At 43.7% G+C, this 144,179-nt stretch overlaps 8 protein-coding genes, 1 long non-coding RNA gene and 2 other non-coding genes across 15 annotated transcripts; 7 read left to right on the top strand and 4 right to left on the bottom strand.

Annotated features, from left to right (window-relative positions):
• Positions 1-3,505: 3,505 nt before the first annotated feature.
• LOC133913890 (small nucleolar RNA Z247) lies at positions 3,506-3,644 on the bottom strand. Its single transcript, XR_009909127.1, has one exon. It is a non-coding gene; the product is annotated as a small nucleolar RNA Z247 (small nucleolar RNA).
• A 4,556-nt stretch (positions 3,645-8,200) lies between these two features.
• LOC133912677 (probable small nuclear ribonucleoprotein G) lies at positions 8,201-10,609 on the bottom strand. Its single transcript, XM_062355529.1, has 4 exons — positions 10,419-10,609; positions 10,285-10,307; positions 8,540-8,661; positions 8,201-8,403 (listed from the first exon to the last, which is right to left on the bottom strand). Exons 1-4 carry the CDS (start codon positions 10,451-10,453, stop codon positions 8,341-8,343), a joined length of 243 nt encoding a protein of 80 aa, XP_062211513.1. The 5' UTR covers positions 10,454-10,609; the 3' UTR covers positions 8,201-8,340.
• Positions 10,610-46,588: 35,979 nt separating this feature from the next.
• LOC133912675 (uncharacterized) lies at positions 46,589-50,702 on the top strand. 2 transcript variants are annotated; one of them, XM_062355527.1, is made up of 9 exons: positions 46,591-46,931; positions 47,573-47,659; positions 47,743-47,801; positions 48,076-48,171; positions 48,752-48,832; positions 49,330-49,392; positions 49,478-49,651; positions 49,928-50,023; positions 50,215-50,702. In XM_062355527.1, exons 1-9 carry the CDS (start codon positions 46,718-46,720, stop codon positions 50,290-50,292), a joined length of 948 nt encoding a protein of 315 aa, XP_062211511.1. In that variant the 5' UTR covers positions 46,591-46,717; the 3' UTR covers positions 50,293-50,702. The 2 variants fall into 2 exon arrangements, with proteins under 2 accessions (XP_062211512.1, XP_062211511.1); XM_062355528.1 differs by lacking the exon at positions 48,752-48,832 and having other exon boundaries at positions 46,589-46,931.
• Positions 50,703-58,321: 7,619 nt separating this feature from the next.
• LOC133912673 (protein ELF4-LIKE 4-like) lies at positions 58,322-61,017 on the top strand. Its single transcript, XM_062355526.1, has 2 exons — positions 58,322-58,590; positions 60,377-61,017. The coding sequence occupies exon 2, from the start codon at positions 60,460-60,462 to the stop codon at positions 60,829-60,831; it is 372 nt and encodes a 123-aa protein (XP_062211510.1). The 5' UTR covers positions 58,322-58,590; positions 60,377-60,459; the 3' UTR covers positions 60,832-61,017.
• On the top strand, positions 60,943-69,978 carry LOC133912672 (exocyst complex component SEC15A-like). The gene is made up of 2 exons (XM_062355525.1): positions 60,943-61,074; positions 67,481-69,978. The coding sequence occupies exon 2, from the start codon at positions 67,488-67,490 to the stop codon at positions 69,855-69,857; it is 2,370 nt and encodes a 789-aa protein (XP_062211509.1). The 5' UTR covers positions 60,943-61,074; positions 67,481-67,487; the 3' UTR covers positions 69,858-69,978.
• Positions 69,979-70,235: 257 nt separating this feature from the next.
• On the top strand, positions 70,236-72,994 carry LOC133910605 (transcription factor MYB1-like). The gene is made up of 3 exons (XM_062352946.1): positions 70,236-70,650; positions 71,007-71,136; positions 72,391-72,994. Exons 1-3 carry the CDS (start codon positions 70,518-70,520, stop codon positions 72,992-72,994), a joined length of 867 nt encoding a protein of 288 aa, XP_062208930.1. The 5' UTR covers positions 70,236-70,517.
• A 6,836-nt stretch (positions 72,995-79,830) lies between these two features.
• LOC133912674 (uncharacterized) lies at positions 79,831-83,340 on the bottom strand. Of its 2 annotated transcripts, none has more exons than XR_009908846.1 (4): positions 83,047-83,340; positions 82,794-82,918; positions 80,353-82,705; positions 79,831-80,266 (listed from the first exon to the last, which is right to left on the bottom strand). It is a non-coding gene; the product is annotated as an uncharacterized LOC133912674 (long non-coding RNA). The 2 variants fall into 2 exon arrangements; XR_009908845.1 differs by having other exon boundaries at positions 79,831-81,201; positions 82,320-82,705.
• Positions 83,341-83,343: 3 nt separating this feature from the next.
• Positions 83,344-83,416, bottom strand: TRNAK-CUU (transfer RNA lysine (anticodon CUU)). Its single transcript has one exon. It is a non-coding gene; the product is annotated as a tRNA-Lys (tRNA).
• A 13,055-nt stretch (positions 83,417-96,471) lies between these two features.
• LOC133912671 (MOB kinase activator-like 1A) lies at positions 96,472-101,355 on the top strand. Of its 3 annotated transcripts, XM_062355523.1 has the most exons (7): positions 96,472-96,672; positions 96,870-96,918; positions 97,738-97,846; positions 98,082-98,175; positions 98,298-98,431; positions 98,532-98,695; positions 101,105-101,355. In XM_062355523.1, the coding sequence occupies exons 1-7, from the start codon at positions 96,647-96,649 to the stop codon at positions 101,177-101,179; spliced, it is 651 nt and encodes a 216-aa protein (XP_062211507.1). In that variant the 5' UTR covers positions 96,472-96,646; the 3' UTR covers positions 101,180-101,355. The 3 variants fall into 3 exon arrangements, with proteins under 3 accessions (XP_062211507.1, XP_062211506.1, XP_062211508.1); XM_062355522.1 differs by lacking the exon at positions 101,105-101,355 and having other exon boundaries at positions 98,532-99,511; XM_062355524.1 differs by lacking the exon at positions 101,105-101,355 and having other exon boundaries at positions 96,758-96,918; positions 98,532-99,511.
• Positions 101,356-111,008: 9,653 nt separating this feature from the next.
• On the top strand, positions 111,009-113,326 carry LOC133912670 (uncharacterized). Its single transcript, XM_062355520.1, has 2 exons — positions 111,009-111,347; positions 112,132-113,326. The coding sequence occupies exon 2, from the start codon at positions 112,171-112,173 to the stop codon at positions 113,041-113,043; it is 873 nt and encodes a 290-aa protein (XP_062211504.1). The 5' UTR covers positions 111,009-111,347; positions 112,132-112,170; the 3' UTR covers positions 113,044-113,326.
• Positions 113,327-128,956: 15,630 nt separating this feature from the next.
• On the top strand, positions 128,957-131,197 carry LOC133911102 (protein NODULATION SIGNALING PATHWAY 1-like). The gene is made up of 2 exons (XM_062353317.1): positions 128,957-129,940; positions 130,064-131,197. The coding sequence occupies exons 1-2, from the start codon at positions 129,179-129,181 to the stop codon at positions 130,790-130,792; spliced, it is 1,491 nt and encodes a 496-aa protein (XP_062209301.1). The 5' UTR covers positions 128,957-129,178; the 3' UTR covers positions 130,793-131,197.
• Positions 131,198-144,179: the final 12,982 nt, after the last annotated feature.

The raw sequence follows: 144,179 nt of genomic DNA, 5'->3' as shown, positions 1-144,179 counted from the left end.
ATATGTTTGGTTCTTGCATGAAATACTGGATTAGCTGATAAATATGTTGCACCAATATTATCACACCAAAGACATGCTGCTGAAGGATGAGGAATCTTGTAATAGTGCCCGTACCCACATTTATACTCTGCTTCTGTACTTGATCTTGATACCGTGGCTTGTTTTCTGGCACTCCATGACACAAGGTTAGAGCCAAGAAACACTGCAAAGCCACTAGTGGATCTTCTGTCATCTGGACATCTAGCCCAATCTGTATCAAAGAATGCACTAACTAGCATAGATGAAGACCTTCCAAGGTTTAAACCAATGCCTAAAGTGCCTCTGAGGTATCTCAAAATTCTTTTCACTGCAGTCCAATGTAGAGTAGTGGGTGCATGCAAGAACTGACATACTTTATTTATAGAGAAAGAAATATCAGGCCTTGTTAAAGTTAAATATTGAAGTGCTCCAACCAAACTTCTATACCGTGTAGCATCAACAGGACCTAGAGGATTTCCTTCTCTGGTCGAAAGTTTTTCTGTAGTAGACAGAGGTGTGCATGCTGGTTTACAATTATACATACCTGCACGTCTTAATATATCTGAAGTATACTTCTCTTGAGTTAATAACAGACCATCGTGTGCTTTCTTTACATCTATACCCAAGAAATAATGTAGGTTACCAAGATCCTTGAGAGCAAAAATTTTCTCCAAATTACGAAGCAAGGTCATTGTAGCATCCTGAGATGAACTGACAACAATAATATCATCAACATATACCAATACAAAAATAGTGACATTGCTTTTGTTGAAGAAGAATAATGAAGTATCAGCCTTTGAAGCAATAAAACCAAGATCATGTAACCTCATACTCAATCTAGAATACCATGCTCTAGGGGCTTGTTTCAAACCATATAAAGCCTTATCTAACTTACATATATGACGTGGTTTGGACTTGTCCTCAAAACCTGGTGGTTGTTTCATATAAACTTCTTCCTCCAGAACGCCATGAAGAAACGCATTCTGTACATTCAATTGGCGAATATTCCAACCTTTTGACACTGAAATAGACAAAATAATACGGATAGTAGCAGCTTTGACTACAGGACTGAAAGTGTCCTCATAGTCAATACCATATCGTTGCTTAAATCCTTTAGTAACTAATCGAGCCTTGTATCTATCAATTGTACCATCTGCCTTTCTTTTAACTTTATAGACCCACTTACAATCTATGATGTTTCTTCCTTTGCTAGGCGGAACTAAGTGCCATGTATTATTTTTCATAAGAGCAGAGAATTCATTTTCCATAGCCTCCTTCCAGTCTTTACTACTAAAAGCCTCTTGTATACTTTGTGGCTCACCAGTAGCAGTTAAAAGCCCATACCTAACAATACCATTAGTATAAATTTTTGGTTTTGTAATACCTTTCCTTAGTCTGGTTACCGGTCCAGACTGTACTGGCTCTGGTGACGGAGAAGAATCTGCACTGAGTTGGACTCCTTGTTCTAAATTGATGACATCAGCTTGAGGCACAGTACCGGTGACATCACCTGGAGAAGTACGCCCAGGGGAGTGCGCACCACCGCCAGCCAATGAGCTGCGCCCAGGAGAATAATCATCTGGATTGGTGCTGCTGCCACTGTCGGTTCCAGAAGAATATGCATCTGCTCCAGGAGAGATCCCACTGGGACTTGTGCTGCTGCCGCCATGCACAACGGGATTAGCACCTGAATTAATGCTGTTGTCATCATGCATGTCCATGCCATGCACGTCCAGAAGCAAATCTTCATTGTTTAACACTGCATCTTAACAGGAAATATTAGCAAGATTATTAATCATAGATTGATCGCCTATTGTTACACCCCCTTGATCAATATTTGATGGATTTTGGAGGCCAATAGGAAGTAAAGAGATTTCTGAACGGAGAAGAGCACCGGCATTAGGATGAAGGCGAGCAAACGGGAAAATATTTTCATCAAAAACAACATCCCTAGAGATATAAACACGCCCTTCCGATATATCTAGACATTTGAATCCCTTGTGGAGAGGACTATACCCAAGGAAAGCACACTTAGAATGAAATTGAAGCTTTCGAGAGTTATATGGTCGGAGATTTGGCCAACATGCACAACCAAAAATGCGAAGAGAATTATAATCCGGTTTTTCATGAAATAAACGTTCCAAAGGAGTAGAGTATTGTATGACTTTGCTGGGAAGACGATTGATCAAATAGGTGGCTGTTATGAAAGCTTCATCCCAGAATTTCAATGGCATAGAAGCATGAGCAAGGAGAGCAAGACCAACCTCAACTATATGACGATGCTTCCTTTCTGCCGAGCCATTCTGCTGATGAGCATAAGGACATGAAACATGATGTGAGATACCAATCTTCTGAAAGAAATTATTTAGCCTTTGATATTCACCTCCCCAGTCTGTTTGCATAGTTATGATCTTTCTACCAAAGAGTCTTTCTACAAGATTCTGAAATTCATGAAATTTTTGAAAAACTTCAGATTTTTCTTTAAGCAAGTAAATCCATGTAAACTTGCTGTAATCATCAATAAAGCTAACATAATACTTCTTTCGTCCAACAGAACTGGTTGCAGGGCCCCAAACATCTGAAAACACAAGTTCTAAAGGAAAACTTGAGACACTTGTAGACTTAGGATAAGGCAACTGATGGCTCTTGGTCTTCTGACATGCATCACACACAGACTCTTTATTGGACTCATCTAAACATGAGAGATTATTTATACTAATGACTTGTTGGACGATAGATGATGATGGATGACCTAAACGACTGTGCCATCTTGTAGACGAAGGTTTGATAGCACCACAGACTTGATGATTTTGACTAGATGGTGAGAGGGGCGGCAACGGGTAGAGGCCACCCTTACTCTTGCCGTGAAGAAGGGTTTTCTTCGTTGCCTGATCCTTAATCAAAAAGAAATTTGGATTAAATTCAAAGAAAACTCTATTATCAGTAGCAAGACGGTGAACAGAAGCAAGATTTTTGTTGGCCTTAGGAACATGAAGAACATTATTTAGATGTAAACGGCAACTAGGGATATGAACAATAGCATGACCAATATGATTAATATTCATACCTGCACCACTGGCTGTATGGACTTGATCATTGCCGGTATACTTGTCTCTCACAGTCAGTTTGTCAAGATTGCTTGTGATATGATCTATTGCCCCTGTATCGGTGTACCAGTTTGTATCAACACCGTACGAAGTGGTGGCTGCAGCAATACTCCTTTCTTCTCCTGTAAAAGAGGTGTCAAACCTTTTGTAACACTTGATGACAGTGTGACCGATCTTGTTACACAATTGGCAGATCGGCCGGTTGGAGTTGTTGGAGTAGCCGCCGCCATTGTTGCTTGATCGATTGTTGAAGTAGTCACTTCGGCCGCGGCTATTGCCACGACCACGGCCGCCACGCCCACGACCATCACGTCCACCACGCCCTCTCGACGCGGAGTTGACAAAGGACTGTGAGCCACCATGAAGGAGGTCCATGCGCATCTCAAAAGAGAGCATCTGCGCATAGAGTTCTTCCACTGTGATGGGCTCCACCCGAGCCGCAATAGCCGAGACCAGTGGGTTGTAGTCGATGTCGAGGCCAGCGAGGATGTAGGAGACCAATTCTTCATCATCAAGTTTCTTGCCCGCAGATGTCAACTCATCTGCTAAGGACTTCATCTTGCCGAAGTACTCCGCAACAGATATGGCGCCTTTCTGAGTCGTTGATAGCGCCATGCGAGTGTTGATGGCTCGCACTCGAGACTGCGAAGCAAAAATTCCTTCAATCGCTCTCCACACAGCAGCGGCCGTCGGCATGGTGGCGACCTGTGTGAGGATATCGCGCGATACCGAAGACAACAGAAAACTCAGAACTTGTTGTTCCTAAGCCATCCATCGTTCAAGCGCAGGATTCGGAATCTTCTCAGTATCCTTGTCGCCCTTGGCGACCTCCAGCGTCGCAGCAGGAGCAACGGCGCTGCCGTCGATGAAGCCGGCCATCTGCGTGCCGCGCAGAGCCGCGAGAACCTGCGCCTTCCAGATGGAGTGGTTCGATTTTATGAGCTTCTCAGTGACCGATTGGCCGAGGAGAGGAGAGCCAGACGAGTAGGAAGACACCATGGAGGATCCGGACGGGAGAGCTGCCGTCGCCATGGATGAGGAGGAAGAACCCTAAGCTCTGATTACCATGTAAACTTCTTAGTAAGCGTTGAACCCTCCCGGGCCACTGTACGTGTTAATATATAGCAGGAAAAGCCCCGTAGCAAATACATAACAAACTTAAGAGATTACAGAAGATTACAACAAATTTCAGAAGATACTATCCTATCTCTAAGCATATCTTCTAACAGACTGGGTAGCTGTCAATGGTACGTGCATGGGTGAACGGAGCAGAAATATCTGGATACTGCAGAGCGATGACTCTTCGTTCCCCATTCGAGTAGTCTAGCTCTCCACCACCACTACAACCGATTCCTATACTTTCAACAAAATCTCCTGACAATCATCAACATGCTGAGAAATTTTTGTAAGCTAAGGTATAGTTGATTTGTTATGTTTTCCGTATGTAGCATTGCTCCCTGTTTTTCTTCCTCACGGAGCAGCACAGCCGATTTCTCCCCAAAAACCGGCAGCACAAGCACAAATCCCCCACCATATCGTGCTGGGGAAGCTATTTTTTGGATCCCATCCAGTGAGCTTCAACCAAATCCCCACGGTGCATGTCTTCCTCGCGAGCACACGCATCTCCTTGGACCCATCTCTTGTCTGTTTCCCAACCGGACGAGCTCGGATTAGTCCATCCTCCTCACGGGCGATGACCTGACACCAAGCCACTTGGCCGCGCTCTGGGAGTATTCCGTCGACCCCTTGCGTCCACAGCTGCTCCGCGTCTAGGCGCATGGCGACGCCTCCATGCCGTGCCTTCCGCGCTGCCCCGCATCCTATTCACCTCCGAGCTCATCCACCACGTCCTCACCGCCGTTCAACACGCCTCCCCCCTCTCTCCCCCCTCTCCAACGCACAAATCCATGGCAGAGGGAGAACATGATCCATCTCTCTTTCCCTCTGTCTCTTGCTTCTCGTTGTCGGCTGTGCAAGGCAAGCAAATGGAAGCAACAGCTTGCTCCGCTGAAGCCAGCACATGGCTTCGACCCGTGGAGCTCACCGGCACGAGCAGCTCCAATGCAGCCCCACCGTGACCAAGATCCTCCAGCGTTCCGCCCTCCCTCTTTCTCTCTCCCTCTCTCATGCACAAATCCATGGCAGAGCCTCTCTCTCTGATCCTCCCTACAGATTGTTGACGACGGCAGCCGGTGGTTCTGGGGCCGGCTGCTGCTGATATTAGCTTCAATAATATCTTACCCAGCTAAAGTTGAAAATAATAAATATTTTTCTTTATAACTACTACCAAATTGTAACTTCACTCACTCTACTTCATTATTTCAGGTGCCTATGCTTCGCTAACCATAACCAATTAATGGTAGAAAGGAGGATATAAGTTTTTGTGCAATCACCAGACTATCTACTCTTTTGTATAGCTGTCACCTGGATCATGGTTCTGAACTATCGAAAGAAATCACTCTTTTGAACTGTAAATACAACGAACTGTGATGTCAATGCCCTATTACTAAATAGGTAGTAGTTACACACTATGCAGCACTATGCCTGTTGCTTATGGCAAGAGTCCGAACTTGCTAATCCTTCAAATCTTTTGAACTGTAAATAGCCTATTACTAAATACATAGCAGTTACACACTTTGCAGGGCTATGCCTGTTGCTTTTGCCAAGAGTCTGAACTTGCTAATCTTCCAAGTCTTAGTACAAACAAATTGTAGCTATGCTCTGACTTGATCATACTTCGTCAACTTAATATTGCGGATGTCTTGGTTTACGATTCATGTGAAGATTATATCACGGACGTAAAAAGTAGCATGTATCAATGTTCAATTCCTCTTGCATCAATTTAATGCCCTTATGGAAACATCTGTGTGCTCGCTACATTTACTCTGATCAACCGCTTTCATACTTCCCAAGCAATTTTTAACTATGCAAATTCTTTAAGAGGGCGCTAACTACACGTTATTTTTCTAGTGCATGCGAAAGATGGTCATCTTTGCTATGCACGCATGGCGGCAAGCTAGGTCGTCGGCGTCTGCTTCCTCATCGGCACCGTCGCGTTCTCCATGACGCATGTGTTCCTCCGTGCCGTGCATGTTCATAGCCATCGGCGACTCGACGGCACACGTGGCCCGTCACCTGTGGATGAGTGCAGCGGAGGATCTAGAGCCATCTAGCAGGGAATTTAGAGGACTCTTCTTCCTCCTCCCCTCATCTTTATTTATTTTTCTTCCTTTTTCTCTTTTTTCTCCTTCTTTCTCTTCTATATTGAAAGATTGAAAGGGAATTTAGAGAGCTCTAAGTGTATCCGAGGCCTGCCCCCAGTCTAAATTTGGTACTTTTAGGTAAGAAGATGCACCGAGCTGAGGCAAATCAATCTCGACAGCAGCATTCGACGAACACTGATATTGCATGACTGGTAGTTTATTATAAGAACAACGTAACTTAGATATGTCACAAATGTAAAGACGTCAAGTCCGTGGCCGTGGCCATGGTATTCTTAAGGTAAACATTTGGGGCGACTAGAAAGTCTTCATTACCATCAAACCAGTGAAAAGGATTGGATGTGGATGTAAGAATTGTACAAATTGTAGCGATGGTGGATATATCATATTGAGTGCGTGCTTAACCTTAAGGAATACTGCAGGAAGAATTGCAGATACACACAGCTGCTGGGAGACGATGCTGGTACTAATAAGATAAAAAAAAAACTAATCCATCATGAAGGGCATTACCAAAAAAGATTGATGAAAACAGTAAAAAGCCAATGCAGGCATCCACCAAATGTGCCTATCCAGTTTCAGAAGGATATTACGAGGCCTTAACAGAAACAGCAAAACTAATTACATTAGTTCATCCCAGATGCAGAACTCCTGGATACTTTTGGATGGATCACACATCATATGTTCATGTCCCTCACAAGGCAACAGGCGATGAAGCAACAATAACAGAATCACTCATCACCTGCAGTACGCAAAAAACAGTTGATGTAGTCACCGTCGAACCAAGAGTAGGGATGACAATCAGGTGCAATAGATACATGTAGTGTTCGCCCATACTCATACCCGTCAAATTTATCGTGTCCGCGGGTATACCCATGAGCACCCACGGGGCGAACAAAACGAGCTCATACACATCACCCGCGGGCTTACCCATGGGTAGTGACTGCAAATCTAATATTTGTGAGCAGCAGGACTATCTGAAGAGGCCAAGGGCCAACGACATTGTCCAGTGATGCGTGGCAAAGCCACCTCCTCGCTCTCCGTCATGCCTTCACCAACCATGCCTTGCACTACCGCTAGCTGCGCATTCGAGAGCTCCGTCGCCAACTATGCCTTCACCAGCCATGTCTGCGCCACTGCCAACCCCGTCGTCGAGCACGTCGTGAGCTAACGTTTGGGGGTGGGCGAGGCAGCGGCGTCAGGCACGCCGGTGAGGGTGGGGCGGGTAGCTCCTGACCCAGTGGCGTGGAAGCCCGAGGGTCGCACTCGTGCTTGGTGGGCGGATGTGGCATCGATAGCAATACCCCCTCGTTGAGATAGTCATCATCTTCGGCGAGGGAGTCTGGCGCTGCTGGCAGGGACTACGGTGGGAAGTTGCCACGGGCCTCTACCTTGATGCTGGAGTAGTGGGCGATGAGAAGGATGGATTAGGTGGGGCTAGTGGTGTAGGCGACAAGGAGAAGGGATCAGGAGGGGGCTGGCGGTGGGGGCAACAGGAGAACAGATTGAAAGGAGGTCTGGTGGTTGGGGCGACAGGGAGAAAGGTGCGTGCATGTGACTATTGGACCAAGGAATGGATGAGAGTTCTACGGATTTGGAGGGTTTATGGTATAATTATATGTTATCCATACCTATCTACTTATTGAGTAATATTTTTTGTCAATCCATACCCTATTCTATTCAGGTATTTACCCTCAATCATGACAAATTACTATCCCTAACCAGGAGCCGGCACGAGGGAGCCAGGCCTGCTGTGAAGGTGACACGGTAACGTGCAAAGCAACAGCAATCAGATGAGCTCGAGTTAATTGAGTTATTAATAAGTAATAGCAGATGAATACAGAACAGCAAGCAGTCTCGTGCAAACAGGGATCAACATTTCACATCCAAAGTTATATTGCTGTGCTAAAACATTACAACAGGGTCACTGTGATCATATACATCAGTTTTCACACTGCCAGCGCTAGATCTACTGAAGCGGAACAATGCCTGAGAATTCATTGCGACTTGGCAACAGGCTCCAGCGCCTCGATCATGACAACACTGTTTCCCCTGATAACCTGCAGATAATTTTAACATGTCAGCATAGGATGCATAGTATTGACATGTAGTAATTGTTAAGGGTAACTGACTGTAACCAGTAACAACTGCTTCACAATAAGTTTCACCATGGACCATCGATAGCTGAAAACTTACCACCATTCCAATATCAGTCTTGTCATTTCCGTTGACCTCCACAGTGTTGTCCACCACCAGATTCATGAACTGATCAAATCCTCGGAGTGTGCCAATAACAACACGGTTCGCATTCAGCTTGACTGGAGAAAAGGTAAAACAGTGAACAAATAAGCTACTAAGATATAACTACCATCATCCCTAAAGATCATGTGCAGCAAATATAAAATGGCAAAACAGAATGGGATTGAAATGATAACAATTTTCTACATAGAAGCCTGACTTCTATAGAATTAAATCAACAACAATGCGAATTTGAATGCTCAAATCAAGAAATACTTTCGGCCTTGTTGAAAAACACACATGAAGCCTTATTGTGTACTGCATGTATAATGAAACCAAGGAGATCTCAGCATAAATATAGTCATGCTACTGTCTGATCCTAAGGCATCACTACTATTATCGTGCACTTTTGACACGAAGTTCCTTACATGTCTTTTTGGGCCGTCACAATGCCTGCCTCCTGGAATATTGAATGTGGAAGTTCGGACATTACAATATCAAAGGAACAGATTGGACTAATCAGTAGTACTAAACTCAAAGTGAGTAGGACACATAAGATTTCTGTTGTGTTACAAATGATGACCAAATCTGATACTGTGCAAAAGTACAGTATGCTCCTTCCCAACGGGATCAAATTAGCTGCTCATTTTATTAAAAAAAATGACTTTTTTTAGGAAAAACTTCCTAAAACTTGGCAAGTCGAAACCGTGATTCATTTCGGGCCAGGGAACCAAGGTGGAGATTGGACATTACTATTCAGACAACATGAGCTTATTTCTACAAGCCAGCAAGTTCAAAAGGTTGATATGGCAGCCTATCAGAGTAACTATGACAAAAAAGCCTCACTTGGAAATTAATCCATAGCTTTTGTAACATCATCATCATGTAGAGCAGCCAACCAACACAGATTACAAAAAAAACATGCTAATCAAAAGACAACACTTTAAAATAGATCCCCTAGAGTAGCTGACACACCCTAGCACATTCATGACTAGCAAAACTGCAGTTGTAGTTGTAGTTGTACACAACTCCAAACAATATCGGCGCATTGCATTGCAATGCAAACGTCACTTGCTTCAATACAGTATGCACATGCTAAAGACGAAATAGAAAGGGTAGAAAATGCCCTATCAGAGTAACTATGACATAAAGCTTCATCTGGATATAAATCCATAGCTTGATATTATGTTCATCATGTAGGGCATTGGGGAATACCAACATAAAAAACAAAGTGGATCAGATATACTAAAATACTTAGACAGGACAAGCTACAGCTACAAAGATGTATGGAGGAATCAGAGCACTGCCAAAAGCTGGAAACGTTACAAAATGCAATACCACGAGAATGCAACCAGAGGCCTGCTTCATGGGTCACAATGAACAAAGCTAACACTAACAGTATCACGAATTTCTCGGTTAACGCGATTAAATGCGTCTATGAAACAACTCTGAAGTACTTCTAATGAGCAACCGAGCAACAGGAGCATAGTACGGCGATCAAACATCAAAGCGAACACAACATCTAGAGAACAGGGTGCCACCCTAATCATCAATTTGGGCTTTTAGCCTATTCAATCGTTAAGACTAGCCAAACTGTATACACACGATATCCCCCGTTAAGACTAAACATAACAAACGCACAAGAAACTTCTCATTAGCTAAACTACAGGGCCTTTAATTTGGAGTCAAAAATGTTCACTTACTCTGAAGCTTCTTGTCCATGTACCTGCGATGCGCACCAAAAAAAAATGAACCCAAATCAGCATCCTGAAATCAAGAACAACGAAATAAACCGAGATCTAACGAAGAGCAGAAGCCCATGGAGGCGGATGCTTACTTCTTGAGATCCGGAGGCTGCCCCGACCGGCTCATGGCGGCTAACTAGGCTCGAGCGCGAGAGAGGGGAAGGGATCTCTTTGCTTCGCCTCGCCTTCACCCTGTGAAGAAAAACCCTAGCAGCCGACGACCCAAACCGGAGGTGAGGTGTCCAGCTTAAAAAGAGGTAAGACGAGCCAGCCAGCCGCCGCCGCCGCCTCCTCATCAAAACCCTAACGATCGAGACGTTGCGGGAGGGAGTTGGGCTCGGACCATCTACGTGGGGCCGCCCGCATGTTCGACTTGTCGTGGGCCGCAGATGAGTTGCTGTTTCGTGAGGCCCTCTTGGTTGCAACGAACGAGTTTGAGAACCAATAATTTTTTTCCCGAACCGGCATGGATTATATTAAAATAATAATAACAGTAATTACAACACTAATATCTATATCAATAAAAATAGATTAATAGTAGCAGATTAGAACGATCTCCATCATACATCTTACACTATCAAACAATCAAAGTTGGTCCCCGTCTTCCCCCTCTTATATAATATGAAAAAGTCATAATCAATTAAACGATTAATAATCAATCTACTCCGATCGCATCATCTTTGGTCGCCTTCCTTGATTACAGTATGATCTCTTTCCTTCTGTTACTCTATTTCTAAAAATTAAATCAAGATAAATAATCATCACATAATGAAAGGCCAATGTCAATTAACGGTTTTTCCTCATCTCTTTCAAAACTACGATAAGATCTTCAATAATTGTGTTATATTTTCTTCTTATAGTCTATTTCTAAAATCTGGCCATAATCTCCGGGCCCTGCTATCGCCTACATAGATCGACAAGTAATAACCTCAACTCCAGTCATGTGTCGATCACCTCCGCGGATGGGCGTTGGTTACCTCCGCTTATCGGCTCGCATCCACCTCATCAATACTAGCCACCTCTGCTGGAGCTAATTTGCTATACCAAGTAAAGGCAGGCCTTGATAAAGTTTGCACAAATTGTCGGAGGAGAAGGGCCCCATTATGTGATGTATCTTGGCAAGCTGCTAGGAAGTGGGCTACATGTTCATGAGGGGACCCCGATCCGCTGAACTTGTTGAACTGCGGTTGACGATAATTACTTGGGAACAACACCATGTCTATATCTGGCGGGTATGGTTTAACATACCCTGGACACATAGAGTAATGTGTTTGCATGTATTGGGCTTTTACTCCTTCAGCGATCATTCTTTGTATCGCCTCAATGCTAATTGGAGTTGATGGTTGATGGCTACTTTGACTTGTAGAAGCATGTCTCTCATTCTCCCGACTTGTATAATAGGCTGCCACTTGTTGACGGAGTGCAGCTATTTCATCTTCTTTCTGTTGGAGTACGGCCGTGAGTTGAGCCATTTGCTCCTCAACTGATTGGCCTTCATTCGTATCAAGAACTTGTTCCATACGGCTTGGTTCACCATTTATGGAAGGTAGGCCATCAAAATTAGTAGCATCGGGAAGCTCATTTGCAGAATAGGAAGCCTCATCATACAGGGGATTATAAGACCCTGAACAATGTAATTGATAATCTTCATTGCTAGACTTTGTCTGACTACGAGTTGCAGGACGATGACCCACTACAACATTGCTTCGGGGTTTCTTTCTCTTGAAATGTGTCGATGTAGATGATGTCTCGTTGGTGTTATCGGCCGCTTCTGTGATCTCCACTGGCATCGAAGAAAGTACCTCAAACACGTTGTTCGAGATCCTCTTTTGTGTCGGCCAAGGAGTGAACATCTTCTTAGATGGGGCGGTTGATTTATTCTTCTCTTCCATGTCACTGATATGAGTTGACGATGGCAGGTCCACCCCTTGTATCTTGCTACACATGGAATCAGCTGGTAGCGCCATCTCTCTTTGCTTGTATTCGGCGCATCTTGCGCGTACGTTGGCAGCTTGTTTGGCGTATTTCCCACACCGAGGATCTTTCTTTACAAACTCTTGGTACTCTGGCCATTTGGCCAAAGCTTCTGCTCTCCTCATGATCTCACCACCAATATAATGTAGACACTCCAGGAAGTAACCCCTTGAGATCTTGGCATATAGTTCGTTCAAGAGACATTTCAAGGGCTTGTCTCGCTGCAGCTTGCAACTTACGTCTACTTCTTTCGTGTTGAGCCAAAATAGTATCGACGATGAAGGCACGCTGCGAATTTGTTATAACAGAGTCAACTGCCGTCGAGAAATCAGCCCATGCCCGGCAAACATTGCGTTGCCGCCGGTAGTGACATTTTGGTGACATAGAACTCTGGACAGATTGCCGTGGAATTGTAAACTCTGATGATATAGGATCAGAAATTGCAGCCAACGGATCCACATGTCCCTTCTTAATATCACCAAGGGATAGGTGAACCCCTTGCCATCAAAGCTCATGCTTGGGCTCAAGCTCATCGGGATTATAGGCCGGCGAGGGGATAAACTCCGGTGAATCAGCTCGGAGTCGGTTCTGTGGAGGGTAAGGTTCACCCTATGAAGATGAAGTGCTATAATCTTTCATTGCGGCTTTTCCCTTGTTCATGGGCTGCATATGGTTGTTTTCTTCGATCATTATAGCCTTTCCTTTGTCACGGGGATGTTGACGATGGGGTTGGTCCAGCAGCACCATGCTTTCTCTTGGAGTTGATGGTGCCATCATGGTCGTAGTCATGGCAGGAGCCGCCCCTAATATGCTTGGGGCAGGGTTGGAAGAACATGCCCCCAACACCTTGGGACGTGTTGAGAGCGAGATTACCCTCTTTGCCTTTGAAGTTGTTGAAGAGGATGCTGGTGGCTGTGCACACGACGTAGACTTTGTTGGCCTCATCCGCCTTGTGCGAATAGACCATTCTCCAAGTGCGGCGTGGCAGAATTTTGGGACCGCCTCACGACTTGCAGGTTTGGTTGATTTGGTGCTTGTAGGCTTGGAGAAGCTAGAAGGGACTGAGTTAAAGGAGAGAGCTACATGCATGTTGGTGATGTGTTCATGTGAGGCAATCTCCCTAGATTTTACTGCAGCCCTCCTTGCTCTCCTCTTTGCAGATTTAGACATGACAGGAATGAATCCATCTTTAGGAGTAGAGTCAACTTCTTGCTCATGAGTAGCCACAACCGGTGATGCAGCAGTGGTGCGCAGGGAGTTAGTGCTAGTGGCCTTGAAAGGACCCAAAGGCACATCCACCCAAAGCGAACCAATGCAAAGCGTGACAAAGTCTTGCACACGTGCCGCCATTCCTTCCTATAAGAAAACCATATATCAGTTTTCTTGCATGCACATGTATATAGCATTTGTCTTTTTTTTTTACGTTTAAGATGTAACCATGTTGGAATTCAAAGATGAGGGGGGAAGTATGTCTCACTGGGTGTGCCAGAATCTGATGGCGGGGAAATGGACGGGTGGGACCCGTCTTCACATCAAAAGAGACAAGTTTGAGTTTAATTCGAATTTAACATGGACGAAAATAAAATGCATCAGGTATTGCGAGTACATTACTTCCTGAATTCATACATTTACTTAGAAATTCAGTTAATTACATCTCCATAGAGAAAACCCCTGATTAAGAATTTCAATATGAAGGCATAAAAGGAAGATTACAACATATGAGTATTTCAAAACTATAAAAGAAAAGAAAAAAATCTTCAGTCTTGTCGCCATGAATGAATGCTTGCCGAAGAATTTAGTTTTGCATTTTGTTTAGATGTCAACATGGAATCAGTCTATTTTCCATGATGCTAGTGCATGCACTTTCTTGACATTTTTGCATGATTTATTAGAATTTCACCATGCGTATGTTTCACTTCGCCTAGCAATCCGAGATGCAGGGATGACATGTTTATATGTTATATTCAACAGATTGCATGATTTATTCATACATGTTTATATCATTCGGATTATCCATCATAGCATGGTTCTCAGGAAGATGGAGAGCTCATACACAGTTTTTAATCCGAACAAGGTTGATTTGTTTATTATTTAACAAGTTGATATCACAGCTCATGGCATGACACAAATTGGTATGATTTCCATGCGCAGAATATAATGTGTGTAATTTTATAGATTTTGCCTAAGTCAATATTACTCACGACATGTCATGAGTAGTGACTACTAATATGATGCACATGCACATTATAGTAATATGTAGTTTGTTGATTTTACCAGCAGATGCCAGCTAATCCTCATGACATAGTGCATGCAGGGTTTGCTATGGACGCAACACCTGATTTACTTGGTTTTGTTTTGGGAACGCCTGCTACAACTCATGGCATAGTACTTATGATCACGGAAGCCATGCGCAGAGGGCAGCAGAGGCACAACCTGAACTTTAGCACCTTGATTTATTTTAAACATGTCACTTGTGACACAAACGGCAACCATCCAAGAAAATACCCATGTGTTAGCATGCCTGGAATATATCACATGTGATTAGATGAGGCTTAACCTAATTAATAATGGTTGCAAGACGTGCAGACATGAATGCAATATCTAATGATTATTGCAAAAGACGATGCCACTGATCATGACGCTCGTAGCACATTTCGTAAAACATGATTTCCTACGCAATGTAGCATGCAACTCGCTTTCTTTGCCCTGTTTGCATCAATCGCTACCGACATAGTATTCGCGTGTATGTTATACATTAGCATGGTAACCTGAGACCTTGCATCTCAGCCGGCCGATCGCAATTATTCCTACCATTTATGACATCAGGTAGCAGATTTTGCTGATCGCACTCATGATCCTATCCCAACGGCCGGGTAGCGTGATGCAAAGTACCAGCGACCCGCGCTGCACACTCAACCAGAGATCGGATGGAGCCCATACGCGTCCATACCAGTCTTGCTTTGCTGTGACTGAAGCCGATGAAATTTCTTGTAGGATTTTGACAACGTCAACTATACTCTTGGCAGGTATTCGTGATGATCACAGAACCCATACGCGGAGTGCAGATAAGGCATATTTTAATTAGCTTTTAGAAGACGATTTTGCAGCACTTGTTCTTGATTCGTATCAAAAGACCAAAACGAAGTGACAAGGCTCTTCCCATCTTGGCATTGTATCAACGGACCAAGCCGAAGATCGGGGTCTTCACACATCTCATCGTGGTTTGTATTAATGGACCAAACCAGTGAACGAGGCTTTATGCCTGCTCTTGATTTGTATCAATAGACCAAATCAGAGGGCGGCGAAGAGGGCAAGAGCATCACCTTGTCCAATACCTTTACGCACACAGCAACTTTCTCCCTGGCGCTCCTCCACTGGCCTCTCCTTTCTCCCTAGTATCTGCCCTCCAGTGCTTGTATGTATTTGCCGAGCGCTTGTTTCTGCAGAAGCTCCCACGCGTCGAATACTTGGCGTGCAGAAGCCTTCTCAAACCGGCAGCCTATTAGTGCTCTCCGGCCGAACTCCCCTCCTTCTCTCACGCCAACAGTCTTCTTGTGCTCTGCCCAAGCTTTTTCTTCTTCTTCCCCCACTCTGCCACTGGCCATGCCATCTATTTATAGAGCAGAGCAAAGGGCGGTTCCATTTTGGCCTGTTACGGCAACTCCTCTCACCTTTTTTTATTTGTTTTCTGCTTTGTTTATTTGCTAATTGAGCCATTAAGCGGCAGCGGCGCCATGACTTGCACGTCGAGCAGTTCGTGGAGGTTTTTGCTTCTAGTCACGTCGACTTGGTCTGTACTTAATTGGAGACGTCCGAGCTTTAGAGGCTGAGTTGTGGGTCAGTTGTCCTTTATTCTTGCGCTGGCTTTGTTGGCCTCAGCCAAACACACACATGCATGCATATATGCATTTGGGAAAGCATGGCTGACACGTGGGGACCATGACTAATCCATCATCTGATTCAGTGTTTAGCTAGTGTGCACGTATGGCGAAACGTATATGCGCATACATGGGTTCGGTTCCCCGCTGGGCCGTACCAGAAGCCTGGGCCAGAGAGACCAGCGCCTAAAAACAGGCCACGTGGTGTCGGTGCTGTGATCGGCCTCGATGAAGACGAGGGCCCCATCCGCAGTCTCTGAGCCATCGCATGCCAATGGGCCCGGGGGCTGTTGTCGGTGACACAGGAACCAGGGGTCCCCGAGTCCCGAGGCCAGATCAGCAGATTGCCATGTGGCGCCCTCCCGTGGGGATCATCTCCGCGAGGTACGAGAAGACCAAGTCCCGGGAGAGGGTGCTCGGGGCCATGAACAGTGGTCCCCGAGTTCCCCGATGGCCCAAGAAGACCAAGTCCCGGGAAGAGAGTGCTCGGGGCTGCGAACAGTGGCCCTCGAGCACTCAAGTTTCCCGACGACCAGAAAAGCCAAGTGCCGGGAAGATGGTGCTCGGGGCTACGAACAGTGGCCCCCGAGCACCTGAGTCCCCTGAGGACCCAAGGAAAGTCAGTTCCGAGAGAGAGTGCTTGGGGCCGTGAACAGTGGCCCCCGAGCACTTAGTTCTCCGAGGACCAAGAAAGGGCATATACGGGAGAGAGTGCTTGGGGCAGCGAACAGTGGCTCCCGAGCACTCAGTTCCCCGAGGGCTTGAGAAGTCCTTCGCCGGTGGTCCCCACAGAGGCCCAGTTGTGAGGTGTCAGATAGTGAGAGGCCCGATGCTTCATTTACGATTAGTGCATCCCAAACCTGTCTAAAAAACCTCCTGAGCATTTACTACTTTCTGCATCCGATCATTTCATTCCACCTGCATCGCATTTACGCCCATTTATTTCACCCACAAAACGGATTCAGAATCATCCCCCCAGCCGAATCTCAAAGGGGGTCCCTCCGGATCCCTGCTTGAGGAGTTCACCCTCCGACAGACCTTATTTTCCATAGTAAGAGGTGTGTCGTAGAGGTATTTTGTGGCCCTACTTGGTTGTCGGGCAATTTTCATCCCGTAGTTGAGTTTGGCCTATTGTAGTCAATGTTTTGTGTAGTAGCACATTCTTCTTGAGTGAGTTGCCAAAGTTTGAGAGTGTTTTTCAAGACCCGGAGTTTGAGATTGAGTTTTGGCCGATTGTGTGTAACAGGATCTTAGAGTTGAGTGCGCCCAGTGCGTAGCTTGGGATCTTCGGTGCGTGCCCTATAGGTGTGTGTTATATGGTAGAATGCCTTATAGATGTGCAGGATCCCAGGATGAACTAATCCAAATGAGAAGTGTCCTGAGTCCCTGAATAGTTGCTTCTGATATACTTTGAGCTCCTTTGAGATTTGCGGTTCAACCGTCCCCTTGTCTATTCTTTTTCCATTTTTGGAGTGGGTGAATTAGGGGATGAATTCTTTTTAAGGAGGGGCGATAATAATTCCCTAGAGGCCAAAAAGTCATTTTTCAGTTTTTCCAGCAAATCATGGATAGTAAAATATACCTTGATATAATATTTAAAATAGAATAAATAATGTTTGGGCTGGCTTTGGGGCCAACTGACCTCTTTTTCCCACTTTGACCCAACTTGGGCCCAGGCCACCACCCCACTCTGGGTCCAAGGCCCAAACCGGGCTCTTTTCCCCTAGGGTTGGCTATTTCTCCCTCTCTCCCCACCTGGTCGCCACTCTGCTACAGTAGCTAGGGCTACAATATTCTAGTGCTATAGTGCCAAATATGAAGAGAGAAGGAAGGATGAAGGAAGAAGAAAAGGGAAGGGGTTCTTCACGTGATGACCTAGGTAACAAATACAAGATGTTTCCCCTGTTTTGGATGTGTTTTAGTGCATAGCACGTCGTTAGGGGATGGTTTAATTAAGGGAAACTATCGATTTCATGTAATCGGTGTTTTGCACGCAGTCTTATCGGGCAGGGTTGCTATTTTGATGGTTTAGGCAATAAAGACGATATTTCCTGTAGTATCGATGAATAAGAGAGTTGTAGAGGACTTAGAGACCTAGTTTATGTGTTTGTTCGAGAATTTTGGGCCGAGTGGATTAGGTGAAATAGAGGTTGGAAATCTGCTGTGTAGCAGAGTTGGATTCATAATCCAGTTTCTGTTTGTGGTTAGATTTAGTGGCTTTAATGATTTTTTGTAAATTTTCTCATAATAACAAAAGTTGTAGATAATGTTTTAATATATCTTTATAAAATTTATAATTTTCGGAGCAACATACTGACTGTGGTGATTTGTAGAAATATGTTGGTCAGAACTCAGAGATAGGTTACGTCCTCTGTTTTTCATTGTTCTTTATGCCCTTTTAACGACACCATAAAATTATGTCTCCTCATTAAAGTTTAGGCCTCATTCTATAGTTTGTAGAAACATATTTTTTTGCTATCATTGCTTTTGTATATTAAATGATACGAAAAAGATAAGCAGTGCTTCTGCTGTTAAGCGAACAAGATGTTTGCTATTTTGTTTGTTTGACGGGTTGTCGGGCCTAGGACTACATTCCTTGTTGCTTGCATGTTGTTTTAGCATGTAGTGGTACTAATATATGAGTGTTTGAGCAGGTGGTGCTGCACCAAGGCATGCATTGCTTGTCTTTGTCTTTGGTAGAGGCAAGTGAATGTAGCGGTTGTTGCTATAACCTTAACTTGTTATTTTTACTACCATCACCCATAAATGCAGTACACATGTTTAGACTTAATAATATGAAAGATGACTTTAAGTGATGTTTTAATATGTTAAGATGGTTGTGTATGTTCTTCATGATTATTTTCTGTATGAGGGCTTTTGCAGTTCAGATCGTGGTTCATTTTATAATGCACACATGTAGATCTTTTTTATATGGTCTACTTTTGTTATATTTATGAAGATGATGTAATAATCCTTATTAGTTACATAGATGGTGTAATTTAATATAATGACGATAATACTATTTGTGGGTTTTAGTCATTTTTAGCACATCTACACATTATATCTTTCAATTGCTAGAATATATGAGGATAATGATGCGTGTTATGTAGAAGCTTACAGAAGCGGTCACACTATGATCTTTGATGGAGGTAGTGAAGTAGGTTGGAAAACTACACTAAATGGAAGATAAAATGGACATGTTGTCTCACTCATATCTAAAATGAATGTTATACCTATGTCCTTATAGTATAAAGGTAGGGTTTAAGTGAATTTCATAACTCAGGCTATTTTATAAGATCATAAGTAGTATTGGTAATGCAGTCTTGCTGTTTTATACATGATGTAAAAGATAAAAACGGTGAATGAGGAGTTAGCATATGTGTAGTACTTATTCTGTCTATGTTTTGCATAGAAATAATTTTTTATATGAGATCTTATAGTTGAGTAGTCTATTTGCCAATTTGAAGTATGATATACATGTTGATACATATTGAGAATTATAACTTCTGTCATTTAACTTTAAGTATGCCTTATGTTTGGATATGTGAAGGATGTTGAACTATGTGGTTCTCTTTCTTACGATTGCAATATATCATCTGCATTGCATTTGAGCCAAGTCAGTGAGGAAGTCATATAACTATTTTAGAGTGTATAAGCCAGGTCAGTGAAAAAGTTATATGACTATTCTTGAGTGCTCTTGAAGTTATGTCATGATCTTATGGTTATGACCGAACCGTACAATATTGTATATGGTCGTAATATGATGCAACTTCATACCTTGTTGGGTATGAAGGTAGTGGACATATGCATTGCATTGCATACATTTGCATTGCACCGTATACATTTGCATTGCAATCACAATTGAAGATTATTCATATGGAAGTTTTATATATCAAAGTTGCCATGAAAGTTAATATGTGTTGGGGGAACGCCCCAGCTTGGAGATATTTAGATGGTGCACTGTGATATTACTATAGCTATCATAGTATCTTAGCTAGCACATGATATGTGAAGGGGTGAAATACCAAAATTACCCCTCTAAGCATATGATTGTAACATAATATCTTAAGGGCAGACCAATAATTTCCCATGCCCCTTCTCTCTATAAATATACCCTCCAAGGGCAGCAGAGGGGGGACCCCAGTGGTTTTTTCCATTACACAAATGATATTTCTCTCGCTCTCTCCTTTACACTCACATGCTCCGTCTCCAAGTTTGAGCCTCCTCTTATGAGTGGGGCTCTCGTCGTATCTGTTCAGGGCATGCAACTCCATCCTCCAACAGCGCGACGCCCATGGGGATGCGAACAAAGCCTTGCCAGAAGGAGAAAGCAAGAGAAAGCACCAAGCGCCATAAGCAAAATGCTAGCATTCAGGCTACCTTCAGCCCGGATATATCGTCTCCATGCGAGTAGGCATGGTTTGATACACGCGTAGCGACCCCACCCTCTATGCAAGCGAGCTGTGGCCAAAATTGCATGCGTATGTGCAAGCCAGCCCGTACTTGGCTACACCTGCAACTGCGAGCTGGAGTGCGCCCTCGCCCACCCTCTGGAGAGAATGTAAGGGCCTCTCGGGCACCTCTAAACATGTCCAGGATAAAGGGGATGCAGCTGTGAGCGCAACAATGTGAGCACAACTCCATTGGCGTCTTGCGGGTGAATAGCCCGCTCTTGAATCGGCCCAGGCGAGTGTGAACAACGATTGTGGTGTGCTGTGAGCCACTCCCGAGACTGTCCTGAGGAAAAGCACGTACGAGTGTGGCTCCCCATGCCCCTCCGGCCTCGAGCGAAAGCTAACCCATGTGAGAGCAAAAGCAAAGGTAAAACCCATGCAAACCTCCACGCACAAGGTAAGTGCATGCACCTATTTCAACAGTTAGATATACCCTGTTCATTACTAGTGTCTGCACAAGCGTCCACTGCACCTAGTCATGTTAGCTTTGTGGCATTGGAAACCTTCGTTTATTGACACCAAAGATTTGCACCCAAGCTAGAAAGATAATGGTGAAAAATAGAGTAAACCCATTTAAATACGATGAGATAAGGTTATAAATGCTCCACCGTCCATGTAGTGGTAGAGATAGAGCAGGTAGCCAGTAAGAAATAGACTATCTCAGGGATATTTACTCCCATGGTGTAAGAAATAGTAGTATATTTTATTTACCATACGTAAAAGAGATAGTAACATGCATGTGGGTGATACGGGAGGACAACTCTTAACTTTTGTGGTACTGCTCGCTAGCAAGCATATCTTATGTCAGTGTGTTCGAACATTTAATGCACCTTTACTGTGGCCACTAGCTCCTATGGGTTGTCTTACTACCATACATATATAATAACAAATGCATGCAGCTGGACGAGGGTGACCTCGAGTGTGTGCTTAGCTTTGACATGTCCTCGAGTCGCATCAACATGCTGTCCGTTGGGTTGCTCCGGAGGCCGAGCACTCCGTGCCGTCTCCACAAACCACACTGGAGGACGAGTGCTCTGAGATACCTCCATGCTCCGCAATGCCTCCACAACATTCACTTCTCCACACCTGCACGTGCGAAGCCACCGAGCGAGAGCCTTCTTGAGCCACCACCCTGGAGCCTGGCCAAACCGGAGCCTCCCCCATGCTCCGGAGCCTCGCCATACTTCAGCATCGACGGGCTCTGGCCTCACCGACCTCTAGCGCCTCTATGCCTCACCGAAGCCCTTCCGCTTGCTAGACCACCTCTGCGTTCACTGTACGAGCCCTTCGCTCTCATGGCCGGAGCCCTCCGCACTCACGGCCAGAGCCCTCCGCGCTCATTGTTGGGTCAGGAACCAAATAGGGAGCACACGCAAGCACTGAAGAGAAGCTAACACTCAGACTCAACGCGAACACACACACGAGCACATGCACACAGAGAAGAAAGCTAACACTGCTCACACCACAGAAGCTCACAAACTGAATACACACGAGACAAACATCTCAGGGTCAGAGCTCTGTCCAGCTTCTGAAATTCACTGTGCTCTATGGCCGGAGTCCATCCGCCTTGCTACTGGTGGAGCCCATCTCCGACCACTGGAGCCTCCAAGCCGTGCCTACTCTGGCCTCTGGAGTCTCCGGCCACGACTAAATCGGAGCTTCCAAGCCGCACCTACTCCAACTTCTAGAGTCTCCAACCATGACTGCACCGAAGCCTCCAGCCGCGTCACTCCGGTATCGCCTATACTGGCTCTGATGCCTCCAGTCGCGCCACTCTGACGTCACCTACACAAGCTCTGAAGCCTTCGATTTGCTCCACTCCAGCGTCGCCTACACCAGAGCCCATCTCCAGCCACTGAAGCCTCCAAGCCATGCCTACTCTGGCCTCCAGTGTCTCCAGCCACGACTACACCAGAGCCTCTAAGACGCGCCTACTCTGGCTTCTAGAGTCTCTGCCCATGACTGCAGTGAAGCCTCCAGCCGCGCCACTCTGGTGTCGCATACACCGGCTTTGATACCTCCGGCCGTGCCACTTCGGCATCGCCTACACTAGCTCTGAAGCCTCTGGTCACTCCACTCTAGCGTCATTACACTAGCTTCGAAGCCTCCGGCCGCTCCACTCCAGCACCGACTACACTAGAGCCCATCTTCGGCCACTAAAGCCTCCAAGCCGTGCCTACTCGGGTCTCTGTAGTCTCTAGCCATGACTACACCAGAGCCTCCAAGTCACGCCTACTCCGGCTTCTAGAGTCTCCGACCACGACTTGACTGAAGCCTCTAGCCGTGCCACTCTAGCGTCGCCTACACCAGCTCCAATGCCTCTGGCCATGCCACTACAGCGTTGCTTACACCAGCTCCAAAGCCTCCGGCCGCTCCGCTCCAGCATCGCCTACACCGGCTCCGATGCCTCCAGCCAAGCCACTCTTGCGCCGCCCGCACCAACCTCTGAAGCCCTCAACCGGTCCACTCTGACGTCACCTACACTGGCTCTAAAGCCTCCTGCTATGGCCGGGCCTCCTCCGACTCGTTACCACGCTGAAGACCTCCTCTAAGCTCCTGCCACGCTAGAGGCTTCCTCCGGCTCCGACTACCTCCATGCCAAAGTTAGAGCTTCGACCCACCTCGCTGGAGGCCATACGCACTCATTAGAGGCCAAGCAGTGCTTCGAGCATCCGCACCGGAGGCCGAGCTGCCCTCTGGCTGACTCTCCGTCGGAGGCCGAGCTTCGCATGGCGGAAACCCCTTAGCGCACTTCACCGAAGGCCTTCAATGCTCCCGCTGGAGGCCTCACCCGGAGGCCGCTCACCCAGAGCTGGGCTCCCCACCTGAGCTTCACGTCCTCATCCTAGGAGCTCATGCATTAGACCGACTAATGTTTGTTTCTTGTTAGACTTCATCATTGCACTTAGCATCCCTGTGCATGCACATTCCGCGGGCTTCGAGCTGCTCGCTGGAGGAGGTGCTCCGGCCATATTCCATGTCAGGGGCCAAACTCCTCGCCGAGGGCCTCACTCCGGTTGTCTGCCTCAACAGAGGCTGTGCTCTGGCCGTCACCCTCCGCGCTTGTCGGCCGAGAAAACCCTCCTCCTCAGGCTATGCCAGCTGCCACAGGAGCTCGAACGAGCTAGCTTGCCCTTGTAACCCATGAGCAACAATGCAAATTAGCATCCTGGGCTGCATAGGGCAAGTTGGCTACATGCATAATCAATATAATAAGGTACGTGCTAGACCACTAGCGCATAGTCTTTGCACGCATTCCTTTGCAATGTACATGTTACCCTGTTAGTTGCATGCATATCCTTTACAAGGTAGTACTGGTACATGGACATGCCCATTGCATGATGAAAAACCCAGTGACCGACCAACATGTGCGAGGTGTCTGAGCGCAGCATGTGTACTTAATGCTTAGCAAGCATGCACTCTTTTCCTCACACATAAAAGGAACAGGGCATTAGGCCACGAACGCCACACCTGCATGTAGATCTTGCTTTTTGTGATATATGCATGCGTGCGTGCATAACTTTCTCTGTTTTTCAGGAGCCAGAAGCAGGACCTTGAGTGGACCTAGGAGCATGGAGTGGTTGAGACCCAGCTTCGCAAGGACCAAACTGGTGGACCCCCTTTAGGAGCGCATGAGAGCCTCTCCGGCCTCACCGGCTCCGCCTTCGGCTCCGCCTCCGGCCCGGTAAGACTTTGGTCACGCGCACCTAAGGTAATGTGCCTGAACTCCTACTGATCACCAGGTACGCCCCACCGCTATCGCCTCAAGTTCAACATCACTGTTTACTTTCAACCTTTACACGACATTCGACTACAATTAGCTATTCACTAGCAACAGTAAAACATCAAAACTTAAAGTTATACCTTAGTCTGGCATGCGCTAAGAATAGCCATCTAACCTAGTCATAATTTATGCTACAACTAGCTATTCGTTGATAATAGTAGATTGTTAAGCTTAAGCCATATCTCTGTTCGACAGTAGACAGTAAAACCTAAGTCATATTCCTGTTCACAGTAGACAACAAAACTTGAGTTATATCTCTGTTCACAGTAGACAACAAAACTTAAGTTAAATCTTGGTTTGGCATGTGCTAACAATAGCCATCCGACCTAGTCATAACTTATACTACAACTAGCTATTCACCAATAACAGTAAGGTACCAAACTCAGCTTAAGTTATGCCTTTGCTCAAACAGTGTATAGACATCAAAACCCTTCAAACCGATAGTATAGCCTCGGTGACGGAGATGCATTAAAAACATCCACACGAGGAGATGTCTTAAAAATCTCCTCACCGATAGCATAGCTTCGGTGGAGGAGAGGTCTTAAAGACCTATCATATAAACCCTCTGGTATCTTGAAGGCAAAACCTCCATACCAGAGAGGTGCAAAACCCTCTAGAATCTTGAAGGCAAAGCCTCTATGCCGGAGAAGCGCAAAACCCTTCGGCATCTTGAAGGAAAAGCCTCCGTGCCAGAGAGGTGCAAAACCCTATAGCATCTTGAAGGCAAAGCCTTCATGCCGGATCAACATTGGACCCTCCATCATCTTGAAGGCCTAGCTAGCTTTCGTGACGGCTGCGTTATGCACCCTTCGGCATCTTAAAGGCAAAGCCTCTATGCTGGATCAGCATTGGACCCTCCGTCATCTTGAAGGCCTAGCTAGTCTCCGTGACGGCTACGGCATGCACCCTCTGGCATTTTGAAGGAAAAAATTCCGTTCTAGATCAACATTGGACCCTTCATCATCTTGAAGGCTTAGCCAGCCTCTGTGACGGCTACGACATGCACCCTCTGGTATCATGAAGGCCTAGCCTCCGTACCAGATCAGCATCGGACCCTCCATCATCTTGAAGGCCTAGCCAGCCTCCGTGATGGCTACGACATGCACCCTCTGGCATCTTGAAGGCCTATCCTCCGTGCCGAATTAGCATTGGACCCTCCATCATCTTGAAGGGCTAGCCAGCCTCCATGCTAGATCATCATTGGACCCTTTGTCATCTTGAAGGCCTAGCCAGCCTCCGTGATAGCTGTGGCATGCACCCTCTGGCATCTTGAAGGTCCAGCCTCCATACCGGATCAGCATTGGACCCTCCATCATCTTGAAGGCCTAGCCAACCTCTGTGACGGCTGTGGCATTCACCCTCCCGCACCTTGAAGGCCTAGCCTCTATGCCGGACCCGCGAGGACCCCACAACATCCTGAAGGCCTAGCCTCCTTGCTAGAGAGGTCTAACACCTTATGCTCCAAAAAATACGCAGGTCACGACAAACCGCTAGCCAATGTTGATGCGCGTTTGCCCGATATTCCGAAGGTAATATGATAAGTCAATTGGTGGAGTTTCGATGTTGATGATCCAAAGGATCTGACTAAGACAGATCGAGAACCCTTGCAACCACTACACCACTACTCCGTGGTTATCAACCGTGCCAATACACAGTTGACCTCCCCAAGAAGGCTTTTCCAGCGAACGAATCAAGAACACAAGCAAGAACAGGCAGATGCAATTTGAATAATGCTAATTACCAATGAAATGCTCGAGTTGGGGTTCCACAAACCGAACAAGCGACAAAACTGTATAAAACAGAATAATCTAAGCAAAACTCGAGTCTAAACTATGATAGCTATAGTGTATATATAGGGGGGATGTGAGGAGGTCGACCTAGGGTTGTGCAGCCAAGGAAAAAGACGTACACAACCTGAACTTTGACCCCGACACGATTACAAGACCCAACTAGGCCCAAAACGATGGTGCACCATCTTATTTCTTTGACTCTGACTAAAATATAAGGAATATCTAGTCAAGCTCATATCTATTGGAATGTTCTAGTCGTAATCTTTCCATAATGTCCAAGACTGTCTAAAACTGACTTCGTATAGGAGAGTTATGCCCGTTTTGCTGATGTGTTGTCTTGCGTCTCGACCACGACCACGACTTCGACCACGACTAGAGCTCAGCCTCGAGTCAACTTGGCCTTCGAGATGTGACGTCTGGGTAAGGTTATGATGCTTCTCCCATGTTCCTAAACAATAAATTTAGTAGGAATCCATCCAAGGAAGCATGAACAGCAAGAAACGAGTTCACCTAGTGGTCTAATTGTCGTTTACGTGCTCTTGTATTGGACATTGTATGATTTGAGGATTATTGGTGGTATTGATAGTAGTCGAAGGAGCCATGGGCTCATCAAATGTAGAATTCAGTTTTGTCTCTAACCAACGCAACTAAGCGCCACTAAAAAATCGCACTCTCTAACCGCTAGCGACCACAGAGTGCGAGGGGGCCAGAAAAGGGGAGACAAACAAAGCGTTGGTATGACCAAAGTTAAAAGGTGAAAGTCAACGCAGTACAATTTCATTTATACATCATACATACATATACACATAGATTCATACATCATACATACAAACATACACACATACATGCGTGCATAGGCATACACGTGGTACAACTGCCTTAGAAGCTTCCCAACCTCAGGTCAAGCCATGGCATTAGCGCTAATAGAACGTGCCCTCCGCCCTCTCACGACCGAAAAGTGCGAGGGGGCCGGGGAGCCAGGGAGCTAGGGAGCCAAAAGGCTTGGTCGATCCTACACAAGTTACATAATTTTGCTATTCCCTATCAGAACACATTATGTTTGAAACCCTCTGGCATCTTGAAGGCAAAAATCTCCGTGCTAGAGTGGTAATTATTCTCCAAACAATTACAAGAACAATGTAGAAGCTAAGGTTCCAACAAACTTTAGTGGGACTTAGAATATGTTGGCTCTGGACATCCCCACGCCACCTCAGCCTCGCCGTCGACTCCACCTCCAGCATCCACCTTGACGGGGTCAAGTTGCCTTAGCCTCACCGATGACTCCGCCTCTAGTTTCCACCGCTGAGGGGGTAGCTGGCCGCCTCAGCCTCACCAATGACTCCGCTTTCCAATTCCACCGCTGAGGGGGTAACGAGCTGCCTCAGCCTCACCATCTACTCAGCCCTCGTCTTCCGCCGATGAGGGCTCCGGATAGCTCTGCTCCTATCATGCCCCTCAACCTCATCGTCGACTCCACCTCCAGTATCCACCGCTGAGGGGGTAGCGGGCTGCCTCAGCCACGCTGTTGACTCTGCCTCCAGCTTCCACCACCGAGGGCTCTGGACGACTCTGCCTCCGTCACACCCCTCGGCTCCACTGACAACTCTACCTGTAGAAGATATGTGATTATAATAAGTAGAGGACCCTTGTGAAGTAGTTATGTATTATTCCATGTGGTTTTATGTTTATTCATGATAATCCAGATAGAGTGATTCTCACATGCTCTACTTACTTTAGACTTTTAAGCTTAGATTTATTTATGATATTCATAACTTGTTATGATGTGGTTTTTGTAGATGTACTTTATTCACTTTATTCTTTTGTATGGAGAAATATCTATTCAATTGCTTTAGGATGAAACAACTTATGTTAGTGCCTATCATATCTGTTGAATAATTAAATTGATGCTTAATGATATTGTGGTTTATTAGCTTGTTAAAGTAGTTCAGTTGATGAGATTATCCAATCTCACTCTTGCATTTTTCCCAGGTTGTTCTTGAAGCTAGCATGGAGGGAAGGGATTAGCAGCACGTCATGCACACTTTTATTATCACAACTACCTTTAGTTAGGAGATGCAATATAATCTTATAGGTTGAAGTTCTTCGTGCATCTTGTTTAAATAAGATCTTATATATGTTAATCATATGGTTAAGCATCTTTCATATCGTTCTGAATAATATCATGTTCTTAACATGATTTTATGTTGTTACTTCTGTGTTACTCTATTTTCCTAAGTATATACTGCCAAAATTTTATATTTCGGCATTCTTGTAGTGCAGTTGAGTGGCATCTTAGAGTTTTGTGGTTCGTAGGGTGGTACAATTTGTTACTTGATTTGTTTTAGGTCTGATTATAATAGGTGTCCGTAATATTAGAATATATTTGGTAGTTAGGATTTGTAATCCCATACTGTCATATGTATCAAGGAGGCATCTTGCTCCCTAAGTCTCTGTACTCTATTTATACCATCTGAGAGGCTCAATGCAATTCATCCCACATAATCTATTCTCCCTACATGGTATCACGAGTTTAGATTCTAATCCTAGGGCACAAACCCTAGCCATCACCAGCTTCCGCACCGCGCGCCTCCTGGGAGATCGATCTCCATGATATCTGCCGAGGGCAGCGCTGCCAATCGTGTTGATTGGCCGAGTCTTTTCCCGATCCATTTATCAGGTTTTTTTTCTCTCGCCAGTCATTGATCAGAGTTTCTCTTTGGTTTTTCTAATCCATGTTCGATTGGCGTCGCTAGCTGCCTGTCGACTTCACGCACCTCTCCTTTGACCTCAGCTTCGATACCAGCCGCCTTCTCCAATTATATGGATGTCTCCGGTCTCCGTCACATTGCCCGTCCACACATCTACTTGTCGCCCATCTCCATGCACACGGCCTGGATCCGCATCGCCCATCTCCACATGCTAGACCAACATCCGTCTCCACGTGCTGGACTGGCGCCAATCTCTGTGTCCGTTGACATGCCTCCACACGCCACGACCTTGTCTCCACTTGTGCAGCATGGTGCTCCTCGGTGGTTCATCGTCGCCTCCATCAATTGGGATGCCTCCGCCATGACTGCCTTGTGCACCCTCGGTCTAATCAGCCAATCGCACGTAGCTCCTCTCGGCCGATCGGCAGCGACTCCTATCCTCCTTGAGTACACGTGTACCCCTTCTAGAGAACCGAGGCTGCCACTGCATTGCCTTTGCGCCACAATGCTGTTGCCCATGGTCTGTGCCACCGCAGCACCGCCGCACCCTCCATGGCGTGGTTCAACTGAACGGAGGATCCTGCCATTGCCCTACATTGCCATCTCCTGCGCCTCAACGCTTCAGCCGACCAACGTCGCCTCTCTCGGCGTGTCATCGCCTTAGTCGTCGACACCCTTTTGTCTTCATCAAGCTGTTTGGGTGTTCTTCGCTGACTTCTTTTAGCGCCGCTGTCATGCTCTCTCGGACAATGGCATTGTCGCTCTAGGCCACTGGTTTTGTCTCCCTCTACCACTTTTGTCTAGCGTAACCTCATCGTCAACGTCACAGTCTCCTCCCCAACTACTTCATCTACTCTGGGAACCGTGAGTTGCATCGACACTCTCCTCCTCGTTGTTCTGTGCACCACGATCGGCAAGGCCTTCTCTATTGGTCCCTCAGACACTAGCGCATGGTTGGCCTCCCTACCTTTGCGTGTCCGATACAAGCAACACTGGTACGTGCCTTCATCCTTGAAACCTCGTCTGCGACGGCCTCGACTTGGACAATGACCTCTCCTTCGATGATTGCCTCATCCGCGTCACCGTCTTCTTCCCTCGGGCCTCCTTATGTCCATCACCATGACACATCCTTGCGTCTGTGGCTTCAAGTGTGGCTTCCTCATCAATAGCAACCCTAACTACAGCTATGTCGACCTCAGCTATCTCATGCACAACATCCTCGACCATGGATACTATCACGATCGGTTCAAGAAACAAACCAATCTCATCTATATGCTGAGCAGAAATCAATCCCAACACATAGTGACTTCATTGATGATAATTATTATAATATCTATACTTAATCGAATTAACCATCTTACAAAAGTGACCTTCAAGAGTCAAAGAACCAAATAAACTATAGCGGAACTAAAAGAACTACGAAGACTCTAATCCTTTACGACTCTTCCACATGCATCATTGACGTAGAAAGCATCTTAGAATGATCCACCTTCAGCGTACTCCTTGATACCTTCTTCAATTGAGTGTTTGGTGATGGCAAGAGTGAGCACTTGTCATACTCAATAAGTTGTGAAGGAAATAGTATGCATATGAAGGCTTGACAAGAATAAGGCTACTATGGCTCTCTTGCATAAATCACCATTTAAGTAAAAACATTTGAATCAATAATAATTAAGTGAATAATAAAACACCTCAAGATTCCATCCATCTTGACTTAGCCAACTAACAAACACATCAACCAAACTTCCATCCACTAAGGTTGAACCCTCAATCATAGTTCCCACCACTATGATTGACCATCCTCAACTATGATTCCCACCATCACAGGTGATTCGACTAACCAAAACATCAAGTCATAATCATGGTAGGTTTTCAGTACCGCTCATGACCGTGAGCGCAACTAAATATTCAGTTTTAACTCTACGGATGTTGTACTTTATCCACAAGACGTTTCATCCCATTTTGTCGAGCATCCGTTGGCCGACGGAGAACTCTTACACACTACCGAGGTGTGCACTAGGAATCCATTACAAAGCCTTTACAATCCCCCCTCATAGCACATATCTACCCGCTAAGGTTTTACTACCACGTGATTCCACCTCTACAACAGAAGCCCCTTCTTGCACCTTTTGGATCCCAAGACATCATTCATTCATCGCTCTTCTGCTTGGTCTACACTATGCTGAGAATAAGAAAATTACTTGACTAGGCCCTTCAAATTCCAGATTGTGGTTGTACTGTAAACACAAAAAGGTCACCCCACGAACTGGTCCTTAGATTTGAGCAAGACTACACTTTCCCAACCATACATCTCATCATACCACCTGCTCAAATCCCTATACCATTTTGTTACAAAAATTATTTCATCATATTTTTATCATTGTTGCATAGGATCATTATCAAGTTCGTGGAACAATTATCATGATTACCATCCCAAAGCAAGGTTAAGCATCATCTACCCATCCATAACTCAAACCATACTCTTGTAAAACTGGGAAAAACTAGGGCAAAACCTAACTCTTGGGATTCCCAATAAATTATTAGCATGCATGTTTATAAAATAAAATATTTGTAAAACTGGGATAAAAATAATCAAGAACACAACTTACCTTCACTAAACTTAGTTAGGTCTTCAAAATCCTGATTCTGCAGGCCCTCTAGCTCCTCCTGAATGTTGGCATCTACTCGCAGCATATGCAGAAAAATAGCAACACATAAACATCAAGACCCGAAAAGAACCAAACATGACACGACAACCATCATCACTCACAAGATTACACTATTCCGGACAATACGGTGAAAGAACAAGTCCGAACAGAGCTACAGTTAACAAGTTATGATTTTCTAAATATTAAAATAGGACTATCAAGATTACCTACAGATGAAATTAAGTTTCTAGGAATATTCTAAATTTTTTCCAAAGCTATCTATGATTTTTCTAGATTTTTCTAGCATTAATGTGAATTATAAACTATATCAGACTATTAAATAGAATTAAATAAAACAATATAACATTATTAAACATTTTTAGAAATTAATTTACTAATTATTATTATTTAAAATTATTTTCTACTGAAAAACTATTTATTACGCAATATTTACTATTTATGGCGTCAACAAAACAATTAAAAGGAAAACAAAAGCTAACTGGGCACTACATGCTGACATGGCACGACACATCACACCATTATCGCTGATGTGGCATTAGACTTAGAAAGTGCGGTGGCGGACCGACTGACTGGGTTTATGTATGCCACGTGGCACATCATGATTGGCTACTGAAGGGGTACGCGGGCTTCCAATCTCGACCCTCAGTTTTAAATCGGATGGCTCACACGTGTTGGCTCTCGGCTCCGGCGGAACAGAGGTGGCGGCACATCGCCGGAATCACATCGGAACGGCGCTCTGGTGATCTAGCTACTCCGACGAGCGGCGTAAAAGAATCGAGGAGGCTCAAGGAACTCACCTAGGGCACACGTCAACATTAGAGAAGCTCCAGAGAGGCTGGCGACAACACACGATGACTTGAATCTTCGGAACTCGTCGGTGAAGGGCTCAAAGTGTTGATTTCTTCTCGGTGAGTTGGGCAAAAGCTTTTGGACGATTTAGGGAGGCATTTATGTCATTTATTTATAGGCGGGCGGCTCTCCTAATCTCTAATTTGACTCCAATTTGAAAAGGGTGGCGGCGACAATCCGAACTCTATTATGAGGTCTCAAATATGCTCGGTCTCTATCTTTTGGGCAAAAGCTTGCGCATAGATTTGGGATTCTTCCTCCTTTTGATCCATTGCTCGCCTCTATCTCTATCCCGTAGATTTGATTTGGATTTCAGGTGACTGGCAGATGAACTCCAGTGCACATCAAGTGATTGGCTCGGGCTCTAGCAAAATTGGCACATGCTTGAGCTTCTAGATGTCCTGGCGAGTTCGTTTGGCGGTTAGGTGGTCGACCTCCGATTCGGACACGGCAATGGCGGCGCATGCAGTGGTGGCCGGCTGCTTGCTGCTGTGCTGCATTGAGCTGAGAAGAGAAAGAGCGGGCTGGGCTAGCTTGGGCCGGATAAAAGAGCAGAGAGGAGAGGTGAGATCATGGGCTTCGGCCTTTTTTATTCTAAAAGATTTTCTATTCCTTCTCATTTTATCTTTTCTATTATATCATGTATATGCACATGTATGTTTATAAGTACAACATATATACCACCTATATACTTATTGGCTTACAAAAACAAACAATCAATAGAGCAATCAAATATATACACATATATATCTCTATAAATATTCTTTTATAGAAAAATAGCCCTCAATGCATATATGTATTTATACATATAACCCACATACTCACATATATGTATATATGTATAAAGCACACATACACACTTAGAGATTTATTTAATTTTGCAAAGCTCTTTTTAATTTCTTTTGAAAAAGTTTTTATTTTTTTGGTTTTAAGAATTTGGGTTGTTACAACTACTCGCCTCACTCTCGGCTACCTTGACATCAACACAAAAGGGCTACCATCTGCATGAGCTCCTCGTCAATTTCCACTCCAATCACAACACTCGCAACGCGGCGGCATTACAACTGCAGGTGGATGTTAGTCCATCGGCTTGACACCTTTGACTTCTTCTCTAGTCTGATCGTTTACGATGCTCTCGCAACGATTGCGGAATGATGTTAGAGTATATTTGGTAGTTAGGATTTGTAATCCCGTACTACCACATATATCGGAGAAGCTTCTTGCCTTAAGTCTCTTTACTCTATTTATACTGGTCGAGAGGCTCAATACAATTCATCCCACGCAATCTATTCTTCTTACATGTAAAATTCAGAAATCATAATTTGCTTTGAAAGTGGTTCTAGAGTTGCATTGCTAGGTCACTCGAGAAATTTCAGAATTTGACACCCAATTCGCGTGCCTCTCTGGTTTTAACATTCAATTCGCGTGCCTTTCAGAATATAACACCGATGCTGCGAATTTCTTCAGAACGTGACATTCTCTCATTCTTTTCTCAATTACATTTTCCTCTTCACCGAGCTGGACCAAACTGCCCCTAGCATCATCTAATGGCTCACTAAGTTGGGGAGATTCAATTGAAATATCTCGAGCAACAGACTCGTTCGACCTTATCTCCCCATCTCTTTTCTTCTATCGAGCTCACCGCCGCCCAAGCTCTAGCTCGGCACCGCCACCCATGCTCTTGTGCCTGCCCTCCCTCTCTGCCGCAAGCCTCAAGACGCAGCAGTGGCCCAGTCCGCATCCCTTCTCTTCCCATCCCTTCTTCTCTCTGTGGAGCGAAGTGCTGCCACAAGCTGTTGCTTGGCGGCGCCGCCACCCAAGGTGTCTCGCCCACTCTCCCTCTCCACTGCGGTCCTCAAGATGCAGTTGCGGCCCGCTCACCGACCTCAGCTGAAGTTGCAGCACCTCCCCCGAGATGTCGCAGTCATCCACGGTGCACAGCTTGTGTTCGAACCCTAGCTCATCGCCGTTGGGGTTTGTTCAAGAGGTGGCGACCGGGTTGTCATTCATCCAGTGCCCGAACTGCAAGAAGGAGAAGGTGTTGGAGGTGACCACAAGAACCAAGGAGAATTACTGGAATAAGTTCTTCAAGTGCCCCCGAAACAAACATGCGGTGAGTTCTCGAGAGCTTGTTTGTCGAATCAATTGTTCAATTGCTAAGATTTTTGTTTCAATTTCATATGCAGTTCCCTAATTGATGTTGATTTTACATGTTTCAACCGGAGTATGAGGAACTAGTTGGCAAGATTGCCATTGAATCGACCTCTGTTGGAGGCGGCATTCATGATATCTTGGAACAACAAGAATTGAAGAACCTGAAGTTGGAAATTTTTGAAGTGAAGAAAGAGTTGCTTTCGGTGAAGAACAAAGCATAGTTTGAGAGTAGTGTAGAAGCTAAAACTGTCGAGATGCATTGCTAGAGCAAAGCTCTGCTATGTTTGGCTTCTATCAGTGTTGTCCTTGTGTTGTTGTCAATCCTTGTGCTTCTAGTCAAGTAGAATGGCAATAGTGATTGTAGTAGGATGCTTGTTTGTAAGCTGCGGTCCACATGTTATGCAATGTAATGTGGCTGACATTTGCCAAGTTATGCAATGGAAATTGATGTTTGTCCTTGTGTCATTGTAAGCTGCGGTCCTGAAAATTTTCACCTCGGTGATGTCTTAGGTAGAACTAATGAGAGCTGCTCCATGCAAAGAGTTCTGTTCTGCCACTTATTCCTGCAAACTCAAAACTATCTATGCTTAGTAATAACTACCCACATAAAGATTCCTTTGTTTGATCTGATGCCATGCATACTCTGACAAACTTTGGAACAACAACATAGTTTCTATTATGATGTTTATGAATCCAGATGGGGCAGCTGAAAGTGAGGAGCCTACAGCTTAGTGGACATTGCCAGTGTTGTCTTGCGCTCATCATATTGGGAACCACAAATACTTATCAAAAGAAAATAAGATCTCCATTAACAGATGAACCACAATGCATTGCATAAACTAAACATCCAGGTTCTCATATGACACGGCCATACAGGTTCTGTCATATAACAATATCCAAGGTTCACAATGCTAAAAAATAACATGCAGGTGAATGTTTCCTAGGAATTTAGGATTACAGTACCATCCAGGTGATTGTTTCCTTGGAATTTGTATCACAAAAGACTGCATCACATCATTCACTTATTTCCCTTCCTTGGAGTGATCTCCTTTGCGGCTTTTTTTGTCAGGGATCTTCTTGGAGTGGCCATTTGCTGACTTGTCCCTTCTCAACCAGTCTTGTTCAATGCCAGGTGCCTGATTAAATATAGAATATGTAAGCTTTCATAAAGGGTCAATAAAAGCAACAACAAATTATCAATTTCTTACCGCCTTGTGATAGGTCATGTACTAGCATTGCTTGATTCATTTCTTGCCATCTTCTGCCTTTTGGATGAGCTAGTTTCTCCTTGTTGTCTCCCAATCTTGGCACGACTCTTCCTGCATATGGAAAGCAAACAAATTAGGAATAATGCATAAGGAAAGCAAACAAATTAGGATATGAATTTACCTTTCGTTTTTGTACCATTGTTAGGGCACTTTGAAGACGTCTGCATATGGCTTCTGCCTCCACAACTCTTACACAGGACTTGCCACTTGCCTTTGGTTCTAGGCTTGGCTTTCTCCAAGCATCCAAGTATCATATTCTTCCTTTGTCTCCCCCACTGCTCTCTTTGCCATAGGTGGCAACAACTTGAAGCCAAGGTCCACTTTGGGCCATTGGGACTTATCTGTTAGAGGTTGAATTACACTTGCATATGCTAGCCTAAAATGGTACACTGAATAGTAAGGATGCAGATACTCAGCCATCTGGGGATTTCTAATTGTTGTTATGACTACCAATGCATGCGGGCATGGTTTCCCAGACACTTGCCACTCCCTACAAGAGCATGTGTGGTTACTAAGATTCACCACATGCCTAAGTACCTCATGTTCATTAGTGATTTCAGTCACCTCTGCTACATCCCTACCACCTTCAGTCACCCTCAGGTGGTTGCTACTCCTAGTCATTGCATTGAGTTGACGAACTACAATAGGTAGCATAGTACCTTGAAGTTACATCCAATTGTGTCCATCTAAGGCTGTAGCTGAAGTTAGACTCCCATTCTACCTTCCATTAAGTTTTGTGGCATCTATGCTCAAGCATTGTCTACAACCATTTAGAAAACCATCAATGCTTGGTTTGAAGCAACAAAAGAATTTGTTGAAATAAACCTCATCACAATCAACATTAATATCTATCTCTACAACACTTCCAGGCATCTTGTCCTCAACCTCTGCCTTGAATCTGTACAAGTATTCAAAGCTTTCTTTCCATGACCCAAAAATTTGATCAATAGCCATTTGCCTACCAGCCTACACTGTTGAATATTCCAGTGTGACATTGTACTTGTCCTCTAACTCTTCGTGCAGTTTCTTTGCACCCATATTTGGATCCTTCTTTAGAAAGGGGATTGCCTTCTCTGCCACTCAATGAAATGTTGTTGTCTTGGTCTTCACTCTACAAGTTGATGCACATAAGTGCTCAAAATTGTTCATTGTAACCTGCCATAATAGGAGAAATTGGTTAGTACAATTGGTTACTAACATAAATTTGAAAGGTTACACCAATATGCAAAGTTAAAAGTTAGTACCCTCACTGACTTTCCATCTCCAACACCACGTAGCTATCGTTCTACAATAGCCCATGGACAACCCTCAGCTGTGCAATAACCCCGGAACCTATCTGACTCAGATTTCTTTGTTCCTAACTCAAATTATCCCTTTATAGCATGCTGCCTTACTGCTGATCTGAATTCATTCATAGAAGAATATGTGCTTCCAACTGTCATTGGGGGGCCCTCCCTATCATAAAAAATAGCTCCCTCACTGGGAACATAGTCATTCACCAGTAGCTCTGCACCTTCAAGGTCCCCATCCACAACAACAGATAGGCATACATTTCATCTTCCCCCATCACTGCCAATGAACACCCTATCTGCTCTTCTAGAATTGGAACAATCTCTAGACTATCCCAATTAACAACAGCCGGAACTTGCACATTAGATAGGCTACCTACTTCATTGCTTGACCCTTCTTGTGCAATTACTTTCTCTGTCACAACATTATCGATGGCACCCTCATTTAGCGCTATAACACTTGAGGTAGTAACCAATCGACCAGGTTTGTCCATGTTGAGGAGAAAATAAGCCAGCCTGAGGATAATGGTTGAAGATTACTATCCAGGTCCCCCGGAGCCTTGATCTACGGATCCTCAGCTAAAGGCTCGACCTCTGAGGTCATCAGGTCCCTTCACGGTACCTCTTCGTACCTGCGAAGCCTTCCCTTGGCTTAATAGCCTCAGCCTCCCGAAGCCTCGATCCCCCGAAGCCTCAGCCTCCCAAAGGATCAACCTCCCGAAGCCCTAGTCTTCCGGAGCCCTACTTCTCGAAGCATTCACCTCTCGGATCCATGCCTCCCGAGGCCCCCACCTCGGGATGATCGGGCCACCTTCCCGAAGACAGCAGGGTGATTCAACAGTCCCTGGGAAGATCTACCGAAAGGGGAGCGCTGGTCGTGCTTTGCCTCCTAAGAAGTGACCAGCATTAAAGGTCTAGGCTGATGGGCGCCACTTTGACACCTTGGCGTAATAGAGGCTATCCTGACACACCTGACACTGCGGCGTCGGGCCGCAATTTGGTGACCGGCTTGCCGCACTCGAGGGGGCAGGCACCACGATAGTTACCACGGTGGATATTTACCTCCCCGATAGGATAGAAAGTAGTTATCCGGGATAAGGCCCAGTAATTCAGTCAGGTCCCAAATATTCGTACATTATGATAACTTGTACGCAAAGCTACACATGACCCTATAAATAGGGGGCCATGGTCGTCTGGGGGAGGAGAGGCGGAGAAAAAGACACATAGAGAGAGACAAGGTAAACAAAAAACGGTGGCGACGAACACAGAACACTCATCACAGTAAACATGTGATTCTCCCCCCAGATCGATCCATTTTCCTACCATCAATATACTTGTCGTGTTCCTTCCTCTCAAGCTTGAGTCTCCTCCTTAGAAGAAACTCTCGTCGTATTTGCTTGAGCAAGACGAACACTTGCACCAACAGCACGCCATCCATGGGGATTCGAACACAGAAGTCCTAAGAGAGGTAGGAATCCACCAGGAAAACCACCAGAGAATCGGCTGAAGCCACCGTACCCACCGTTGCAAGCATGCAACCGTATGCATGGCTGTCTTAGCCATACACATCATATGCATGCTCTAGCCCCGCTGCTGTGTGGGACAGCGTTCCTCCGACCTTGGCCAACCCAGAACCCTGGGTTGGTATAGGAACTCTAGATGGCGCAGAGGCCTTCCAACCCCTGCACAGCGAAGACCTCACCACCTCAGGAAAGGACGCGGCCGAAGCCACAGCCAAGCAGGCCGCATTCCAATGGTTCTAGGCGGTCGAACCCAGGAATGCTCCCAACTGGACTTGGTCCCCGGGTATCCCCTTCGACCACACTTGGAATACCCCGAGTGAGCTGACATCTTCGAAAAGTCTGTCCACCCAGCGCCCTCCTTGGGCCCCTCAGGAAAGAAAGGGTTCCAAGGAGACGGAGGGCTCCGGGACGCACGGATCCCGCCAGCGCCTCCGATGCCGCCCTCGCATTGCCAACCGCGCGCAGGGAACTCCAAGCCTGCCTGGTCCGGGGAGGCATAGTCAGAACCACTTCGGTTCCGAAAACTGGTTCACCGGGCGACCTCGACGGTCTCCCAAGGGGGAAGAAAACCCTGGGGAAACCACAGGCTCTGGGGCACACCGCCTCGGCAGCGACCCCAATGACAACTCCAAGCTCTAGTGCCCCCGGAGGCATACAGGTGTGTCCTGCACGGACCAGAGCGCGGCCACAACACTAACGACTATCGCACCCTCATTACCTTCCAGGAGGAATACCTCGAAAGGCAAAACGAAAACTTGGCCACAGAAGGAGCCGGTGAAGGACGACGCAGAGTTCGGGGGCCTGGGGCAAACTCCCAAGCGAATCCCCGACCTCTCAACCTTGCACCATCACCACCAACCCTACTATCAACGGTACCATACCCAGCAACGAGAACTGAGTCGGGGACACTCCGTCACCAGGCTCCGGACGAAGTACCTCCGGAGCCGAGCAGCGGCTAGGGGCTGAGGCGGTCGAGGACCACCTCTCCTGACCAGCCTTCGACCACGCCTCACACGTGCCGCCGCCAAGCTCCGGATGGGTTACCTCCGGAGTCGGGCAACAGCTAAAGGTGGAGGAGGTCAAGCTCCGCCTCTCCCAGCCTAGCCACGGGCATCGAGGCCGCCAAGCCTCACAATAGAGGCCTTATTCCTACAAAGGTACGCCCACTGTTAACTACCCAGTAGTCTACCTAGTGATCCGTCTTTCATGCGGCAAGGTTAGAGTCTGTTGGGGGCCTCCAACTATATTGTTAGAAGTCCTTTTGCAATAGATAGCTACTAACTAGATGCAGTAGAACTTAGGTTACATTCTCATTTAGCATGGGCAGTTGTTTAACCTAGCTATGTTTCATGCTACAAATAGCTTTTTGTTGCCAACAGTAGACTGCAAAACTTAGCTAGTATAACCATGCAAAATCCCTGCACTCCCGCGGATGCATCATGACTAAGTCGCCTGGGGGGTGGGTCTGCCCAGGTTTCCTAGAAGGCATTGTGTGGCCTCGGAAGTGTAGTTGCCACGTATCAAAGGATTCCCTTGATAGACTGTGTTGCGACACCACCCGTAGGACATCTTCGGGTGGTGTGACAAGCCCACGCACCAGTAAGCATCGCTTGCCTAAACCTAAGGTCACCTGAAAAGGTTTCCCGGAGGGTAGGCTTTGCCCTGGTCGGAAGTGGAGCCTACACACCGCGGGCGTAGCATGCCTAGGTCACCTGAAAGGCAAGACTGCTAGGTTTTTTGGAAGGTATTGTGTAGCCTCGATAGTGTGTAGATGCCGGTTATCAGGGAACATCCTTGGTAATGTAGTTGCGGCACCCTCGGGGGATTTCTTCGGAGGCGTGACAAGCCCACGCACTAGTAAGCATCGCTTCCCTAAACCTAAGTTCACCTAAAAAGGTTTCCCGGAGGGTAGGCTTTGCCCTGGTCGGAAGTGGAGCCCACACACCACGGGCGTAGCATGCCTAGGTCACCTGGGGGCAAGACTACCCAGGTTTCCTGGAAGGTATTGTGTAGCCTCGATAGTGTGTGGACGCTGCATATCAGGGGACTGCCCTGATGTGAGGATGCGGTGCCCTAAGGAATGTTGTCGCAAGGAATCCTCTCTGCACGACATGCATATATACCGCGGGCGCTGCTTATGCCTAGGTCACCTGCAAGGCAGGTTATGCCCAAGGTGCCCTGGAAGGCATTGCACAACTTCGGTCATATAAATGCCACGCGCCAAGGCACATCCTTGGTGGACAGTGTTGTAGTGCACCCCGGGCGTTTCCTTGGGAGCACGCCAAGCCTATACACCGCGAGCGTAGTATGCCTAGGTCACCTGGAAGGCAAGACTATCTAGGTTTCCTGGAAGGTATTACGTAGCTCTGATAGTGTGTAGGGCCTTCGGCATTAATACATGCCAAGGAACCTTACCAAAACTTCTGACAAAATCGGAGAGCTTCACCAAAAACTTCCGACAAAAATGGAGAGCTTCACCAAAAACCTCTGTTAAAAATGGAGAGCTTCACCAAAACCTCCGACAAAAACGGAGAGCTTCACCAAAAACCTTGGACAAAAATGGAGAGCTTCACCAAAAACCTCCGGTAAAAACGGAGAGTTTCACCAAAAACCTCCCGTAAAAATGGAGTGCTTTACAAAACCTCCGGTAAAATGGAAAACCTTACCAAAACCTCTGTTAAAAACGGAGAGCTTTACCAAAACCTCTGGTAAAAATGGAGACTTCCACCAAAACCTCCGGTAAAAATGGAGACTTTCACCAAAACCTCCGGGAAAAACGGAGAGCTTTACCAAAACCTTCGGTCAAAACGGAGACTTCCACCAAAACCTCCGTAAAAACGAAGAGCTTTACAAAACCTCTGGTAAGAATGGAGAACCTTTCACAGGCCTCCGGCAAAAATGGAGGACCTTTTCCAAACCTCCACACGACTGAGAGCCTTCACAAAAACCTCCGCACCACAGAGAGACTCCCGAAAAACCCATGCGATGGAGATGTTTCTTCGAAAACTCCGCCGGGCCAAAAGATTCTAAAAAGACCTAGCGGGAAAGGTACCCCGACATCTTGAAGGCTAATGCCTCCGTGCCGCAGGGGTACAAAACCCACTAGCCTCTAAAAAGGCACAACAGATTTGGAAAAGACCTAGCGGGAAAGGTACCCCGGCATCTTGAAGGCTAATAACTCTGTGCCGAAGGGGTACGAAACGCACTAGCCTCTAAAAAGGCACAACAGATTTGGAAAAGACCTAGCGGGAAAGGTACCCCAGCATCTTGAAGGCTAATGTCTCCGTGCTAAAGGGGTACACAATCCACTAGCCTCTTAAAAGGCACAGCAAGCCAATCAAAGGGGTATAAAAATCCCCCTCCCTACAGGGAAAGGTATGACCCGCATGACTCCGAAACACGCATAGTAAAAGATAATATCATTACCCTACCATCTCCTTTAAAGACACATTTCATACGTCATTTTTGTTATACTAACATTCAATAAAATCCCACGCTGCGTGGCACGGAAAATATAGTGGAACCCCTGACAATCCATTACAGGGACAGCAAGGCCAGGCAGCAGCTAAGGGCGGAGGGGGTCGTAAACCCTCTCTTCCACCCAGCCTTCAGCTTCGCCTCCGACGCGTCATCGCCAGGCTCATGACGGAATACCTCTGGAGCCGGTTAACGGCTAAGGGCTGAGGGGGTTGCGGACCCTCTCTTCCGCCGGCCTTCGGCTTCGCCTCCAACGCACCGTCGCCAGGCTTCGGATGGAATACCTCCAGAGCCGGGCAACGGCTAAGGGCCGAGGGGGTCGCAGACCCTCTCTTCCGCTAGGCCTTCGGCCTCGCCTCCGACGCACCGTCACCAGGCTCCGAATGGAATACCTCCGGAGCCGGGCAGTGGCTAAGGGCCGAGGGGGCCACGGACCCTCTCGTATGCCCGACCTTCGGCCTCGCCTTTGATGCGCCGTCGCCAGGCTCTTGACGGAATACCTCCGAAGCCAGGCAACGGCTAAGGGCCGATGGGGTTGCGGACCCTCTCTTCCACCCAGCCTTTGGCATTGCCTCCAACGTGCTGTCGCTAGGCTCCGAACGGAAGACCTCCGGAGCCGGGCAGCGGCTAAGGGCCGAGGGGGTCGCAGACCCTCTCTTCCGCCTGACCTTCGGCCTCGCCTCCGACACACCGTCGCTAGGCTCCGCACGGAATACCTCCGGAGCCGGGCAGCGGCTAAGGGCCAAGGGGGTCGCGAACCCTCTCTTCCGCCCGGCCTTCGACTTTGCCTCCAACGAGCCGTCGCTAGGCTCCGGATGGAATACCTCCGGAGCTGGGCAACGGCTATGGGTCGAGGGGGTCGCAGACCCTCTCTTCTGCCTGACCTTCGGCCTCGCCTCCGACGCGCCGTCGCCAGTCTCTAGACGAAATACCTCCAGAGCCGAGCAGCGGATAAGGGCCGAGGGGGTCGCGGACCCTCTCTTCCTCCCGGCCTTCGGCCTCGCCTCCGACACGCCATCGCCGGCTCCGGACAGAATACCTCCTGAGCTGGGCAGCGGCTAAGGGCCTAGGGGGTCGCGAACCCTCTCTTCCGCTCGGCCTTCGACCTCGCCTCCGATGCACCGTTGCCAGGCTCCGGACGGAATACCTCCGGAGTCGGGCAGCGGCTAAGGTCCGAGGGGGTCGCGGACCACCTCTCTTGCCTCAGCCTTTGGCTGCGCCCCTGACACATCGTCGCCTTCTACCCGGGCAGTTGCTAAGGAACCCGGAGGGTCAAGGACCGCCTCTGGAGCTCATCGCCAAAGGTTCCAGTGGGACTTCGCTGAGTCGAAAATCTGGAACAAATTAGGAAGGAGTACGCAGTAACCAGAGATGACGAGATCGCCACTATTCCACCCAGTTCTCCTCAGTTAGCCTAAGTATCCACTGGTCGTCAAAAAAAACTATCCATCGCCTTCGAAAGGGATGAAGAAGTACAATTGGGAGGCACGAAATCACGCACGCATGCGGCCACTCCTTCGAAAGGTCCTCTCGCATTGTGATACGGAGGAAGACACGACTGTTCTCGAAGACCCACGTTATATTATTAAACAACCAGTACATCCAGGGGATACAAATTGAAACAACCATAAAGAAATTACCACGAAGAAGATAGATCCCTGCGGAGCAAAACAAGGGAGAAAGAGTACAAGGTGACTAATTTCAGCCATGACATGGATATATCATGGCGTCACCAAGTACGACATCTCGGTGACCGCCTTCACCTCCTACAGGTCCTAGCAGGGGCCACACATGAGACGGCGTATGCGCCTCATCTGGGCCTGCCGTTGCGGAAGCCGATGCAGTAGCTGACTCCCGAGCTTCCAGAGGATGCTGAGGAGTCTGAGAAGGTTACTGGCGAGGCCCTCTCCCTCGCCTTCCCAGCCTCTTCCTGCTTCACCGCCAGCCCCATTGATGCCAGCTCACTCTCCCTTAACAGGAGATCCCAGTCGATCTCCTTGTCGTCATCGGAGATATCGATGGTCTCGACAGACACGCCCTTCCCGGCCAAAGGTCAGGCCGGAGCAGTGGACAACCGCCTCCCCTGTAGGGGAGGAAGCTGTTTCTCCTTCGACGCCTCTACCGACGACCAAAATAGCCTGGCTCCTGAAGGAACCGTCAAGATCATTGATGTCTCCGAGGAGGATGGGGAGGAAGACGATGCCATACTCAAGTCAAGGATAACTGCTTGATCATGGGCTATGAAGGCTCCAACCAGGTAACCCCGGCTTTATACCCGAGCCACGCAGCCATGTAGGTCCGGAAGATAAAGCTGGATGAACGTCGTCGTGTCCTCCCATTAAGACTCCTAGGGGAGGGGGTCGTGGCCCTATTCGGTTTCCCTCCAACACGTGCCAGCACTCTATGATGAAATACCTCGTTTTCTCGCGCGGATGTCCCGTTACATTAATGACCCAAACCTCTTTCGGCGCGTGACAGGATCGCGGGCACAAGACCCTAGCGACCCCTCGCATTATCTAGTAAAAATGCAGCAATGACACGTCTTGTCCCGCCAGGTGAACGTACGGGATTCTCCAAACCCACACGGAACCTCTACTCTAGCGACTTCGAAAGACAGAGAATCACCATCAGGCATCCTTGATACGACACCAGGCTGGGGTCGATTTTTCCTCTGCATCCTCTCCCCCCTCCGAAACTTCGGGGCCCGAGAATGAGGGGGTACTGTTGGGGTGAAAATAAGCCAGCCTGAGGATAATGGTTGAAGATTACTATCCAGGTCCCCCCGGAGCCTTGATCTACGGATCCTCAGCTAAAGCCTCGACCTCCGAGGTCATCAGGTCCCTTCACGGTACCTCTTCGTACCTGTGAAGCCTTTTCTTGGCTTAACAGCCTCAGCCTCCCAAAGCCTCAGTCCCCTGAAGCCCTAGCCTCCCAAAGCCTCAGCCTCCCCGAAGCCCTAGTCTTCCGGAGCCCTGCTTCTCGAAGCATTCACCTCCCGGGTCCATGCCTCCCAAGGCCCCCGCCTCGGGATGATCGGGCCGCATTCCCGAAGGCAGCAGGGTGATTCAGCAGTCCTTGGAAAGATCTACCAAAAGGGGAGCACCGGTCGTGCTTTGCTTATCAAGAAGTGACCGGCATTAAAGGCCTAGTCGGATGGGCGCCACTTTGACACCTTGGTGTAATGGAGGCTATCCTGACACCTCTGATAGTGCGGCGCCGGGCCGCAATTGGCGACCGGCTCGATGCACTCGAGGGGGCAGGCACCACAATAGTTACCACGGTGGATATTTACCTCCCCGATAGGATAGAAAGTAGTTATCCGGGATAAGACCCAGTAATTCGATCAAGTCCCAAATATTCGTACATTATGATAACTTGTACGCTAAGCTACATATGACCCTATAAATAAGAGGCCATGGTTGTTTGGGGGAGGAGAGGCAGAGAAAAAGACACACAGAGAGAAACAAGGTGAAAAAAAACGGTGGCGACAGACACAGAACACGCATCACAGCAAACCTGTGATTCTCCCCCCAGATCGATCCATTTTCCTACCATCAATATACTCGTGGTGTTCCTTCCTCTCAAACTTCGTCTCCAAGCTTGAGTTTCCTCCTTAGAACAAACTCCCGTCGTATTTGCTGGGGTAAGATGAACTCTTGCTCCAATAGTCCACAACATCGACAATAAAAAATAACCTCATCTCACCACACCTCTCAGAGAATGCGCGCAATAAAGCCATATCATCCTCAATTTTTGTTTCAATTCTTGTGATCTTGTCAAATCCACTCACCACTGCCTCTTGGCCGCTGCTCTACTTCACCCGTGATGCAAAATCCTTTTGCAAACTCTCCAATGAGCAGCATCGATAGTCCACAACCCACTCATCATATTTGCGCAACACCAGCTCACAAGTTCCATCATCCAACTTAGCACAAAAATCACCAAACGAAACATAAAGACTAAAAGCGGCATCCGGATCAATCCTACCGAATACGAAAAAGAAAACAAGATAAAAAAATATTTACCTTCCTACCTAAATCGTCGGTGTTCCCACCCATTTGTTCCCTAACTCGAGCTACAACAAGGATTAAGATTGGGCCTTACCTAGAAGGAACCTCGCTGGGAATCATGGAAGCCGCCAACGTCGTTCCGGTCGTCGCTCTTGGAACAGCTCTCAAGAACCCTAGCTGAAACGAAGAGGAACTGAGGGGACCTATCTTTTTTTTTTTCTCTCTGTTTGGTTGATGGTTGGGATCGAAACGATGAAGTCCCGAATGTACTTGGGCAGTTTGATCTCTCCTAGTGAAGAGGAAAACGTCATTGAGAAAAGAATAAGAAAATATTACATTCCGAAGAAATTGATAACATGGTGTTATATTTTAAAAGGCAGGCGAATGGGAGGTTAAAACCGGATAGGCACCAGAATTCAGTGTCAAATTCTGAAATTTCTCAGGTCACTCGACTTCGTGGCTATCCTAGCAAGCGTTATCCCCCTCTATAACCGCGACGAAACCACGGTCACGCACGCGAAATCCTCCGGTGCGGCAGGCACGGCACTCGCGCGCCTATCCCCAATGCCCGCGCTTCCCCTGCCCCCGCGGCGGTCCTCTGCGTCACCCACGCCGCAGCAGCGGCCTCCGCTTCGCCCACCTGCAGCAACGCGCGCCGGGGGTAACCGCTCCGTCCTCTGGAAGCCAGGAAGAAGAAGGCCGGCGCTTCTCGCCGCCGTCCGGGCCAAGGGCAAGGACGAGGCTAGCTTCACCGACCGCATCCTCGACTACATCGAGGGTATTCACACAAAAACCTCTCTCGTTTTCTTGCGCATTCGTGCTTCCTCGAAGTGATGTCAGATTCAGGATTGAGCCGTTCTAGCTAGAAGTTGAGGTTGTATGTAATCAAGAACCGATGTTCACTAGATGTTGCTGAATAGGCCTTTTTGATTTAGCATTTTGAGTGTACAGTTTTTGATTATTGTGGCGGGATGGGTCTCAATTCATAGCCACTGATCGCCGAGCAGTGAGCACTATGGGCAACCATCTTTTTGTAGTTGTTATCATCTCTGAATGCTGATTAATTTAATGGCTCTACCAAGTCCAGAGTATAAAGATGATTCCGATGGATTAGGTCTATTCGATGAAGCATTGATGGATTAAAGATCTGTTTGGTTGGCTCCCGCACTTTGCCAAGGTGTGGCAGGCTGTACTTTTTGTGGTAAAGAAATTATTTGCAACAACTTAGGAAAATATTGACAAGGAAATGAGTTTAAGAGTAAGGTTGGTGATTCTTAGGGCAATAAAGTGCAGTGCGCCACAACCATGGAAAAAATCAAACGCCTGCCACAAAAATGTCAAAATTTCATAGCTTTAACGTTGCAGAGTTGACACTGAATCGATCAGGCCATAAGTTGTACTTTTGAAATTCTTTTATAGGAGGACCAAAGTTGAGGAGATGGTATGGAGCACCCGATTTGCTTCCCAAGGATGGGGGAGCTGAGTCTGAAGAGGATGAGTCTCCAGGTGCATAGAGAAAATATTCTGTAAATGTAATCTCCTTGGTTGCCATTGTTTCTTATTTGTTGTCAGATTTGGGGTGAGAACAGATATCGAGGAGCCTCGGGACGCTGTGCTAGTTACCAATGGCGACAGTGAGATTGGACAGGTTCTTCTCCAGAACTGCCTCTGCACCGATGTTTAGTACAGTATCCTGAAATTCACCTATCTTCATTTTCTTCCCCAGTGATCTGAGCTGAACGTTGTATTCTAGTAGAATGTAATCTGCACTGACACAACTAATTCTTTCTACAAACAATCCTCATTAGTGAAACACTTAAAGTTTCAGTTTATTCAACAAAAACTGAAGTTCTACTAGTATATATTCAAAAAGAAAAAGAAATTCTCTCAGCTGGTTCAAGTCGATTTACTTGTATATTCAGATGGTGATATTGGCACTAATCCTGAAAAGGACTAGAATAAAAGCACTTGTCAAGGACAAACGATCCACTGAAGAAGCGTTTGGAACTTATGTGGAGGTGACATCTTTTGTTGCTCTGACCTATACTTTGGCATTCTATATGTTCCTTATAATTATAAAATACTTTTTTACTGTCATTTTTTAGAACTGAAATTAGTTTATACAAAAAAATGATGTAGTTGACTGTTCTATTGTTATGATCCTAAGATCATTAGGGGGATAAACATCTACCGGGAGGATAGCCGGGTGGTGTCAGCTACTAGGAGAGGGATTAGACTATAGATTGGTGAGATTTAGAATATTGAGGGAAACTTAGATTAATTCTTCTTTTGCTTCCTTACAATGATGTGCGGTTACCCCTTTATATAGAGAGGAGAAATTACATTCCTAAATCAATTCCATCTCCTACTTATCTCTTACCAAACTTATCTCTAAGCAGTCCTAACTCAATCCGACTCCTAACTTATTCCCTACCAAACTTATTTCTAAACAAATCAACTTGAATCGTAACATACCAAACTTATCTCCTAATTAAACGGTAAGATTTATCTCCTGCTACCGCCATGACATCTATCTTGTAACATTTTGTTGATATTTATAATGAACATCATGTAAACACCATGTTGGTTTACTTGTAGTGCATGGTTGGTGATATGGAAGATAAGTCCTTCATGAAGAAAGCACTAAGGGGCGTTCGTGCCGTAATTTGTCCAGCCGATGTATGTTAAAATTTGTGTTTCTATTCATTTTTAGCTATTCCCTACGCATAAGGCCTACTATTTCTATTCTTTGGATAATTGTTGGTTGTTCGGCACTTCTTTGAGCTACTCTAGCTGATGACTTGATGTTTAGGGCATCAATAGATTTTCTTTTCTTTTTTATAAACGAACATTACTAGATTTTTCGGAATTCCCTCCTTTTGGCATTTATGTGAAGTACTCTTCATATTTGGAGATTTGAAGATGGTATGAGTCATCTAAATATATCCATAGATGCACCACATATTCGTAACTACTTACGGGCCAATGTCTTGCAATTTAGTTAGCCACATTATACTCATCTTAATCTTAACTCTTAAGCAAGGTGTTAACTACTTGACATTTGCAGTTTTAGTTGTCTGTTCCTTACTTATATGGGAACATATTATCTGCTTACCAGATGCCCTTTCGTCTTCATTTTAAGTTCTTGCTTAATTTGAACTTTTGAATTTTTACAGGATGGCTTCTTCTCTGACTCAATCGACCTCAAGGGTGTCCAACACATTGTTTTGGTATCACAGGTTTGCAATGCTCTTGCAATTCCGTGATATCCAGCTGACTCTAGTTTCAGTCATTTGCCCCTATGAGATCTTGATAAGAATGCAGCTGGTTGCCTACAGAAATAGTGGTGGTTTGCAAGCTATTATGAACAGCAAACTGAGGAAGCTAGCAGAAAGGGATGAAGAAGTGGTTCTTGCATCTGGCATCCCATCTACGATAATCAGGATTGGTTCTCTGCAAAGCACCCCTGGTGGTGAGAGAGATTTTGATTTTACGGAGGTATCAGTATGAAAACCCACCTTACCTCCAATGCATGTTAAACACCATGCAGATATTCTTAGCATTCTGTAGTTCAACTATATGAATGTTGTGCAATGAGCAGGACACAGTTTAGACATTATTATGTTCATTGATTTATGATGCAATTTGCACACAACAAAGAAATATCATACATGCATTTGTAGTGTTGTCAATCTGGTAGGAATATCATCATATTTGAATACATATGCTATTTGTTGTTCTGATGTGTCACTATATGGTGCTTGAATTATGTAGGGCATAGCAGCCAAGGGAAGAATAAGCAAAGAGGATGCTGCTACCATATGTGTGGAAGCTCTGGATGCCATTCCCCGAAAGACTCTCATTTTTGAGGTACATAGTTATTAGCTCAATCAGGGTTCAGGTCCTAGTGTCGTGGTCGTGATTGGTACTCCGTCCTTTTTTGTGAGGAGTCCTTGTTGTTAGAAAGCCAACAGAGCAAATGGAAGTATGGAACAACTGTTCCGTGTCTCTTCTGTGAGCTGCAAAGAAAATATTTAACCCCAGCTTCTTTCATTACGCAGGTTGCAAATGGTGATGAAAAAGTGGCAGACTGGAAAGCATGGTTTGTGGAGCAGACCGAAAAAGATGAGATACAGTAAAAGCACAAGGTTGAAAGTGCATTTTTGTCAACCTATTAGAAAGGAAAATAGAAAACTGCCCAAAAGAAAGGATTTAAAGACTAAAAAAAGCAAGTGCTACCTATGATCCTTTGGTCTTCCTGGCAATTTTAATCATACATCTGAACAAACAAAAGTAAGTGGAGAACTGGAGGCACATCTACCTCAGCCTCCAAGAAGGCTATGCTCGTCTGCAGTTGAGCTGAAGCTGAAGCTTGATCCATTGTTGTGAATCTGTTCGTTATCTTGTCCTGTGAAACCGCAATGAAAATGGTGTTATATATATCTAATCACATTGTTTTATTTTCATAGCTCCCAACTATCCATGAGTATTTCTGTAGACATACGTATCTGGTGTTTCTGCAATTATTAAGCCCATACATTTGTGAGGATGACTGTATATTCTGCAGTATGATCCCCATCTTTTTTTTCGCTTAGAATGTTGATAATTGATATGTAGTATTCGACATCTACCTAAACAACTGCTTTCTTTGTCTAGTCAATTTGAAGACTAAACAAGTGCTTTTTTTTCGCTTAGGGTTGACTTCAGAGTAAGAGAATTCAATGTCATATGGTGCTGGACTTTCTGCAGAGCATGTACATCAGCTGTCGTTTTTTATCCAAAAAACTTATCTACCACTCCCAATGCTTTATTACTAAGCCTATCTCAAAGTTAGGTCATACCTAATGCTAGTTTTTTAGACATTAATTAGGTGTCTATCTAAACAAAAAGATGATGTGACAAATAATTTAAAAATGAAAGTGAAGGAGCTTATTTTTTTAAGGAAGAAACTAGCTCTTTGAGTAATCTTAGGTGATTGTGAGACAATAAATTGTTTTGAAGGATCTTAAGAAACTAGCAAGATAAATACATCTATTGAAATCTTGTTTCTTAACATTATTTTCTTACCCTCTCTCTCTTCTCTAGATATCACTTAAGAAATAAAGCATTGGTAATAATCGATAATGATAAGGTATCATTGTTGATTCATAAGCTGAACCGATAGATTTAACATTGAGCTATGAAGAATCAGTAGTGATAGCTAATATCTCTTCTAGTTTATTAGCTCAACCGACAGATCAATGATTGAGTCGTTATGAACCATCAGTGATAATGTATCACACCCACAGTGATAACTACTATCATCGGTTCATATTCTAAACCAGTAGTAATGTATCACACCCGGTTCATATTCCAAACTAGTAGTGATACTGTCGGCATCACTGTCGTTTTGTATTCCAAACCAACAGTGGTAATCTTTAACCGGCAGTGATAATCCTTTTATAAATATCTCGGCCCTTCCTCTCACTCTGCTCCCCATTTCACTCCCCTCCAGAATATCAATCCCGACGGATATGTGGCGGTCGAAGAGGTACAATGGTCACCGTCGCCATTTCGCCCGTCACTACGCCTTGGGCCCGTCTTCCCATCTCACTCCCCTCAGGCCCGTTGCCGACCTCATTGCCATCCCTATCGCCTAGCACGGGTGCGTGTGCTGAAAGTACATCTATGCCTCCTATGTGGGTTCTGATAATTGACGACAAGAAATTAAGGAACTAATGTATTCAATGAGTATTTAAATATGTGAAAGTCCCATTGATAAAAACATCATGACATTGGTGACCCCCAAAAATTGAAGAAAGAAGAAGGCGAACGGTTATACCTTTTAATATATTCTTTTTTTTTGAAATTAAGTATAGGACTGCCATACTATTAAGAAGGGTGCAGCACAGTAGTTTGGTCATGAACTTAGTGCTCAAAAAGATCTACACTCAGTTTATAGAGTGACACAAAGTTCACAACAAGAGCACTGAGTCAATGCTTCTTTGTGAAACCGGAAGTTCTGATGTCTTCATCGGATGTTCTGATATGGTTGGATAGTCCGAAATTTGAGAACATTAGGTTCTTGGGTTGCAATTTATTTTAATATCAGATATTCCGATGTTTTCATCGGAAGGTCCGATGTGTTCTCGGGTTTGATTTAAAATCCTACATCGGAAGTTCCGACAATTGGATCGGATGTTCTGATCAGGGTCGAAACATTCGGTTTTTGTTAACATGGGACTCTCGATTTCTAATTAATTCTTGGATCGAATATTTCAATGTGTTTTTTTTACCAGGTTTGGTTTGGGGAATGAAGTTCAAAACTGCCAGTTTGAATACATCGGATGTTCCGATCGTAGGAATCGGAACTTTCAATGTAGGCTGAAAAAGTGTCCAACAGCTAGTTTTTGAAGGAGTCTATTTATACACCACTTTCCTTCTCCACTCCGTAAGCTTGCCCATTTCAAATCTGAGCACATCTCCAAGCAAAAACCACTCCCCTCTCACTAGAAAGTGTTTCATCTTGAGAGAGATTGAACATAAAGTTTGACTGCTAGAAAGAAAAGAGTTGATCTTTGAGCACTAGGTTTTATCTCCGAGCTTCTTTGCTTGCATTAATTTCTCTTGGAGATTGAGGACTCCTAGATGCCTAGGAGTTGCTCACCAGCCACCAACATATTTGTGGTGCATCGTGAGAAAGTTTGTGAAGGTCAAATTTTGCCTCCGCAAGAAAAGACATACCACAAGGAAGCCGATGAGTGTTTTGTGCAACCTCAGGAGGAAAAGTGTTAAAAGAGACTTTGCTCAAGTGTGATCAAGCCCCTCAACAGAGAAGTAGGATCCCTTCAAAGATCTGAACTTCGGGAACAACATCGACTTATCTTCATCTTTAGATATTTCCTTTAGTTTATTGCAAGTTCATATATTGCTTAGTGTTAATTCTAGTTGTGTTTATATCATATAGGATTGCATCTTGTTGCTTACTTTAGAATAGCTTTAATTTTATATTTAACTTCTTTAAGGCGAAGTTTTTAGCTTGTTTTGAGGTAAATTAGAAAAAGGCATATTCACCCCTTAGGTCGTCATATTGATCCTTCAGTCACCCTGTCTCCCCATCTCCCCTCATGCCCATCACCTACCGTGGCCATGTCACTCCATCTCCCCATCTCCCCTCGGACACATCGCATATCGCGGTCGTGCTGGCCTGTATTCATGTCTCCCCACGGGCCCGTCGCCTACAGCTTCGGATAGTGCAAGATGTAAAATAGATGGCACAACACTGCTATACTAGGAGATCTTCGATGTGTGGGGATTTGAGATCCTATCTGTCGGAGGGTGAACTCCTATCGCAGGGATCCTGAGGGACCCCTTTTTGAGATTCAGCCAGGGGGATGATTCTGAATATGTTTGCGGGAGAAATAAATGGGTGTAAATGCGATGGCATGTAGGGTGGAATGATCTTATGCAGAAATGCAGTAAATGCAGTGGATGGATTTTTAGACAGGTTCGGGTCGCACTGAGCGTAATACCTTACTCCTGTGTGGATGCTATAAATGCCCTAAGAATGCCTCTCAGGAATGTTGCTGGTTACAAGAATGTTTGTCTATCCTAGAGCTTCGGGCTCCTTGTTCTTCGGTGGTCTCAGCTTCTGTGCTTGCCCGAAGATGTTCTTCAGCCTTTGAAAATGTGTGTCCGAGTTATCTGAAAGTTCTTCCGTTATCTTTGTCCGTGCCCGCCGGCTCCCTTAAATACTCGCCGGCGGTAGCGTGCCCCGAAAGGGAGGGCACGAGTTCCAAGGCGCCATAAATGAAAAGGCAGTCATCATGGGATCGCCAGCACGAAGTGACGAGGGGTTGAAAACGCGCCCCCACCCTGTCTTCAGTCGTCATGATGGCGCTGGCAACTGGCACCGTGGAGAGGGCCCACTGGGCGCCGCAGAGCAGCCCGGCGTGCCCGCCCAGTCTTGTTCGTCTGACACAGCAGGGCAGCATGCGAAGCGCCTCGGGCCTTGCGATGCTATCCCGAGGCGCACCGAATGACGCGGGATGGGACCCGTGCATTAAATATCTCCACACCCTTCTGCTCGAATGTGGCAGGGACTGACACCGAGCGTGGCAGGAGCAGTTGGATGTGACAGGCCACGCGCCTTCTTAAATGCGGCATCGGGCCTTTCACAGGCCGACATCTCACCGCTGGACCCCTGTGGGGGCCACCGATGAAGGACTTCTTGGGCCATCGGGGAACCGAGTGCTCGAGGGTCACTGTTCATCTCCCCGAGCACTCTCTCCCGAAAACGCCCTCTCTTGGTCCTCGGGGAACCGAGTGCTCGGGGGTCACTGTTCACGGCCCTGAGCACTCTCTCCCAGAATTGACTGTTCGGATCCTCTGGGAACCGAGGGCTCGAGAGCCGCTATTCGCAGCCCCGAGCACTCTCTCCCGGAACTACCTTCCTTGGGTCCTCGGAGTACTCGGGTGCTCGGGGGCCACTGTTCGCGCAGCGCACCCTTCCCGATACTCGGCTTTTCTGGTCGTCGGGGGACTTGAGTGCTCGAGGGCCGCTGTTCATGACCCCGAGCACTATCTTCTCGGTCACTTGGTCTTTGCAGATCATCGGGGAACCCGGGTACTCGGGGACCACTGTTCATGGCCCCGAGCGCCCTCTCCCGGTACTTAGTCTTTTCATACCTCGCGGAGATGAACCTCGCGGGAAGGCGCCACGTGGCAGAATGCTGGCCTGGCCTCGGGATTCGGGGACCCCTGGTTCCTGATTCACCGACACTGTCCCTAAGCTGAAGAGCTCCTGATAGAGCAGTTTTGCGATTTTAAATTTTGTTTTCACCATTCATTTAGATTCAAAATACTCTATCATGAACATTTATGCATAGGGTCTATGTCACAAGTTTGAGATCAAACTTGAGACATATCTCCATGCTGAAGAGTTACTTGTAAAATATTTTTGTACATGTGGATGGGTTATCACTGCTGGTTCAAGGTATGAAATGGTAGTGATAGTTACTATTATTATTGGTTCCAGAGCCGATAGTGATAACACTACCGCTAATTTATTGCCGGATCCAAGGAAATCACTACCTGCAGTGACAATTTGTTATGTAGTAGTGTTTGTATGCAACACATGGAAAACACATGAATTCAAAGAGAGAGATAGACACAAATTTAAGTTTTCACGAGATCTAACCTCATGTTAGATTTCCAGCAACATCTATAACCGGCTCGTTATCGGTAAATTTGGTTAAAAGGCTGAAAACAGCGGATCCAATAGGCTCGTCAAATGGCTAGCTATCTCTATAGGCTCACCATCCCTCTCTGCTTGCTTGGCAAATTTGGCTATCGCCTCCCACTCGCCATCGGACTAAAACACTGTGAGGAACATAGAAAGCTAGCAAGCTATATGTGCATGTATGCTTATTTTCCTATTTTATTTTTAACCGTCTATTATAGGATCGATATCACAAACAATTTTACAGAGATAAAATCCAAACTCATATGTGATAGGATTTAACATCCGTCTATGGAGAGCAACACGGGTTCAAATTTAAATTCCCGACAAGATGTACCAAATTGGTAAGTAATTTCCTTATGCAAATAAGTAGTTTCTCATGCAAAATCTTCATATTACTAGAACAATATTATGAACATCAATTTAGTATTGTTTTTTTGCAAAATTATTGTTGTTCAAATTCAAATAGTATGTCTGCAATCATTCTACAACTACACTTGCACTAAACTAGCACAACCACGTAAAAAGGTCATTAGTGCTGGCTCAAAAACGACATCAGTGCCAGTTTTTGAATCGGCATTGAGTATCAATGTCGGTTCCTTGTGATGGACTGGCATTGATACTCATTATCAGTGTCGGTTTGTGAGTTCAACCGGTAGTATTGTTGTTTTCCAAAAAACAAAAAAGAAAAGAAAACCAATCATCTCACAAAAGAAAATCGAAAGCATTCAATAATCATACCATAAAGTCCAATCATCTCGCAACAATGATTACAATCATCTCATAGAGCACAATCGGAAGCATTCAATAATCATACAATATTACAATAATCTCACAGAGCATAATTGAAAGTATTCAGTAATCATACCATATTACAATCATCTCACATAAGCAAATCGAATAACATCAATAAACCAATCGGAAGCATTCAGTAATTATATCATATTACAATCATCTTACAGAAGCAAATCGAATAACATCAGCAAACCAATCCGACTGTGGGATATCTGAAACATTTCCTTTTACAGGAATTGAAATGATTCATTCCAGAAAAGAAATTCTTGCAACTGATTTTTGCATGCCCGATTCCAATACAAACTTTGGCAACTGATTCCACGATGCCACCATCAATACAAGATTATGCTAACCTAAACTACCCTGGTAGGATAAAATGAGCATCCCTTATGAACTTAATCAGAAGAACAAAGTACTTTCTTGAAACAAAAAGTAACCAGTTATTTATCCTTGTATTTCCACCTTATATAATACATTTATCTGTAGTTAGTACCACATACTAACAAACTAAAATATGGAAGGAATGCAGATCTAACTACTCTGAAGAAGGGTCACACAAGAGGACTGACTGAAACAGAAGGGGGGCAAAGATGCAACTGCTTTCCAGTGGTGTGTAGAGACCCATGACCACATACTGACCACATCTCTTTCAACAAATGGCAGAAAGAAGACATAGAAGGCGAAACCCAGCACCAAGAAGACCACAATCGCTACTACCTGCACACATCAACAGGGAAGCAATACACATTAGAAAAAAGAAGGAGAGTAGCAACAAAAATAAAAGATAAAAAGCGACCAAGCAAGAAGTGAACCTGAAGATGATAGTACAGTAGCTGCCACTCATTCCCCTTCATCGCCAAGAATGAAGAAAGAACCCATCTTCAGAAAATCGACACCAAGAAATGAGGGAAATAGCGGAATCACTAGATGTTGATGAACCAAGAACCATGGTTTTCCCCCTTATGCTTTTCTTCTCTTATGGTGAGGGAGGCTGGTGAGGGGAGAGAGAGGCAGGAGAGGGAGGGAGGCCAGTGAGGGGAGAGAGAAGCCGATGAGGGGAGAGAGAGGTCGATGAGGGAGACTGGGAGGAGGAGGCTAGTGAGTGCGGTTGTGTGGGCGTGAACAGATAAGGGAGAGAGAAAGAGATAAGAAGGATGCCAGACCTGAGGCATGATCTAAAATTAGACTGTATTAAAATTTTAGGTCTGGAGATTGTATCAGTGCCGGTTCGAATTATAAACCGACACTGATACTATCAGTGTCGATTTATAATTTGAGCCGACACTGATACTAAGTATCAGTGCTAGTTCAACTCGACTCGATCATTGATCGAACGTGAGAAGTTACGAATTGGCACTGATATTTCATTAGTATCGGTTCCAATCTAGCCGACACTAATAACTCGGTTCGGATGACATATTTTGTTGTAGTATAGAGGAATGAACTCTCATGATCCATATCAAATAATAAAAAGCTTAAGTTCTCTGTATACGGTACTAATGTATTCTATCTCATCAAAGAGAATACGATATTAAAACGAATATCGTAGCAAATCTAACGGTGCAAATTTGAACGGCCACCTTGCTAGTTCCTGTGGATTCATGAATCCCATAAGAATTAATAGGAATTTCGTATGGTGGATTTCTTTGTTCCGAAGGGCATATTGGAAAATTTTCTATATATGTTTTTGCACTAAAGATCAGCACTACCATGCAGCGTTCAAATCCGTGTGCAAAGGCGGCATGACAAGTACTGCAAGGAAGATCGCTGTACGCTCTTTTGCAGATGTGGAGACACTTCAATTTCCCTGCCATTCCAAGGGATTTGACTTTCAATCAATATCTCTTTGCTCGCTGAAGCTGCGCAAACAATGCAATGCAATGCAATTGGGTGGCAGTTACCTAGCATTTCTCAATGTGCTTTGGACCTTTGGTTGAGCAAATACAGACCACTCTAAAAGCACATGTCAGATTCAAAACACAAACCTTGTCCCGAGTAAACATTCGAAACTCTTGGAATCTTGGTACGTTGTGTTCACTGCATGTCGCCAGAAATATCGGGTGCGTGAAATATCGGGCGACACGCACAGTAAGCGCACCCATCCATCCAGCGCAGATATGTGCATGATCAGAAGGAGAAACGTGTCGGAACGTTAACGTACCAAAAGATAGAGCAAAAGATTCTCTCTCTCTCCGCGCAGAAAGAGATAGAGCCTAGAGCGCGGAGGGCTGTTTCGTGTGTCTGAGGATCTCCTGATCTCTCCTCTATCCACCGTCATCTTCCGCCGCCCTCCCCTCCGATCCCCTTTCTCTTCCTCCTCCTCCTCGTCTCTCTCTCTCTCTCTCGCTCGCTCGCTCGTATGGTCGTACTCGTATCATCTGACCAGAAGCTCCCCTCCCCAGAGATGCCACGGAGTCCAGAGGTAAGCACCAGCACCACCGGCCTGATTTGGTATTCGAGTAGAGCATATTTGGTATGATACTGTACTGTTGCATCTCATCGTTCTTGCTTCGGTCTCGTCTCCTTGCTCGTAAAGATCTCTGCTTTTGGGGGGTTTCTCTTTCTCACACAAATTCGCTTCAGTTCTTGCCCTGGTCCCTCCCGATGTTTGGTTCACTGGAGTAGGATAAATTCTTGCTGTTGCCTGGTCTCTAGAACAACCGGGAGAGGAGCAGAGGAAGAAAGCCTTCTCCTTCTTTTCCCAAGCATGGATTTCTCTTCTCCGTTTCCAGTTAATCCGTCCCACTCGATCCGTCCGTACTGGAATCTCTTCGCGCCAGCGATCTTTCCCTTTCTTTTGGTCGGATTTTTGGGATTCCTTTGCCGAATTCGGTCGCCGTTTGGGCGAATTTTGGTTGCGAACCCCATGTCGCTCCAGCCAAGACGAGTTGGGCCCCCCCCCCCCCCTCTCTGCAGATTTCGTTTCGTACCCTCATCTCGATCTTTCGTGCCCACATGCTCCCGGGAATTCCGTGCCCAACACCGGATCTCAATCATTCCCCCAATCGTCCTTGTTACGCACACACTGAAGCACGAGCTTCCCCTTACTATATTCCTCTTTTTTCCAAAAAAAATTGATGCGCTGTGGGTTTCTCGGAATTCTTTCTTGTTTAGATGAACTTCTCTCTTTTGAAAAAATAAATCGCGATAATTCCAAGATTTCATCGAAATTTTTTTGGTCCAAGCCTCTACCTTTTTTTGAAATAATATTATTTTATTAAAAAAGTTGCAAAAATAATACTAAAATCTGATATTTGAAAAAAAGTTTTATGTGAGAGCGGACCCTAGGGCCTATCTGCACTTAGTGTTCCAATAGGTATCTGCACTTAGTGTTCCAATAGGTTTCCGCAAATAATATTCAAAAAAAATTCATATAAACTCCGATAGAAATAATTTTTATATAAAAATTGTATCTATATCGATGAAATCTATAACTATATAATTAAACACTTTCATTTGAATCTGTTTAAATGCTAAAAAAGGTTAGAAATTTCAAATCTAATTTTTTTTATCTATAATTTATAACCGTTTTTTCATCTAAACGGATTTAAATAGAAAAATATTCAACTACAAAATTATAGATATTATTTATATGTATAATTTTTGTATAAATATCATCCTTATCTGAAATCATATGAAAAAATTATTGTTTTTTCTTTAAATATCATCTGCAGAACACAGGACATGTCGGCAATAGAGTACCGATAGACGTTAGGGCCTACTGCCACGTAACATATGCGGAGTGCCGATAGATACCTATTTCTATAAATATCGAATTTTAGATATTATTTTTATAATTTTTAATAAAATAATATTATTTCAAAAATTCTCCAAGCCTCCAAGGTAGTAGAAAGATTCGCCAAGTACATCTGATCTTGTAGTACAGTACACTATGTCCTCCCATGCCCCCAACAGTAAAAATGCCTTCAACTTTTTTTCTAGATAAAGAAATAGTTCTTATTTTGAATTCTATATAATATTATACACGTAGTCGTCCATTATTACCTGGAAATGCCTCCAACTTGTAGGTCTCTTATTATTTGCTGAGACCAGCAGTAAAGGCCAAATCCTGATGACCGAAACATCAACCACCCAAATTTAAAAAAGAAGCAATCTTTATGAACAAGTGAACATAATATCTCTGCATCCCTTGCAAGAATTATGCCATCTCATTCTGACCATTTTTTCGCATTCATTGCACACTGCAGAGTTGAGGCCAGAGAAACCAGTTGCAGAACTAGCAAATAAAAGAGCAGAAGAAGAGTCAAGGGAGGAGAGGGCATCCGATTCAATGGAGGGTGGCGAGACGACGCTGTCAGGGCTCGGCGGCGCGCACGGCGTGGACACCAAGGTGCTGCACGCGTTCCAGACGAGCTTCGTGCAGGTGCAGAGCCTGCTGGACCAGAACCGAGTCCTCATCAACGAGATCAACCAGAACCACGAGTCCAAGGTGCCCGGCGACCTCTCCCGCAACGTGGGCCTCATCAGGGAGCTCAACAACAACATCCGCCGCGTCGTCGACCTCTACGCCGACCTCTCATCGCTCTTTGCTGCCTCGGAGGGCGGCGGCGGCGGCGGTCGCGCCGCCTCGGAGGGTGGCTCCGTCGGCACCGTCCGGCAGGCCGCCGCCGGGCACAAGAGGATCAGGTCCGGCCTCGACTAACTTCCTAAGGATTAGCTAGAGAGCTCCCTTTGAGCTGAGCTGTTCTTGTACCTATCTAATTATCTGTATTACTCCTACTACTACATATGAGCAAGGACAATCCTCTCCTACAATGTTATGTTCTTCTTGTAGCTGATGTTAATCTCACGTCGGTATGAGCAAGTATGAGGTTTGAATTCGATGCAATACAGAGAGTGAGGAGTTTTCTGAAATTTTCAATCTGAATTGATGATACAGGCAGAGGTAACTCAGTCTTCAGAGTATGCTTGATTGCTTCTTCTCCCTAGTCTGATAGGATCCGCATCCTGCTGTGAATCTGTCATAATATCATCTATGTGCAAGTGTGAACTTTTACCTGACTTCTCTTGCTTATTGACCTGTTTTACTAGTTTTAAAATACTTTGTCGATTTCGTCTAAAATATTCTTCTTTGGCGATGTCAAACAACTTTCTTACTCTATATCTTTCGATGAAAACGCCAGAAGAAACGATTTTTTTTGTTTGTTTGTTTGGGATAGATCGACGACTAAACACCGGGCATGATGCCATGATGGGCCCCCAAATCTATAAAAACTCGAGATGTTCAAAACAGAGGTACTAAATTGTCCTGGATTTCATCTCTGCTTTGCACTGTCAGGGAAAGCAATCAGCTCGCTTTTGTGAGCTCACGCATAAAATCTGTTTGCGCTTTCCATGATTGTACTTCTTTGCCTGAAAATGCTTTTGCCCCCTTGTTTTCCACGCTATCCTGCTTCCCTTTCTTTTCGTCAGGCTCGCTCGCCTGAATGCTTCACCTGCTACTGTGCTACACTGCCATTACCTCTTTCCTTTCCCTTGCAGTATAGCGTTACTTTCTGCGAAAATCTGTTAGTGCTGAGCATTTCATTCAGCATTGGATGATTGCATGTCTCTCTCTCTCGCGTAGCAGAAAGAGAGAGAGGGAAATGGAAAGTGCTTTTTCATGATTTCATCACACCTTTCATGGCCAGAGCATGCTTGTCGTAGTAGGCGCCTGCCTGATCGCTGCTAAAGTCGACGTGGGGTTCTCCATAAGATTCGCCTATGCCATTTGAATATTTGATCGATAAAAAGTAGGGATCGGTTAGAAGAATTTTATGAATTCTTTTAGGCAGAAGCCATCAATGCCCTTCGATTAAATTCCGCAAACTATAGATAATTTGGTAAAAATTATTACAAAACTACATATTTAAGAAGTTTTATTGAAAACCTACGGATTTAATATACCAATGTATCACAAAATTGCATATTTAAGAAGTGTATTGCAAACCTACAGATTTAGTACGCAAATTTGTCTCAAAACTATATATTTAATGCATAATATATCACAAAACTATATATTGTAGCCGTGTAAAATCCATAGTTTTGTGACTTGCATATCAAAATGCACATTAAATATGTAGTTTTGCAGTACATCGCACAAAATTTGTAGTTCTATGGTACAATTGTGTACTAAATTTGTAGTGCGATATAATTCCTTAAAAATGCAATTTTGTGATAGTTTTGCCAACTTATCTATAGTTTTATGAAATTTACTGATTCATTTTAATTGTGAACGGGTTAAGAAGGGCCTATTTTGAACACATAATTATGTAAGAATTTAAACCTGTAGTAAACTCCAAGCCGGCATTTAAACTTTCACTTCCTGTTATATTTGATTTACTTGAACTACTTTAACACTTTAATCAGCCGGAAAACCGTAATTGTATAGCATTCTGATATGCATGTCTGTCGATTACTGTCGGTCAAGCAACAGATGCTTACTATTCATGATATTTTGGGGATTTTCATCCTTATCAAATTGTCCTTTTAAATAGAGCCATTTTAGCTTATCTTTGAAAGCGGACCTACTGAAGGCCCTGCAACTTGCTTTTCTTGGCCGCAGTGTTGTTGGTAGCATCACAAGCAATGTCTATTTCCAAAGACAAGCAAGATTTTTACGTTAAAAGAAAGGTAAGTAGGTTTATGACATTTTTATTTTTGTTTTCAAATTGGGATTCTAAAAGGATAATGGCTTCATTGGGTGGTATTCATCTCGTGAAGGCAAAGAAAGACAAAAAAATAGAGTAGCGCAACGAAGATCCTGTTATTTGGCTAGCAAGAATTCCTTGTATTGTATTGAGCACAGTCATTGAAGATTGTAAGTGCACCCTTTGAATGAGCATTGAAAAAACAAATTTTTTATTAATAAAGCACGGAAATGTGTATATTCAATAAAATCTAGGATTATAAATAAACCTCCATGATTTCAGGGAAATACATAAGAAATACGTGCTGAAAACAAAAGGTTGCAATCACCGAGAAAGAGATCTTTATCTGGCAGGCCCTCCCTGGTTCCAATCATGCAGCACTTGACCAGAATCAGGCCAGTCTTTTTTGACCACTCTTTGGCTCTGCCCACTGCATGCAATGGCTGCTCAAGGTCAACTTTCTGTACCAGTGTGTGCCCCTGTCCGTCATGCCTTCGAAAAATTGCATGGCCTTTTCTCTCTGAAACTACTGCGTCCATGTTTAGTTCAAAAAGAAAAGAACGCGCATGGGTTTCTGAAAACATTCTTGGGAGGCGCAGATAACCGAAGGTCACTCCAAGATATTACCCACAGGGTGATTTTTTGAACTAAAAGCAGGAGAACTGCTAGTATTTTCGTCAACAGTAGGGGTAAACGTTCTTAAAAAGACAAGAAGAGGATAGGTATGTAGGAAGAGGGGATCGATCTTATCATTGGTGTGAGCTCATCGTACACCTATTCTACGCTAGTTCGTTGTGTCGGAAGTCAACGATGTGGAAGCTCATTGTACATTTGTTCTTTTAGGGCTGGTTTGATATGTTTAATTTCCCTATTATGTAGTCACCACGCCACCATCTTATTAAGCTTAAAATGTCTTATTTTACCTTTTGGTTTGCTTAACTTTTGTCTATCACATATGCTCAAGTATGACCGACATGTACTATATTAGAAGCTTCAAAACAAAGGTATCACAGTAGACAACAAGATTGAAAATACAAAGCAATACACACCTCATCATCTGTCAATTTGGGTTTTGTCCAGTCAACAATTTTAAATTTTAGCTATAAATTACTTTTTGTCTATTGACTATGGATATTTAAAAATAATATGAGCAGATTTATCTCGAAAATTATTTTCATAATAGTATACTTTTATTATGTTTTATAGATATATTACAACAAAAAGTAGTAGTCAAAATTGTATTTGGAGACCGTGTTGATATCCAAAATGACTCTTATTCGTGACCGGAGAGAGTAGCACAGTTTAGAATTAGTGAGGATCAGGAGGACCCAATGACCTATACTCTCTCCGCTAAAAAAAATATAACATCTCAGCCTCTTCTATAATATTCAAAATATATTATATTTTATAATTTTGAGGTAACTTTAATATAAATTTTTCAGTCTTATTCCTCCATTAAGTAACTTACTTCTCAATACAAATCTCATTCCCATGCAATTAATGGAATTAAAATAGAGTAAAATTATTATTTTATCATTCATCTTAATACTTATGTTTAACTCTAAAACAGTATCTATTTTGAGACAGAGGAAGTACTTATTCCTTTTTTCCTTTTGAGCTTAAGTAGGCAATATCCAAAATTTGATAATTATATAAGCGCCTTCGGAAAAATTATATAAGCGTCTTTTGACGGCGGTCGTGGCGGTAGTTTCTGCGGAGTGGGGGAAGAGGGAAGTGAGAGGTTGGGGATGATGGCGGGCCCACGCATCAGAGGGAAAACAGAGAAAGGGGAAGAAACGGGCGTCACACTCTGCGTGCCGACAGATGTCTATTTTTACAATTTTATGATTTTAGATAATATATTTTATAATTTTGTAATAAAATAATATTATTTAAAGAAATCGTATGCTGACTAGGTGTCCAGTACCTATTCCATTTTGCCGGTTTTCCTGTCATTGCCAACTTATCATCTTCGTCGGGGAGCACCTCATGGTAGTGGTAGATTTGTGTGAGTACGGGTCCAACATGATTAAATCTTAATGCCCATTTTTTAATTGTAAATTTTAAAAATCTATAATTATTTGGTATATGTTGCAGAAAATTATAATTTTTGGTGTTTATTTCAAAAATTTATAACTATTTTGATATATATTATAAAAACTATAACTTTCTCACCGTAGACCCACCTGTAATCCTTTATGGTATATAATAAGAGGATTAACTGTGAGCCCACCTATTACCAGAAGATGAAAGATGACCTACGATAAGAAATATTTAGTTTTTTACAACATGTGTTAAAATATTTATAGATTTTTAAAACGAGCATAAGAAATTATAGATTTTTTTAACCTATATCAAAATAATTGTATGTTTTTGAAATCTACTTACCTATTTAACACAGGTTAAGTGTTTTAAGGGCATGCATGTACACTCAGGTGTGGCATGCCCGTACTTGTCCATCCTTTTGTACTTGGGAAAAAAATCAGTGTTTCGCTGCTTATGTACTCACCACTCAACCGTAAGGCCCATAAAGGCATCGCTAGTGTTTAAAATTTCAATGGATTTTAAGATAGGTTCTCAGATATGTTGGTTTGATTTAATGCTTGTTTATGTTATGTTTGAGATTTAGATTGGACTAAGGTAGGTTTCACTCAAAATTCTAATAAGGGCTTCGGTTGGTGGTAGTTGGTAGGTGACGAAGGAGAGAGAAAAAAATCAATAAACAATATTTTATTAGCCTTAGACATGACTTCAAAATGTAATATAAATATAAGACTCCCTCTTATAATGTATAAGGCCGAGTGTTAAGATAATCTTTTTTAGCTTACCAACTTTTTCATACCCTACGGGTGCCTAAAAACAGCCACTGCAATCTCTGCACTGACGCTGCGTGGCCCATCAGAACCGAAGTTTCGCTCCTCTGCATCGATCTCTCCTCTGTCACCGGCGGCGGCGACGACCACCTGTCATCCTGTCATCGCGGCAGAGAAAAGAGCGCGGAGAATATTAAGCGGGGGCCGCGCGAGTCTCGTGGATCCATCGACGACTTCTTCGGCCATGCAAATGGACGCCCTTACCTGTAACCAAGGGAGCTTTTACTCTCCCTTCGTCTCTCCTCCCTCCGTTTCATTGATCCCCGAGGTTCGGTCTCCCTGCCTCTCGAGTTCGCTTCCTTCTCGTTCGCCAGCGCGACCTCCGGACGCGGACTACCTCCTCGTCTCGTCGATTCCGGTAGGCTGGTTCCTGAAGCCAGTCGAACTCTGCGCCGCCCCAGGTTCTTGTGATTAATCTGCCACTGTGGTGGTGCTGCCGTTTTCAGCATCGCATCAATGTGGTGGCAACGCTTGGTGCATTGTGTTAATTGTTGCTGCTGCTCTGAACAGAGGACCTGGCGCTCGTGTCCTCTTCTCTGATCGACTGGTTAGCGGGGTGGCCGGCGGCGCACCCATCGCCCCAACCTTCGTTTCCTTTCCTTTCTGCGATCTCGAGCTCGTCAGCTCGTGGAGTCGTGTCTCCGGAGCAGACGCCGCGATCCTGCGGCAAAGGCAGGCAGGGTGTAAGATTTTCATTTCCTGTCCCGTTTTGCTGCTACTGTTACCTGAGCATCTCATATTCTCCTCTAGTTGTGGTTTACCAATTAATACAATAGTTGGCTCCTTTGTGTTCTTGTGCGCTTATTGTTTCTTCTTTCTGGTAGAATTAATAATTTTCTTTAGCCTAATCTCCTGGAAATACCGAACTGTGATTTTTTCAGTTGCCATCGTTAGTTGCCATTTTGTCTGGTCAAAGAGGTTTAATACTCCCAGTGCTCTAGTGAGAATCTTTTCAGCGTTGTGCATTATCAATGTCTTTCTCAAGATGAGTTGTTTTCAGATTGATTTGGACCATCACGCCGGAGTATCTCATGATTAAAATAAGCCAAATAGCACCGTGCTTCCCAACATTATGTGTTTACATTCCTTGTTTGTCATTCATTGTTTTAGTCGAGCTGTTATCATGGTGAAAGCTATCCTATGCCTTGGTCCTACTCAAAATTTGCTGATCTTGTTGATTTCCTGTCATCTAAGATACTTAAATACATAAAAATTACTTAACTTTATTAATTCTTATGACATATGTATTTTCTTTTCGAATCCTTAATAGTTTAGTTTATTTAATATCTATTGCATACATTGTAGTTTGTGGAATAGAATAGTAAATGTAAAAAGTCTCTTAATTTTGAAAGAACTAGGCTACAAATTTTAGTATTCTTATATAAATCCGTTGGCTAATAATATAACTATATGTTTTAAATATTTGCAGATTCAATTTCGAAAATGAGTATAGGAAGCATCAGTTTTAATTATTTGTGTCAAATAAGTAATTTTAGTTAACCCAATACCCAATATACTATTAATTGTTTACAAACTTGGATAAGTACTAAATGAAGCTTAGCGGCTGCTATTTCCGCTATCCGGTAAATGCTATAGAGGACTGCCATTGCCACAACAGTGGCCATAGTTGCATCCACTGAAAACTATTATGAGTCAGCTTTTGTGTTATTGCCACAATCTTTCTTTATTTTGACTGAAACGCGAACCGTTGTATGAATTGCAATGCCATCTAATTCTGTGCTGTGACATCCGCACCGAAGCTTATTTATCAGTATGTTCGTTTTTACAGTTGAACAATGACTGCTCAACCAAAGAAGAGGAGTGTAGTCGACAGTGGAGAAGGAGGTCTAGGTTTGGGCATTGCTGCATTTATCGCTAATGGTGAAGATTTGGGTCCCATCATTCGTCATTCGTTCGAGTCTGGGAAACCTGAAGCTCTCATGCATAACCTCAGAAGCATTGTAAAGAAGAAGGAAGTTGAGATAGAAGAGCTATGTAGACTTCACTATGAGGAATTCATCCTTGCAGTCGATGAACTGCGCGGTGTGTTGGTTGATGCTGATGAGCTAAAGAGCATGCTATCTGGTGAGAATTCTCACCTGCAAGAGGTAGCTACTGCCCTACTGTTGAAGCTTGATGAACTTCTTGAGTTATATGCTGTCAAGAAAAACGTAGGGGAGGCCATAACAACACTGAAGATATGTGTGAAGGTCGTCAGCTTGTGCATGACGTGCAACAATTATATTGTGGAAGCTAAGTTTCATCCTGCACTCAAGACTTTGGACCTGATTCAGAAGGGCTACTTGCAAAATATTCCTTTGAAGCTTCTTAAGAAGGTGGTGAGAAGACAGATACCATTGATAAAGCTGCACATTGAGAAGAAAGTTTGTAGCGAGTTCAATGATTGGCTTGTTCTTATCAGAAGAATGGCCAAGCAGATTGGCCAGGTCTCCATAAGCCAGGCCTCATTAGCTCGCCAAAAAGATGAGGAAATGCGTGCCCGGCAGAGAGAGGCTGAAGGGCACAGCCATGCCGGACCAGATGAACATCTGTATACCTTGGATCTGGAGAATACAGAAGAGGAATCAGCACTAGATTTTGATCTCACACCAGTGTACCGGGCGCATCACATGCACATATGTCTTGGTATTGGGGAGAAGTTCAAAGATTATTACTACAAGAACAGGCTCATGCAACTCAACTTGGACATGCAAATTTCTACTTCACAGTCCTTCCTGGAGTCCCATCAACCCTTCCTTGCTCAGGTAGCTGGATTTTTTATAGTTGAAGAACGTGTCCTTCGAACTGCAGATGGATTGCTGTCTGAGAGCCAAGTGGAAACAACATGGGAGACGGCTATTGCCAAGATCACATCTATATTGGAGGAGCAGTTCTCTCGCATGCGTACAGCCAGCCACTTCCTCCTCATAAAAGACTATGTCACTCTTCTAGGCGCAGCCGTGAAGAAGTACGGTTACCAAATAACACAGTTAATTGAAGTTCTTGAGAAAAGCAGGGACAAATACCACCAGTTGCTTCTTCTTGAATGTCGAAAGCAGATAGATGACATCTTTACTAATGACTCGTATGAGCAGATGATTATAAAGAAGGAATACGAGTATAACATGAATGTGACAGCGTTTCATCTGGAACCCGATGGCGCGATACCTGATTTTCCATATGTGGCGCCATTCTCTGCTTCTGTTCCAGATGTTTGTCGCATCGTCCGGTCCTTCATCGAGGATTCCGTCAGCTATTTGTCATACGGTGGTCTCATGAACATCTATGATGTGGTGAAAGCATACCTAGACAGGCTGTTGATTGAGGTCTTAAACGACAGTCTTCTGAACATGATCTATGCTCGCTCTTTGGCCATGTCACAGATGATGCAACTCGCTGGAAACATTTCTGTTCTCGAGCAAGCGTGTGATATGTACCTCTTGCACTCTGCTCAGCTGTGTGGCATCCCGAATCGTATTGCTGAGAGGTGTCATTCTGGTTTGACTGCTCGCGCTGTCTTGAAAGCCTCACAGAATGCGGTGTATAATGCTCTAATAAACCTGGTCAATTCCAAGGTCGATGAGTTTATGGTGCTCTTGGACAATGTCAACTGGATAGCAGAGGAAGCCCCGGACAATGCAAACGACTATATGAATGAGGTCCTTATCTATCTCGAAACACTAGTATCAACAGCCCAGGAGATCCTACCCTTAGAAGCTCTATACAAGGTTGTTTCCGGTGCAATGAGCCATATCTCAGACTCCATAATGACAGCACTTCTTAACGACGGTGTGAAGAGGTTCACTGTTAATGCAGTTCTAGGTATCGATATCGACTTGAAGATGTTGGAGGCATTTGCAGACGAGAAATTTGATAGCACGGGGTTGTCAGTTTTGGGAAAAGAAACGACTTTCAGAGATCGTTTGGTTGAAATAAGGCAGCTGGTCAACCTCCTGCTCAGTAGCCAGCCTGAGAATTTCATGAATCCGGTGATAAGGCAGAGGAACTATGGATCACTGGACTACAAGAAGGTTGCCATCGTTTGTGACAAGTACAAAGATTCGGCAGACAGTCTTTTTGGGAGCCTTTCGAACCGCAACACGAAGCAGAATGCTCGCAAGAGGTCCATGGATGTATTGAAGAGAAGACTTAAGGATTTTAGTTAAGGTTAGGCTTGTTGCATTTCCAAACAAAATTGCTGGCGCTAGTAAGTATCTATTTCTATTTGTGATTTATAGCAGCACTCGCAAATAAGGGGTCAAATTTCTACAGCACAGATGCTGATAAGATTTTTCTTTGACATGACCACTGATCTCATGAGAAACGAAGACGAATCAGTGTTGATAAAATTTGTATGTCTGTTATTAATGGACATACAAACCATTATCTTCCCCTTGGTCCGTTTCAAGCGTGCTATGAAATGCCATATACATTGGCATTTGCATCAAGAACATACATTTGTACGAGTTGATGTGGTAACAAATCATTCCGTGTTTCACATATCATGTTTTGGGTTTTGATACAGATCAAATTTGTAGCATCTGCAATATCCGGTCGAATTTCATACGTCCGTAGGAATTGCGAAGCAAAGCTGGGCGCCGTCCGATCATAATCTGCTGATATTACGAGCATCCGATCAGCTGAACCTACATAGACAAAAGCAGAAATGCCCGTGGGGTATATGTCCATTTGAGAGGTCGTGTCATAAACTCATTGGCAATCACATAATATAACCCCCATCTAACCACACACACACACACACACACACAGAGAGAGAGAGAGAGAGAGAGAGAGAGAGAGAGAGAGAGAGAGAGAGAGAGAGAGAGATGGGAAGGAAGCCATGCTGCCCCAAGGAGGGGCTGAACAGGGGAGCTTGGACGGCAATGGAGGATGACATCCTCGTCTCCTACATCGAGAAGCATGGAGAGGGCAAATGGGGAAGCCTCCCCAAAAGAGCTGGTCAGTGACACCTTTCCTCTGTTTTGCTTCTCCTTCACACTGCACACGCAGAATTACAACTATCTTCACATTTTAGTAGAGATGATTGGTTCATCAGTTGTTGTAATTCAGTCAGATCCTTATATTTTCCTTCACCCTTCTGTTTGTTAACTTCAATGCATATCCACTGCTGGATTAGACTAGATACATAGAAGCCTCTGTAACTAGAACAGAGAGCAAGTGTGTATGTTTTGATTGGTAACAAGTGAAGCGATGCATGGAAGGAAAGGAAATGCAGTGAGACGTGACAAGTTTCAAGCTCAGTAGTTCACTGACTGTTGCGACGGGATCTCGCCGACGGCGTGGCGGTGTTGCAGGGCTGAAGCGCTGTGGGAAGAGCTGCCGGCTGCGGTGGCTCAACTACCTGCGACCGGGCATCAAGAGAGGCAATATTTCCGACGATGAAGAGGAGCTCATCATCAGGCTCCACAGGCTCCTCGGCAACAGGTAGGTGCCCATCCTGAAGGGAAAAAAAAAATCATCTACGTCCACCAGTTGTTTTGCCCCAATTCATGTCACCTGATCCAAGATTTTGCACATTTCCCTGCATTTGCGTTTTGCAAACTCCAAATTTGAAGTTAAATTAAATGTTCTTTGAATGTTCATTCAGTGTCAGATATTGAGATTCATTTGGTATAGTGCGAGATCACTCTATTAGTTTGTTCCTAATGTTATATAAGGTAAAAGATGACTTTCAAAATCAATTCTTCATGTAAATCTTCGCAATCTCGACCTGGGAGATCTGAAAGCAAAGAAATGTTCTCATATTTCGGAAAACAAGATCAAGTTTTCAACAATGAAAAATAAATTTTGCAGATACTATAAACCTACACCACCTTCAATATTTCCTCATGGCTCAGTTCTTTCTTGCTCTCTTATAGCTTTCCTAGTTAGCAAGTGCAGTCTTAAACTCTCTAGCTTTTCCTGTACAGCTTTGTCTCTCTTTTTACACCTTTATTAATTATCACAGTGGGGGTTTCCCCTACTGTATTCCTTAAAAAAAAGTTAAAACAAATTTTGGTTTGGAGTATGGCAGGCACACAAGGGCAATTACTAAGGTATTGATCCTGAACACAGCACATCAGCATGCTAAACTTTTTGTTGGAATATTTCTTTGTCGTACGACAAAGTAGGCCAACACACAAGCATAACCACTATTGCCACTTTATGCAAATTTGTTAGCATCCCCTTACCAATTCGGCTCTCTCTCTCTAGAAGATCGAACAAGTATTCTGCTGCCAGTGTAGTATCTCTCTACCCTCTGGGGGCGAGAGTTATTGGTCAGCAAAGTTGATGATGACAGCTAGAATCTCTCTCTCTCTCTCTCTCAATAAATAAAGCAACAAAAAATGACAAACCCTCACACTCTCTCTAGGAAGAGCACTGCCATAACCACTTCCTAACTCTCGTTTCCCTCAGCCTACAAAATCCAAAACCTTTCAGAAAGCATTGCTCTTTCAAAAATGGGAAAGCCGCAGCTAACATTGTGCAATTATTGTGCCAATGCACGTAATTAAGAAAAGATAATCCAAAATGATCAGCTAGGAAGATTTTTTTTAGACGAAGTTTCAGCTAGGAAGATTGGCTGGCAGCCACTATGTGATGATATGTCTAATACCTACTCTAATGGATTGGCTAAATGTTGTAATCCAGTTACTAACGATTTTGTTTGCAATTAATTCATCGTTGCCGGCCGGACAGGTGGTCGCTGATCGCCGGACGGCTGCCGGGGCGAACAGACAATGAAATCAAGAACTACTGGAACACGACGCTGTGCAAGAAGATGCGAGGGGAGGTGAGCTGCCGCTCAAGAGAACATCAGGCCAGCGCATCACCCAAACGCAGGCCATTCTTAGAACCGATCGGGACCACCAGCGACGCTGCCCCTGAGGCCACCGCGCGCCGGCAGTCGCCGGAGCCGGAGGCGAGCCCGGTCCGGACCAAGGCGCTGCGGTGCACCACCAGGCTGCCGGTGGTGCAGCCTGCAGGCCACGGCTGTCCAACCAAGACCGAGGCGGGCGACGATCACATTCATGCGGAACAGACGGGGGTCAAGGCGGCGCCAGCGACTGAGGTGCAGCAGGAGCAGCGGGATTATTTGCCGGAGGATGACTTGTCGCTCGACCTCGACTTCGACATGGGTGAGCTGGGTTTCTTGAGCCCGTGGCGCGGCGCGATCGCTGACGGCGTGGCGCCTGATGGCCAGTTTGGCGGCGGTGAGGCTGACCTGGAGGCGCTGCTGCTGGGGCCGGGAGGTGATGACGATCATCCTTTGCTGGAGGACATGGAGTTTGCATGGTTTTAATGATTTGACGGGTCATTCGAGGTTGCAGTGATGTCATGATCGACCAGTGAAGATAACGGCTCAGTCAGTTTATCTCTTGTACAAATTCCTCCGAAAATAAGGATAATTCAATCAGGCTCGGAATAAAAAAGCCAAGGACCAAGTCGAACTTAGATAGCAGTAACATTTCTGTTAAAAATATGTTAATGGGGCAACAGGTTCTACTGCGACATTTTTTTCTTTTTCCGATTGAACTAGACGGGCTTTGTGCTCTTAGGCAACTCCTGCATTTTTGCTCCTACCGGGGCTGACCTGCACCTTGTTAAATATATGAACCTAGCCTATTATAATTCATGACAAATCTCACAAGCTCAACCATGCAAAACGAGTGTACACATCTTTACACTACCATAGAACAACCAATAAGTAGCGACTCATCAGTGTCGATTATGTAGGAACCGACACTAAAAATGATTAGTGCCGGTTCTTAATCTCCCACTCGTGATCAATGATTGAGCCTCTAAGAACCAGCACTGAAACCGACTATCAGTGTTTTAGTACTGATTCCAATCATGAACTAGCATTAATGGTTCCTACACTATAAAACCCACATTCTACCCTAAGACTGAGCAGAACAGAGTCGACCGCTATTTTTACTATCATTGCAGTTGGAGTATTTAAAATTTAGAGGAGTTAAGATGCTCTAAGGTTAGTAAGATGATTTATATTTTATTTTTAGTTAGATTTACTTGGTAGATTGATCTAGGGTTGATGATTGACGTTTGTTTCATGTGATAAATTTAAGTTCTAATTGAGATCTAATTTAGAAAAAGTTTACAATTTTGTCATTCTTAGATGTATAGAGATGATCTACATTTCATTCGTAATTGGATTTTGTTATCAGATTGCTCTAGGTTTAAATGTAGGTGATTGTTCCTTGGTGTAGAATTTTGTAAGGAGTAAGAGCTTCAATTGAGATATAATTTAGGAAAACTTTGTAATTTTGTCATTGTTAGATGTATAGAGATGATCTATATTTTATTCGTAACTGGATTTAGTTCTAGATTGCTCTAGGTTTGAATGTAGGTGGTTGTTCATTGGTGTTGAATTTTTAAAGTAGCAAGAGCTCCAATTGAGATCTAATTTAGAGAAAAATTGTAATTTTATCATTATAGATGATTTAAAGAGTAGATTAAAGTCACATGTAAATAGATGTGGGTGCGTACTTTAAAATCTAGCTCTAATTTTCTAGTATATGGATTTGCGTATATTTTAAAGTCTTAAATTTAAATACTAATCTAATGAATCTTCTCTATTTATTAATCAACATAGTGAATTTAACACAATTGATATAATACTGTGCTGTAGGGAAGACACGTCCACCCACGAGTCATGATCAGATATGGCAGCCCTTGGAAGGAGGGTGAATGGATCAGTGACATCCTAAGAGAGGTGTGAATTAGGACACTTAGAACTATTTCAGCTCCAAAAATAACACAAGATAAACCTATATCAATTTCTATCTAAATATGTTCTAGGTTTATCTAGTATGTCTACTCTACTGATCAAAGCACTTGCAAACTATCTAAGAAGGTAAATTGCAAGAATGTAAATATGAAAACGTAAATAAGATAGAGAGAGCAAACTCGGCACATGAATTTTTTTCTCGTAGTATCGATAGCATGAATGTCACCTTCAGTCTACGTTGGAGATTCACAAAGGATATGCTCCCGGTCACGGCTCTTGAGCCATCAAGTCACAAAGACAAGGTCTCCACCCAGATGAGCCACCAAGCCACCAAGGTAAGGTCTTACCATTAGTCTCTCTTCCGGTTCCTTGCCACCATGATTACTTCAGAGCTTGAGCCACCAAGACAAGGGTTTCTGCGTCCCTGCACAATCGTCTACACTCTTTCTAGGCCTATAAGCACTAATCACTCTTTAATAGTGTGCTTAATCACCTTAAATGATCATTTTAAGCACTTTGGTGGCTTGGATGTCTTCTTACGTGTACATGAACTTCTCTGGACTCCAGCAGCACGCACACATTCAGATGACTGAGTGGAGGGGTATTTATAGCTTCAAACCCATGCAATAGCCGTTAACCCAACAGCTCTAAAAAGCTGTTAACGCCGGATGATCCGGTGAAAATAATAGTACTAACACCAGATCATCCGGTGAGTTCACTCTCACAAACTAGCCGTTGTAACCCCACTCAAACCTCTATGAACACCGGACATACCGGTGTATACTTCATCTCCATCACCGGACCATCCTGTGAGTTATCCTGAGCCATTCGAACATTTCCTTCTTCTCTGTATAAATTGCTCCAGTGAAGACATTTGGTGCACATTACTTCATCACCGGACTATCCAGTGAGTTGACTTCAGCCAACCAAGCCAATGCAACCCTCTCTGGAAATAAAGCTCCAGTGTGCACAACCTTCATCACCGGACCATCCGTTGCGTTGAACTTTGTTCTGCCTCTTTGCACTGTTCATTGTCCGATGTGTGCAACACATTGATCATCGGACTATCCGATGTGTTGATCTTCGACTTCAATGGCTACAACCTTCTCTGGACAAAATATTCCGATGTATATTTTCTCTAATCACCGGACCTTACGGTGAGGTCTTCAGGCCTCTCTCCCCTTTACCAAATATGCTCCGGTGAGTTCAACACCCAGAGCACCGGACCATCCGGTGAGGCAAATCTTCCTGGAACTTCTCAAATTCAGTCCAATTTTGTCCCGGCTATGATGCCTTCTTCATGTATTGCACTCATGAGACCTACTAACATATATTCTTGACAAATCTATTAGTCCTATTGACTATATTGTCATTAATCACCAAAATCATAATCATGATCTAATGGGGCCATTTTCGCTACAATCTTCTAAGTTTGGGTGATTATGACAACACAACCAAAACAAGTGGCAAATAATAAATGATACCAAATATAAAGATCATAAGCGAGCACAAAGTCTTACCACATTGCTTGAATGCACATTCTTACCAATTAGCCCCCCTTTGTTGTGGCTCTCTCTTTCTCCATTGCCACTATATCCATTGAACGACCTATGAAAGAGATTCTCTTTTTTCAATCTAGGCGCCTAGCATTTTTTCTTCTCCCCTTTTATCAACTTTTGGCATTCCTAGATGTCTTGCTTGTTGCTATAATCTCCTTACATTGTTCATCTTGCTTTGGTCGTCAAACTTCTCCTCCCTTTATCAACAATCTCTCAAAAAGGACTATAAACAATCTCCCCCTTTGACTAAGGAGGGCCTTAGAAGGAGCAAAAGGATACATAACAAAACCAAAGGAAAAAAGGATAATCAATCCACAGTCAACCCTGAGGTGCAGACCAGAAGCAGTTCCAAAAGAAGGAAAATCATGGATCAGAAACAACTTGCTGGTAAACTCCTAATCACTAATTTTAATAAGGCTATTGAATTCCCTGGCTTATCTTATCTTGATGACTTTGCACAAGAAGGAATAGCTTATGCCGAAATTCCTATGCTGGAGATACAGAAAATTGCAGTAGGAAGGTGCAAGCTGTCCCCTTTGGAGGTCACAACTGATCTGCTTCTAGCAAGGAAGGAGGAGGAAGGAAGGCTAGGAACAGACAACGGGTAGCAAGACTTAGTCCCAATCAATGGATAGTTATCCTCATTTTGCTATTAGCTACAAATGGATCACAGTGTGGAATTTTCTAGATTCTCTAGATTTCATCCTTTCTGGTTATCTTTTCTTGTGTATGGCTATTTGGATTTGGCCTATTTCCTTCGTTGGCTTTTATCAATGTAAATGCCTTTTTTGCTGAATACTCTGAATGAGTGGTTTCGTGATAGCCTTTGGTTGGTCAGTGTATGTTCTCTACAATCCTATATCTATGGATAACAACGCTAATCGAAGTTGGAATATCCTCAATTGGAATATCAGAGGCATAAACTCCGAAGATAAATGTAATGCAGTTAGAGCCAAAATAGAAGAAATGCTTGTGCCATATTCTGCATACATGAAACTAAAAGGAAGCACTTTGATCATTCGTTTATCAGGATATTAGCCCCCAGAATATTCTATCAATTTGCATATTCACCTTCTGTGGGCAATTCTAATGGTATCCTCATGGTGTGGAACAACAATATCTTTTCAGGGGACAGTGTGGAGATTAATAAGTTTGTTGTTACTGTCAGATTCACTTCAGTGCATAATGGAAACATTTGGAAGCTTTTCTACTGTTTATAGTCCTTGTCAAGGACTAGAAAAAGATGATTTTGTTAACTAGATGAACAATCTTCAGATTGAGGAGGATGAAAACTAGATGATCATGGGGGACTTTAACTTCTACAAGTTTATATCAGATAGAAACATGGAAGGTGGAAACATGAATGATACATCTATATTCAATGAAATCATCAGGAACTTACGCTTGCTAGAGATCCCTCTCAAAGGCAGAAAATTTACATGGAGTAACATGCAAGAAGACCCATTTCTTGAGCATATTAACTGATGCTTTAGTTCCTCTAATTGAATCATTGAATTCCCCAATACATTACTTCTTCCCTTGGCAAAACCTTTTTCAGATCATATCTCATGCAAAGTTCAAATTGGCACTTTGATTCCAAAGACCCAAGTATCCAGATTTGAAAATTTTTGGGCTGACCACCCTAGATTTTTTAAGTTGGTCCAAAGCATTTGGTCTACCAATGTTAGAGCTAATAACGGTGCTACTAGAATCACTGCCAAATTGAAACTGCTTAGAAAGGCTCTCAAGAAATGGAGCAAAGGCATATATCAGCTCAACAATGTGATCAAAGATTATAATAGCACTCTTGCAGTCCTAAATAAGCTAGAAGAACAAAGAACCTTGTACCAGGAGGAGAGTAATTTCATAAACATTCTGAAAAGGCATATCTTGAAGCTACTGCAGTACAAGGAGTATTGGGAAAAAAGATACACAGTGAGATGGATCAAATTTGGAGATGAAAACACAAAATTCTTTCATGCTGCTACAACAGAGAGATTCAGGATAAACACCATCACAAGCCTGGAAAGTGAATATGGTAGAGTAGCCACTGATCATCATGAAAAGGCCGCCATCCTCTTGGAGGCCTACAAAGCAAGGATGGGTACCTCATCTCGGCCCAAGATGCACTTCAATTTGCATAACCTGGTGAGGAAACACAGCAACCTTAACCAACATTCATCTGCCTTCGATAGAGAAGAGATTGATAAAGTTGTGATGCAAGTACTTGTTGACAAAGCTCTTGGGCTTGATGGTTTCAATGGACTTTTTCTCAAAAAGTGCTAGCACATAATTAAAGAAGATTTCTACACACTTTGTGATGATTTCTTCAACAGGACTCTTGAATTGCATTCCATCAATGCATCATTCATCACATTGATGCCAAAAAAACAACAACCCTACATGGGTAAATGATTTTAGACCATCTCTTTGCTAAACTGTGTTCTAAAGCTAATCACAAAACTCATGGCTAATCGCTTACAAGTTGTTACCATACCTATTATTCATGAAAGCCAATATGGTTTTATCAAAAGCAGGACCATAAAGGATTGCTTAGCCTAGGCCTTTGAGTACATCTATCAATGTCAACACTCCAAAATAGATATTGTAATTCTCAAGCTGGATTTTAAAAAAGCTTTTGACACCATTGAACGTAGTACAATTTTGGACGTGCTATTACACTTGGGTTTTGACAGCATATGGTTAATTGGACATAGTGAATCCTCAGCTCAAGAACATCTGTTGTTTTGCTCAATGGAGTTCCTAGCCAACCATTTCACTGCAAGAGAGGGGTCAGGTAAGGAGACCCCTATCTTCTTTGCTTTTTGTTTTAGCTGCTGAACTTATTCAATATATTATAAACAAGGCTCATGAGTTGGGAATCCTTGGTCTTCCAATTGTAGCTAGATATACCAATGATTTTCTAATAATCCAATATGCAGATGACACAATTCTTTTTACGAAAGCCTCACAAAAAGACATGTTGTTCTTAAAGGGTATCTTGGAATCCTTCACACAATTTATTGGGCTCAAAGTCAACTACAGTAAATCCTGTCTGATTCCTCTCAACACATCAACAAATAAGGTAGAACAACTAGCTAGGGTTTTTGGTCGTAAAAATTTGCCCTTCACCTACCTAGGTTTACCACTAGGGACAACAAAGCCAAAAGTGCAGGACTATGCCCCCTTGATGAATCTGAGAGGAGGCTCACTGCAACATCATGTATGCTGACACAAGTGAGTAGGCTGCAGTTGGTAAATTCAGTGCTTTTCTCATTACCTACATACGTCATATGCCCCCTTCAAATTCTTGTGGTTGTAATTGAATACATTGATAGGGCTAGAAAACACTGCTTATGGAGAGGAGTAGACATCAATGCTAAAAGCAAACCACTTGTTGCATGGAAAAAGGTCACCAAGCCTAAGAGCAAAGGGGGTCTGGGAGTAATAAATTTAGTCAACCAAAATAAAGTTCTCCTACACAAACACCTTGACAAATTCTATAATCAGAAGCAAGTACGGTGGGTTAAGCTCATTTGGGCTACATACTACTCTGATGGACAAGTCCCACATGCTGCAACTGAAAAGGGCTCCTTTGGTGAAAATATTTTCTCATATTAAGTGACATGTTCAGAGGTATGTCAACCTGCTCCATTGAAAATGGTGTAACATTGTTGTTTTGGTTGGACTTATGGAATTGGCACCTTATGCAAGAACTCTTCCAAAGATTATTCATATTTACCAAGGACAAAGAAATCTTAGTAGCAAATTTTTTGACAAACACATCGATTGAAGATCAATTCCACGCACCATTGACAATGCAAGCTTATGATGAATAACTTCAGTCATAAGAGATTCTACAGAACACCGAATTACATGCTAGGCAAGATGGCAAGGATTCATGTCATTACAATGGGGATCTACCACCTATTCTTCAAAGAAATGCTATAACCTACCTTACAAATACGTAACATTCTTGTGGATCTGGCAATCTAAATGTTGCAACAAACTCAGAGTCTTCACATGGCTTCTCCTCATGGACAGACTGAACACAAGGTAACAACTATAACTATGTGCTTTGTATGGAGCATCCGGAGGAAACTACCTAGCATCATTTCTTTGAGTGTGCCTTCAATAAAGATTGTTGGGAAAGTCTTGGAATACAATGGATTTCACAATGACCATTTTTCAGTATGTTGACCAATGCCAAAACAAGCTTTAATATGCCTTTCTTCATGGAGGTGTTCATCATAGTTGCTTGGGGAATCTAGAAGCAAAGGAACAATGTGATTTTTTAGAAGAAGTAAGCTTCACTGCGTTTTTGGAAGAGGAGTTTAGTTGATAAAGTTTTACTTCAGCCAAATAGAATAAACAAAGATGCTAGGGCTAAAATTTTAGAATGGATTGAAGAGTTCACAGCTAGAATCTGAGCTCTCTCTTGTTTTTGGGTGGGCTGTTATGTCTCCACCCCTGCCCTTGAAGTGAGCTCTTTCATATGGCCTGTGGGGTCTTTGTTTATTCCTGTTCTTATGCTCTTCTTTTTCAGTTTTTTTTAATAAAATCTAATAGTAGGGGCCTCCCCAGCTGTGTTTTCCTTTCAAAAAAACAATGAAAAATGTAGCAACATTCAGCACCAAGCAAAGACTAATAATATAAAAGGCTTTTAACCTGACACATAAAAGAGCAATCTGTGTATGTCGTAGCCACAACCCTACAAGAATCAACACTACCTGCTACGGTAGTATGTACTCAAGAAGACTGAAGTGTCAACTCATAGTGTAATCCGCATGCCTGAATTACTAGAGAATGCACATTATGAAATTACAATGTGGAGTAGTTGCATGACCTTTACCAAGCTACGATCTACAGCTCATACCTAATTAAATTAATGAAGTTCGGAATCATCAAGAAGAGGTAGTATTCTTTCCACTTTCTGATTAAAGGCAATGTTCCTGTATTGCACCCTTGTTTTCAGTCATATGAAAATATTGAAGACATATTCAGTACTGCACCCTTGTTTTCAGTACCGCAGAAACTCTCTTTAGCGTGTGGTTAGGATTTCGACATTATACTCTTTCGATGGGAATTATTTTCCTTTGTATTTTCCTACCCAAAACTCATGCAGAAGTAGAACTAACTGAAGTTTCATGCATAATCCAAAATCGTCCTTTTGCAATTGAACCAACGAGCTTGTTCCAAAGTCTGCAACAAGCACCTAGATCAGATCCACCACATGAACATCTTCACAGTCAGAATCTGTACATAAAAGAAAAATCCAGCATAGAAACTATAGACAATATCACGGAAGCACATTTGAACTAGAAGATGTTACAATGTGTCAATGCCAGTAGAGTTCCACTCTCAAGTCCCAGCTTTAAACTATTGGAATTGATGCAGGCAGAAAAACTAAATAACTTACCACATCCGCGTACATTTTGATCTATGTTTCGAAGAAAAATATTAGCTCTAGCTAGTTTTCCCATCCAAAATAGAAGCCACATAACAGTAACCGTTGGCATTTCTCATGGGAAGCCTATACGACCTATAGGATTAATTTTCGGTTGTATAGTTCCCCAGGACTTATCTCTTGGTAAAGATAACTTTCAACATCATTATGACAACACGATGCAACATATCACATAAACTATCTACAGTTTCAACATATCACATAAACTATCTACAGTTTCAAGACTTCACATTGACAACTGCATGTAAAAAAACTACATACCATAAAGCAAAAATTCTCATGATACGGGGCCTGCTGCTTCTTGCCTGGCCATATAATCCAGCCAACATTCTCATGGTAACCATAAACTAAAAGTGGTCCTAAAGCCATGCTTGATTTCAATGTAACGATAGACTATTCGAACAAATGTTCGGCCCTACCTCACAGCTAAAGTTCAATTTAAATATAATGATTTTATAGCTTCATTAGCAGATTTGCATTCCAGTAACACATAAACAGATATATATGTTTTTCCATTTGACTTTGGTTGATAAGGAACATCGATGTTTTAAAAAGTCACTATTTGGATTAGTTCCCACATCACCTGATACATGGGAGGGTACATATAAACATTAGATGATCTTAATAAAGATGCAAAATAACTGAGAGTATGGAAACATATATAACCGGTGCTAAATTAACATGTACACATGAGGCCATAGTCACGATTGCTTGCAGAAATGGTGACTTTCGTAACTTTCCCCAATCACATCAATCAATCTTTAATTACTAAACTAATTGCAGTTGAAAGATGGCTTATCTCATTCATATGGATGTGTAAGCAGAAGGTGAGGAAGAAAATTTCATAACGTACCTTCCATAGCTTGAGTACCAAAGCCACGTTGGTACCAGCATTGGAGCAAGTTGTCAATCTTGGCACAGGAACCTTACATATGCCCGGCCAGAGCCCAAGATCCATGGCATTCGTATCATGATGTAATAATGTAAAGAATTCCATGCCTCTAGCTTTTATTTCGGATGCTGGATATATTTTAATCTTGATTTGAAAACTGAAGACACAACTGAGGAAACACAGCTCGCTCAGTCACTAATTATTGAGGGGAAAAAAGGTTCTGATGGCAGCTTGGCCATCGTTGATGGCTTGATGCGTTGCCACCTACGTGCTGAGCCCCACAGCCGCAGCACGCCTCCACCGTCCTTGCCCAGAGTGGAGCATACTTGTCCTCGCCACAGGCTATTCTGCCAAATCGATAGTATCATATTTGGTCAGTGTTTCGTTGTTGACTATCTGAATTCGTGCGGAAATAGTGTGTGAAAAAGGGCTAACAGTTCAGTTTAGCCTCAGTTGCATAGTGCACACCGCAGTCGCTCCAGTTCCATGCCCTCGAGACGAGGCCTCAACACTGGTTGTCTTCTCCACCTCCCAAGTCTTAAGCTCGCCACCGCCAACCCCTGTTTCCAATGGAGCAATGAAGAAACGTAACTCAGAGAAGGCTATGTTGCATAGTATAGTTAAGTAACACCATAGAAGAGATAAAAGAGTCGATGATTCTAATAAAATGGCTGCTGGCTAGAACTACCACTGGATAATTTCGTCGAGCACCTGGTGTGCACGGACAGTGTGATGCATGTGCACCCAAGCGCAGAGAATTTTTTTTCTTTTGCCCAATTGCTAAAGGAAAATCAACTGCGGGTAGCATTAGGCAGTGACCCCTGGATTGGAAGAGGTAGTCTAGTGATGTAGACGGCAGAGGCAGGTCGTAGGCGGCGTGGTGCTTGCAGCAGCAGCTCGAGATCTTGATGGGTCGCCAGAAAGGGTCGGCGGTGGAACCGGCGTCACGACCAGAGTCAGAGGGCAAAATGGGAAAAAAATAATACGCCCACCGTGGGGCTCGAACCCACGACCACAAGGTTAAGAGCCTTGCGCTCTACCGACTGAGCTAGACGGGCTCTGTGCAGTATTTTACTTAAAATAGGTAGTCTTTATTTTGTTAATTAGTAGGTCCTTTTACTGCTCAGGCCATAGCCCATATGGAGAAAATGGATGTCAGGCCAGCCCGTACATTTACATAAAAAAGAATTAAAAATTCGTTGCTTGTTTCTCTTCTGTCTTGAAAAAGTGAGGATCCCGTATCTGATCCAAGCGAAGGAAGAGGAAATGAACCACCCGATAAAGAGAAAATATCCCAATTTGTATTTACTTGGATGATGCGCATCTCCATCAAAATGAGTAACTTTCCCGGGCAGGGAAGAGAACGAAAAATAAACGTATAAGCTATTTTGTTTTGCGATCCCGATATAATTTGAGGTTATGAGATCTGCGCCAAGATTCGTGCTTTCTGGGCCTAATTCATGAGATTTTTTTTTCTGTGGGCCTAATTAGTTGGCTGTTTGTTTCCAGGATCTAATGATTTGCTTCTCCATGGTAGTTTATGGGCCTATGCTTTCGTGGGCTTTTTCTGTTTTTGTGTGTGTAGAATTTGCTGCTTTGCGTGGGCCTTAATAATTTCATACACTCTCAAAGTGATATTCCATATAGGATCAACTTACAGTTAATAGTGAGTTCAGATACTTACATCTTGTAGTCTAATGTTAAGCTCAAAAAACTTACAGTTAATATGACAGTGCAATTTTCTGTTCCTTCAATCGTAATTTTTTAATTTTAAAAAAGTGACTTCGAGCTGTATTTATGCTAGTTTTATATGTTACATCATTACAATCGCAAAAAAACATTCGGTCGATTTTTCAGGTCATAAAAAGCAGGCTTTGTTACGTGTATTTCTTCTATTGTTTGATGAAAAATCGACTAAAGTCCGGAAATTTTTTAGCTAACTACCAGGTAGACACTCGATCATAGGGGCACCAATGGGTTAAGATTTGGTCATTTTAATCCAATCAACCACGCTTCACAAAATCTTTTTGTCATGCCACATTTTTTGCACAACCACTGTCTCAGAACGGATTATTATACACGGATTATCAATTTTACCACAGACAGTTATATGTTCTATCTCTATAAAAGTATCTAGAATAGCGATCTTGTTACAGACGAAACCGTTTATAATAGAGATACACATAAACTGACTTTCTGGAAAACCTTCTATGTGCAATAAGAGTCATAGACAGTTTTTGTTAAAATCTGTTTATATAAAGTGATACGGACAGAGTTTTTTTTTAAAATCGTTTGTGTGACCCTTTCCCTCTATAAGTAATTTTTCTTCATGACCGCCCTTATCACAGGCATGATCAAGGAGATAGGACTTGCCTTCTTTGAGGTTTTCTTCAAGATCTTGGTTGTAGTCAGGATCTTCCTCGCTCCTGACGCTTACTCATAGAATTCTGATAGTTCTGCAATTGTGACTACGGTCATTAACGGGCTATACTATAGAAAAATTAAATAACAACAAATAAAAATCCAAATGATCTCTAATAGATATCACATTGTGATGGATAGATATATCTCGAATTTAGATGAATTTAGGTGAAAAAATCGTCATAATCGGAGCTAGAACAGAGAAGTTATGACTCCCCGAAGATTTAATCTAAAATTAAATCGAAAAACTACAAAACTGCATTATTCATAAGTGGGGCTCACAGGTGGGACCAACTGAACAGTAGCCTAGGCCCACATAAATAGTGACTTAGTGGGACCCATATGAACCGTGACAACTGGGCCGAAATGGGCTCAGATTGGGCCAGGTCTAGGCTTGGATGGGTTGGGCTGGGCTTGGGCTGCATAGTACTGGCTCGCTCAGGTTTGGGATGGCTACCTTAGCTGGCTATGGAACTAGGCCGGCCCACTGGGGCGCAACCTTTGGTGGCTGGGCTGGCCTGGTAGACCAGCCACTACTAGGCCTGGGCCATGGCCTACTTGGTAAGGCCGAGCGGTACGCGGACGATTGCCTAGCCATGCGCGCACACGGGCAAGCGAGCTTGTGACGTGTGACACAGCTGAGTAGCAAAAGGGATCGACTGGCGATGAGGAATCACGATGGAGCAGCGCTGGCGAGCGCGCTGGCGAGCGCTCTGGCCAGGGGTTTCCTAAGAGGAGCTGTCGTCGGGCTTCTTCACAACACGGCGGACTCGACTGTTGGCTCATCAACGGCGGACCAGGTTCGGGACAGCACCATATGGCGACTAGAGTTGACAGCGGTGGTGCAAGAAATCTGGGCAGCACCTCCCCCGCTCTAGCGCGCTCTGGGCCACCTGCAATCCTATGGCTAGGTCCATGTGACTAACATGGCGCAAAGGCCAGCTCAAGAGAGGGCTAAGGGTCACTGGCGGCGAGGAAAACTCACAGCCGCACATGACTACATGAAAAGAAGGCACGGGGATGGCTATACATTAGCTAAGAGGATACGTGAGGGGACGGGGATGCCTACCGAACTCAAGGCCAGTGAGAAGCTGGCCGGCGGCCGGCGGCCGGCGATGTGATGGAGCGGTGGTGGCAGAGGCGGCTTGGCTACTGGCACGAGCGGGCTCTCATCGGGCTTCTGGCCGATGGAGAGCGGCACAGGGACGGTGACATCCTCTTCGAGCTCTTAGGAAGCACGTGGACGTCAGATCAACAACAGTGAGCTGTGGTGGCGTGCAATGGCGGCGGTGGCAGTGGTGAATTGGGGAAAAGGGGAAGGAGAGGGCCTGGGCTGCGCTATTTGTAGAGGAGAAGGGGTACAATGAGGCGGTGGGCGCGTGACGTCAGTCGGACGTTGGTGGGTAGTGTTGCGGTGCCCACCATTTTTCTCGCAGCACAGGCGCTTTGCACTGTACACGTGTGGGCGTGGGCGCGAAAGTCATGTTGCGCAGTGGTATGGACGGTGCAAGCATGGGCAGAGAGAGAGAGAGAGAGAGAGAGAGAGAGAGAGAGAGAATGTGGAGGGTGTCATGGCAATATTTCTTGGAGAAGGCGACCAGCGCGGTGAGGCTGGGCCAGCAGCACGCGCGAGTAGGCTGAGCGCAGAGAAAGGAAAGGGGAAAAGGAGCCAGGCTGGCTAGGCCACGCGAGGGACAAAAGAGGGGGAGGAAGGGTGGGCTAACTGGGCTGAGAAAGAGAGAAGGGAGGGGGAGATTGAGCACCGGGAAATATGGTTGAAAAGGAAACAAAAGGAAAAAAGAAAAAAAAGAAAAGATGTAGGGTTTTGGAATAAATTCAAGACATGGTTTTTGAATTTGGATTCGAGTTTGGTCTTGTCCTAAATTCAAATGGGGACATTTGAATTTGGATTTGGATGTAACACTCTGGGATTTAGAAGATAATTTGAATCAAATTGGATTTGAGCTGAATAGAATCTAAGAATAGATTTGAAATTGAGAGACATTTAATTTTAAATCTCCACACGAAGAACCAAAAAAATCAGAAACCAACACATATGAACCAATTTAATGTAGGGATTATTTTGGAAACAATTTTAGTGTATTTTGAAATACCTGGTCAACTTAATACATTTAATATATGAATGTATACGTACTAGAATATACATTTATATACATACCTCCTTGATTTTAGTTAGCCTAATTAATCACAAAAAGTTTTAATTTGGAGTGAATTTTGTAATTAATTAACATGTTAAACTCACGATGTTACAAATCTACCACACTTAAACAGAATCTTGACCTCGAGATTCGGAAAGCTCATCGAAGCGATTTGAAAATTCCTTCATCAGATCCTCTTCGCATTCCCATGTATCTTTTGCTTCTGCATGATTACTCTATTGTACTCGACAGAATCTAACTGTTGTTCTTCTGGTTTGACAGGTTGCCACATCTAAGATTCAGATGGGTCTCTCCTCATACTGAAGATCTAGCTATAGATCCATTACTTCTAGGGGAACTTGTCCCTCTAGAACTCTCAAATATTTCTTTAGTTGTGATAAATGGAACACATTGTGCACATCGGACATTTCTTTAGAAAGCGCTAACCTGTAGGCTATTGCTCCAATTTTATCGAGAATTTTGTATGACTCCACATACATTGGTGCTAGCTTTCCATGAATTTGGAATCTTCGAGTGCCTCTTATTGGGGACACTTTAAGGTAAACATAGTCCCCGATCTTAACGGTCAAGTTTCTTCTTCATTTATCGGTATAACCTTTATGTCTACTTTGAGTTGCTCTCAGATTCTCTTTGATCTTGGTGACTTGATCTTCTACGTCTTTCATTAACGTAGGTCCGAAGAGCGAACACTCTCCTACTTCTGATCATAGTAGAGGTGTTATGCATTTCCTTCCATACAATGTCTCAAAAGGCGACATCTTTAAGTTGTTATACGAGGACTCTGCAAATGATAGATTTTTTTTCTAGTCTTTTCCATAGGTTAGCACATAAGCTCTCAGAAGATCTTCCAAGATCTGATTTACTCTTTCGATCTGACTATTAGTCTGTGGGTGGTAAGCTAAACTAAAGTCTAGATTAGTTCCCAGGGCAGTGTGTAGGTTTTTCCAAAATCTTGATGTAAACTGCGGTCCTCGGTCGGAGACGATCCTACTAGGAACTTCGTGCAGTCTCAGGATTTTGTCAATATATAGGTCTGCCAACTTATATCCACTATATTTTGTCCTAGTGAGTATGAAATGAGCCACTTTAGTCAGACGATCCACTATAACCCATATGGAATAATTACCCTCCTGAGTTTTGGGTAATTCTTCTATGAAATTCATACCAATTTCATCCCATTTCTGACTTGAGATTTGCAATGGTTGCAGAAATCTTGCAGGTCTTTGGTGCTCCGCCTTGACCCTTTAACAAGTGTCACATCGAGCGATAAACCTTGCTATGTTGAACTCCATTCCTATCCACCAATATTTGGTCCTCAGCTCCGTGTACATCTTGGTACATCTAGGATGAATGGCTTAGGGAGAGTTGTGGGCTTCATCCATGATTAACTCCCTAAAATTTTCTCGATCTGGTACACATAACCGATCCTTGTACAATGCAATTCCTTGCTGATCCACTATGAACCCTGGTGCTTTTATCTAAACTGAGATTCTTTTTGATTTCCAGAACCTCTTCATCTTCTGACTGGGCTTTACGAATTTTCCAGTGTTGGATGTAACAGTAGGGTGTGAACTTGACCTTGTGTTATGTGCATATTCAAATGTTGCATTTCTGAGAGAAGTTCTGGTCTTAACTCTAGTACTTGAAGACTATTGCGGTAAACTTTTTTTCTCAGAGCGTGAGCCACCACAGTAGCTTTGCCCGGGTGATATTGGATACTTACATTGTAATCCTTTATCAACTCTAACCATCTTCTTTGCCTTAGATTCAACTCTGATTGGGTGAAAATATACTTCAGGCTCTTGTGATCCGTATAAATCTCGCACTTATTTCCAAGAAGATAGTGTCTCTATATCTTAAGTGCATGCACAACCGCTGCCAACTCCATGTCATGGGTTGGGTATTTTCTTCATGCGACTTCAGTTGCCTAGATGCATAAGCTACAACCTTGCCTTCTTGCATCAATACACAACCTAAACCTTATCGTAAGGCATCACAATAGACCATAAAGTCTTTCTGGATATCTAGCAACTTTAACACCAGGGTGGTAGTCAATCTCTTCTTGAGTTCTTGGAAACTCTTCTCATAGGCTTCATCCCATTCAAACTTGACGTCTTTTTGGAGAAGCTTGGTCACTGGCTTAGCTAATTTTGAAAAGCCCTCAATAAACTAGCGGTAATAACCCGCCAGTCCAAGGAAGTTTCTGATTTCTGAGATATTGATTGATTGAATCCAGCCAACTACTGCGTCAAAATTTGAAGGGTCCATTGATATCCCTTCCGCTTTTAAAACATGTCCAAGAAATGCCACTTCTCGAAGCCAAAACTCACACTTGCTGATTTGGTGTAGAGCTGGTGTGCTTTTAGCCTTTCCATAACCACTCTTAAATGTTATTCGTGCTCTTCGGCACTCTTTGAATAGATGAGAATATCATCAATATATACTATCACAAATCGCTCCAGTTCTTCCATGAACACCTTGTTCATCAGATTCATAAAGTATGCTGGGGCATTTGTCAATCCAAATGACATGACTGTAAACTCATACAACCCATACCTTGTTACAAAAGTGGTCTTCTGGATGTCACTTTTCCTAGTCTTTAAATTGGTAGTATGCAGATCTCAAATCTATCTTAGAGAAGTACTTAGCTCCTCTTATTTGATCAAACAGATAATCAATTCGGGGTAGTGGGTACTTATTCTTGATGGTCATCTCATTTAAAGAGCGGTAACCAACACACATCCTTTGACTCCCATCTTTCTTCTCTACAAACAGAACTGATGATCCCTAAGGTGAAGAACCAGGTCTGATAAAACCACTTGCTTGCAATTCTCTAATCTACTCCTTCAATAACTCCAGTTCATTGACTGTCATCCTATAAGGTCTCTTGGAAATTAGGGTTGTTCCGAGTAAGAGATCAATAACGAACTCTATGTCACAGTCTGGTGGCATACTAGGTAATTCTCTGAAAATATATTAGGGTATTAACATATTACTGGCACATCCTCTGTTGACTGGGTAGTTAAGTTGCATACCATTCGATCATATTTGGATCCTTTAGGCTCAAACTCTACCTTGATTCCTTTATGATTGACCAAGATAACTCTTCTACTAGCACAGGCTATCTTGCCTTCTTGCTTGGTTAACTAATCCATTCCCACTATGATATCTATTCCATTTAAATTCAAAATAACTAAGTTTGTCAGGAACTCTACCCCACTTAAATGGAGTTTAACCTGGGGGCATCCTAGTTGACACAAGATACTTCCCACAAGGGATTGAATCAGCTTAGGATTCTTAAGAACCACAGTTGGCAACTTATGAAGTGCAGAAAACTTTGAAGAAACAAATGAATGCAGAGCTCCAAAATCAAATAAGATTGTTGCAAGGGTTGAGTTGATGGGGAACTCACCGAGTATGAATTTTGGTGCTTCATGCGCTTCCTGTGCGTCGATGTGGTTGATGCGGCCTCGTCCATAGTTCTGTCACTATCCAACTGACCGATTCCCTCCTCGTCTAGCTCCTGCTGCTGGAGCTCTAGGGGCTGAACAGGCTAGAGCATTGTTCCTGTTGGCATTGGGGAAGTCTTTCATGTAGTGAACTAGTTGATGGCAGATGTAGTATGTTCTCTATGTAATGGCTGACGCTGAGGTGCTACTCTACTGGGACTACCCTGCGCTAGAATTGCGAGGAGCAGATGCTGATGTGCGGGATGTGGATCCTAAAGTCTTATACTGTATAGTTTGCTACTGCCGATATTAAAATCTTTGCCTACGGTTGAGACTTGTCCCCTAGGACCTACTGCTCTGTTGCCCTCTGGTCAGAGAACTTTCTCTTCCTTTCTGTCTCTATGGGTGCACGGGCTTTCTCTAGAAGGATGGTCCTATTCATCATAGTGTTGAAGTTATGGTAGATGACAAGTACGATTTGGACATACAAGTTGCGCTGCAACCCCTTTTTGACATGATCGTGCTTCTTCTTGTTCGTTGACACATCTTTCGTGGCATAACGAGAAAAGACAGATGAATTCCAGATGTACCGGTTTACTGTAATTGATCCTTGCTTTAGGCTATGAAATTCATTAGCCTCTATTTCCATAGTCCCTTCTAGCACATGGTACTTTCAAAACTCTTCACAAAATTATTCCCAAGTGATGGCGTCGGCAAGGTCTTATCGGGCTTTTGGCCGATGGAATGCGGCACAAGGACGGCGGTGTCCTCCTCAAGGTCCTAGGCAGCACGTGGATGGTGGATCGATAACGGTGAGCTACGGTGGCATGTAATGGTGGTGGTGTCGGTGGTGAATTGGGGAAAAGGGGAAAGAGAGGGCCTGGGCTACACTATTTATAGAGGGGAAGGGGTGCAATAGGCGGTGGGCGCGTGACGTCGGGCGAACATTGGCGGGTAGCACTGTGGTGAGGTTGCACGGTGGCGCCCATCATTTTTCCCACGTCACGGGCTCTCTGCGTTGTCCACGCGCGAGCGTGGGCGCAAAAGTCATGTTGGGCAGTGGTATGGGTGGCACAAGCATGGGCAGAGAGAGAGAGAGAGAATGCGGAGGGTGTCGTGGCGATATTTCTTGGAGAAGGTGGCCAGCGTGATGGCAGGGACAACGCGATGCTGTGTCGCGCTGGAGGAGGGAGGAAGACAACGGAGGCGTGGATGCGGATGGGCGACACATGGGCGGCAGCGCGCGTGAGTGGGCCGAGCGCGGAGGAAGGAAAGGGGAAAATGAGTCGGGTTGGCTGGGCCGCGCAAGGGAGAAAAGAGGGGCAGGAAGACCGGGTTGACTAGGCTGAGAAAGAGAGATGGGTAGGGGAGATTGTGCCCGGGGAAAAATGGTTGAAAAGGAAAAAAGGAAAAAAAAAAGAATAAGAGCTAGGGTTTTGGAATAAATTCAAAATAGGGTTTTTGAATTTGGATTCGAGTTTGGTCTTGTCATAAATTCAAGTGGGGACATTTGAATTTGGATTTGGAAGTAACACTCTGGGATTTGAAGATGATTTGAATCAAATTATATTTGAGCTGAATAGAATCTAAGAATAGATTTGAAATTGAGAGACATTAAACTTCAAATCTCCACACAAAGAATCAGAAAAACCATAAACCAACACATATGATACAATTTAATACAAGGATTATTTTGGAAACAATTTTAGTGCATTTTGAAATACCCGGTCAACTTAATACATTTAATATATGAATGTATACATACTAGAATGTATACATACTAGTATATATACATTCATATACATACCTCCTTGACTTTAGTTAGCATAATTAATCACAAATTTTTTTAATTTGGAGCGAGTTTTGCAATTAATTAACATGTTAAACTTAGGATGTTACAATATTGTTTAGAACACATAAACCTAGCTAGCTATACACAATCCCTAGCTATACTTCATTGACACCGTCTTCCAAAAGAATGATGAAATAATTGGCATTATTGGTGACATCATCTTCCTCCTGTGTTTCAGCAAAATATCAACTCAAGCATCATCTTCAACGAGCATCTCACTGTCATCTAGACCAAGCTCCATCCTGACTATCTCACGTATTAGCCAGAATCAAACTGCGTTGCTGTCAAACCATCACCCATGGTTCAACAAGAAATGTGCGTTCAAATCGGTCTTGCAATTCACGAAAATATCTCTATTATGACGAACAACAATGAAAAAAAAATTCATATAGAAGAATAAAATAGAGAACACGATTCACAGCAAACACATGGTCCACGAAGGGGGGCCTTCATAGCAGCGAAGAACAAGAAGTCCACCTGGCCGAAGTCGACACAAAGCATTTGCACCATGGAAGCAGTCATAGGGGCAACCCCATCTTGCCACCACTTGATTAATGTGAAACGAGCCATTACAGATATGTGATGGAAATAAGGCATTACCCTTAGTTACACAAATCGAAGAAAACCCTAACAAACCCTAACAAAACTACGATGGGAACCCTACGATACTCTCTTGAGTGTAGTGAAGGGGATTCGACGCCCAGATCTCGCTTTTTCTAACACGATATGTGGAAAATGAATACTCGGATGGTAACGAGTAGAGCAAGAAAGGTTACCACTACTCATTGCTTTATATTGAGAGGAGACAATCATGTTGTGTGTATGAGAAGCCAAAAGAGTGAGGGAAGACGAGCGGGTTATGTGTGGGAAAATCCAAAAGAGCCAGGGAAGACGAGCCCGGGTTGTGTGTGTGAGAAGCTAAAAGAGTCAGGGGAGATGAGTGGTCAAATTTAAAATAGTTCTCGAGTCTTTAAATATAGATGCATTTTCATGATAGACATAGACAGATCTTATAATAAACTGTCTACGATAATATCACAGACGATTTTTTTCTAAACTTTGTCTATATCTGTATGATAGTAATAGATGGATTTGTAAAAATCATCTGAGTTCAGGCACACCCAAACAACGGTTTTGTTATAAACATGTCTGTCTTAGCAACCGTCTGAGAGTATTTTAATAGTGATGGGTCTTAAGAAACTATTTGTGACACTTCATTTGTTTTCATTGATTCTATGGCAGTGAATCAATATTTTGCACCAATCATTGTTGCCGCCTACACGCACCCCTTCACTAGTTGCATGGCAGGTGTCTCTTCCTCCTTGTGTTGTGTCTCGTTACTGCTCGCCGTCGTCATTCAGGTTAGGGTTCAGGGTTAGATGGCCGTGATCGGTTGTTGGACTAGCGGTGAGCAGTGGCGCGTCACTGGATCCGCGGGAGGCAGGAGGGCAGTGGTGGAGGCAACGGGAAGGACCTTCAGAGACAGGTTAGCGAGGCGGCAGTGGGAACCGAAGACGAAAAAGGGCACGTGGCTTTATTATCTTTTCTTCCTAAATTTTCTCACCCATGATTTCCACTCATTCACCCATCACTTTTATGCCACATGTCACCTCAGAATGAGATCTATGCCTCAAGTGCAACATATCAGATCTCATAGGACTATTTTCCGGGGAGGGAGGCCGTGCGGCGGGTGGCTAGATAAAACATACGTGGACCCAAACAGGGCTCAATGTTTTGTGGCATTAGTTAGGGAAACAAACCAAAAGGCCCAGATTGGGCACGCATGCACTTAATCTGGGCTCCATGGGGCCCAACAAGACGAATGACAGCCCAGGAAGAGTATAGCGCAACCACTACCACTTAAACCACCCAGCCGCAAAAGCGAGAAGGAATCCCTAGGCCAGGAGCTTCCAAGAACACAGAGCAAAAAGCAGCAGGTTAACAAGAACATCACAACTGTCATCCAGCCAGGCTGATTTGCACAGCTCTGGTCCATCAAGCAGCAGCATCATTCTTTAATCCCATTTCTTTTGAACAACATATAATAATAATGATGAGATTGTCCCTTTGCGTTTGGCCCCAGAAGCATCCTATAATAAGAGAAATATATAGTACTACTACATTGGAACATGTCTGTATATTTTTGTTCTTCGTTCTAAAGGAAAGAACATATGTCTGAACTCGAGAAGTGTATACAATATACGCGTGTCGCTTAACTTGCTAAATTAGCGGGCTCTACGTACTCCATTTCATTTATAATCATAATGGTACTTTTAGCAAGTTGTCACCTAATGTGCAACTAATTAGTTAACAAAAAGTATCTTTAAGCATGTACTTACGCAAACAATAAAAACTTCATATGTGCAGTTTGATTATGTTTTTAATGGCATTTGCATAAGCATATGGCAATAACATGTTCTTCAGTACTTGTAGCTAGTTGTATTTGAGCCAAACCATCAATCTTCCCGTTTCATAGTCCAGTGACCATGGTTAGATATATTCTGATCAAGAATGAATCAATAAAGTTTGCAGCAAAAATCTGAGTCAGTTCTCTTTCAAATCATTGGCTGCAGAGAAAGATGCATGATCATTAGGTGACAGCCTGCTGGAACCGTCTCCAATCATCAGGAAAGGCGAAAATCTAAAGGTTAAGCATTCGGCTGCTGCGAAAAGAGTAGTCTATTGGTTGCAAATTGTGGATTTCTTTGTTTATGACAGCTCGTTAGAGAAAGGCAATGGCAAATTAGTGCAATGAGGTGACCTTGTCATCGATCTAATCCATTTCTGAATATTAGTTGATGGGTTCTGACCACTTCCCCGGTTAGAGTAATGATAGATCATAATTTGACAAGATTGCGTTCAATTTTTTTTTTTTTTGGAGGAAGTCTAAAGTACTTGGTTCGGAAGTTATGATTGGGATCTTTCTTTGCTATATAGTATGGATAGTGTCTTCTTCTTCTTTTTTTCTTCTCTTTGCGCCGAAGGAATCAGTTCAGAGTCTAGTCAGAAATTGCGCCAAAGCAATCAGTTCAAAGTATGGATCGGTTGATTAACGCATATATACGATTTGCTCGCTTGAGTATGAAAGATTCGTATTCCAAAAATCTCAAACTTTTGTAAGAAATCTCTTGTTGGAGATATGGCGATAAAATTGCAGAAGTAGCCTCCTCCTCCTCCGTTAGTATCAGGCCACCTGCCGCGCTAGCGCTAGCTCCTCCTTTCCTTCTCAGCAGCAGGTGGATTAAGTGCATCCAGCAACAGATTATTAGCTTTTTAGAAAATATTAAGCATGCAATTCCTTTCCTTTTCAGACAAAACTTTACAGAGACGAAATATATACGGCAGCTAGGTAATCGCCGTTCGTATCCGAAGAATTGCCGAAATATATACTCCTGCATGGCATGTCAATTAAGATATCCGAGGCCGAGACTAATAAGCTGGTGCTACTAGTGTATCAAGACATGATCAGTATCGTAGCTGTCTCCATCAACCTGTAGCTGGAGCCTTAGTGTTTACCTTGTACGTAATCTACGCCAACGCAAACATGGTGATTTCGATCGATTGATTCACGCCGGCCATCTATCGTTGCCTGCGCGACATTCCTCAATGACCAACTAAACCCTTTTTGACACAATTTATTTGACAATACGTACTAGAGATCGTATTGCACGGATGCCATTGCTCTTCAGGGTTTAGAGTACCTCCCCTGTCTGCCTGCCATGGTACCTCCATATTCAGTCCATCGATGGCAGCCACAACTTAGGGTTCATGGCACGTGAGGTGAATCTGACGGTGCAAATAAAAAGTATCACGGTGAACAATTAGAAAAACTTAAAAAAGAAGAAGAAAAAAAAAACAGCGATTTTTTCTCATTCCCCCTGAAAGCACGGCAGACACATCGAGCGTCCAAGTGGAGGATAGACAGACGAGATAAGATTACTTGGTTAATTGGAAAGGCGAGATTAGCTAGCTGTTGATCATCAGCCATGAAGGCCCTCCAAAGCAGAGCGGGCGGTGGAGGAAACCACGCATCGCGCCACAGCACAGCAGGGGTCTCAGCGGATAATGCCATGCAATGACGCGCGCGCGGTGAAACCCGTATACGCAGCCTGCCATCCATGCCAGCTAGCAGGCAGAGGTTGGCGCCCGGTTCACCTCTCTCTCTCTCTCTCTCTCTCTCTTGTGTGCGCATGTGTGTGTGTATATATATATCGAGACTCTCTCTCTCTCTCTGTCTGGGGGCTCAGAATCATCGATCCAACGGAAGGTCCGATTAATTACCTCTCCTCTAAACCTTCCATCCTCTCTAGCTTCTTCTTCTTCCCACTCAACTCCGCTTCTGCCTACTTCTCCTCGACCCCTATCGTTGCTTCGGAGAAGACGAAGATGAGCTTCTTTGGCCGTGGCAGCAGGTGAGGCGACGAGAATTGTTTTGCCCAGTGCTAATTCTCTTCTGTTCTTCCCCGCAAAAAAAATAAAAATCTTTTCTGTTCTTAGTTAGAGGATTAGCCTTCTGGCGTCGCGTCCCGGCATCTTGAATCGGTAACTCCTCCTTGGTTCACTGCTATGGCGATGTGATTTGATTGCGTTCCATCGACTGCGCATGCAGGAATCAGAGGACCTTCAGGCCCAAGAAGAGCGCCCCGTCAGGGAGCAAGGTAGGTGCGGCGGCGGAGCTGTGGCCAGTCGCGTGAAATGCACACGACAATCATCTGTTTTCTTACCATGAATAATCATAATTATGTTCTTTTCCGGGTTCGTACCTACACACTTGGCTAGGCTTCTCAGAATTTATGCAACGAAGAAATGCATGCACGAGCTGCGGCCAATTCTGATCATGTAGGACGTCGGCGATATGATTGCTGAATTATTGGTATTTGCCTGATAATATCAGCTGCATTAGGTGTTAATTGTTATCCTTAGCATCAGCTCTGCTACCTGCTTTGCCAAGAAGCTCTAACAAAAACTTTTGCAAAGAAAAAGAAGCTCTAACAAAAAGGGAGAAGTAGTGAACAAATCAAGAAAAGGGAAGGGGGGAGGGAGTGCTAGGCATCTACTTAACTCTGCAAACTGTTGCTATGTATCCGAACAGAACAAATCAGTTGGAGATGCGTCAGCTGCGGTTTATCTCGAATTTTGTTCGTCCTCCAAATGGCCTGTACCTGGAACTAAAAGCATGCACCTTTTCCCTCCTTTTGTTCCGTCATGCAGCCTTATTTCCTCGTCGGCATTTAGGTAGCTCTCTTGCAACGCCACAGCTCTTTAAGCTGGCTGTTGACAGGGGCTAATTTGGAGACAGCTAGAAAAGGTAGGATTACTTGGGGACCAAATTTAGGCTGTCAGTTATGAAAAAGATGAAGGCTCTGGAACTTAGCTGCATATGTTGTTCTCTTGCTACTAGTACACGTGCTATATATGTATCTATCTGCATGCTCAATTCTGAAGCTGGAAGTTTGTGACTGTTTGGCTATATGCAGGGTATGCAGTTGAAAAGGCACATTGACGCCACTCTCGGCAGCGGTAACTTGCGAGAGGCGGTCCGTCTGCCGATTGGGGAGGATCTGAACGAATGGCTGGCTGTCAACAGTAAATCCTTGACCCTTTCAGTTCATTATCCACCATATTCAGACTTTCACATTCCTGTTTTTACAGTAGGATAGGATATAGTACTATGAGTAAGTCTTTGATAGTCCAAAACAATGGCATCAATTAGTCAGGTTCTGTGGTGGGTCTTTGCCGAACTGTTCTTGTTTGGCCCTTTAGTTGATGGCTTGAAGGTACTGCGGTCTGTAGTGTCTGAACTTGTACTTTGTGATGGCAGCTGTTGACTTCTTCAATCAAGTGAACATTCTGTACGGCACCCTGATGGAGTTCTGCACGCCAGCTACTTGCCCGGCCATGTCAGCCGGACCAAAGTACAGTATCTTTCTTGATGATACCCACAAGAACAGTTAAACAGATACTAAAATAAGAATCTATCAGTCATTATAAAAAGGAGCACACTGCAAACTGTCTAATGAAAATGAAACCTCCACAGGTATGAGTACAGATGGGCTGATGGAGTCAAGATCAAGAGACCTATCGAGGTATCTGCCCCAAAGTATGTGGAGTACTTGATGGATTGGATAGAAACCCAGCTTGACGATGAATCCATATTCCCTCAAAAGCTCGGTAATTTGTTCGTCGCAAAGTACAAGAAGGAAAACTGCACTTTGATCCGAGATTCTTTTGTCTGATCACGTGTTTTGGTTAAAAATTGTGATGACAACAGGGACTCCTTTCCCTCCTAACTTCCCTGATGTCATCAAGACGATCTTCAAGCGCCTCTTCAGGGTGTATGCGCACATATACCACTCGCATTTTCAGATGATTGTGAAGCTCAAGGAAGAAGCACATCTCAATACTTGCTTCAAGCACTTCACCCTGTTCACACTGGTAATTCCCTATCTGCAAGAAATCGCACTTGCCAGCGTTTTTGAGGCAATTGAATCATTGATAAGAATGAAAAGTAGTAAAGTTCTCCAGTAAAAATCAAACCAGGCAAAATCTCTTCCTTTTTTTATAAAAAAATCATCCTAGTAGGCTCTCAAACAAACTAATGCTCTTTTTCTTAAAAAAGAAAAGAGAGAAAGAAGCACAATATATCCCAAGAAGTGAGTAATTAGTAGTACCTTTATGACAGCTCGCTGAAGTTCTTGTAGTTTTTTGGCTTATGGTAATCAGCCTTTTTGTTTCTATGAAGAAATTATCATTTCAAGATTGTTGCTTTTGTTAACTGCGCCATTTGCATCCAGCTGAATGTTAATAAGAAAAATCCAAGCTTCTAATAGCATTAGTAGACTTTAGACAATTTTTGGAGCTTGGAAGGTACACTGGTACTTTTACATATTCTTTTGTAAAAAAACCGTCAGGAGATTTTTTTTTTTCCATATTCAGTTAGATGGTTTTCACCGGTTGACCTTCTCTCGCAAAGGCAACTCTACGAAATTCAGTACTTCAGCTTGTCAGGTTATCAGATATGTAGTAGACCAGTCTTTCATGGAATGCCACTATGCCAATAACGAGAGTTGCCTTTGGTGCAGTGATTCAAATACTTTTTTCCTTTTGTTTGAGCTTATTGCTTTAGCAGTTGTGATCCATCATTCTGCACGCAAAGATATGCTACTTATTCTTAAGTACCGCGCTTTGTAAAAATTAAGGACTTGTTGTGAGCACACAAGCATTCCATTTGTCATGTGCTTTCCTTGTTTTTTTCTCAAACATGCGGTAGAGCCTCGCGTCATTGTATTAAGAAGAAAAAACCTACTTTATAAAGGAAACTGGGTTCGAAAAGCTTAACAAGCACATCATTACAACTCACAGAGCCTAGCTCGTACATAAGATATAGAAAGAAACCCCCAATCCTCTAAGTAACCAGACAACAAAGATCCGACAAAACAGTATACAACCCGGTACACACACAACAACAGAATGCTATACAACCGGCCAAGCGGCATATTTGAACAATCAGCGCCACCCACACCAAGCAACACCATCCCGCAAGCAACCGTGCTCAGCTAGAACCTCGACCAGAACCCTAACAGGCAGAGCACTACTCTAGACTACCAACTCGGATGGCGGCTCCATGCCAACCCACAAGCACAATAGATGGGGTCCTGGGACGTCGGAGCACAGTCACTGACGCGAAGTGTCAGAAGGTGGTGGGAATCCCAGCCAAACGGGAGAAAGAACAACAGAGTGTGTCCTGCAAAAGGGGCTGCCAATTGTAACAACAAGGAACAGTGGGACTCTCCGAAACGACACATTCAGGAAGGAAGCAGCAAAGGAACCGCCGTCGCCCGTCCGAGAAGCTGGATAGGGTTTTCACCTAGAGAGAACCAGGGGGAAGTTTCGACACGACGCCTCCAGGAGATAATGACACCCACGGCCGCCACCGTCGTCGGCAATGATGCCTGTTAGGGCTTTCGCCCGTAAACCCCCTACCACGGCGCAACCCAATGAATCCAGAGGCTCAACGGATGGACCGGACCAAGCCCCTGCAGGAGAACAACTAGCAACACACAAAAGTGGAGCACAAAGGCCCGAGCGACACACTCACCAGCAGAGAAGACGTATGGCGCACTAGGGCCACCAACGGCTAGCAACCGACCAAGAGCAGACTCACGATCAGGCGAAGGCTGACTGGGACCACAAGCCAGACCGGGACCGGCCGAAGGCCACCATGACGACAATGAAGATTCCCACACGCCCACAGTCCCCGTTGGAGCCGAAGGCAGGCAACGAGAGGCGAGCAGATGCGCGGGCAAGTCTCTGCGCAGATCCGGCCAACAAGAGGTAGATTTGTCGATCTACGACACGGATCTGGCCGAAGCAAGCAGCCGCACCGGCAGATCCAGCCGGAGCAAGCGCACAATAGGGACGGGGGAGGGGGAGGAGAGGGAAGTGGAGGTGGGGAGGGGAAAAGAGAGGGACAAGGGAGGAGGAAGAAGGAAGGGGTGGCCGCCGACACCGTTGCCGGTCGGCCATAGCGGTGGCGGCCTCGCTGGATCTGGGCGAGGGGTTAGAGGCGGTGAGGTGGAATCCCTCGAGTCGCCTCACGAGCGAGACGGCTAGGAGGCGCCGTCTCACATGCCAAGTACCCACGTCATCGTGCTTTCCTTGTAATGATGATATGCGGATCAACACTCCACTGAATAAAGTGCCTGATAGCTTATAGTACAAGTTGTTTTTTCCCTGATTAGTGGAGTATTACTGTGTTAGTAGGACATTGAGTAAACCCGTCGACTACTTGCCCCGTATGTTTCATCAATCTGACCTAGTTCAATGGAATATTTTTTGTCGCAGGAATTCCGGCTGATCGACAGGGCAGAGCTGGCTCCTCTTAGCGAGTTGATCGAGCCCATAATAGTAGGACACTGATGACGCAAAGTGCCGAGATATTTTCTTTAATTTTCCCCTCTTGATGCAATCATTTTGGATGAACCATGTCCATTACATTTTGGAAGTAGCCTAGTGGTTGGGTATAGAGCCCAGATGCTCTGTGGCAGCCGTTGATCGCAATTTATTCATTGAAATGGAGTGCTGTTTGATCCGTAGATCCGCCTTGGTTCTGTGCTAGTACTACCTTTGGTGCTGCTAAGTGCAGTCGACCTCCGATGATGATAGTTGCCGATGTCAGTTCCGACTTGATTGCAACCATTCGGTACACGGTTTGGGCCTGAATTTGGCCTAAAATTGGACGCGCGATGCACTTGTCGCAATTTGTTTGTTCATCAAAACCTGCGGCTGTTGACGAACCACCACCAGCTCAATTGAAACAAAGAATTCACCTAGGTTGATAGAGGGGACGTGCAATTACCAGCTGGACAAGTATCGCAGGTTAGAGTCATGTACAGTTAGCCTGCGATACCAGCTGCCGTGTTGACTTTCATGGTTAAGCATTGGATTTGATGTCGTACTGAATAGGCATCACTCCTTTTGTTTTCTGATATCTGCAAACACAAAAGAAGGTGGATGCATTCAAACTCAGCCAATCGGCCTTACCTTATGTTAAGAGAAGGATCCCAAGGTCCTTTTTAGTTGTAACCAAGGATTAAAATTTCACGTGAATTTCAGGAATTTTGAAGATAAATAAAATATCTAATTTTAGAATTTTCTTTCATTGCTACGTGAGACCATAGAGCAGAGGAAGAAAAATGAGCAAAATTTCGACAAAATTTTACGAATTTCGATCTTTTCACTGGTAAAAAAATATTATAAGACCAAATTGAAATCCCTAGTTGTAACAAGCGTAGAACCACGAGAGATTTGCTGAAGAGCACTGCATGGAGCCGTATGGTACCAAAATGCAGCGAATATGTCAGTTCCACCACATAAACAAAGGATCTGCCTCCTCCTTCGGTTCACTGAAAATTTATGCGCACTCAAGTAATTTCCATCCTTGCGATGAGAATCCAATTATGCAAACATCAGCTTTTTCCATGCACACATCACTCACCAGAATTGCAACCCATCGATCTGCCATGTTGCCCCACTCCATGCTCTACCTCCATCCACCCAATCATCCATCTCATCTCCCTATTGTCTCCTTCCTCCCTCTACTCTAGTAAGCTGCCACAATAGCACTTTTGTCCAGTGGTGGACTCAGGATTTTTTCTTAGGTAGGCATATAAATTTTTAAGACTATAAATTTAGGAAAAGAGTATAAAATTTGACATAAGACAATACAAATTCGGTAATTCGGTATAATATCGTAAATTCAACAATAAATCACAAATTTATAAAACCGTAATATAAATAGTCTCAACATGATATAAGATCTTACATAAATGAAAGATTACATCATATTGCGATACTATTCTAGATTCTCCATTTTGCGTTTTCGCATGGTCATGAAAGACTTGATTATGTCATCCTCACTTACCTTGGAGAAGATATCTCGCTCGATATATATGACTAAACAATTATTCAACACTTGTCGTCGCCACCGATAGGATCAATACCAATTTAAGAAGTAAATACACCAAATTATAAATAACATACTTATTTGTTTCAACAAGCCTAATAGAGAGCTCACCAAGATTATTTAGGCCTTTGAATTTATCATCTTTCCTCTTGTCATCAATGAAGTTATCAAGTTGGAGTTCAAGTCTTATCAATTCCACACTTGAAAAGTTATTAGGATAAAACTTGGCAAGCCTAAGGATTTTATGTGCATCATAAGAATAAAAAAATTAAAGGGATTCAAGGCTGACATGCAACACAAACAACTCCATATTTACCTCATCAAACCGATTATCAAGCTCTTGCCGAATTTGATCAATGACACCAATCTACACTTCTCTTCTATAATCATCATCAATTGTTTGAACTAGATAAAATCGTGGGGATCTTGCATGAGGCACATATCTACCATCCAATGCAGGAATATCAATACCACGTTCCTCTTTTGCAGAGATTGAGACAACTCATTTGTGTATCCAAGAATGATAAGCATCAAGTGTGCATTAAAAACAAACTCAAATGACTCCAAAACATCAACCATAGCATGTATGTTCGGCCAATCATCTCTTTGTTTGGGATCCTTTCCAAGAGTTATAACTACTTCTCGAATTGTAGAATACATATCAATAATGTGCAAAATAGTTTTGTAATAAGAACCCCACCGAGTGTCACCAGGCCTAGTTATCACCATCTCTTGATTTAATCCACTCCCACTGTCTATTTCACCCAACTCAAGTGCAGTCTTAAGTTTTTGAGCTCTAATATCTCGAAGCATGTCATGACGCTTACAAGAAACTCCAATAATATTCAGCAAGCGAGAAACTTGTCCAAAAAAATTAGCACAACCAACATTTCCCTTGGCAACATCAACAAGAACCAATTGGAGTTGATGTGCAAAATAGTGGATGTAATAAGCAGAAGAAGACTCTTTCATGATCAATGTTTTCAACCCATTAATCTCTCCTTTCATGTTACTAGCCCCATCGTATCCTTACCCACGAATTTGAGTAAGAGTTAAGTGATGACCAACAAGTAAAGACTGAATTGCTGTCTTAAGTGACAAAGAACTAGTATTGGCTACATGAATTACTCCAAGAGACCTCTCACATACCCTTCCAAGTTTATCAACATAACGTAAACAAAGAGCTAGTTGTTCTTTATGTGATATATCACTAGACTCATCAGCTAGAATTGTATAGTGGTCATCACCAAGTTCTTCAATTATGTGTCTAGTTGTTTCCCCGGCACAACATTTAATAATTTTCTTTTGTATCTTAGGGGAAGTCAAAATACAATTTCTTGGAGCATTTTTCAGAACAACCTTATTAAACTCTTCATTATTTTCTGCAAGCCAATCCAAAAGTTCAAGGAAGTTCCCTCTATTGCTAGATTCCTCACTTTCATCATGTCCACGGTATGGCAAACCTTGACGCAAAAGAAACCTCAAACATCTAAGTGAATAGGTCAACCTAACCTTGTAGAGACTTAGATCATGTTGTGACACCTCCAGAATAACATCATCAAGTGGTTTATCTTGCACAAATAAATCATATATCTCTTGCGCAGCTTTGTGAGCACTATCTATACCTCCCACATGTTTCTCAAGTGCATCATTACCTATGTTCCAATTTCTCCAACCACCCTTAAAAAATTTACTGCTTCCCTTGATAAACAAATAATATACAATGCAAAATGCTGCATCCTTCTCAATACTATATTCAAGCTAAGGATATTTATGGAACCAAATAATACTAAAGCGACGATCTTTACCATATATGTTCTTAGTTGGGTAATCATGGGCATAAAGTTGGCATGGACCTTTTAGAATATATCCTCTCCGAATTGCATTTTGACCATTGACATTATAGCTTGCAATAGGCACTCTTAAGCCAGGATCATGTTCAAGATGATCAACATCACAAATTGGTTGTGGTTCTTGTTCTTGAGGTCGCTCTTCAGACACAACCAAAATCAGAACATGATGTAGTTGTTCTTGAGATTGCTCTTCAGCCATAACCGGAACACGAGATGGTTCTTGTTCTTGAGTTTGAGCATGCTTTTCAGTCGCAATCTTCTTTGTCTTTGCTTCATATTTCCGGAAAAGCGAGGCAATATCTTCCTGCCTTTTCATCTTTATAGGACCGTCACCTGAATCTGATCGATACACAAGACAAGAGCTCAGCTGGGCGCTGGCAGGCATGTGATAATCGATATTGCGATGCATTGATGTCTGATGCACAACATGGAATCATGGACCATGACATATTGACATGAAAATTGAAATAGGCAAACAACTGGCGCTAGCTCACCTAGTCACCTCTTCCCGATGTAGTCAGTACTCAGTAGTCTAGTCCACCTCCTCTGGTAAGCGGTCATGCACTCATGTCTCAGTTCTCACGCTTTGACAATCCTGCGCAACTGCGCTCTGACGGCTCAGTGGTCAGCCGTCACCGCGTCATGCTCGGTAGTCCTAGCCTCCTGGTGCAGCCGCGCAGCACAGGGCCACAGGACGCAGGCGTAGCCGCGTAGGCACGTGGGCGGTGGGCGTACTACGGAGTGCTGGAGTCTGCGTTGTGCCTCTCCGGTACTGGCGTTTGGCAACTGGCGTAGGTGGCTAGGCGGCAGGCGTAGGCGTGAGGTGTCCCGCGTCCGGCTCCGCCGCTTTGGTGGTCCACAAAGCGCAGAGTAGTCGGGATCGTCGGATCGGGTAGATGCGAGATGGGTTTTGGGCATCCGGGGTCGCGCCTCGCGCTCGCCGCTCGCCAGGTGAGGACTATGAGGAGTCGAGGAGGCGTTGAGGCAGCAGAGGCATTGATTTGTGGCTTGACGCTGGCGTGGGACCGTTCGGTATTATTTAGGATTTTCAATTTTTTTAAGAACCGGGCTAAAGTTTGGGCTGGACTAGGGTAGTCCTGGGCCTACCAGGACCACCCTGTGGGCCCGCCCCTACTCCTGTCACATCCAGTTTAAAAAAACAAATCAAATACAATTCATATATATATCAAGATCAAGTTTCATATATACGGTAACTTCATAAGTAATAATATAACAGTATCATTACATAATGATAAGATTCATTACAAAAGGACCCGTAGGTTTTAAAGAAAAACACTAAGATAACTCCTAGCTGTAGAGGTTCTTCCATCCATCCACAGATGTTGTCTGAGGGAGCACCAGCCTAGAACATGTTCTTCAAATCAAAATCTTCCTTCACCTAAAACTCAGCTTCATTGGTCGGGATGTCCTCAAAGTCCTCACCTTCTGAGCAACATCAAGAGGTTGTGAGAAGGCAAGCATGAGTACTTAGAGTACTCAGCAAGTGTGAAAAACATGACATAAAGGCTTAAGACAAGAAAGACTTAACTCAGATTTACTGTATCTATGTCATTCTAACCTAGGACGCAAGAAGAACTTAACAATCCTATTTACTATATGTGACGATACCAACATTAAAGGAACAGCTCATCGGATTCCATCCGACTACTAGACCCATCAGATATTCCATATCCAGCTACTAACTCATCGGGTTACCACCACCCGATTACCAGAACCAACCATCCAAGATCCCCACTAATAATAAAGAAGTCTAAGCCCACTCTTGACTGTGAGAACATCTGATCAATCAGTTTTATACTCTGCAGAGGTTGCATACTTTACCCACGAGTCGTGATTCCCGTTTTGCTTCACACTTCCAAGGTGTAGAGCCGGGGTCTCAATACAAGACCTTTACAAAGTGTCTTCAAATCCATATGCACTAAGATTTTACCGCTAATAGGGATTTCATCCACTGCAGAGGCTCCCTCTTGTGCAACTTAATAGCTAAATGGTGCATACAAAATAAAGGATGGCATCTAATTAATTGGTCAGGTCGTACCCATATAAACCTCATGGTTGCGCTGTTTAGCCGGGTTACATGCTCCACAAACCAGTTCTTAGGATCTAAAGCAGGTACTTACACATCACCCAATACGCACACAGCAGCAATACCAACCAAACCAACCTGCCTAGATCCCTATGGTCTATGTTGCTACAAAAGATTACCCAAAACTGTTCATGTTGCATAGACCATTAATCAAATTAACATTTATTCTACCCAACTTGACAGCACAACTAAGCATTTCTACTCTTGACACCCAAACTACAACACCAGCGACAAAGATAATCATAGAAAGTACTAATAAACCCTAAACATGAGATTCATATTAACAAAGCATACAATTAGAAAGTAAAAGATACACTTTCCTATAATAGGGTCAATGTAATCAAGGACACTTGCCTTCAACAATGGGTTGCTCAAACTCCTCGAAAGTTTGGTCCTACAGATTCATGAATTGCTCGCCTCCTAATGCAATCACGATAACTAGAAACAAGCAAACACAAACATCTAAGAATAGTACACCAAACAATAACAAAGAACTATAAAAAGCTTTATAGTGCTATTATAGTGCTACTCGGCACTATAAAAGAGGCGTCGTCGCCACGAGCATGGCTGACGAGACTCGATCGAGTGCGTCGCGGCACGGAACTCGATGGGATCTATGACAACAGAAAGAGGAGCACACGAGGATCCTCACCGAGGGGTCCTCGACGGCCGGGAAAAGCTCAGGGATGGCGGGCGGTGAAGAACAGCAGCGGAGAACGACGGTCGAGGTTGTCGATGAGCTTCGGGGATAGGGTTTCAGTGTGGGAGACACGAAATTGAGGGTCAGGGAAGCTGGCGGGTGGTCCTGCGATGCTGAAGAGGCTGTTAGTGGGCCTCAGGGTGTAGTGGGGAGTGCTAGTGACAGAGAGAAGGCGGCGAAGCTTACCGGTGCTCGCTGGGGAGACGGTTCCGATGATGGGGAGCGGAATTCGACGGTCAGAGAAGCTTCCATGTACTCCTGTGGAGCCGATGGCAGCCTTAGGTGCGTCGGGGAGGGCTCGGCTATGGCGAACGACGCGCGGCGGTGCTTTGCGCGTCGGCAATGGCGCTCGACGCATTTGACGATGGGGTGAGGGAGAAAGGGAGGGCGGCAGGGTGCTGCGGAGGCCATCTTATAGCGCGGAGAGGGAGCGGCCCGTTGCGGAGACTTGGGGCACGTCGCGGAGACGTGGGAGGCGAAATCGAGCGGCGCAGTTGTAGTGTGAGCACGAGCGCAGGCGCAGGAGGAGCGGAGGAAGGGGGATGATGGGCAGGTCCGGCTTATCAGAGAGAGATGGGCTGAGCTGCGCATAGGGAGACATGCCGCAACAAAAGAACGGGCCTCACACACCCCCTCCCCCACCTATCTATTAATTTTCTTTAATAAGATCTTATTGGCTTGCAAAATGGATCGCAAAGCTTGTGGTATATGTTTGTAAAGTTTTTTTTACACATGGATTTCATGTGCACCCTTACTATTAGTATAGATGTACAAGATTAATTGCTGGTTTTGCAATAATGGAATTACATCTACTTGGCTCCTACGTACTCATCCTTGTGTCCAAAAGGAATCCATTTCACCGAAACTACTGCCAAGGATACACCAACCTGATGGCTGCTAAAATTGCTAAAGGGAGTGTTTGTTAATTGGAAACCTGGTGCTCAAAAGTGTACTCTTGAAATTGCTAAACCGGTGCACAATCGACAATGCTTAATTTGTGAACATCAGATGATACGGTTTTATCACTCTTGACAATCTTAGGTATTGTACAACACTATTACTCTATGAACTAAGTATTATCATGTTTTATTCTCTTGGTGTAAGAAGCAAAACAATATTGTGTGCAAGATTTAGAAACCGTTGCAATGTAGGGATGCTAGATTTAAGTCCTGTTGCAACGCATAGGCATTGTATTAGTAGTTTTAACTCTTGGGTTGGTGTCTTCTCCATGGATCCGCTTCGTTGCCTGACCTTCCTCCTCCTCACCATGGCGGTTGTCCTCCTCGTTGGAGCACCATTTATTGGAAGTCCTTTCATCCGTAAGGCTATGGGATGCTGGCCCCTTGCTATGCTATCACCCAAACCTCACCACGGCAGGTGACTCAACACATGGGGTGCGCCTTTGCACGAAGATGCTCCACCACAACCTCATGGATCTGGTGGTTGCCGACGTCAAGCTCGCACTAGTCGACTAGGCTGCATAAGCAACCGGATTTGCGTCTGCCACTGGTGGATTCCTAGGAGTGCCCTATGGCTCCTATTGTAACACCCTACGTCCAAAATCCATTTTCCCACCTAGCCTTCATGTAGGGTGGGCTCACGTATGGATTGCACTCTGCTTACACTTTTGTCATCGCTTCATGTAAAAGAGTTAACCTAAAGATGCTATGTTTGAAGCACAACAGTTTCTATGCTAACTCTCACCTACCTAACGCATCTAATGTAGGACTAATCCACTAGACTAACACTTGAGCTACATGTGTCAACATTACTACTAATGGGCTGCTAACGGAATTGGGTGCTACACCTATGCTATGGTGAGTATACCATTGTTTCCCATCATCACCAACCGATTTCGCTTCAGGATGCACACAATCAACTCACATCACACTCACGCCCAACAAACGCGCACATGTGCGCGTCCTAAGCACACACGCTACAGACGGATACTTGCTAAGCACGCACGCGTGTGCGTACCCCAGAAAGAAAGGGGAGCAAATCCACCAGTGAGCGCCCACACCGACCGAAAGGCTCGAACACGGGCAGGTTTGATGCACACTTGACATCTTACCACCCGAGCAAACCCTCGGTCTCCATTGCATCCATCCCGGAAGCAAACCAAAATCCTGGACCGATTGCCTTTCAGCGACACAATTCTGCCATATTTGTTATGTGCAAGAATTATTGCTCACACGGACTATGTGTGAACAGTAACCATGACACTGTAGCCCAAGGTCGGATTGGTTAGAAATAAGATTAGTTAGATTGATTTGTTATTTTGAATCGTATTTAGTTAGAGATATGATTAGAGATTTGTTAGTTTAAATCACATAAGAGTTAGTAATAAGATTAGAGTTGGATTTGAATTAGAACTTTGTAGGCCTGCCGGTTAAGGAATCAAGCAAGAGAAATTAATCTAGTTCACAATCTCCTTCTCCCATGTCTTCCCCGTAGTCTAATATCTCCACCCTAGCAACCGATATCATCTGGTTACCCTCGTGGCAGGTGCTTACCCCTAATAATATCGGTGTTGTAGTGATGACCTAGAAGCTTTGCCTTACTGGGCATGTTCTTCAAACTACACGTACACGACTCAATAACCAAGTCTGGGTAGAACACATGCTTGATCTATTCACTGTAATTTCGGTATGTTTCTACTTCCTCCATTTCAAAATAGGCTCATTAGGATTTAAGAAAGTCAAACTTTATAAATTTTAACTAATAATTAGTCAAATTAATATGAATATTTAATGTATAAAAGATGCATCAATATATTTGTATTTCATATATCTTTTAGTAAGATATTGGTTCTATAGCAATTGGTAATATATTATAAGAGAATTTAATAGTTAAAGTATAATTGGAAAGACTTTTTAATCCTAATACGTTGTATAAAAAGAAATGGAGCGAGTATTGCATAAGTGTCTCCTGTTTGAGCCCGATGAAGCTTATTACGGAACTAAGGCTCAACAACCATAAACCTCCTGCGCCAGAGTCCACAAAGGAGGCCCAGGATATCTCGGCCGCTGCTGTCCGGCAACTTTGTTCGCCGTTTGTACCGCGGGTCATTGACGAGACCATCCACCACTTCCCAGTGATAACAGATCGGAAATCTTTATTAAATTGACGTTGTTCAGTTCTGCTCTTTGAGTTCAGTTCTGCACAGTGATCGGACATCGCTGTACCCCTTAATGCGAATGATTATCATACAGCCGGACAGAAGAGTGATCTATCTATCCGCAGACGAGCCGACCAGGAGCGCCGTGTCATGTGCTATGGTGTCACTGTCCGTCGTGCTGTGCTGTGCTCCCTCCAAGTCTGCCAAGTAGCAACTGGATGAGTAGTATCGAATCCCAACGATGTTTTCTTCTCTGCTTCGATCGTCTTCCTCCTTATCCACAAGGACGGACGGAAGAAGGGTGCCAAATGAATGAACTGGTTGAGAGTGAAACAAGGTGCTGGGTGGCTGCCATAGGCCAGCGCCGCGCCCACAGATCGAGACAGCGGCAGCACCCTGTTTTGCCTTTCTCGCTTTTGTTTCTTTCTTCGGTTGTCATCTTTAGTAGGAGTGGATACTAATATAATATCCCATGAGAGCACTGTGAATCTGTGATGGTGACTTTGATAAGATAAGAAAATGACATGGTGGCAGCATCGCAGCAGGGTAGAGGGAGCTACGCTACAACCCTTCGATTCAATCGAGCAGGGCAGTGGCCGTGCATCTGATCCAATCCACTACTGTTCATCGGATGGCCTTGCAAGTCGCATTTAGATAAGTGGGAGCCTTTATCTATCTCTGTATCCATTGATAATATCTCTCTCTTTCCTCTGCTCCTACACCTTCGCTTTCTTTGCTTCCTCACTCCATCGTTGATCCCTTCGCTTCAGCACTCACTCCCCTCCGTTCCCGCCCGCTGATTCTGCTGCTGCTCAAGCTGGGGCTTTGGGGAAACAAGACCAAGGTAACACCACCCTGAATCCCTCACTACTCACATGCTGTAATAGTTTCTTCCTTCCTTTCTTCTTATGAAACTTTCTGTCGAGGAGTGTGCTCTTTTTTTATTAATGTTCCTGCCCCCTGTTCCCCGTGTCTCTGCTTTGCGGTGCCCTCAGAGGAAATTTTTGACAGTTGGTCGGATCCCACCCAGAGTCCTGATTCTTGCAGCGAGGATTTACAAGGGGGTTTTAGCTTCTGTTTGTAAATTACTCTAATTTTCTCCTAATCGACTGGAAGCCTGATTCCCTGCCATGGGACTAACCCTTAAGATCCTGCAAGAGCTGCTAGTTAGTGCACAGTCGTCATCGATCAAAGGGCAGGTCCTTATCAAACCCCACCTAACTAGAATTTTCACCCAGATCCTACTCTAGGTACTACACTTGGAATGATAAGCAGAAGGAAACCTTTTTTTTTCTTTTTGAAGGGATGATTTATGCAGAACCATGAGTTAGATGGTTAGTGAATTGGCACGTGTGTTCTCAACTTTTGAGTGGTTCTGAGTCTTCTGACTCCTACTGCAGGCACCCCATAATTGTGGTTGTTAGAACTGACACAGGATTGTTCCTTTAAATAACTGTTAATGTAACCTTACTATATTTCTTACATGAGTTTGATCTCTAGAACTCAAACATCTATTACTAACTGATGTGTCATAGTTGCCCACTAATCAGAAATCAGAGATTTGTAGTATTGTTACCAACAAAGAGCAATCCTATTATGTCAATGTGCCTCTTCTTTTCTGTAAACAGCGCTGATCTGATCACACCAGAAGAGAAGCCCTTATATATATGGCCCTCAAGACTCTGCAAGTTTCATCTAATTTAGCAAGGCGGCCAAGCACCTACAGTTTCGGTCAATCCTCGCCTTCGTACCAGCCAAAACTTCCACTGAGACCTGACGCAAGACTCGCCGCAAAGAAGCACCAAAAGAGTAGTACATCTGTCCTGAAATGCAGAGCCAATCTGCACGGTTGCATGGATGAGGTTGTTCAGTCCCAGAAGGATCAGACAACTGAAATCCCCATTGTTCTGTACCCATCGGCCACCTTTCCCGGCACGACACTTCAGTTGCAGGTGTACGAGTTCAGGTACCGCATCATGATGCAGACTCTTCTTCAGGAAGGCCTGAAGTTTGGGGTCATCTACTCCGACAAAAATGGCAGGATGGCCGATGTAGGGTGCATTGTCCATGTGATCGAGTGTGAGAGGCTTGTCGACGACCGATTCTTTCTCACCTGTGTAGGTGAAAACAGATTCCGAGTAGTCGGGGTCATCAGGACAAAGCCCTATGTGGTTGCCAGAATTCAGGTACTGAATGACCAGCCTGGCTCAGAGCCACATGATGACCTGGGGAGCCTGATGCAGCAAGTGGAACAGCACCTGAAGAATGTGGCCATGCTTTCAGACAAACTCAGCTGGAATCCAAGGGGAGACCATCAGGCTGAGCAACTCCGTAGGCTGCATTCTGCTGCCTCTTTCTCATTCCTTGTCGCGCGATTATTCATCGATGATCGTTCAGAGCAGCAGGCGCTGCTCCAGATGGACGACACCACGCAGCGGTTGGCGCGAGAGGGGAGGTACCTGGAGCGCAAGAGCAAGTACCTGGCGGCCATTGCTGCGATCAATGACGCCTTTGAGCACTTGTCCTGCAACGAGAAGTAGAACCTACCTGTGCATTTTGAAGGTGTACTGCTGCTACCAGATAAGCAGAGACCACTGGCAAGAGCAATAAGCGATGTGTCATAGTTATAGGTTTAGCATTGAGCCTTGGTTTTGCTTCAGCTTCTGCTGCTGATGCAGATGCTGTGTACGGTGTACATTAATTCTTGGATTACTTTTCTTCGCTGCAAGTTTTTGCTATTCCTAGATGCACATGTATATATGCGTACATGGAGGCTATATTGAGTAATGTGTATGCAGCTGAGTCTTGCTTTGCCAGGCAACAGTTCAAAGGTGGATACAACAAATGTGAATTTCATTTGCAGGCCATGCTATTGCTCGTGCAAGAACGTTTAATTTTTACTCACCCACTCCACAACTCACACCACACGAGCAACATACGCTAGGAACTCACACCACACGAGCGTGCGTGTGTACCCTCGCACCTAAGAACAAATCCCAGATGCAGGTGGGCTCGGTCGAACGAGCCGTAGCTCGTTCTCAATAGGCCATGCCATCCCATCAGTAGTAGTGACATGAACTGGTTGGGCCTATGTTTGTCAATGTACCTGGGCTCACCTCTTTTTCACATGTTCCTTGGAAATCTTGTGCTCCACGGGCCTCTCGACTCTCCAGTCCTTGTTTCTCTCGTGTTACAAGTTACAACGGCCTGTTCCCAGTGCAGATCACGAGCGGTTTGTTATGGCTCTATGGAGCCTTTGATAGAAGTTTCTTCTTGCTTTTTCTGAACCATATCAGCTCTAACATTAAGGTTCTTATCTAGTCTCATTGCCTCTCCTGAGAAACACTCAATGTCACGGGTCAGTACTGCGATAGCGTGATGAAGATGAACATACCATATTACCATTGCCTTTTACCACAATCTGCTTCTTACCTCTTAGTGTTAATTTGTCGCAATTTATAGCATTCTAACGTTACCTTGAATGCTCAAGTGTCTATTACTCAATTTTGGGTCTACTCAACTCACCCTTAATTGCCTAATTGTTTGGACAAAAACATTAAGAAAAATACATAACGGGGGCTTGAACATCTGAGCTCAACGTCAGATTGCTACTCTGAAACCAAATTCCATTTTTAAATCACAAGAAGCTAGAGAGGCAAGGGCCATCTTGTTTCGAGTCTCCATTCTGTTGACCAAGGTTGATTGCTTAAGCAGTGATGCAAGTATGATTAAGCTATTCCAAGCCTCTTTGTCTAAGACAATGACATGGTAAGATGCCTCACCGACAACGACGTGTCTCCATGTTTATGTCCGTGCATCATCATTGACTAGCAGCAGCAGAAGGATGGTTCAAGAAACAGGATAGATAGATTCAGAAAAAGGCTAGCTCATGTGTTGTTTACCAAGAGCACTGCAGGGGGAAGCACTAAGACTGTTTGTTTACTTTACTACTCCATAGTCATCTGCGAATTATGATCGCTCACTCGCTCATTGGGAAAAATTAGGTAGGAACGAGAATAGGGGTAAATAGATGTTTTAATAAATTTTTTTTCAAAATAGATAGTTTTTTTATTTATCACCTAACGCATCTTAAAACACTCAAACGGAAGCAAAAGAATTAGAAGACAAAGCAAGAAGACTAATTCTATGGCAACATGACTCCACGGATATAATATGAACCATAGGTTCCATTCAAAATCATTCCATGTATCTTTATGCACAAAAACTCGTAACTTTCAAAGAAATTAGAGAAAAGAGACACCGGATAAGGTTATCCTTCAAGATGATAGTCTAGTGGCAAGAGGACTCAAGATCTGTTCAAATACATGAGTATGTGAGTGTCTAAGCCACTAGCATCAAGAAAAATAACCCTGCAAAGGTGAAAAACTGCAGCTCAAATAAAAGATCACCGAGTAAAGAATCTCTCCAAGTTGATGATCTAGAGGCAAGGGTACTCAAGACCCATGAGCATACATTTGTATGTGAGTTTTTATACCTCTAGCAACAAGAAGAATGACCTCACAAGGTGCTGAAATTTCAGCCCAAAAACCAAAATGAAAATCAAAATCAAAAATTGAAAAATTTGCAAACTTGCAACGGAACTAACAGAGGGAAGCTAGAAGGAGGGAAATTCAAGCATATAAAAAAATATAAACTTCATTACTCAAAGAGGTCAGTCCTATTTTAGACAGATTACAAAGATTTATCTCTCAAAACTCTCACCTATTACTTAGGCTAAGCACTCATCCTTCTCTCCTGTAAAATCCTAACTCTAATGCTTTCAAATGGGTGACACAAAGGGGCTCAAGTGGTTGGTTTAAAGCTCTCTCTAGCCCTACCTCTCTATTTATAGGCCTAGAAAACTTAGCTCTTAAGTTTACTAGCTTTTCCCCAAAATACTCCTCTTGTAGTGCACTCCTATCTATTATCAAGAGCATTTTGGTCCATTTTCTTCTCCATTCATCGGACGGTCGCGGCGCCTTTACGACTTAGCTTTGCCTCGACGCAAGCTTCGTGATGGTGCCACATACTCCTCCAATCCTCCCACGGTTTTGAGGTCAAACCGCGAAACCGCCTGCACGCTTCTCAAAGCGTGACTCACCGCCTTGCTTACACTTTAAGCAAGTGCTTCAATGTCGACGCGTGTACTCCGTCATGCGATCCTAACCGCCGGCAAGTATCTCCCGCTCCCGATACCTCGAGCCGCCTTTTCACTTGCACCGACAGCTCCTTCGCTTGACTTTGTCAACACGCCGTCTCCATCCGCCTTCAATGCTTTGCTTGACCTCCACATGTTCAGCTAGGATCACCCTTGACTCCGCCCAGTCTCCTTGATCGTCTGATACCAAGCACTCTGCTTGGCCCCGATCATCCCGTCGTCGACCGCCAAATTGCATCCATCACCTGCACATTATGAGACAAGCAAACACATATCTCCAACTTCAATTCCAATTAGTCCATAATCAATATGCTCAAATGAAATCTCAAATCAATTCAAATCACATCAAAGCTCATGCAGAACCGAAGATTATCAAACCAAATAAATGACAATATCAATCACTCATCACAAGAAAACCAAGACACATTTCAACTTAGTTTCTCAATCTCCCCCTTGATGAGTGCATTAACAACACGCAAAGCACAAAGATTTTGATTTGAAGAAATTAAAACAAGATAAGCTAATCTAAGTGACCAAAAACTCTTGAAAGAGCAAAATATGTCACTTGACATAAGAAAGGTTACAAAAGCTCTAAGAGAGGTAAAGACGAGCTAAAAACTTCAGAAGATCAAGAAAACTCAAAAAACCAAAACACATACCTTTGTTGAATATTTGAGCATAATATTTTTGGCATATTTTCTCCCCCTTTGGCAATGCAAACATCAAGGATAACAGACTATGCAAAAGATGTACAAATGAAATGTAAGTCTACAAAGCTTCATATATAGATCACAAATCTCTTGTAAGAACTAGAGATGTCAAAGCATTATGAGAAGTAAACAATATAACTCAAAGGCGCACAAAGTCTCGAAGTGAGTTCATGTCACAAGCACTGGGAGTGAAGCAAGTTTTGATCATGTTGTTCAATTATCCAAAAAATGTCACCACAAAAGCATCCGCAGTTTTATGACCAGTGTAAAGATTAGAGAAACTAGTGTTATGTCAAGTTCAAACTAGACAACCAAGTTCACCCCGACGGGCTATGCAAACACCTACATATCAATCCAAACCTTAGTTTGATAACATAAAAAAGAACATTCTTAGCACATTTAAAAAGTACAAGTTAACTTTCTCATTTGATCATTTAACTATCCTCAAGTGAGTTTTAAGTAACCATGGATTCACTTCTTTGGTAAATCACATGAAGCCTTAAGCCACCGTATTGGATTCAATTTTAGCTCAAAACTTGATCACTCATTTTATTAATTCAACATAGAATTCAAGATATGTAATTTTTTATAAAGCCAAAATAAGTTGTGTCATTGCAACATAAAAGAGCACATGCTCTCCCAAGGGTTAATCATGGGCTAAATATTTACATAGACAAAGGTCAAAGACCCCCAATCCGCTGAACTAAACAAAGCGGCCTAGCACAAATTTTTCATAGAACTAGCCCTAATTTAAACATTGATTAAGCTAAAGCAAATACCCAAGGGTGACAAGAGATTATGTTCGTATTTCAAGTTCATTCTTTAGAAAAGACAAGCTTGCTCAACAGATTTTATGCCATGTTTCAATAAGAGCCTAAGCTTGCATAAATTATTATACATCCACTACACTTAGCACAAATTCACAACTAGTACAAGAAAGTGCAAAGAACATATAAATGAAGCTTGCTAACATGATTATATTACAAAATGCTATGCAATGCAAATGCAATAAAAGTAAGATAGAGTAGGTACAAAGGCAACTTCCCCTCACACAATATCATAGGGATGACGCACATCAAGCTCTCCCCTCAGAAAGGCAAACCTTTTTGCATCTAGAGGCTTGGTAAAGATATCGGTTAGCTGGCGTTGGGTATTTATGTAGCTCAACTCAATGTCTCCTTTTTCATTATGGTCTCTCAGAAAGTGGAATCTCACATATATGTGTTTGGTTCTGGAGTGTTGAACTGGGTTATTGGCTAAGCTTATAGCACTGGTGTTGTCACACAAAAGTGGCACACTCTTGAAATCTAACCTAAAATCCCTCAAGGTAGCAATCATCCATAAAATTTGTGAGCAACAGCTAGCAGCAGCTACATATTTAGCTTCAGCAGTAGACTGCGCAACGCTAGACTACTTACAAGAAGCCCAACACACAAGAGAAGTACCCAAAAAATAACAAGTACCAGAGGTACTCTTCCTGTCAATTCTACAGCTAGCAAAATCCACACCCGAAAGACCTCGAAGAAAAAGCGAAGAGGAAGCAGAAAACCAAAGCCCAAACTCGAGAGTGTGCTTAAGATACCTCAGAATGCGCTTCACCACTTGGCGATGAGACGTCAGTGAAGCCTGGAAGCGAGCACACAAGAAGACGGCGAAGTGGATATTGGGTCTTGTCACCGTCAGGTACATAAGGGAGCCGATCATGCTCCTGTACTCTCGCTGGTCCACCTCCTTGTCATCTTCATCTGGATCAAGCACGGTCGAGGTAGCCATCGGTGACGCCAATGGTTTTGCATTGCTCATGTCAAACTTCTTCAGCAAATCCTTGGTGTACTTCGTCTAATGGACTAATGTACATTGCTTGCATTACTTGATTTGCAGCCCAAGGAAGAAGTTGAGCTCGTTCATCATCGACATCTCGAATCCCTTGCTCATAGTTTCTGCAAACTTAGCCACAAGTGCATGAGAAGAGCCACCAAAATTGATATCATCCATGTAAATCTGAACAAGTAAGAAATCATTGTCATGCCTAAGAGTGAACAAAGTTTTATCAACTGATCTCATCACATACCCATGCCCTAGTAAGAAAGACCTAAGCCTATCATACCAAGCCCTAGGTGCTTGCTTAAACCCATATAAAGCTTTCTGAAGCTTGTATACTCTATGCGGGTATTTGGGGTACTCAAAGCTTGGGGGTTGCTTGATATAGATCTCTTCCTCTATGAAGCCATTTAGGAAAGCACTCTTGACATCCATTTGATACAATTTAAAACCTCGGGATGCCACAAATGCAAGAAAGATTCTAATGGCTTCTAGTCTAGCTACCGGTGCAAAGGTTTCTCTAAAGTCTATCCCCTCTACCTGAGTGAAACCCTGAGCCACTAGTCTAGTCTTGTTTCTCACTACAGACCCATACTCCCCCTGTTTATTTTTAAAAACTCATTTGGTGCTTATGGTGTGAACATTAGGGGTTGGCTCTACAATAACCCATACTTGGTTTCTCTCAAAGTTTTTAAGTTCTTCATGCATGGCATTGACCCAACTTGAATCAGATAAAGCATGTCCAACATCATGGGGCTCAAAAGAAGCAACGAATGCAGAATCCGTAAAATGAGCATGAGAAGCAGACTTGGACCTCGTTACCCTCTTCTTAAGATCTCTGATCATCATGTGTGGAGGGTGTCGCCGCTGAATGTGTTGAGGGGCCTCACGCCTAGAGGTGAACTCCCCCTCAACCTGTGCGGGTGCAGGCTCGAGAGCAGTCAAAGTGGAAGTAGAGGCTGCAGGACCCTCTGCTGGAGTAGAAGAAGCAAGAGCCAGCTTTGGAGCAGGTGTGGTCGAGAGAAGTAGTGGATCATCCTCGTCATCATCAAAAACTGGAAGATCGCCATCTACAAAGATGCTCTTGCTCATCTCCTGATCACATGCATACTCAAAGACAGAACTAGCACAGGGGGTTGATTCATCAAAAGTCACATAACAGGATTCCATGATGGTGTTAGTGTCAAGATTATAAACCCTATAAGAATGACCATGAAGAGAATACCTCAAGAAAATACCATCGGAAGAACGTGACTCGAACTTGTCAAGATTATCACGCTTTAGGATGAAGCAACGACAACCGAAAACTCTCCAATCTAGACTCTAGCTCCTTCAGACACTTGTCTTTCAAATCAACATCCTTTGCAAGCAAAGGGCAATTTATACAAGCACCTAAGAGAGTAGACCTAGACTCCTCCTCTTCTTCTCGGCACTCTCAAGCCGACTGGCGACTTGAGCATACTTATTACGAAGCTCAGCAAGTTCAGCCATGATAATTAGGTAACTCTCAGACTCCTCAACATCGGGCCTAGACCTAAACAATGCAAGATCAGTAGAGACAGACTCATACTTAGGTCTAAGATCCTTCAACTCACGCACAACTTTCTTAAGTAACCTATCCTGGCTAACGAGAGCATCATTCAAGGTATCGACTTGGATGGAAAGCTGGTCGTAGGAAGGCAATACCTGAGAGGGATCTAGCTTGGGGTCGCTGTCATCACTGTGGTCGTCCGCCATAAAGTAGAGGTCGGTGAAATCCTTAGTCTTCTTCTTTTTCTTTGCTTACGGTTCATCCTCCTCCGAGCTATCATTCTCGCTAGAAGAAGTGTCGATGTTGCTGAGAGCCGCCACGAATGCCCTAGAAGCCGCCTTCTTGACCATCTTGTCGCTATTCTTCTTGAAGAAGGGTTTCTTGTTCTTCTTCTTGTGCTTGTTGTAGTCATGATCGCCGTGCTCCCTCTTCTTGAGCTTGGGGCAGTCTGTCTTGAAGTGGGTAGTGTCACCACACTCAAAGCAGGTACGAGAACCACCCCTCCTCCAGTCTCAGCGGTTGTTATAGAAGCGGGTGAACTTCTTCACAATCAGCGCAGTGTCCTCATCATCCAGCGCGTCCACCTGCTCCTCTGTAACAGAAACCAAGGAAGACAAAGCAAATCCACTCGATGAAGTGTTAGCACAAGAAAAGCCAGCTGTAGACTGATTGCCACCACCAGATCCGGAAACCAACGCCATGTTCTGAGACAGGGGGTTTCCGAGACCGATTCGAGCTGCCTTGGCTATCTCGATGGACTTGAGCTTGCTGAAGAGCTCATCATAAGTCAACGTGTCGTAACTTGAAGACTCTTCAATGCTCGAGATCTTCACTTCCCATATGCTATGGTCAAGAGCATAGAGAAGTTTGATCGTTCTCTCGTGGTTAGAATAGGGCAAAACACCAGTTGATCGAAGATTGCTAACAATCCCATCAAAGCGAGCAAACATCGCATCCAAAGACTCTACAGGGCATTGCACAAATATTTAGTATTTTTGGTTGTATGTGATTTGACGTCTGGTCTTAATCTGATTAGTGCCTTCATGAAAGACACTCAGAGTAGACCAGATCTCCCGGGCTGTACAGAGGTGTTGAATCCTATCAAACTCATTCCGACTCAGGCTTGTGAACAAAATATTTCTGGTCTTATTGTTGGTCTCATACTGTTTGATTTGAATCTGAGTCTTGCGAGCAGCAGTGATATCATAGTTGGAATCAAGTATTTCCCATATTACACTTTTATGGCTTAGAAAATAAGTCTCCATGCGCACCTTTCAGTAAAAAAATCATAACCATCAAACAGGAGAATGTTACCACTTTTTTTCATATCACCTACGGATCATAAAACCGGTTAAGATCGATCAAATCGGCTCTGATATCAAATTAACTTTGCTTTCACCCATTCAAAATCACTCTGACCCTCTTCACAAATCTTTCGTCAGCTTTCGTGGGTTATGATTTCCGTCGGTTTCACGGGCAGCCGACCCCAGACAACCTTCTGATGGCAACTGATGTTTCTGACCAAGAAAACAATTGCCGTTGCTTGTCTCTGCAAATTGATGTGTACGCATTGAGAGAGGGGGAAAGCATATTTGATGTGTATTTTTTGTAAAGACAGCTACCTTGCAAGCTCCGCACTTCGTTCGCTACAAGTTGGTGTCATTGCTCATGTTGAATTGTTCCAAGAAATTTGATGTCAACAGAGTAAATTAAACTCTATCAGTTAGTTTTCCACCTTACAAGCTTGTTCATCAAGCCTGTGATTTTGTTCCGGTTCCATCAGTACATGCAAGCTTCTTATGTTTCAGTTTCAGTCTTCCTGTCTTTCTGTACTTGCTGCAAAGCTGTACTACACTTTCCTAAACTCACTACATGTCACCAGCAGTGACAAATGTTGCAACATGCAGGTTTTCAAAACTAGACTGCTCAAGTGATGAGGGAAAGTACCATCTATTTCCTCTTTCAGATACTTGTGGAGTACACCCGACAAACAATTCGCGCATCCGCATCGCCAACGTCAAAATATAATATTACTGCTCTGAAACCAAATTCCATTTTTAATATGAAGGCACAAGGGATTTGATTGAGTATATTCCTGCCCCGCTACGTCACCGCAAGAATCTCGAATAATTTAGCTTGTTGCTTACACTGAGCTGATGTCTTGTGTGCCAACCTCGCATTCGCCCAACTCCACATGAAGACTATAATATGGGATTTGTTTTGTATGGTTTTCAGAGCTGTGGTGGAATTAGTATTCATATATTCATAGATGTCCTGGATTTCAAGTGGAGTTCCCTTGCTGCCAATGAGATGGATGATTGCGTGGCGTGGAAGAAAGATACAAGGAAGTAACTGTCACGGGTCCAATTTAATTGTGATGCTGTCTCAATGCTTAAGATATGGACAAGGTCGTGTTTTGCTTAATCATGCTGCCATAATTGCGTCTACATTCATCGAATCATTGGTGGTTTGTGTTCTGACTAGAGCTCCATTTTTCATTCCCTGTGCATTTGGACAGCACAAAGACTCAGCTCAGCCTGAAGTCTGAACACGGGGAGGGGAGGTAGACAAAAGGTTTGATAGAAACATGAGCTGATAAGATCAGATCAGAGTAAAGTGCTGTTGAAGTCTGTTTTGAGAGAAAACTCTAGAATCTTTTTTTCACAACACTTTGGTATATATATATTCTATACTTCTAGGAGTATATACTCCCACATGCAATATACCACCTAAACAAACACTTTATACTCTTTTATCATTTTTAGTATACTCTAATACTAATTCTAAGATACTCCAATATGAGTTGTATGAAAAAAAAAATCAATGTTAGCCTTCCATTTTTGCTATATAATCTTTTTTATACATAAAAGAAGTATAGACGCAAATTATGATTAAAAATCATGGAATTTCATAAAAAAATTTGTGGGATTTGTATTGTAGTATCTTATAATTACTAATGAAGTATATTTAAAGTGATAAAGAAGTATAACACACGTGTAAAAGTGGTATATGAGAGGTGGGAGTACATACACCCAGGAGTACATACTAGTTTTCCTACATATATATATATATATATATATATATATAGACTACATCCCAACACTCCCCCTCAAGATGGATAATAGATATTTATCATTCTCATCTTACTACATGATAAATTATATTCTTTTACTCCTAAACCTTTAGTTAAACAATCTGCTACTTAACTACCTGAATTTACATAACTTAACTCTAAAATTTTATAATCCAACTTCTCTTTGATAAAGAAGCGATCCATCTTCACATATTTTGTTCTGTTATGTTGAACTGGATTATTATCGATATTGATAGCTGATTTATTATCACACCAAATTCTTAAGGGGCCTTTTCTTAGCACATTCAGCTCTGATAAGATATTCTTTACCCATATCATCTCACTCACCACAAGAGACATAGCTATGTACTCTACTTAAGTGGTTGAATGAGATACAACCAATTGCTTTTTGTTCCTCCATGACACCAAATTTCCTCCAACAAAGACACAATAGCCTGATGTGGATCTCCTATCATCAAGACAACTTTCATCACAATAGCCTTCCATATTTAGATGAACATGGCTCTTGAAAAAAAAAAGCCCCTTTCCAGGACTACTCTTCAGATATCTTAGGATCTGGTAAACAACATCCAGATATCCACTCCTGGGATCATGCATATATCTGCTTACAATACTCACAGCATAGGATATATCTAGCCTTGTATGACACAAATAAATGAGCTGACCAACAAGCCTTTGGTAGCTCTCTCTGTTCACTAGATTACCTGATTCAGCAGAACTTATGGTTTGGATCAATAGGCATTGATATAGGTCGACACCCAAGCATGCCGATCTCATTAAATCCAGTGCAAATTTTCTCTGCGAGAGAACAATACCTTTTGGAGATAGAGCAATCTCAATACCAAGAAAGTACCTGAGTGGACCAAGATCCTTCACCTCAAATTCCTTACTTAGATTCTCCTTCAGATGTTTAATCTCTATTTCATCATCACTTGTGATGATGATATCATCCACATATATAGCCAAGACTGTAATCCATTGTCTAGAATGTCGGTAGAATATAGTATGATCCCCATTACACTATTTATACCTCATACCATACAATGCACGTCTGAATCTATCAAACTAAGCCCTTGGAGATTGTTTCAGACCATACAAAGACTTCTTCAGTCTACATACCTTCCTAGCTACCTCAGGTTTAGAAAAACCAGGTGGAATCTTCATGTACACCTCCTCTTAGAGATCATCATGTAAGAAAGAATTCTTCACATCCAATTGATGCAAGGGCCAACCAAAATTTGCCACACAAGAGATCATTATTCTCACCGCACTCATATTTATCGCTCGGTTTTTTCGATTTTTAGTGAAGTTCAACAAAAAAACCCAAAAACTGACTCAATCTTGTAAAATCAATAACTAATTCATCCGAGTTTCAAATCAAGTGAATTTTTTTTTGGTTTCCTTTTAATATGATCTACATGATAAAAGTATTTATACTCATAAAAAAGTTAAAAAAATTTTGTGAGAAAATGTATTTGTTAAACCAAGTTAAATGCATAGTTTACTCTTTGCTAATCGAAAAATCATAAAACTAATTTTTTTAGTCTTCTTACACGATCCTATGTCTTTTAAAAATACATGAACTTATGAATTAATTATTGTAACATGCATGATTATGTAAATATGTTGCGACTAGATTAATTCATAACTAACCCATCACACCTCTAAAATTAGTGAAACTACTTTTATTAGTTTATTTATACTATGATTTATGTAGAAAAAATAATAGTAGACATGAAAAAGTTAATTGCAGTGATTTTCTTAACATATTTACTTTATGCTTGTGAACTTTGTAAAAATCATAGAGAAATTAAGAAAACTCTAAATGAAGTGAAATCAATTTTAAAGATCCTCTTAAGATACATTCTACACAAGAAAAATATGTTTTTGCTTGTTAAGCTTTTCCTTAATATGAATTAATAACTGAGCCGCACGCTTTAACTTTTTTCATTTTTTCAAACTTCCTCCGTATAAAATATGATACAAACGACATTATTTTTGAATTTTTTTTTCACAAAAGGTCTTAGAATTGTGTCTAATTTTTTTAAAAGATTTTTTGAATGCAAATTCAAAAAATTGGACCGGAACGGTAAATTCTGTAACCGCGAATTTTGATCGGTTACCGTTGATAAATTGAAGTCTGGCCAGCACTAAAACAATCTCTTCGCCATAGCAGGTCCTCAACTTCACAACCCAAAGCACCTTGTGCTCGCCTCCAAACCAATTAATCCTGCTCCGAGCTTAAGGCCTGACAACACTACCACTCTGTTGCAGCACCTCCACGTGAGGGACTCTCACGCCTCCACTCAGCAGGAGCTCTCACACACACCTCCAGCTCCTGCACTCAATCGGCTGCCCTCTCTCCTCTACAACACCCTGCATCAAATCCACACCAATCCACCACCACAGAGAAGCACAGCAAGCAGGCAAATAGAGGCACCTCTCTCTTTCCCTTCTACTCAGTATTCAGCACAGCAGCAACTCCTCTAGGCTCCCAGACACACACACGAGCAGGCTAATAGCCCTTCTCTATCCTCCCAAATCAGGACAAAGACCAAATCCCACACGAAATTATCTTCCTAAGCTTTCTGCTCCACCCCACGCTGAGCTTGTAGCTGCTGGTCTGAACTCCTCACCACTCCTGCGTGTAGCTCCACCACACCGCCAACTCAATCAGCCACCTCCGCACTCCGATCTATGCGTGGCACCTCCGATTCAGATGCCCAACGCCTCCTTCGCCATAGCCGCAGCATGGTCGCCGCCACGATCGCCTCAATCTCGTGAAGGCCCTGATACCATGTTGAAGTCTGTTTTGAGAGAAAACTTTAGAATCTTATTTTTTTCCACAACACTATATATATATATATATATATATATATATATATATATATATATATGGTGAGGTTATTCTGCGTCTATGCGTATTTGCTATTCGCACTGCGCATATCCTGCAGTTACAACCCGAAACACTGTGAGTTACAACTTGTTAGGTAGATCAGTTACAACTTCACGTTCAGAAATGGTATAATTGCAGCACGAGAAGCTAACACTGTGAGTTACAATTTGTTATTCGCACTGCGTATATCCCCTAGTTACAACCCGAAACACTATAAGTTATAATTTGTTAGGTAGATCAGTTACGACTTCACATCCAGAAATGCATAATTGCAACACGAGAAGCTAACACTGTGAGTTACAACTTGTTATTCGTACTGCGCATATCCTCCAGTTACAACTCGAAACACTGTGAGTTACAACTTCTTAGGTAGACCAGTTACAACTTCATATCCATAAATATATAATTGCAACACGAGAAGCTAACAATGTGAGTTACAACTTATAGAGTGTACGCAGACATAAACTACATTGAGCATACATAATATATATATATATATATATATATGAATGGGTCTCTTGGGCCTAGACTATAGTCCAACAAGTACAGTGTAAGTTCAGACAAGCCTTTCACACTGAAAGATTCGATAAGTAACCTGCATGAAGTTTCATAGATTAGGATGTTACTGAAATGATTAAGGCTCTGGAGTCAAAGACATACTGTCCCTCAGCTATTTAACTGCATAAGGAGCAAGCATTTGCTAATTTGGGAATTGCAATATTAAGCACAAGCAGCTAGTTTGGAAAAGGCTTATGCCACATGGGCTAAATTATATACAATAGTCAGAATCTGAATTAGATTTATGCAACCTTCTTCAAATCATGAAAGGAACATATCGTTTATTTATAGACTACTTGCACAAATGCATTAGTTAAAACACAAGCAAATGGCATATGTTTACTCTGAAATCTAGAATCAACGAAGCTACTTGTAATAAAACAGATCAATAACTAGCATATTGGAGTGGTTTATTGATCACATCACAGGGAAAAAGATGTACCGATAGGTCAACAACCCATAGTGGAAGTTAAAAAAGAAAGAGGTGAAGCAACTGAAAGCAGCAAAACGATTTAACAACTTGTTTCAGCAGAGTATTCTCATTGATTATTACTAAAAAAACCTTACAGGACTACAAATATTTTACTGACCGGCCATCAGTCACTAGACATAACTTTATCTCGTAATTTTTTTTGTTGATGTGTTTCTTAAGAAGTTGGACTAGATAACCTCAGTGAGGAAATTTGAGCAGATGATAAAGAAGGGAATTGGACTTGTGAGTCCGGATAAAACTGCTGGCTTATAGTAACAAGTATCATTATAGCTATCAAAACACAACAAAGAATTGCTGTCACAACATAGTATCATGTGTGTTAAAAACACAGGACTGATGGATTGGAGTAAGATATGTCTAGGACAGAGCAATATAAAAGACATACTGCCGTCTAAATAGTACTGGAGTGCTGCTTGTGTGCATCTTTGATGACAATGTTACCGTCACCATCTACACAGCTTCACATTTGAATAAGTAGTAGCAGAGCTGCATGGAAGAAAGCAATTTTTTGTCCATTTCACTGATATTTGCGCTTCTTACAAGAACAAAATACCCTTTGCAGATATTGAAAGAGTCCATCTATGACCTGTCCTGGTTCACTAGAGATATTTGAAGTGCATAAATATTAAGAAGAAAGCTTACTAATCACAGTTCTGAAAGGTGCATTGTTCTTTTATTCTGGGTTTGCACATATCAATAATTAACAAGAATACAGCGCCAATCGACTAAAATACGCATCGCCGTATTTCGGACAAACATCTGTCGACCGCTGATAGACGGAACTGAGCTCAGCCTACTTGTCACCATGAACTAAGAAAGAACAATTGCTGAAGGCAGCAGAAATATATGCAGCAATATAAGCAGTGCAGTGATGGCTGTCCCCACAATAGCCCGCATGCACCTGTGATGGTGTCATTTGGATCCCAATCATTCGAGATTTAGTGTAGATCCAAGGAGCAAGTAACATAGGCGTACCAACTAACAACTAGCAGTCGTTCCTGTCGCCATCCAACCAAACTGTTCATCTCTGTACCAAAATGTTGTGAGAGCCGCCCTCCTGAGTTCCCATCCAATGCGGTTAATGGCGCCACCATTACAGTCTGCATGTTTCCCGGCAGCTGCGATGTCTGAATAGATGAAAAATATACAATTGGCACCAAACAATCTCAAGGGTAAAAGTTCAATCTCAGCTAAAAGTTTACACTTTATAAGACAGGAAACAGCTAAAAGTTCAAGGTTGAAGCTAAAATTCTGCAACAAAACTAAAGTTCGATGACATCACTAACCAAATGAAAATGAATCAAATCATCCAACGAATTACTCAAGAAATTTCAGTCTTGATCCTTTTTACATTGTTACAATTATTTTCTTCATTAGAATCTTGCAACACTATGATTTCTACTCTATCATATTGGGGCAAGGCATTTATACTCTTAACGAATCAAATCCAGTAGACTTTTTTTAAAATCGTAAATTAAGTAATAAAAAATAGAGAAATAATTAGACAATACAATCCTTGTCGAATTAGCAAGGATTTACTTCGAAATCCTTTAATTTAAGTAGCAAGACCAGCCCTAGCCTCTTTCTATGCTCTGATATTGGGGTAAGGCTTAGCTAGAACCAATGAACAATTAAGAACCACAAAAATTGGAGTTCAACATTCAAATCTATTTTATTATTATTTGAGTGTTAAAAGGAGTCACTATGTTCATTCTCAAGGTAATGAAATTATCATGTCAATTGAAAAAAAATCTAGACCATTAATTGTTATGAACATATAACGGTCTAGATTAAACAAAAGAGTATATCAAATACGATTAATAAATCTAAATTCGAAATTAAAAATTATGAAAAATTAGCAATTCTATTTACTTACAGTTTGGAAAGGAAAACATCTAAATAAAGAGTCCAAATAAATAAAATAAATGATAATTGAAATTAGGGTTTAAATAGAAAAAAGAAAGATCCATATCAAATATAGTCTTAGAAAAAATTTAAATTATTATAAAAATTAAATACCAAAATGAGGTCAATATAAAATATAATTAATACAGTCCCGCTATTAGCGTGAACTAGTTCTAACAACTTAGTTTTATATCAATAAAACGATTCCATGGTCCCGTTGGTAACCATCTCATGTGCAGAATCTTGAGAGATATGCCATAGTGCACACTGCACGGAGCCGTAGCCCGTATGCAGCCAAGATGCAGGGAATATGTCAGTTCCACGAGGGCAGAACCCTAAAATAACCCCACAAAACATAAACAAAATCCACTGCTCCGTCCCGCACCTCCTCAACCTTCAATCAGTTCATCAAGCCCTAGATTAAGCTCCACATATATTAAATCAAGGCCTAATTAAGACGCAAACGCCAAGTCAATAGATCCAGTACTGCTCCATGCTGTTTCCTTTGCATGTCCATGCGCATCACTGCTTGCAAGCTTGCATGCATGAAGGCCATGAACTGCCACGAGCAGGAGCACCAGGAGCTCGCCGCCACTACGAGCAACAACGGCCTGGATTGGCTCGATGACTCCATCTCCTTCCTCACCGCGGATGTCGACATCGGCAGCAGCTATGGGTGGTGGTCTACTCCCGCGCCTGCGCAGCAAGATGACATTGCCAGCGTCGTGGCGCAGACGCTTTCGCCTCCGGCGGCACTACCGACGATCAGTTCGCCGTTGACGCACGCCTCCCCAAGCATTGCGTCACCAGCGGTATCGTCCCCGTCGGATCCTTCGTCCAAGAAGCGCAAGTCCCCGGTGAACAGGGCGTCTGGCCATAGCAGCAGCAACCAACGTCGCCGCGCTGAGCAAGACAAGTCAGGTGGTGGCGGCGGCAAGAAGGGTGGCACCAAGGGCAGCGGAGCAGGATCTGACGGGGACACGAGCTGGGCAGAGCAGCTGCTGAACCCGTGCGCGGCCGCCGTCGAGACAGGCAACCTGTCGCGGGTGCAGCACCTGTTCTACGTGCTCGGCGAGCTAGCCTCTTTCTCAGGGGACGCGAACCACCGCCTGGCCGCGCACGGGCTGCGTGCACTCGCCCGCAGGCTCCCTGCCGCCGTTGGCTCGACCGCTGCGGCGGCCGTGCGGGTGCCGCCCTGCGAGTGCCCCACGCTGGTGTTCACGGGCGCCGAGCCGCGGCTGTTCCGCGCGTCGCTCATCAAGTTCCACGAGGTGAGCCCGTGGTTCGCTCTTCCCAACGCGCTGGCCAACGCCGCCATTGCGCAGGCTTCGGCGCGCGGCGCCGAGCCACGGCCGCTCCACGTCGTTGACCTTGGCGTCTCGCACGGCGTGCAGTGGCCGACGCTTCTGGAGTCCCTGACCCGCCTGCCCGGCGGCCGCGCACCGCCGTCAGTCTGCCTCACCGTCGCGGGCCCCTCGGCCACCCCACCGGCGCCCTTCTCGGCGTCGCCTCCGGGGTACAACTTCTCGCCGCACCTCCTCCGGTACGCCAAATCCATCAACCTGCAGCTCGCCATCGGCCGTGCAGCCTCCCTGGATTCTGTGCATGGCTTCTGCAACCCCGGCGAGGTGCTCGTCGTCTGCCTCCAGTTCCGGCTCGGCCACGTCGCCGCCGAAGAGCGGACAGACATCCTGCGGAAGGTCCGAGGCCTCAATCCGGAGCTGGTGGTGCTCTCGGAGCTCGACGCCAGGGGCGACGGCACCGCGGCAGGCGAGTTCGCGGCGTGGCTGGAGCTGCTGTGGCGGTTCCTGGAGTCGACCTCCGCTGCGTTCAAAGGGAGGGATGGAGACGAGAGGCGCCTACTGGAGGCCGAGGCGGGCACGTCCATCGCGGCGGAGGCGGCAGGCGAGGGGAGGGAGGCGTGGCGGGAGCGCATGGGGTCGGCTGGGTTCAAGGAGGCGGCGTTCGGGGACGAGGCGGTGGAGTCGGCGAAGTCGCTGCTGAGAAAGTACGATGGCGGGTGGGAGATGTCAGCGCCGGTGGCGTCGGGGGGCGCCGGCGCTGTGGCGCTGCGGTGGAAGGGGCAGCCTGTGTCGTTCTGCTCGCTGTGGCGGCGGGCGTAGCAGCTTAGCCTGTGGAACCGGTCCACGCGCCCATGTGATCGACGCGAAGGATGATCTCGGCCGTGCACAGCGGCTCGGTGGAGAGTGATCACTGATTAGTGATCGTAACTCCCAGGAGCTTGCCGACGCGCTGTGGACATGATCCACATAACACGCCTTGCCGCCCTTGCTCACGTCACATGCATGGCTGGCCGGGTCGTCGGGCTCGGACAACACCGAGCACCGGCGGTGTACGAGAAGCGACGGTAAAGCCACTCTAGTTTATCTTTTCCTTTTGAAGAAGGCCACTGTGGTTGTCAGTGGCCATTTTTGTACATATGCAATTATGTATGAGGTTGGTAAATCAATCTAAACAAATATTTATAAAAACCAAGGATATTTAGCCTCCAACTACTTATATGGTAAAGAGCTTGATGAACACCGAGTTTAGACTGGTTCAAATTTTTTTTATGGTAATAGCTCTTCGTCCTTTGTATTATCTTAAGAATCATATATTATAATAGGGGTGTCTAGATCTACTCTAGACTATTTGATGAGCTTTTCTGTTCTATGGATCTTGTATAGGGTTGCGTTGTTGGGCTTAAGTGGTTTATGTGTTCATGCTATGTCTAATGAAGGTCTCTTTGATCATGCCCCCCTACACCTCCTTATATAGCCAGAGTCTTAAGTCTGAATTTTCTGAAATCTTATCTCTCGTATAACTAGAAGACTCTTTCATATCCTAAGGATGCTTTTTCATGTAATAAAAGAGATAGATTGCTAAGAATATATCTCTTGCCTATTTTATCTTTTGGTAGTTATAGATACGCAGAATATGTAAGACTCGTAATTCATGGGTCACTACTACAAAACGATACTATACAGGCGAGTGAAAACGCCTTTTCACAGGCGTTTGGCGCACCCGCCTATGACAGAAGGCCGTTGAAACGATTTCCACAGGCGCAAAAGTGATCACCTGCAGGCGGTTGTCTTAACGAATCGCCTGAGGCAGTTCCTAATATCAACCGCCTGTGGAAATCCATTTTCACAGGCGGTTCGTTAAGACAACCGCCTGTGGAAATCCATTTCCATAGGCGGGGTCCACATTAGCTGCCGCCTGTGATATAAAGATTTTCACAGGCGGTTCCGTATGAGAACCGCCTGTGGTATGTATTTATTTCAAAAAAAATAAATAGAATATATTTTACTCCATCCAGATTTCACACAGTTTCAATAACAATATGAATAACATCACATATTTCAACATTTAACATAAGTACAACAATATTTACAAAACAATATTTACAACATCACAAGCCTATATAGCTAAGAGTCGTTGTCCCACACACAAAGTCTCGGATGGCTAGCTAATTCGCCTCCGCGATCAAAGAATCTACCGTTCTTGTGGATGACTTCGTGCATAATAAACCGGCATATGTCACGTTGGACGTTTTGGATTTCTTTAGCGGTGAGAGCTTGGTTCGCACATTGGATCATCCTTGCTTGGTTTGAAAACATACTAAAAGAGTTAAAACACTACTGACAACGGAAACATAACCAAATAAGAATGTGCAGGCGCAATGATAACTTACGTCCTCAGGGTTTGTTGTGTACCTCCCATTTATCCTAAGAAATTCGCAAATATAGTATCCACAAAGAACGGTATTGAAACCTTGCTTGTGGCACTTAAAAAAAACGCAACGTATTCGTTAGTTCAATAAAACTATTCGTCATTAATAGTGGAATACAAGAATTAGAAGTTGTGTTAGTACCGAAAAATGTGTACGGACTGTCATCGCATCCGGCCTGTCCGTATCGTGTATCCCACCTTTCATTACGTACCACTTGTAGGCCCTATTCGAATACTAACAAGTAATTATCAATTCATAAATAATGTATAAGAATTTTAAGTATGGGAGATTTCCTTTACCTCTGTATAACATCAATGAAATCTTGGTAGAATTTTTGTTGGAAATCGGCAGAGTCAAGGACCACGAGTCTGCTCGACTTCGGCATCAGCATTATACAAATATAGTGATCGCTACATGAATACTTCTGTTAGATTCTTGATCGATCAACTAAGTTAAACACTTATGTTAGATTCATAACGTATCACACTTACTTAAAGTTGTAGGGAGCGAAGATGCAGTCCTTGTCCTGCATTTCAAGCATAGCCCTTCCTACGTAGGTTGACATTTCGAGACTTTTTGTTTTGGTTGCTTCTTTTATGACCCGTGCTTTATCCTTTTTACTCTTCCCCTTAATCCTAGGGTCATCAGTCCTTATGTTCACGATCATGTTTGGCTCGGAAATTCGTTGCGGATCAAGGAATCCGACATGCCTCTTTAACTTATCTGCATCATTAAATTGTATCCTACAGAACAAATCAATAGTTATTAGCTTCTGTAACATATATTGGTACATATATGAACATAGAGGTAGATTGTTGGCACTTACAGGCGCCACACGCTTATGAGATTGACGTCAAGTTTGTCGAGGCGGAACACAGCGTGCATGTCCTTGAAATCCAACATGAGGTAGCTGTCTCCGCTTAGATAAACATTAGCGGGGACAGCAGCAGTGATTATGGAGAGGCCCGCGCGACATGCCCTCATGTACCATTCGTGGAATTTCCTCATCTCCCACGGACCTTCCTGGAGTTGAAATGATGGCAGAAATGGCTTGCCATGCTCATATTTTTCGGGAACATCCAGTGTAGGCACGAAATCTATCTGTGACCGCCTGCGTATGGATCCATTCTACAGGCGGTCCATGTAAGGAAACGCCTGTGAAAATTACTTTTCACAGGCGGTCCTCGGCCGCACGGGGCTGCAGCCACTTTCTCAAGCGATTTTTCCTACGAACCGCCTGTACAAATCAATCCTAGGTGTCTCGGAAAATAGGTTTTGTAGTAGTGGGTATTCCATCCTTAAACTCTATCGTGTTTCTAGTAGTATACATATTTATTGATTGTTTGATCCCAACACATTTCTAGTTTGTTGATTTATTCGCTTCATTCATGCCTATTTTTGGAAGTACATACTATCTCTATTCTCAAATAGATGTTGTCGTAGAATACGTGCAGTCAAATTTTAGAAAATTTGATCACTAATATAAAAAAAACTATTAGGATTTGGTATATGAAATGATAGTAGTGAATTTGTCATGAAAAATACCTTAACATTTTCTATTTTTTTTTATCAATTTTTACTAAGAGGTAGTTATCAAAAGTAATGGTTAAACGTGCTTGTTAGAGACCATGTCGATTGTAGGGATTGGTGACGTCCTAAGAGGAAGGAGGTCTGAATTAGGACACTTAAAAACTAAACTGATTTCAAAACTACACAAGATAAGCCTATATCAATTTCTTCTCAAATATACTTGAGGTTTATCTAGTGTATCTACTCTACCGTTCATAAGAGATTGCAACCTATCTAGTAAGGTAAATTGTAAGAATGTAAATGTGGAAGCTTAAATAAGGTAGAGAGAGCAAACTCCGCATAAGAGATTTTTATCTCATGGTATCGATGGCATGAATGCCACCTCTAGTTCATGTTGGAGCTCCACAATGAATATGATCTGGTCGGTACCCGGTCACGGCCCTTGAGCCACTAAGGCCTCAAACCGGATGAGCCATCAAGCCACCAAGATAAGGCCTCACCACAAGTCTCTCTTCCGGTTGCTTGCCGTCATGATCAATTCAGAGCTTGAGCCACCAAGGCAAAGGTCTTCGCGTCCCCGTACACATGTCTTGCCACCGCTCCACACCAAGTCGGAGGGTCAACAAGGTGCCGATGAGTCACCAAGACTCCAAGGCGTTGGTGTACCTCTCGGTACACAACTAGGATCACTTCTTGATCCCCTCTCAAAATCGCAGCACCTAGCTACAACTCTCTCTAGGCCTATAAGCACTAATCACTCTCTAATCTTGTACTTAATTGCCTTGGATGATCACTTTAAGCAATATGGTGGCTTGAATGTCTTCTCAAGTGTCTATAAACTTCTCTGGACAACCACACCTTCAAATAACTGAGTGAATGGGTATTTATAGCCTCAAACCCGCTAATTAGCCGTTGTCCGATGATAACAGTAGTACAAGCACCGGATCATCCAGTAAGTATAACAGAATAAACTAGCTGTTGGAACCCACTCAAACTCATATGTGAGCACCAGATTATCCTTTGTAATGACTCACTAAACACCGGATAAATACACCGGATTATCCTATGTGTATATGTTCATTTAGAGCTCTTTGCAAAAAGTAGTCCGGTGTGTTCATTTTGTGAACACCAGATCATCTGGTGAGGCAAAAGACTCCGCTCCAAACTTTCTGTGAACACCGGATTATTATTCATTATTCTCACTGGATTATCCGATGTAGCACCAGACTAATTTTAATGTGAGCACCAGATTATCTGGTCAGACAATTTTCAGCAGAATAACGTTATGTATTTTGGGCATAACTTTTCGCTCCGAACTCCGATTTTGATGATCTTAAGCTCTATGAAAAAGATTGTGAAGAGCTCTACATTATTATACAGAAATCTATCTCATTTGATCACATCAAAATTTATGAAACAAATCTAATTCATTCCTCTATTTATTCCGGCTTCGGTGACTTCTCTTTTATTGCATTATGCCATACTAAAACATATACTTGACAAACATGTTAGTCTCATTGATGTTATTATTAACCACCAAAATCACATACATGCTCTAAGATGTTCCTCTATAATCTTCCCAAGGGTATGTTCGCTACAGTTGATGTCCTAAACGACAAGTAAAAGCGAACGGAGGTAGTAGCAAATATGCATGTGCTTAATGGCTAAACGTGTTTCCAGCAGTTTGCTTACCTCCTTTTCACCACGAGTACGGTACCCAGTACAGATACATGCATGGTGCGATTATGAAGAATCAAATGGCAGCTCAATCGTTTAGAACTCTCACCGCGGCGACGAATCTCACGTACGCGTGTACTTAGAGATCTGCAATGAGGAGTCTCACGTGTTAACTTGAGATCAAAATAGTTCTGTGACTTAGCTATTGCTATCAAGCAGATCAAAGATGATCTATTTCAGACATAATTGCAAAATTGTTGTGCGCAGCATGACAGATAAACATAGTATGCTCTCAAGCCACATAGTATGATATAAAGGAGCACGCTAACATATTTGCCAATAGGACCGGGGGTATTAATACCATGAATTAACCAATGGAAGTATGGAATCAAACCGGCAAACTGAATCCTAATGACCATTTCATCAAACATCTTGTGTGCATACACCAACAAGCAAACATTGCTTCTCTATTGTATACATGAAAGTGTACAAGTTTTGCCAAAATATATTAGCTGACCAAAACATTAACAATTCAAGATTACCACATACCAAATAACTATCATCAATAAGATATCAAGATACACCATAGACGCTCATGCGAGAGGAGGTTCGCTTGATTTTAGGGTGGCCTCCTCGGCTAACACCCTTGAGGAAGTTGATCATCGCCGTCTGCCCATGCCTAGCTCGAAGGGGAACAAAAGATACAGAGAATGGAGATTAGTTTTTAGAGGGGGTAGAAGAGGAATGAAATGGATAAGGTGAACCAACTATGCAGGAGAAGCAGGACCCGCTCTATTTTAGAGGGGGTAGAAGAGGAATGAAATGGATAAGGGGAACCAACTATGCAAGAGAAGCAAGACCCGCTCTATGCATAAAGCATCATACTGCATCAACCGAATATTAGCATTCAAATGTTCATTGCATCAAAACTTGTTTTCCAAGATAATAAATTTGAATATTCAAATTACAAGATAACATTATATTATATCTTCTTACAAAATAATCTTGTGATCCTTTGAATTGATGGCATGAAAATTTCTCTTATGTGAAATGCTTATTACAACCATTGGGAGTGGCGACATAGAACATGGAAAGACATGTAAGAATGCTAGTTTGGTGTTACGCCCCAAATTTTTCCATTGGGCCAGCCCACCCTTCCCCCACGCGTGTCATGGGCCAAAGCCAGCCTGCTCTCCCTCTCTTTCTCTTGTTGATGTGCTAGGCCCGCGTGTCATCCCTCTCTTGTCGTCGTGCTGCAACCACACTCACAACCGCCGGCTGAAACCTTCGCCACTCGCCCCATGCCACACTCCACGGCTCCACAACGACACATCCTCCTTGCACTCCTATAAAACCCACCCCAACCTCATCGTCCCCTCTCTGTTACTCTCCACTTGCTACTCACCGATGCCCGAGCCACCATTGCCTCCTTGAAGCTTCTTCGTGCATCGATCCCCACAGCCGAGTCCTCCCCGTCGCGTCTGAGGCCGCTGTCGGCTTCGTAGGAGCACGAGGAACCTTCTCCACCACTCCTCGACATTGCTCCGTCACTGCAGGACATCCCTCGCCGAGCCCCATTGAGCATCACCACTGCACACCATCGTTAGAGTTTCCAGTTGTGCCTCAAGACCCGCTAACATTCTCTTCAGCATCGCAAGACTGCTAACATTCCATTAAATGTTAATATGTTTAATGGACTATGCAACATGAATCGATTTGGGCAATCTTTTGTGACAACATGGATCATAGGGATTTGGCGGGTTGGTTTAGGTTGTATAGCTGTTGTGTGTGCATTGGGTGATGTGTGAGTACTTGTTTTAGATTCTAAGGACCTGTTTGTGAATCCTGTAAACTGGCACGACAACGCAACCATGAGGCTTTATATGGGTACAGCTTGGCCAATTAGTTAGATGTCCTTATTTTGTACGCACCAGTTGGTTGTTGAGTGGTACAAGAGGGGACCTCTGTAGTAGATGTAATCCCTATTAGCGGTGAAACTTTAGTGGGTGTATACAAATTTGGAGGCTCTTTGTAAAGGTCTTGTAGTGAGACCCTGGCTCTACACCCCAAAATTATGAAGCAACACAAGAATCACGACTCGTGGGTAAAGTATGCAACCTCAGCAGAGTGTAAAACTGATATATCAGTCGGGCTTACGGTCAAGAGCAGACTTGAACTTCTTCATATTTAGTGGGGGATCTTGGATGGTTGGTTCTAGTAGTCGGATGGTGGTAACCCGAGGAGTTGGTAGCCGGATATGGAATATCTGATGAGTTTGGTAGTCGGATAGAATCCAATGAGTTGTGGCTTTTAAAGTTTTGCCATCACACATAGTAAATAGGACTGCTATATCTTTTTGAGTCATAGGTTAGGATGGTATAGATGCTGTAAACTTGAGTCAAGCATTTCTTATCTTAAGCCCTCATGTCATGCTTTCCCACACTTGCTGAGTACGACATATACTCACGCTTGCTTTCTCCCAACCTCTTGTTGCTGCTTAGAAGGTGAAGACTTTGAGTATCTCTCGAATGATGGAGCTAAGTTCTAGGTGGAGGAAGACTTTGACTCGGAGATCATGTTCTAGGCTAGCGCTCCCTCGAACAATGACTATGGATTGATGGAAGACCCGCTACCGTTAGATCATCTTAGTGTTTTCTTTAAGACCTATAGATCCTTCTGTAATGAATCTTATCGCTATGTAATAACACTATAATGATTTCACTTATGACATCACCTCATGTATGGAACTTGATCCTGGCATATATGTGCAATGCATCTTGTTTGTCCTTTTGAAACCAGGTGCGACATTAGGCTAACGAGATCTCTATTGCCATTTTAAGTAGCGACATGATTGCTATGCAACTCAAATGTCTACAAGGATAGGGAACCCCCTCTTGTGGGTGGTTCAGTCATGAATGTACGAATTTATGTTAGATATGTGTCGAATAATTGTACGGAGTTGATTACATATAGGATTTAGAGTTGTATTCGTGGTATATGTTGGAATCATAGTAGGACTCTAAGTGCAATCCTAGTAGGATTACTGTAACCAGGCTTCCTTATAAATGTAAGAGGAGGACTGTTGTTTATAACCATGATGACATAGCGATATGTTCGTAGTGGTCGACAGTGGTTCTATCAGGACCCCGAAAGTGGCCAGTGTTACTAGTTGGGGAGGAGCGCCCGTAGTCATGCCCTGTGGATGTACACTTCGGCTAAACCTCATTAACAAACATCGTGCCTCTGGTGTCATCTGTGACCGTGTGTATTGTCTTAGTAGATTGACCCATTGCTTTCGCTGGCTAATTTCCTAACAAGTGGTATTAGAGGTATGATTAGATTGGATCTAGAGACAGTGGATGGAAAATCACGTAAAGGCATGAGGATTATGATCTACAAGGCATCGTGCATCGCACGGGTGGTGCAAGGTGGGCACGACGCAAGGTGGAGCATGACAATGATCGGTGCATGCAGGCTAGGCGTGTGTGGCAGCGCAGAGATGTCACTGACACGCGGTGTGCACAAGCATGTATGTGAGCATTGGCGGTAGCTAGGATTGCTAGTCAGATGGTGTTGTTGTGGGTGGCATGGATGTCATCATGGAGGAGTTAGAGCAGTTGTGGTCATGAGGGCTCACGGCGTGATCGTCACAGATGCTAGCGAGGACGGCGCGTAGGCATCACGAGCAGGGAGCGGCACGGCTGGCTGCTGCTGGCTGGGGTGTGCAGGCTCAATTCATAGCGGCATGGCGGGACTCGTCGAGTCCAAGCTAGCTCTGGAGTCAAACATGGAGCATTTGGTAGTTACAAGATATTAATAAAATATAGATGAGTGGAAAATAGGGAGATAAATTTCTAACAGCTATATTTCTAACGGCTATATTTTATGGTTCTATATGTGCATGGCCATTCACTTGGTTACTAGACCAAGTCATTCGCCTTGTAGTTCCTTCTCTACACGAAATGAGTCACCGATCTTTGTTAGAATCATCATCGTCATCGGATGATGATGATGACAAACTCATTCTTGCTACATTACACCAAGCACACTGTCAATATCAGCTTATGAATGATCCATGATATGGCAGTTTCTACGCCTGGATATCAGTATATTGATAGCAATAGAGAAGCCATGCATTGAATACTATACAATGACTACTTCTGAGATGATCCAACCTATGGCCCAACTTTCTTTCGATACAGGTTTGCAATTAGTCATTTTTTTTGTTTATTCATCTTCTCTATTGATCCTCTTGGGTATGGCTCATTTCTCTTTCGTTGTCCAGATTTAGAATGGTGCGTCTTCTATTTCTCCACATAGTCCAAGCTGTAGAAAAACATGATAAATATTTTATTTAAAAAAGAGATAGTGTTGGACGTCTCGGGCTATCTTCTTTGTAGAAGATTACTGCAACATTCATGATGCTAACTTATAGAGTACCAGTGGATGCTACTAATCAGTATGTTCGTATTGAAGAAAGTACTCTTCTAGAGAGTCTTAGAAGGATTGTCAAATCTATTATTGAAGTATTCTGAAATGAGTACTTGAGATCTCCAAATGAGAATGATACAACTAGATTACTTGCAATTAAAGAGCAAAGAGGTTTTTTCGGAATGCTTGGGAGTATAGATTGCATGCATTGAAAGTGGAAAAACTACCTAACAACTTGGCAAGGCATGTATACCGGCCATATGCATGAGGCCACAATCATTTTAGAAGCTATTGCTGCACAAGATCTTTGGATTTGTCATACCTTCTTTGGTTTAACAGGATCTCACAATGACATTTATGTTCTTCACCGTTCCCATCTATTTGCAAAGCTAGCCAAAGGGGAAGCTTCATAAGTGAATTATATCATAAATAGTCATAATTATACAATGTGGTATTACCTTGCAGATGGCATATATCCTAACTAGGCTATATTTATAAAGACCATACCATCTCCACAAGGCAATAAGAGAAAATATTTCGCCAAGGCACAAGAATCAGTTAGAAACAATGTGGTACAAGCCTTTGGAGTTCTACAATCTTGTTTTGCCATTGTCCATGGACCAGCTCATTTATGGGATAAAACACACTTGGACAAATCATGACAGCTTGTGTCACTATGCATAACATGATCATTGAAGATGAGCGGGGTGAAGAAGAGGACTTAAATTTCAAAAGGGTTGGAGAAAAGTGAGTTCCCCGTCTTCGCATGTGTGAACTTCGTGAGTTTATTCAAACTTATCATAATATTAGAGATAAGAAAACTCACTCACAGCTTCAAAATGTTCTAGTCAAGCACATGTGGCAACGTCATGGAGATATGTATAATTAATCATGTAGTATGTATTTTTGTAATAATAGGTAGCATGTACTCGGTATTGCATTAATCATGTAATCGTTATTATATTAACTATGTACTCGATATTGTCTTAATAAATCATAGTTCATTCAACATCATAGTCCATACAAGATAGTCCACACATAATAAAGAGTACACATTATAGCATGATAGTCCACACATAATAATGCATCTCAACTCAAGCCTACGCCAAACCTTCAAGAAATGATCTCATCTTGCAATCTCATATAGTATTGTCGTTGTCTCTCATTCATACCACTAAGGTCTATGTTCATCACTTTATCATCTTCAATCCTTTTTGGTAACTCTAGATCTCTTTCCTTTAGTTCAAGCCTTTTCTTCTCTATAGCAATTCTCTCATCATTGCACTCTTATTTTTAATCTCTTTCAAGGCTTCAACCACTTTCTTACTGGTCCACATTTTTTCCAATGCTTCCATGTAAAGATTATCTCCTGAAGAGACAGAACTTTACCTCTATGTTGTCGTTCTTTCTCCCCCTTCTTACCAGGTGGCCTTTGCTCTTCCTCCGGGGGCTCTGAAGTAAGACCCTTCGGTCCAGCATCATGATGACTCTTATCGCTTCCAGGAGTAGACGGTCCCGAAATTGTGTTGGAGCATCTCTTTTGTTTTTTCTGAGAGCACCTATCCTTCCACTTTTGCTCGTGCTACAAGACATTCCAACAATGCAATAAACCGAACGATTTTTCATTCCTTTCTTTGGACTTGTGTATCTCACATGCTTGTTGCACCTGCACAAGTTGCAGACAAGATATGAAGTTATAACAAAATTAAAGAAGAAACATGTATACCTTATCTTGCTTTGTCAGTCCATTTTGCCTCCTATTTTGAATCTGAGCAAAATGGTCATAGAATTTGTTCACACTTTCTTGTATCGCAGGCCAACTGTGCATGAGAGAATTACAAGTATGATCAGAGTGGAAGTCCTTGTGCTGGTGGAAGTACACATAAATTCTCTACCAATAAGTACTACGAGATTGCTCATTGCAATGTACAACATCCATGCTAATTTCTAGCCATGCCGACACCAACATATTGTCCTCCTTTTCACTGAATTTTTTTGTTCTCTTCTTGCTTGGTTTCACGGATGGAGTACCTTCTACAAGTGTGAGTTCCTGACAGTCTTGTTCTTCAAGTGGCCTAGCAAATTGACTACCATCCCAAAATGCCTCAGTACTATCCATGTTTTGCCCACTCAACAATTCCAAATAGCTATCCATTCCAGATAGCAACCTACAATTTCAAAATCAATAGCACATATCAGAGAGCACAACTAGGCATCAAAATCAATAGCACTCAACAATTTGTGCAAACATAGTATAAGGATGGTTCAGGTTCTAGCATATCAAATCGGAAAGAGAGATGACATACAAAATCACAGTAACCTAAATATGTGCAAACAATTTAAGTGTAAATGTTTCGTATGCACAGAGAGACTACGTTCTGTTTGCACACTAAACTATCATTGCTACCACTAGCTATTGGAATCACTAGAGCAGCTAAAATGCTAAATTACAAACTATACCTGACTCCTTCTATCGATCTTGGCGGAGGTTGGCGGGATGCGGTAGCAGCTGCCCTTCAATCGGAGCGGGAACACACTAGCCCGGGTAGGAGCAGGAGAGCGGCGATGTAGGGACTCCAGCCCCATGCGGTAGTGGCTCGGCGTGGCAAGGCCTACAACTGGCTTCTAGATCTTCCCCCTACGTCTAGAGCAGTGACCGGCATAGAGGCAGGCGGCAGCGAGTGCCGCCACTTGGCTCCTCTGTGCCTCGGGGAGCCGCCAGGGCAACATGGCCTCCGGCCCCTCTCTCTCCTTCCGCCCCCCTCTACTCTATCTTCTTCCCCATATATATAGGCACCAATAGATCAAATAGAGATAGGATTGGTTGGGGGATAGGATAGGGACTCGATTTCAAACGGGTTTGGAGTTGGATTTGTTGGAGATAAGAAAGGGAGCGATTTGATCTTAGAGATAGGGAGGAGGGGTGGCACAACTAGAGGTAGAGGAGACATGGCTACAGCGGCAGTGGTGCATCACCGAGCCGATGCTCGAGCCTGTGGGACGGGGAGAAGGCACAATGGGAAGGGGAAGGAGGAGCAAACCTAGGTCTTGGTAGGGACTGAAACGCAACAGCCGTCTAGGGTATCGAGCGAAGGAGCCTCGCTGGATGTGGCAAGCGGGGAAGACGAAATAGCGAGCTCCTAAATTAAGCGAGGCAAGTAGCGAGCCAGTTGGAGATCGATTTTTGCTGTGTTCCTAAAAAATAGGATAGGGAGTTAAGAAGGGGTGGGTTGGAGCTGCTCTAAGCACTGACCGAGCGTTGCGCATGGCGGAGGACCCACTGTCAGGTGGATTCGTTTCCTATTTGCATGTGAACGTTCTGGCTGGGGGACTAGACATGATAGTTTTTCCTATATGCATGTGCATGTGGGCTCACGTGGCAACTATGTTTTCTGGTGGTCTGTCACGTACGGGAGACGGTCAAATGGGTCAAGGCATCGCAGGAAGATGGCTCGGTGCAGAGAGTTTTCTTTATATATTTTTTATTAAAAATTTAAATAAATAGATTCTCCGTAGAAGAATTTGCAACACTAGACGCCTACAGCCCTCTCAGGGAGCTGCAGCCCTCTGAGAGGGCGGTTAGAGCACCTAACCGCCCCCTGAAGGGCGGTAGGCCTAACCACCCCCTCAGAGGGCGGCAAGGGGGCTAACCGCCCTCTCTGGCAGAGATGGCGGTTAGCCCCCTTGCCGCCCTCTGAGGGGGCGGTTAGGGTCTTTTTTCCCTCTAAAAATGTAATTTTTTTGTGTAATTCAAGAAATAAAAAGGAAGGGCTTTAAGGAAATTAAGAATTTAAATTTGGAGTAGTCGGAGAATAAAAAATCAGTAATTAGCACTCGCAGCATTTTACGTGAGTATGAGGTGCGAACGAGGACAAATATAGTATTAAATATAGGGTGAAAACATTACAATACACTGTAAACGCGATGACACGATGAGGAAACAAATGTGGCATGTACGATTCACACTAAGACCTACTTATTAGTGCGCTGATCCTAATAATAACATGCCTTAGGGAGGGAAAGTATGTCTGGTTACATTAGATACTCTCTACTGAGTGCATCTAGGATACTTTCCCTTTCGGAGGGCATCGGGACCTGCCGCCTTAGCACGGCGGGCTCTCTCCCGCTTCCTTTCCCTC

The sequence above is a fragment of the Phragmites australis genome, chromosome 3 (genome assembly GCF_958298935.1).
Source record: "Phragmites australis chromosome 3, lpPhrAust1.1, whole genome shotgun sequence".
NCBI classification, from domain to species: Eukaryota; Viridiplantae; Streptophyta; class Magnoliopsida; order Poales; family Poaceae; genus Phragmites; species Phragmites australis.
This window is presented reverse-complemented; position numbering and strand designations above follow the sequence as displayed.

Coding starts and splice junctions, on each gene's coding strand:
- LOC133912677 (XM_062355529.1), bottom strand. CDS start 10,453: ATGAGCCGGTCGGGGCAGCCTCCGGATCTCAAGAA. Junction 10,308..10,418: donor CAGCCTCCGGATCTCAAGAA/GTAAGCATCCGC, acceptor TGCGCATCGCAG/GTACATGGACAAGAAGCTTC. Junction 8,662..10,284: donor CATGGACAAGAAGCTTCAGA/GTAAGTGAACAT, acceptor CCTTTTCTCCAG/TCAAGCTGAATGCGAACCGT.
- LOC133912675 (XM_062355527.1), top strand. CDS start 46,718: ATGCCCGCGCTTCCCCTGCCCCCGCGGCGGTCCTCTGCGTCACCCACG. Junction 47,660..47,742: donor TGAAGAGGATGAGTCTCCAG/GTGCATAGAGAA, acceptor GGGTGAGAACAG/ATATCGAGGAGCCTCGGGAC. Junction 48,172..48,751: donor CGTTTGGAACTTATGTGGAG/GTGACATCTTTT, acceptor GTTTACTTGTAG/TGCATGGTTGGTGATATGGA.
- LOC133912673 (XM_062355526.1), top strand. CDS start 60,460: ATGGAGGGTGGCGAGACGACGCTGTCAGGGCTCGGCGGCGCGCACGGC.
- LOC133912672 (XM_062355525.1), top strand. CDS start 67,488: ATGACTGCTCAACCAAAGAAGAGGAGTGTAGTCGACAGTGGAGAAGGA.
- LOC133910605 (XM_062352946.1), top strand. CDS start 70,518: ATGGGAAGGAAGCCATGCTGCCCCAAGGAGGGGCTGAACAGGGGAGCT. Junction 70,651..71,006: donor AAGCCTCCCCAAAAGAGCTG/GTCAGTGACACC, acceptor GCGGTGTTGCAG/GGCTGAAGCGCTGTGGGAAG. Junction 71,137..72,390: donor CACAGGCTCCTCGGCAACAG/GTAGGTGCCCAT, acceptor CCGGCCGGACAG/GTGGTCGCTGATCGCCGGAC.
- LOC133912671 (XM_062355522.1), top strand. CDS start 96,647: ATGAGCTTCTTTGGCCGTGGCAGCAG. Junction 98,176..98,297: donor GCCATGTCAGCCGGACCAAA/GTACAGTATCTT, acceptor AAACCTCCACAG/GTATGAGTACAGATGGGCTG. Junction 98,432..98,531: donor CATATTCCCTCAAAAGCTCG/GTAATTTGTTCG, acceptor TGATGACAACAG/GGACTCCTTTCCCTCCTAAC.
- LOC133912670 (XM_062355520.1), top strand. CDS start 112,171: ATGGCCCTCAAGACTCTGCAAGTTTCATCTAATTTAGCAAGGCGGCCA.
- LOC133911102 (XM_062353317.1), top strand. CDS start 129,179: ATGTCCATGCGCATCACTGCTTGCAAGCTTGCATGCATGAAGGCCATG. Junction 129,941..130,063: donor CGCTCATCAAGTTCCACGAG/GTGAGCCCGTGG, acceptor CACGGCGTGCAG/TGGCCGACGCTTCTGGAGTC.